General features: G+C 35.0%; 13 protein-coding genes, 1 long non-coding RNA gene and 1 pseudogene across 15 annotated transcripts in view; 9 read left to right on the top strand and 6 right to left on the bottom strand.

Annotated features, from left to right (window-relative positions):
• The window catches only part of LOC120193028 (cinnamoyl-CoA reductase 1-like), a 2703-nt gene extending 1089 nt beyond the window's left edge, over positions 1-1614 (top strand). The window contains exons 4-7 of the mRNA XM_039195661.1: positions 474-659; positions 749-911; positions 1021-1210; positions 1343-1614. Coding sequence (XP_039051592.1) covers positions 474-659; positions 749-911; positions 1021-1210; positions 1343-1475 — 672 coding nt within the window. The 3' untranslated portion in view covers positions 1476-1614. The remainder of the gene's footprint in view (positions 1-473; positions 660-748; positions 912-1020; positions 1211-1342) is intronic.
• A 10989-nt stretch (positions 1615-12603) lies between these two features.
• Positions 12604-14363, top strand: LOC120193039 (cinnamoyl-CoA reductase 1-like). The gene is made up of 6 exons (XM_039195666.1): positions 12604-12758; positions 12842-13011; positions 13343-13528; positions 13625-13787; positions 13904-14093; positions 14229-14363. Exons 1-6 carry the CDS (start codon positions 12641-12643, stop codon positions 14359-14361), a joined length of 960 nt encoding a protein of 319 aa, XP_039051597.1. The 5' UTR covers positions 12604-12640; the 3' UTR covers positions 14362-14363.
• A 2366-nt stretch (positions 14364-16729) lies between these two features.
• LOC120193018 (adenylate kinase, chloroplastic-like) lies at positions 16730-18994 on the top strand. Its single transcript, XM_039195653.1, has 7 exons — positions 16730-17039; positions 17137-17232; positions 17335-17463; positions 17535-17669; positions 17804-17950; positions 18090-18164; positions 18848-18994. Exons 1-7 carry the CDS (start codon positions 16839-16841, stop codon positions 18950-18952), a joined length of 888 nt encoding a protein of 295 aa, XP_039051584.1. The 5' UTR covers positions 16730-16838; the 3' UTR covers positions 18953-18994.
• Positions 18995-21207: 2213 nt separating this feature from the next.
• On the top strand, positions 21208-23080 carry LOC120192861 (cell wall / vacuolar inhibitor of fructosidase 1-like). Its single transcript, XM_039195566.1, has 3 exons — positions 21208-21916; positions 22110-22167; positions 22793-23080. Exons 1-3 carry the CDS (start codon positions 21375-21377, stop codon positions 23078-23080), a joined length of 888 nt encoding a protein of 295 aa, XP_039051497.1. The 5' UTR covers positions 21208-21374.
• Positions 23081-31531: 8451 nt separating this feature from the next.
• On the top strand, positions 31532-61459 carry LOC120193010 (annotated as a pseudogene).
• A 1708-nt stretch (positions 61460-63167) lies between these two features.
• LOC120192804 lies at positions 63168-64195 on the bottom strand. Its single transcript, XM_039195525.1, has 2 exons — positions 63526-64195; positions 63168-63407 (listed from the first exon to the last, which is right to left on the bottom strand). Exon 1 carries the CDS (start codon positions 64146-64148, stop codon positions 63528-63530), a length of 621 nt encoding a protein of 206 aa, XP_039051456.1. The 5' UTR covers positions 64149-64195; the 3' UTR covers positions 63168-63407; positions 63526-63527.
• Positions 64196-84077: 19882 nt separating this feature from the next.
• On the bottom strand, positions 84078-88028 carry LOC120192978 (ABC transporter G family member 25-like). The gene is made up of 3 exons (XM_039195633.1): positions 87848-88028; positions 86871-87723; positions 84078-85190 (listed from the first exon to the last, which is right to left on the bottom strand). The coding sequence occupies exons 1-3, from the start codon at positions 87971-87973 to the stop codon at positions 84172-84174; spliced, it is 1998 nt and encodes a 665-aa protein (XP_039051564.1). The 5' UTR covers positions 87974-88028; the 3' UTR covers positions 84078-84171.
• Positions 88029-91343: 3315 nt separating this feature from the next.
• LOC120192999 lies at positions 91344-94355 on the bottom strand. The gene is made up of 2 exons (XM_039195641.1): positions 93777-94355; positions 91344-91456 (listed from the first exon to the last, which is right to left on the bottom strand). The coding sequence occupies exons 1-2, from the start codon at positions 94269-94271 to the stop codon at positions 91412-91414; spliced, it is 540 nt and encodes a 179-aa protein (XP_039051572.1). The 5' UTR covers positions 94272-94355; the 3' UTR covers positions 91344-91411.
• A 2198-nt stretch (positions 94356-96553) lies between these two features.
• On the top strand, positions 96554-100166 carry LOC120192989 (50S ribosomal protein L21, chloroplastic-like). The gene is made up of 5 exons (XM_039195638.1): positions 96554-96980; positions 97166-97246; positions 98982-99083; positions 99160-99234; positions 99911-100166. Exons 1-5 carry the CDS (start codon positions 96600-96602, stop codon positions 99980-99982), a joined length of 711 nt encoding a protein of 236 aa, XP_039051569.1. The 5' UTR covers positions 96554-96599; the 3' UTR covers positions 99983-100166.
• A 5056-nt stretch (positions 100167-105222) lies between these two features.
• On the top strand, positions 105223-105932 carry LOC120192905 (peamaclein-like). Its single transcript, XM_039195592.1, has 3 exons — positions 105223-105354; positions 105453-105492; positions 105633-105932. The coding sequence occupies exons 1-3, from the start codon at positions 105295-105297 to the stop codon at positions 105803-105805; spliced, it is 273 nt and encodes a 90-aa protein (XP_039051523.1). The 5' UTR covers positions 105223-105294; the 3' UTR covers positions 105806-105932.
• Positions 105933-109077: 3145 nt separating this feature from the next.
• LOC120192774 (peamaclein-like) lies at positions 109078-114076 on the top strand. Of its 2 annotated transcripts, none has more exons than XM_039195499.1 (3): positions 109078-109206; positions 113675-113714; positions 113855-114076. In XM_039195499.1, the coding sequence occupies exons 1-3, from the start codon at positions 109150-109152 to the stop codon at positions 114025-114027; spliced, it is 270 nt and encodes an 89-aa protein (XP_039051430.1). In that variant the 5' UTR covers positions 109078-109149; the 3' UTR covers positions 114028-114076. The 2 variants fall into 2 exon arrangements, with proteins under 2 accessions (XP_039051430.1, XP_039051424.1); XM_039195493.1 differs by lacking the exon at positions 109078-109206 and adding an exon at positions 113453-113575.
• On the bottom strand, positions 110760-112254 carry LOC120192789. The gene is made up of 3 exons (XR_005522800.1): positions 112159-112254; positions 111729-112066; positions 110760-110903 (listed from the first exon to the last, which is right to left on the bottom strand). It is a non-coding gene; the product is annotated as an uncharacterized LOC120192789 (long non-coding RNA).
• Positions 114077-116573: 2497 nt separating the features above from the next.
• Positions 116574-118119, bottom strand: LOC120192969 (GRAS family protein RAM1-like). Its single transcript, XM_039195627.1, has one exon. It carries the CDS (start codon positions 118031-118033, stop codon positions 116618-116620), a length of 1416 nt encoding a protein of 471 aa, XP_039051558.1. The 5' UTR covers positions 118034-118119; the 3' UTR covers positions 116574-116617.
• A 16989-nt stretch (positions 118120-135108) lies between these two features.
• On the top strand, positions 135109-139799 carry LOC120192958 (receptor homology region, transmembrane domain- and RING domain-containing protein 2-like). Its single transcript, XM_039195624.1, has 4 exons — positions 135109-135518; positions 135857-136084; positions 137238-137642; positions 138993-139799. The coding sequence occupies exons 1-4, from the start codon at positions 135383-135385 to the stop codon at positions 139559-139561; spliced, it is 1338 nt and encodes a 445-aa protein (XP_039051555.1). The 5' UTR covers positions 135109-135382; the 3' UTR covers positions 139562-139799.
• A 1219-nt stretch (positions 139800-141018) lies between these two features.
• LOC120192948 (protein disulfide isomerase-like 5-2) overlaps positions 141019-144179 on the bottom strand; it is a 3405-nt gene continuing 244 nt past the window's right edge. Inside the window, exons 1-5 of the mRNA XM_039195621.1 lie at positions 144139-144179; positions 143837-143940; positions 143125-143495; positions 142070-142377; positions 141019-141366 (exon numbers count right to left, since the gene is read on the bottom strand). The exon at positions 144139-144179 is cut by the window's right edge and continues 244 nt beyond it. Of these exons, the coding sequence (XP_039051552.1) occupies positions 141046-141366; positions 142070-142377; positions 143125-143495; positions 143837-143940; positions 144139-144179 (1145 nt within the window). The 3' untranslated portion in view covers positions 141019-141045. The remainder of the gene's footprint in view (positions 141367-142069; positions 142378-143124; positions 143496-143836; positions 143941-144138) is intronic.

Here is a 144179-nt window from a genome sequence, read left to right as displayed (position 1 = left end):
ATTTAAACTCGAAATATTATCAAACTTAATGCCATTGAAGCTCAAATATGTGTTTGAACATGAGCCTTCATGAAAGTCTTAAATTGTATTTAAAAAACAACATATAAATTCTAATATTATCAATAATTTTATTTTAAAAAACTAAAAATTTGATGTCATATTTTTTCGAGTTACTCATGAATTTTTTGAGTCAAATATTATGTAGCTCGCTCGGCTCATTAAAAATTTAAGTCGAGTTTGATTAAAGTATTGATCAAGTTTTGATTGAATTGAACTCGAGTAGCTTGTTATCTTACTTATTTACAGCCCTAACAAGAACATCCCATACACTGGCTCTGCCCCTAGCTAGCTATAGTTTTAGTCGTGGATTTGACTTGGACTAATGGCTTTAGTTTTGAAATCATAGACATCATCATCACCATGTATTTTTCCATACGGCTGCTCACAATAATCCAAAGACTTCTCGTTTACAGGTTGAGTTGATTGAACCGGCAGTAAAGGGCACACTTAATGTGCTTAAAGCATGTCTTGAAGCCAATGTTAAACGAGTTGTTTTCGTGTCCTCTGTGGCTGCTATTCTCTTGAACCCTAGGTGGCCCCAGGGTCAGATCATGGATGAGGCCTGCTGGTCTGACAAGGAATATTGTGCATCAACAAACGTATGTGACTCATTACACAAGTGTGATACTTCCTGATATTCCTTTTCACTGTTAATAAACAAACGTCTTGTTTAATTGTTTGTTCCCAGAATTGGTATTGCCTTTCAAAAACAGAAGCAGAGAGTGTGGCTTTTGAGTTTGCCAGAAGGTCCGGCCTTGATGTTGTTTCTGTTTGTCCCACTCTCATATTGGGGCCGCTAATGCAGTCCACCATCAATGCGAGTAGCTTGGTTCTCATTAAAACTTTAAAAGGTTGTATTGTGTCGACTCTTACCAGGCCTAGATTGGCATTTTGTTCTATCCATTTCTATTCTGATACTGTTTGCTGTTTGGTTTTCCATTGTATTGTGTTGATTCACAGAAGGATACGAGTCTCAAGAAAACAGAGATCGAAGCATAGTTGATGTGCGCGATGTGGCTCAGGCATTGCTTCTGGCGTATGAGAAGCCAGAGGCCGAAGGAAGGTACCTATGCACGGCTCACAGGATCAAAGCACGCGACCTTGCTGATAAGTTGAGAAGTATGTTTCCTCAATACAATTATCCTAAAAGGTACATCTCTTGCAGTAGCAGAACGCCAGAACCTATAGCATCTTCTAGTCTAACCCCTTAGGAGTTAATATGTTGTTTTGCTGCGTATGATTTTCTTCTTCTTTGTGATGTAAAACACTTGTGGATTGGCAGCTTAACCGAGGGAGGGAAGGAAGAACTGCTTTGTTCAGAAAAGTTACAGAAGCTAGGGTGGAGTTATAGGCCCTTGGAAGAAACTCTTGTGGATTCCATTGAGAGCTATAAGAAAGCTGGAATCCTGGATTAAAGTTTAAACCAGTTTTTTGCTTGATTTTCCTTAATCTTGACTGTGTGCTCTACTTTTGTTTTCATGGTGATCCCACTTGTGTTGAACGATTTCAACAGTGTCATATAGCTTGCATGTCTTTTCCTTTCATCATTTGATATTATGAGCTTGCCCAACTATTTTTATAAACTCATCGATTCCTGACCCATGCCAATAAATTAAACAATAAAGATAAGATTTTGAACAATGAAAGTGATGGAATATTATTTTAATTTCATTTAAATATTTAATGTCTCTGCCGTATGTTTATTTATTCATAATGGGTTAGGTGTATAATATAATTAAAAATAATTTATTCTGAATTTGGTGAAGGTGATCTTAAGCATCTTTTCTGTTTATTTGCATTATTTTATTAATAATATTCGAATGATTGGATATAAAGAAATTATAACATATTGATTCTGTTTTCTTAATCAAAAAAAATCTTTTGTTTTTTTCCTCTAACGCAAGTTTATTTCATTTGTCAAAATTAATAAATGGGTAAATTACACAAATGATTATTAATGTTTGAGTCAGTTTTTATTTTTCCCATTGAAGTTTCAAAAGTAATAAATTGGTCACCGATGTTATTGGTTTATAACAAATCGATCACTCGTCGTTAAAGGTCGTTACTATAATAACGGAATACCGATGTGGTACATTAAACTAGTTGACTCGTCACATTTGACCGATTGTTTGACTCTTCTTCTTTTAAACTAATTGACTCATCACGTTTGTCCGACCGTTTGACCCTTCCTGCTCCTCTTCTTCTTCTTCTAAGTAACTTAAATAGATTCTTGACTCTAGTAGAGAAATAAGGCGGAGGAGAAGAGTCAAACAGTATGTCAAACATGTCGAGTTAGCTGATTTAATGTGTCACGTCAGTATTTTGTTACTGCAATAAAGGTTGTTAACGGCAAGTGGCCAGTTTGTTATAAATCAATAATATTAGTAATCAATTTGTTACTTTTAAAACTTCAGTGAGAAAAATAAAAATTTACTCAATTATTAGTGATCGTTTGTGTAATTTACCCTTAATAAATATGGTGAATGGTCACACAATCGGTCACCAATCCTTTCATCCTTTAATATTATTTTCCCCATATTTTTCATAGTAAATGGAAGGAATGATAAACCGAAAGAAAGTGATTATGCGTGGCAAGATCGACCTTGAATTTCTTACCTAAGAAGTCTCTTTTTCATTTATGATTATTCTCAAATTTCTAATCTTTTAATCAAATTAAAAAATGTTAACTATATAATTGATCGCTTATGTTTGTATTTTATTCACTTTTTATTATTGATTTTAAAAAAAACATATTATGATCACTTTCGTTTTTATTTAATTAAGATGTGGTCGTCACGGGTTAACTGTCGTCAATAGTTAACAACTTAAGTGATGACGTAACAGTTAAATGTTCTAATATAATTACACATTTAATCTCAATTATTTACATATTCTCTCAATTTAATATTACTTTTAATAAATTATTCAGCACAAGACCGTCCATAATCACAGTCAATAGCAATAAAAACACAAAACGGAGGTGGATAGTTTTGTGACAACCATCCAGTGGGTAGCCATTCCTTGTATAAACAAAACTGCTATGAAAACATAAATATAAGGTAAATAGGTGTGTAATGTTTGCCACAGAATGAATAGACATTCCTCATGCAGTGACGAGGAGATCAAAAAACATAATATGTTATGAATATGTTAATGTGCTAACGGAGAACAGCCTAATCAGCACAGGATCGTCCATAAGCAGCTTAATAACATGAAAAATACAAGATGAAGAGTAAGATTTCCATGTATCAGCCACAAACTGAGATAGCCTTCATCGTATAATCAACAAGGAAACCTTGAAAGATAAGGCGGCTGTAACACCTTAAATCCGATTGGGCCTAAAGTGTTATATTGGACTGCCGAGGTAACTACTGACTTTTAAAACTCGATCATTTTCATTTAAAAATATGCTATGTGGTACCATGTTAAACATATACAACAGTTATAACAAAATCTATAAATCGAAGCTCCGTGACTCATAATTTAAAACCAAAATAATACAACTTAAGGTTTTCAACTCAAATACATGAATAAGGTTCTATGAATACACATGACCACTAAAGCTATAGTACAGTACTCTAAAAGAGATGCTGAAAGTCTTGCTATGACGGTGCACCACGAACGGCTCGAGCTACTGACATGCGAACGGAAACATCATAACGATGAGCTTACAAAGCCCAACAGCATAATCGCTAATCTAGAGCATCATTATGAGTTCCATAAGCATGCTAAAGACATGATACTAAGCAGTAGGTACATGCATGATCTTAATCAAGTGTTACATACTAAGGGCTCAACTGTTCTATAACTGAAATGTGAGTCTCACGCTTCCGTTAATCCTCTACTAAGGGTCTCGCCATGAGTACACTACTAAAGGGTCTCTAACCCTTATAATTGTAACTACTACGCATTGTCTAAATGTGATACTGACACTCTCGTGCATTATCTAAATGCAACATTGACTTTGCTATGCATTATCTGAATGCGACACTGCTAGTATTTGGTCTCACATAGCTATCAGACACTAGTTAACTGAGGGAACCAAATGTCACATAGCATCATGAAATTTCCACTAACTTGTTAAATGATTTCTTGGTCCTCACATAGTCAATAGATCATGGAGGGGGAACCCGGTGTCACATAGCCTCAGTACAATTCCCGCTCAACTAAATCATTGGCTCGGTCTCATATAGCTGTCAAGCCAAGCTTTAAGGATATTTGTTGTACTAGATTGATGCAACTATACATGCATATCTAAGGGCCCAAAGGACACACAACATAAACATCACTAACTCACTCCTCACTAGTGTTTTACTCTCGCGCCCTAGTTAGCCCCTGAAGTTCTTCGTGTACTGACAATACCTCAATAGGGCAACTAAGGTAGTCTGATTACACTCTAGCATTGCTAGAGCACTAAAGTGAGGTCACCATTTCACTAGCTGCTATCTCACTCGTTCTCTTACCTAGAATGTTATGTGGGGGTTTCTTAGTTTGTTACTGCTGTTAATTTATTAAACAATTTTATTATGGTCATTCATTACTTAAAGGTGTTGTAGACACCCGTTTTTGTCCGGGTTGTAACTTTTTACATTATTATTATTATTATTATTATTATATTAATATTAAATATTAATTTTTATTTACATTTTACAGGCCCAATACACCAAGCACAATAGTAAACAGGCCCAAAATCAAACCTAACCATAATCTACCCTAAACCATAGCCCCTGCTCAGCTGTCGTCGCCTGTTATTGTCCCTTATTTTGTCATCACCGCCTGACACCGTCGCCTGTTAATCAAAACCACTACCGTCACCGCCTGCAATCATCATTGTCTACAGTGAAAGAAAAAATTATCACTATAAAAAAGGAGGTCATTCGAATCAAAAAAGAAAAGAAAAGGGAGAACGGGGAAGAATCGAACAAAAAAAGAATCGAAAAAGGGGATAGAAAAAAAACAAAGGGAAAATGAGGGCTTACCTTCGGTCGGAGTTCCTCGTCGGCGTTCGATGGGTTAGATCGTAGATTGGGGCGGTGAGGAGGTGCGCACGGGTGAAGGGAGAAACATATTCCAAAATCGAGTCGATCCAACAGTCGGATTAAGAGATTGGAGAGAGAGAAAGATAAATAGTTTCAGCCTCGATTCGTCGACATCGAGACATTTTCTTCAAAATCGGACCCGATATCCGTGCTCAGGACATTATAACAAAACTCCCCATAAAATTTGGAGCCCAACGGCCACCGGAGGACAACGGCTGGCAGCGGAGTCACTCGCTGGAGTCTGGAGCATATAGAAATGAGAGGGAGAGAGAAGAAAAAATGAGAAAAAATGAAATAAAAAAAGTAGAAAGGGTTATATAGCATCGACGAAACGACGTCGTTTTGGGCATGCCAACCTGTGTATTTCGGGCTTCTATAGGATAACCCCTTCCGCCATACGTTCAGGTTTTTCAATGTTTCAATTTGGTCCTTAATCGCACGAATTTGCTTATGTTCTTTGTAATTTGGCCCCTAAAATTTCAATATATGCAATATGGTCACTAAACGAAATCCACACTTTCGTATCTCAAGCCTTCAATTTCACACACGTTTCATTTTAGTCCCTATTGCATGTGATTTTAATTTCATATTGATATCACATTTAACTTGCAACTTTAATATTTTTATTTTTTAGTCACTATTTTTCTAATGATTGAATATTCTTGTGGAATTATTGCCTGTGTAGCTCTTGTATTTTCTTCACTGTTAGGATTCGTTTCTTCATATTAACCTTAAATATTTTTGATTAAGTTATAATTATGTTGATCTAATATGTGTTTGCTGTGCATTAATTTATGTTTGTTAAATATATGTATACAATATAGTAATGCACCTATAAATTACATTTATTATATACTCGCGTATAAATGTATACATTGTTTAAGGTAATAATTTGTTTATTTGTTACTCATATATTTTATTTCGAATACCAAAATCTGTTTAATATTTTAATATTTATGAAATCTTTGGTTGCTCAACTAATCTATAGAAGACCTCCAAAAACTTGGGGTGTCCTGCTGAGGGTTATTCGAATAAAAAATAATTTTTTAATATTTATTTATGTTTTTGATATATTAAGTTAATTAAAATATTTTTTATGTTTTTTAGTGAAATTATTCTATTAAAATAAATATTTATTGTTGGTTTCATTTATTTTTCCATTTGTCTTGTGTCGTAAGTTAATGAAATTACGTCCAACATGATTGGATTTCAATTTCTGTTAATACACGTAGTAAGAGAACATACTTTTTAAATAAAATTAAGTGAATTAAACCACCTTTTATCGAGTCAAGTATTTTATAAATAAATTCACTCATTTTTTCATCGAAATAAAAGGATCGTAACTTAAATATTGAATTCAAATTTGTAAAATCCCGCTATTTTGACAACATATAATTAAAGGTACTAATTTTGGGCTATGTGGGAGTGCTAACCCTTCACCATGCATAACCGACTAACGAATCCTTAAAAATGAATTTCTAGTTAACACGCAGACCAATTTTTATCTTAAAAACGATTTTTCTTAAAATTGCTTTTGTAATATCCTCAATACCGGATTATTAACTAAATTGTAAAACTTCAGAATTTGGTGATTAAAAGTAGAATAATTGAATAGTTCGATGACTTATTTGAAAATATTTCTTGAAGGGTTGTTAGTAATTATTAAAGGAATTAAAGGGTAAAATGGTCATTTGACTTGGAAATGATAAGATAATGATATATATGGGGATAAGGTTGAGAGATTTCTCCAGAAATCTCTTCCTTCTTCCTTCTTCCTTCTTCCTTCTTCTTCTTCATACGTGGGAGAGAGCCAAGCAAAGGTAAGTTTTCTGATTTGTTGATTTTAAGTATGGGTTTTGATCCTTAAGTGATACTTAAGCTTAAGGAAAGCTTAAGTTGTCTTAAAATCAAAAGATGAAGAGAGATTAAAGATAAGAAGTTTCTAAATGAATTTCTAAAAAATAGTTGATAAAAGAACTTTGAGATTGAATTTGACTAGTCATATAGGAGAATAAGAGGTTATAAGTGTTAGAATTAAGTTTGGATAACATGAAAAAATTGGTGTGATTCTTAACTTTAAGAATTTGAATGAAGTATGGGAGATAATAAAGTGTTGGAATGATAGAAGTTAGTTAAAATGGTTGTAGTTGATTTTGGTGGTATGAAAGGAGTTTTGTATGAGGAAATTCAGTGAAGAGTTGATGAATTTTCGGGTGAAAAAACATGTTTTGGGCAGAGTGTATCGGTACCCTATGTATGTGTACGGATACCCTCTTGAACAAAAAATCCCAGAATGCAATAAGGGTACCGATACCTTAAGGAGTGTATCGATACCCCCTAAAGGAAAAAGTGAATATGGGTCTATTAAATTTGTTTTAAGTTATTATCATCAAATTACAAGGTGTAGATATTTGATAATTACCTTAAAAATATATGGTTGTGTAGATATCGAGCACAAGCAAGTTCTGAAACGACTGCAAAGTTAGGATCAATCCAAAGAGATAAATCATAGAAGTGGATTTGGATATATAAAGTGTCAAGGTGTGTGCAATTTAATTTGTACTTATGTTATTGAATAAACATTGGCTTGCGATGAGCCAGTGATGGAGTTACTATGGTAAGAAGTAGCTTCTAAAATATTATTTTATTGGTGATCGATGTGATGATTTGTATGATTATGGGATATATGTTATAAGACAATGATCTAAGTGACTACATGAAAATATTACATGAACCATGTAATATATGCTATGAGAAATGACCCATGTGACTAAGTGTGAAATGATATAACTTATGTGATTACATGTATGTATTAATACATCTTGTTTGCATTACATGTTATGTGATATGAAGTTATGGGTATATGTGTCATATGTTATTATATGTGCATGATAGATATGAATACATGAGAAATTATATAAGCTATATGATATGATCTACATGATTACATGCACATGGGATATGATATGAACCTATGTGATATAGGTTATATGAAAAGGGATCTATAAGATCATACAAGAATGTTATACAATGATCTATGAGATCATATAAGAATGATACAAGTGATATGAACTGTTATAAATGATAATGCATATGTTATGTGATATGAGAGCTAGTGGTATAGTTGGCATGCCAAGAGTTGAGGGTTGCCTATGTCTTTCGGGACATATGGACAAGATTACCTATGTCTTTTGGGACATATGGATAGTTTACCTATATTCTTCGGGATATATGGAAAGTTTACCTATGTCTTTCGAGACATATGGATAGTTTATCTATGTTCTTCGGGACATATGGACATATTATTATACGAGCTGTGGTGACAGCGTAAGTGTGCACAACCTCATAGTACTCATATACCTTGAGTTCTCATTAGTATGCACGGGCTTATAAAAGATGTAAAAAGTGTGTACATGTTGGCATGTTAAAATGTTATTATTGTTTATACTAAATTACAGGTGTACATGGGCTAATAAATAGATAATAACAAATACAATATATGTTATGTATATGCTTTTGGTGATATGAAATGTTTCGCAAGAATTATACGATGTTATATGTGTTATTTTTTGTGAAATTATATATGTATTATATGATACACAAAAATGATAAGTATAAGATCATATGATAAATGAGTTAATGATAATGATATTGATAATGATAGAGATCATGATAATGATATTGATGTTGATAATGGTGGTTTATGTACATGTATGCATTCTGTTATGTGAAATATTTTATGATTTTTATTATATGTTTATATGTCTCACTAAGTCAACGACTTAGCGTGTGATTGTTTCACACGTAGGTTCCGAGAAGAGGAAGATTGATAAAAGTTATGCAAGACAGGCCAGTTTCTCCTTTCCAAATATCAGATCAGAAAAGAAATGAATAATTTGTATTTTGTAATACTGATTGTAGTTGGTATGTAAATAAAGGTTTGAATCCAATATATTATAATTAGTTTTGTAAAATCATATGATTGAGTTTTGTAATGTTTTAAACGTATTTATGTAAATGATAACTTTATAGTGATAAAAAGTTAAGTTTTTATGAGTTTTATATATGTTGGCCGGAATTACTGTAGTAGGGTATCGATACCCCTGTAGCATTCTGGAAAATTTTTAGCATCGGTACTGTTCATTACTGTTCACAGTACTATTTAAACAGTATTGGTATTATTCATACAGTATAGTACAATTCATAAAACATTTTTATGACTTAAATTTGTTATAACGAAATATAATTCAACAGTATATTATCATATTTTCTTAATATAAGTCCAAATGTTCTGTTATTTTATAAGAATATTGTTTTAAAAAGTCAATGTGACATCTCGGACTTGTATCCGGGTCGAGTACGGGTTAGGGGTGTTACAGCTTTGAAAGATGTTTTTTAGGTATTCGTCCTATCTAACCCAAAAGTCGATGGCAACTCAAAATTTTCAAATTAAATGAAAATCCAAATTTACCAAAATAAAGTCATAATTATTTTTAATTTAATTAATTTATTTATTTATAAAAAATGGTTATAACATGTGTTTTAGTCATTTCTGTCTCTAGAGAAGTCTCTAAGCATTTTGTGATTTTACAATGATGATTGTGCTTGTTATTCGTTGTTTGTAACACTAGCTAGCCTAATAACAGACTCAGATTCAATACCGGGTAGCGACATTCTAATCACTCTCGCTACACTTTCCCTCAATTCACCCTCGAATTGGAGGGATAATTGTTTGTTCACCATTCACTAACATTCTTACAGTACGCAACTTTGTTATTTTGTAATCTGGTTAATTTGCAATATCGTTTGCTGGTACATCCTCTGTAACGGTCCTTTATTCTTAGGTGTTCGCTACATGTTCAACTGAATATACTTGGACGCATTACACCCATTATGATTACTTTGGTTGTAACCCACTCCTATGAGTGTCTTTGGGACTTTTGGCCATTTATGTCCCCCACGGACTAAGTTCTACAATTTTGGATCATCCATGACTCTTACGGGCCTTAATTGGGTCGAATCTGACCATCTAAAGTGAGTATTATCGATACTCTACTTATAGTATCGATACCCTAGGGTCAAGTATTGATACCCTATGAGTTCCAATACCAAAAATGGCTTATGTTTGCTAAAAAATGGCCTAATATAAATATCATTAACCTCACTATCAATACTATAGGGGCAATATCGATACTCTCCCCAGCAATATTGATACTCCCTATTGGAAATCCCTAAGTTTTATCTTAATTCATCCAGTATCAATACTCAAACCCATAAATATCTTATTTAGGCTCAGGAAACACTCAAAAAAACATCTCAAATATCTTAGTTTGGTTCCTAATCATGTGCTAAAGCTTTAGGAAGTTACTTAGGGTCTTAAATGGTCATAAAACACATTCTTTACACCTAAAACGTCATTTAATAATGAAATCAAGTTTAAACCCTAAAATGCTCAACTCGTAAATCTTAGAAATTCTTCATATTTATGAAATTCTTAACACTCTAATGGATTAGAAATACATTACCTTGATGTATAAATCCCGAAATAAAGCTCCTTGCTTAATCATACTCATTTTCTTTGTGATTTGGATGAAAACCCCAAATTTTCTCTTTAGTTATAAGGAACCCAAGACTTGAATCATTAAAATAATGTTGTTGGGGGATTAGAAACGAAAATGAAGTTTAAAAGAAGTTGGAAATGGCTTAAAGGACTTACCTATGATTTATGGAGTTTGGAGAGGAATGAGAGGGAAAATGAGAAAGAAATAAAAAAAATGAAGAGAATAAGAAGATGAGAGATATAAAAGCTTTCATCTTTAAAAAAAGGTGAAATTACACATTTAATCATTTCTCATCTTTCTACTATTCAAAAATCTTATTTTTATGATTAATTGGCATAATTTCAACCCAATTAAACCTAACAAGTTAAATTATAAAATTCGCGAGATCCACGTGCCTCTTGAATAAACTCAAAACTACTACTCGAAATTCAGATTGTTACAGTGACATTGGTAGATATAGCTTATGTTTATGTCCTATGCTGATGATGAAATTGAATCAGCATAAGATAGTCCATAAGCGCACATCAAATTGTTTTAACAGCAACTTCAATTGAATGTTAAAAGCTTAAAATAACATGGCAAAATATGTTGTCTCCATCGAGCAGGTCCAGCAAAACAATATAATGGTAAAAGTAGGAGTATTATATTTAATGGTTTATTTGGATGGTTGTTGCACATGACACTCATGAGATGTGATATAATTTGATTAGATGATTAAATTTATTTTAATTTATTAAAAATAGAATTAAATTGAGAGAATATATAAATAACATAATCCAAATGTGTGATTATAAAAAAATATTTTACTTTCACATCACTTAATTTGTTAACTGTTAAAGACCGTTAACTCGTGGTGACTATATCTTAATTAAATAAAAACGAAAGTGGTTATATATTATGTTTTCTGAAATCAATGAGAAAAGTGGACAAAACACAAACATAAGTGATCAATCATGTAGTTAACCCAATTAAAAAATAATAAATTTACTGCAGTAAACGATATAAGAGCTTTTTTAATTTATATTTGTTTGTGGCTTAAATATAAAAATTGTGTTCAAACTATATCGTTTTTTATGAATTTGTACATAAACTCTTTTTTGAATTATCTAGGTGTCTAATGTTATAAATGTTACTATTTTAAATGTCTCGATTATAACAACCGTTAAAATCTTGTTAAATAGCATGTGTCACAATCTTAAAATTTTAAAATTTTTATTTTTCTTAAAAAATAAAAGTATTATTAAAAAAAATCAACTTGCTTCTGTCCCTTTCTCCCTCCCCTCCCTCCTGCTCCAAACTTTCCATGGCCAAACGGCCAAAGGTCCAACAGTCGACTAAACGATTGACCAAACGGTCAAAAGATCGGTTGCTATAGTCGGATAAATGGTTGATTATCACGATCGATTAAAGGGATTTAAGGGATTATGTATTTGGGATTTTAGGGATTGAAGTGTAGGGATTTGAGAAATTTGGGTTTTGAGATAATAACAAGGGTTCTGACCGGTCAGTAGGTGGTCGGCAACACATAGGTGGTTGTTCTTTGGCGAATAGGTGGTAGGAGATGACCGGCGGTTGGAGTAAAAGGGACTAGAATAAATTTTTTTAGAGAGTTTTGATTTTTTTTAATATTTTAGAGAAAAATGAGATTTTTTCAAAAATATATTATTTTTATGACTTTTAAAAATTAAATTTTTAAAATTATCAGATTGTGACATGTATCATTTAACGAATTTTTTTAACGGTCATTAGAATCAAGATACCTAAAATTATAACTTTTATAATATTAGACACTTAAATGATTCAAAAAAATAATTTAAGTATCAAGTCATGAATAATGATATAGTTTGAAAGTTTATTTTATATTTAAAGACTTTATTCATTTATAATTTGTGCACTTATTTAATTATTTAAGACTTATTAAGCCGCTATGGTACAATGAATCAAGTCCAGAAAGTTATAGAAAGAAGATAGTGAGAAAATATGGCTCAGGCGAACAAAAAAGTGTGTGTGACCGGAGCCGGAGGCTACCTTGGGTCATGGGTTGTGAAACACCTTCTCTCCAACAACTACATCGTCCACGGCACCGTCAGGCAACCTGGTTGGTTCTTATTTCTATTGACTCAACTGCTGCACCTTTTATTTGCATTTCTCTGTCACTTTGACTTTTTGGAATTTCGGCAGGGGATGCCAAATATGCACATTTGAATCAACTTGAGAAAGCATCCGACAACCTCAAACTCTTCAAGGCGGATGTATTGGATTACGATTCTCTTTGTTCATCCATTGCCGGCTGCACCGGTGTCTTCCACGTTGCCTCTCCCGTTCCCTCCTCCTCCGTTTCTAATCCCCAGGCAGCACTAAACCCTACCCTCAATTTCTTCGTTCATTAACTACTTTTCCTTTATTTATTTTTTTCTTTTTAATACTGTTTATAGAGTAATAGAGCTTTGTACATGTATGTGTCCCACCAATTAAAATGAAAAAAATATCCCAAAAAGATAAATCATGTATTCCTACTTCCACTAAGACAGCATCCCATCCAAGGGAACTCTAGCTAGCTATTTTTTTTGTTTTGTTATGGATTTGACTTGGACTAATGGCTTTAATTTTGAAATCATAGACATCACCATCACCGGGTATTTTTCCATATTATTGTTCACCCTAAAGACTTCTGGTTTACAGGTGGAGTTGATTGAACCGGCTGTAAAGGGCACACTTAATGTGCTTAAAGCATGTCTTGAAGCCAATGTTAAGCGAGTTGTTGTTGTTTCCTCAGGGAGTGCTATTTTCTTGAACCCTAGGTGGCCTGAGGGTCAGATCAAGGATGAGGCCTGTTGGTCTGACAAGGAATATTGCGCAGCAACAAATGTATGTGACTCATTACACGAGTCACGAGTGTGATATTTCCTTATATTCCTTTTCAGTGTTAATAAGCAAACGTCTTGTTTAATTGTTTGTTCCCAGAATTGGTATTGCCTTTCAAAAACAGAAGCAGAGAGTGAGGCTTTTGAGTTTGCCAAAAGGTCTGGCCTTGATGTTGTTTCTGTTTGTCCCACTCTCATATTGGGGCCGCTAATGCAGTCCACCATCAATGCGAGTAGCTTGGTTCTCATTAAAATTTTAAAAGGTTGTGTCAAATCCCGCAATGCCTACATATTCATTTCCTGTGGCTTTCTATTCTATCCATTTCTATTCTGATACTGTTTACTGTTCGGTTTTCCATTGTACTGTGTTGATGCACAGAAGGATATGAGTCTCAGGAAAACAGAGATCGAAGCATAGTTGATGTGCGCGATGTGGCTCAGGCATTGCTTCTGGCGTATGAGAAGCCAGAGGCCGAAGGAAGGTACCTATGCACGGCTCACAGGATCAAAGCACGCGACCTTTCTGATAAGTTGAGAAGTATGTTTCCTCAATACAATTATCCTAAAAGGTACATCTCTTGCAGTAGCAGAACGCCAGAACCTATAGCATCTTCTAGTCTAACCCCTTAGGAGTTAATATGTTGTTTTGCCGCGTATGATTTTCTTCCTCTTCTTTGTGATGTAAAACACTTGTGGATTGGCAGCTTTACCGACGGAGGGAAGGAAGAAAAGCTTAGTTCAGAAAAATTACAGAGGCTGGGGTGGAGTTATAGGTCCTTGGAAGAAACTCTTGTGGATTCCATTGAGAGCTATAGGAAGGCTGGGATCTTGGATTAAAATTTAAACTACCTTTTTGAGTGATTTTCCTTTCTCTTGACTGTGTGCTCTACTTTCGTTTTGTTTTCATGGTGATCCCACTTGTGTTGAACGTTTTCAATATAGTTTCACATAATTTGCATATCTTTAGTGCTAAACATTGTGACCATGCAAATAAACAAGGTTTTCGAACAATTCTAATTATTATGGACACTCTATCATCATGTATATCAGATTGTAACCTGATGACATGTATTGTATGCAAAGCAGAGATTTAAATCGCAGTCGTGTTTTTAATCATGTCTCGTTTACCGCGATTGCAGCCATAGCGGACGCTATTGCGGGTATATCGGAAGGCAGCGCTATCGCTATTTTGCGGACACTATCACGGTCGCGGAACGCTATTTAAAACCCTGATACAAAGGTTTTAAACTTTTTTTTATTAATCTAGGGTAAATATAAGGTTATGTTTGTTTAAATATAACTATTAATCTTTTGATATTAAACGCTCATACTCCTAATATTTATGGTGCTCGAACCTGAATTCTCAAAGAATAAGAATAATTTATTTACAATAATATTATTTATAATATTCTATTTTTAATAATATTATTTATAATATTCTATTTTTAATAATATTATTTACAAGATTCGAATTTTAGTAATACTGTTTACAAGATTCGAATTTGAGTCTCGGGAAATGTGATGTACTTTGTCGTTGCATTCAATATTTTTGGTAATAGCCAAAGATGTTGAAAGATTTAAAATATTAATTGATCAAATGATCGTATGAATTCAGGGAGAGTATTTCTGACTTTAAATAGATAAAATAATCACCCTCAATTAATTTAATTCGATTCGATTTTGGACTGTTTGATCGGATTTTTGTAAAGGGTCAATTTTATCGACTAATATTTAAAACACTATTGTAGATATCAAAGATATGATAAAAAAATAATTTTTCAAATGATTTAATTAATTTTAATTAAAGACTGATATGATACTAAAATAATCTTTGACTAACTGCGTCTGTATGGTGCGTGTACATTTTCAATGATTGAGAAATATTTTAATAGATACTATCTTTTAATCATCTCAAACTATTAAAAGTGATATTCAATACATTTTTAATAATTCAAGGATGTATAACTAAAATGATTAAAATTTATAACTTTAATAATAAAATTGTTTTTTTAAGTCAATGACCAACTACTAGTTGATTTACCAAAGAAATACCTTACCAAATAAAATTTAGGGTAAACTATAACCATGACCACTCAACTATAGTCCCTTTTCATTTTGACCACTATTTTTGAATTACTATCAATTAGGTCATCCAACTATTTAAATACACTCTATAAAAACGTGTCGGTTATTAAAATTAGTGTAATTATATATTTAGTCCTTAATATTTATACATTCTATCAATTTAGTCATAATTTAATTTAATTTAATAAATTTAATCATTTAATCCTATGACACATCATCATTTAATTTAATATTGTATAAATTATATTTTGTCTACTGCTCCACACGGATGGTTGCAGAGGACCAGCCAACTGCTCCAAACCTAGTCGTTTCGCTGCTCGTTTTTCTTTTGCTTTTATCGTGGGAAGCTGACGAATAAGGTTCATGATGACGGAAAGAAAGAAACCATTATTTTGCGCCACCTGATCACGTGACTGACGGTTCTGATTTGTCACCGGTAAGATATCAATTTTCTACTTTTCTTATCTTTTGGCTTTTGAAATCTTACTTTCTAATATATATATATATATATATATATATTAAAAAGCAAGAAATATGTGGGCGTGAATATAAATTTAATGTAGGAATAGGGTGTTGTTTGTTCCATCTAATTACTGAAAGTAAAGATAAACTTCGAAAGATTATGAAATTGAGGATCTAAATGGAGAGTCTTCTTCAGACAATTAAAGAAGGACCGATGAATAAAGATTCACAAATTTCTAAGAATCCTGAATCAAATGAAGGAGATGGGATTTCAAGCAAAGTATTGTTTGATAAAAAATGTGATGATACTCCCAAAGAAGAAGATCGTGTAGAGAGAATGGACATGCTCATAAATAATTGGTTAAAATGAAAAAAAAAACTATAATTAAATGGTCACAGATACAGTTTACCTTAAATTTAAAGAACATATGTCAAACCTAGAATCCTAGATACTTAATAGCCCAAGCCTCCATCTCCGCCAACTCTTTCAATGGACAGTGATTCATTGGCTTTGCCCCTTAAAGAAGTTACCTTTTTATTAAAAAAATACCTTTTTTAATAGAAAACAAAAAACTACACAAACCATTGTATAATAATTTCGAGGGAAAAGAGTAATTTTGAGGAGCAGGAAAATGTAGAATTATATAAATTTAGGGGTGGCGGTTGTTTGAAGTAAGAAGTGATAGATTATCCTCCTCACTTCGTTCAGATTTGTCCACAGATAGAGAGAGAAAGAGAGAGCAAAGGGAAAGGGAGATACATACACGATGCTAACAATGGGCAGCAGCACTTGTTTGTCTCCCTGCATCTCTTTGTCCCCATCTCTTTCTCCTCATCCCAAGTTCCCAAACCTCAACCCTAATCCGCTCCTCCTTTCCCACCCTTCTTTTGCTCCCATTTCCCTGCGTTCCAATCAAACCCCTTCCCGTTCCAAGAAGCTCCTCTCCCCTAATGCCACCAACTGCTTCGTAATTCTCCATTCCGTTCGCTTATTCCTTCCTGTTTCAGTCTGTTTATGGGTTTTGTTGCTTACTTTTTTTTTCTTCATATAATGGATGATGGCAGGTTGCCGCGTCGGCTAAAGGAGAGCCGTTGAAGGTTATCATATCAGGGGCTCCGGCTTCTGGTAAAGGTACCCAATGCGAGCTCATCACCCGAAAAGTAATCTCTCTCTCTTTTTATTTTTAAATTTAAGCATTGATTTTCTTATTCTCAATTGAAGTTAAAATTTTAAATTATAATTCATAATATTTGTTTATTCAGTATGGTTTGGTGCATATTTCTGCCGGGGATTTATTGAGAGCAGAAATTGCCGCCGCTAGTGAAAACGGCAAGCTAGCAAAGGAATACATGGAGAAAGGGCAATTAGTCCCTAATGAAATTGTTGTTATGGTAGGGAAGATATTGTTCAGTTTATATGGAACGCTTTTCCTATTCATGAATCCTATAGTTTTTGGTATTAGATGGTCAAGGAGCGTCTTCTGCAACTTGATTCTCAACAAAGGGGTTGGCTTTTAGATGGATATCCTAGGAGCTCATCACAGGCAGCTGCTCTCGAGGATTATGGGATCCGTCCTGATGTTTTCATTTTGTTGGATGTAAGAATGGTTTATTGCTCTTTTAATTGATCAATCTCTTCGACTACATTCTGTTATTCGGTTTTTTGTAAATTAGTTTTCAAAATATAGGTGTCTAAAGCCATTCTAGTTTAACATGTCCAACTAGTTTTCAGGTTTCTGAAGACATTCTTGTTGAGAGAGTGGTTGGACGAAGGTTGGACCCTCTTACCGGGAAGATATACCACTTGAAATATTCACCCCCGAAGAATGTCGAAATTGCATCCAGGCTTACACAACGATTTGATGATACTGAAGAGAAGGCATGTCTGATATTCCTTGCTTGATTGCTTTTGAGTTGGGATTATATGTTTCTTTGAATTATTTTGGGATTCTTCTTCTTTTGTAGTAGTGACCTTTTGTTTGATTGACAAATTATATTCTCTTATTTGCATTTTGCAGGTGAAGTTGCGGCTGCGCACACACGATGAAAATGTGGACGATGTTCTTTCTGTATATAAAGATATCACAGTCAAGGCATGTTAAATTTTTTCTCTATGGCTTTAACTGATTTAAATTAAAGCTTGTGTAGGTTCATGCAGATAAAGATGAGAAAATGAAAATTTTGAGTCATACATGTTTTGTTTATGGTTAACAGAGGTTCAAAAGTTAGTCTTCCTAAATTAAAAGCCAAACACTTTGGTTTGTTTTATTTTTTAGTTTTCGAAACCACATCAGATAAGATTGAGTTAGACTATTAAAAGGCAAGCTTCCAATTTTCTAGGCATTTAATTATTGGAATAATAAGGAAGGGGGGGAGGGGGGGGGATACTGTGGCACTAGATGTGGTGAATGTCTTGTGCCAATGACTAATGTAACTTCAGAAAAGATTGTCTAAGCATGATGATACACGTGAGTCAGTTATTTGTCAACATGAACCGGTATCCACATAAAAAATCATTTTTCATGTGTTAATTTGTTTCAAAAAATTAAAATGAAACTATATTCTGTTATAGTTTGAGAATTAAAATGATAAGACGAAGGGATTAATGAAAGGTGTTATCATGAAATATACAGACTGCCTTATTTTTTGAGCCTTTCCAAAGATGAAGCTATATTCTGCTAAAATCAAAATTTGACAGGAAAACTGGTTTTATGGATCTTTAAAGTTCAATTATCTTAGATCGTTTTTTTATGAGAATATATTGTTTGATTTTCAGGTTAATGGAAACATGGCGAAGGAAAATGTGTTTGAACAAATTGATGCTGCTCTTACACATGTAGCTGAGCAAAGGAAGGTCAATTCTGGATCTCTAGCTGCATAAATAAAAACTATATTTAAGAGATAGTTTCTTGGTGGTTCACATCAACTAATAATATCCCATAATTCACATTATATACTTGGATTTGTGATATACAGTAAGTAGTTTGATTTTCCTTTTTGGATTTTTCTTGGGGTTGAGGAATAGGAGTTTTAGATTCAACACTGAGCTTATGATCTTGATATGGTTATTCAAAAGTCCCATCTGTTATCGTCTATTCTTTATACCTTTTAAGGAAAATTACCTCATCCACCCCACCAAAAATAACTGTATGCGGAAGATTTGGTATAATATCATTCTCCTATATTTATTGAGAAGTAATTACTATAATGTCTTTTTTTTTCCATTTATTTCTTCTATCTTGTCGACTAAAAATGAAAAAAAAATTGTATTGAGTTGGGACGGGGCATGTTTTTATCCTAAAATTCGGATCAAGGGAAAGGTGAAACATCATGAAACCTCAGTGTGGGATGAGGTTGGGGGGAAGTTTCTAATTGTCGGGTCAGGGTCGGGTCGGGCAAAACCTTATTGCCCCATGCTAATCCCTAATACTTGGTCTTGGTATCAACCTTGCTATTTCTCCTTTTTAAGTTTCCTGAATGCACACTTTGGCAATTAAGATTTGAAATTGATGAGAATCAAAGCCTTGATGAAGATATTGAGCAAGTTGATTTTGTGTGGAAATGAGATGACATAAATAAGCAAATATTGTAGAATGCAATTTTGAACATGTGTTTGGTTTGTGTGTGATAGGTTGAATTATTGGCAATATGTCGTGCAATGTAACTAGTGGTCGGGTTTAAATGAGAAATGTACCAAATTATCTCACGAGCATTGGTTACAGAACAGAATTCTGCCTTTTGGGGGTGGTTTGAAATACCCACCAAGAGAACAGTGTAAGTGGATAGTTGGCCTATAATCATTGTTATTTAAAATTGGAAACATTAGAAATTTGATGGTGTAAATGATATATAACTTAAAATTAAGTGGTATTTGATGTAATTTATTTTAAATTTAATTATTTTTTTAAAATATATTTTTTGAAAAATATGAGTTTATTTATTGCTAAAACTCCAATCAATCCACATCAATGCACCATATAGTTCAGGTTTACACACCCGGGTACTATTACCCATTACAATATTAAACCAAAATCACCTCGTAGATCTTAGTTATTTTTTATGATTCACATGCTTTGAAACCTCTATAATTAATATGTATTGTTAGTTAGTTCTTAATAGATTTGGATAATTGTATGCTGATTTATTGCTTGTTTTAGTTTTAATTTAATTAAGTCTATCCTCTGATCAATTAATTTAATATTTTACTAATTTAGATTTGTGACTAAGTCGAATTAAAAGTGTTACACAAAATAGGAGCATCAATTTTTTTTTTTCAGTTTCCTTTGCTTTCTTCTAATTATGGAGCTAGGGATGGGCATGAGACCTGACCCGACTCAATCTGAGCCGATCGAGTCAGATTTTTTTTAAAAAAAATTAGGTTTGGGTCGGGTCGGATTTAGGTTGAAAAATACTCGACCCGACCCAAAAAATATAATTTTACCTTATATATTTAGGGATAATTACAATAATACCCCTATCTATTTTTTTTCCAATTAAGTCACTATTTTTATTGAATAAAAATAATATTTTTATTATTATTTTGGGTCGGGTCGGGTCGGGTTCGGATTTTCTCTCAAAAATTCAGGTCGGGTTCGGGCCGGGTGGGGCATATATTTTTCGGGTCGGGTGAAGGATATAAATTTTTTTGGTCAGGTCGGGTTGGCCCAAACCCGACCCATGCCCTTCCCTATATGGAGCTAACTTTTATTTTTTTTGGAATGATGATTAAAAAAATTGCATTTAAACTATTAATCTGATTTTTTGCTTCAGATTTTGTAATTTTATTTTCACCTTCTGTATTCTAATGCAAAGCTGTATAAAAATTTCCTTTTTAACAAAGATTGCACTACAGTCAGCACCTAAACAAGATAGGTAGATAAAATTTGAGCAAACAAGTACATAGACAGTAAATAAAATAAAAAAAAATGTTGAATTCAAGAAGATGCATTCCATTCTTTCCAACAAGGGTTTTGGAAAGCTCAAAGATGGAGTCTTCTTTGGCTCACATCTTTTATCTTAGAACCTGATGATAAAAGTTACAACTCCATTTCCACTTGAGATGGGTTTACATCCTCAACATGGTTTTCGTTCAAATGAAGAGACTTTCGTTTAGGGCATTCCTCAAGGATCGTGCGAGCTTCAAGGGCAAACCTTACTGATAGCATTTCAATAGGATGAATGATTTTGTCAAAATAATTTTGGTTAATCACACTCCACTATAAAACAACAATTTTTATGAGACCAAAACATGCATTCAATAATCAATAATTTTGTCCCTATTCCCTAACCCAACTATATCAAATATGAAGAGGTTGATGATAATATTTGTGTTCCTTATGTTTCTTCCGATTAACGCCTTCCGTCCGACCCTTCTTCTAGGCAACCTGAACCTGATAGAGAGAACTTGCAGGCAAACACCCTTCTATGATCTTTGCATTTGGTCCCTCAAATCGAGTCCTGAAAGCCGTGACGCCAACCTCAAGAAGCTAGCTCAAATCATGGTGGACTCACTCAAAACTCGAGCAACCGAAACACTCGATCTCACCGACGAGCTACTCCACGACGGCCTTGCACTCGACCCTGCAATGAAGAAGGCCTTGACATCTTGCGCAGAGCGCTATAACGTGATCATAAAAAGAGATGTCCCTGAAATCAACGAAGCTTTCAAAACGGGTAACTACAAATTTGCAGAGAAAGGCGCCAATGATGCAGCTGTGGAGGCCAACTCTTGTGAGATCGAGTTCCCTGCTAAATCACCGTTAACTGATATGAACAAAGTGGTGCATGACGTATCTGTTGTCGCAGCTTCCATTGTCAAAATAATACAAACTAAGTTTTCCATAATGTGATAAAGATTTCGATCCTGATGTTTGATCCTCATCAATCAAATAAATTCTACTTTAGTAGTAACTAATTTTCTCGTCACTTCTGACTTTTAATTGATGTGGCCATCTTGTTTTCGATTTATCAATAAAATAAATAATTTATACAGTATTTCAAGAGTTAATGTTAATGAATGAAATAAATAATTTATACAGCACGCTGATAGATGGGGTGGATCCTCTCCAATCCAATTTGAGTAGTGGCCAGGCCTCGGTACTTTGTGGTGAATTAATGATGCCCGATATTCCCCGATGGGATTTTCATAGAGTTCACGCGGTTTTCTGACTTGTTCATGCTGCTGCGATCATGAACTGCCCGATTACGCTGATTTCCTACCATGTTATGGTGTGGAGCGAGCACTCTTCCAGAGTTTATTCGGTGTGTTCGGGTTATTTTCATCTCTTATGTCAACAATGTACAACCGTTCCCTCTACTCCGCTATGGTTATTTATGTCTCGATTATCTAACCCCCACGGAAGATTCAACTGTTTGGGTGACGCGCGATTCATGAGGTGCTTCTAGTGTGTCGTCGTCTTCAACTGGAAGGATGATGGTCGATATCCAATGTGTGGTTTGGGGGACGAAACTAGCCTCCATGTTCTTAGGGACTGTGCTGATACAACCCAGATTTTGCAAGCATCCGGATTAGTGCTTCATCGTTTTTTGCTCCTTTAACATCCTGAGGCACATGGTTGCATTCTTTTCTAGGCCCCTTGACCATTGACCAGCTCCGGTTGCTCATTGAGGCATCGAAGAAATGTTATTGTTCATGATGGCCGATTGTGTCGGGGCTAGTATGTAGTTCTCTCTAGTCGTGCATTGTCTGCGTCATTTACAGCTAGCAGGACTTTTAGGAACATCTATGACCTCGGTTGGGTCTCATCATGTGGATCATTGGATGAAGCCTTCGGTGCTAATGCTAAAGATTAATATTGATGTAGCATGTCCGATCTTGGTCGGGAATCTTGCGGTTGGTGTTATTGTGCGAGATCACCAAGGGTTGGTGGTGGCTGGCCCATCTGATGCGGGCATAATCGAGGCGGAGGCCATCCTATCTGGCATTCGCATGGCTGTGGAGTTGAATCATCCTAATGTATGTGCTGAGAGAATGTTGTACGCCAATTGAATTTCCCGCAGCTTTACATGTCTACTCTTGGATTTCACCTTGTTAATGTTGCGCTTGGTTTAGCTAATTTCGCTTTATCGGTCCCTAGTCCCTTATATTATTCATATGACGTGCTTAATTAGATCTTGAATTCTGTATTTTCACTGTACCATTAATGGCAAATATTATAAATATCGTCTTAATTATAAAAATATTTTAAAAAATAATTAAAAATTTTACAAATTTAAGGGGTCAAATGCTAATTTTTCAAAATATTGGGGCCACCACCTCTGACCCCATTACGTCCACGTCTGAGTAGAAACAATTACACAGTAAAGAAGGGCACGTTCAAAGACAAACAGCAAAATTAAATGAATCTACAAAAGAGAGAAAATCGAGAGAGGGAGTAGAAACCGGGAACCAAAAGTCTGACTCCTATCCGATCCGATCCGATCCATCGAAAAGCGATTTAACCTAATTGACTCGTTTTTTTTTAAAATTTTCCCGTTTTAACACTCATTAACCAATATTTCCCGAAGTAACATCCTTTCGGCTGAATTGACACAAAGGTACATCCCCGGGGACGCGCTTTACCTGGGTTTATGTTGAATCGGATGCCACGTGTGAAAGGTGCATCCCCGAGGATGCGCTTTATATGAGTTATGCTGAATCAGATGTCATGCTAGTATTTCTTTTAATAATAAAGATTTTATTTTTATTACTATTATAAATAATTAATATATTATGTAAAGTGTTTCGATTATAATTTAAGAATTATCAAATGTATTTTTAAATGTGTGTTAAAGGTGGAGTGAATTTAGGTGTTATATGTTTAAGGGACTTTGGCATTCACCCATTCCACGCGACATTAATCGGATGGAATAATAGATGAAAACCAGCTTTGATCTTATTGTAGTTATAGGAAAAATGTATGAAATTATAATATTACACGTATTGTTATATATCTATTATTTTTTTATTATCGATCTATTAATTTTATCACTTAATTATTTAAATGTTATTAATCTAGTCATTTGTTAGCAATATTTAAAGAAAATATTGATGCATAAGGTAATAAAATTATTATAATTGCATATTTAATATTCAGTAGTTACATATTTTTTTTTAATTTAGTCTTACTTTTAATTTGTTTAATTTAACATTTTTTCTGTACTTAGAAGATGGAATTATTATAATATTTTAAAATTAATAATTAATTTTTTATAATAAATAATATTAATTATTATATTAAATAAATATCATAAAATAATTTTTAAATAAAATTAAAAAAAATTATTTAGGTGTACATACATTGAGAAATTATAGAAAATGCAATTACATTTAAGTATTATAAACAAAAACATTCACTTAAATAGAATATTAATTACATAAGGGTTAACGGTTATGTGATGATAACAGAGCTGAATATTTTTTTCTATTGTGCTCGATGTTTCTACAATGCCCACATCGTTTTTGTTCTGTTGACTTCTCCCAAATATCCATATCACAATGTATTCTAATAGATTTTGGACGACCTGAGTCCCTCAAAAGCAATGGATCTGGTACAATTGTAAGCCAAGTTTGAATCTCATCTGTGTCTCTTTCGTTTCCTTTGGGCGGAAACTCAAATTCATATACCTTGAAAACCTGTGAAAGTTGGTATACGGGATCAACATAATTTTTGTAGTCTAAATGCGAATGTGAGCAACCTGCAATGACATGAGAGCATGGATATTTGAGTGCTTGAAAGAAACCACAATTGCACCACCTCTCTTACAGATTAACTCTGAAAGAGTTAGCTTCAATCCCTTGCAGCGGACGTGGTATTTCGGTTACACGAAACAATTCACGGGTGCGAGAAAAATTTGTAACCAATATCCCATTTGATGCACCCATTTTTTTCTGTAAATCAACTACTGGTCTTGGGTGGTAAATATGGTCGTTTTGCATCCATGTAAGAGCTTGTCCACCGAGCTTTGCAAAGAGTTGACCCAAACGAAAATAAGTCGTTTTGACAAACGTCGTGACTGGTAAATGACGAGCCCCCTTTAAGGTTGAATTTATTGCTTCAGCCAAGTTGGTTGTCATATGACCATAGCGATACCCCTCATCATACGCATTTGTCCACATTTCTTTGTTGATGTCCATAATGTACTCGCACCCCTTCTTATTTTTGCCAAACAGCTCTTGTAGCATAGACTCAAACCTTTAAGGTAAGAGTTCGTAACCTAAGCCATTAGGAATATGTAATAGTTAATATAAAGTATAAATAAGTAATACGAAAATGATAGAAAAATTGGGAAAAAGTAACATACCCATCTGCACGACTAACTTACGTTCATCGTTCTTCTTGTATTTTCCGTAATAGTTTGCAACAATATGACGAACACAGTAACGATGTTGAACATGTGGAGGTCTATACATTGTACCCAAAGACTCCATTGCTACATTTATCTCGGCTCCCCGGTCTGAAATAATGCATACTCGTTCCCTGGTGACAACATGTAAATGTAAATTTTTAAGGAAAAAAACTCAGGACTCAGTGTCTTCTCATTGAACAAGGGCAAACGCAACAGGAAGAATATTGCGGTTTTCATCTTGGACCACATCCAATAATAAAACTTGCTTGTATTTCCTATACAAGAAAGTACCATCAATTTGGACAATTGGTTTACAGTACTTGACTGCATTAATACACTGAGGGTAAGTCCAAAAGACACGGTAGAATTGGCAGCGATCGCGAACCACTCGATCATTCACGTAATAATATTGAGTTTCGAACTCAACAATTGTCCCGGGATTGAGTCTTTGCACAACATGAAACCAATTGGGCAGCTCGTTGTAAAAGGAATCTCATTCGCCATGAAGTTTGCAAATGACATTATGTTTTGCCAACCAAGCTTTTTTATAGGAGACTGTGTACCCATATTCTGACTGTATAGCAGAAATCAACACTGCAACAGCTATATGAGAGCTTTGCTTCACAATGGGCATGATTGCTTGGCAAATAAAGTTGGAGTCCAGGTTGGGATGATCTTGGTTTATACCTCTTGCACAACACGTATGAGGACCGTTGTGTTTGGTTAGTTCCCATAAGTTGTTTTTCCTCTTCCTCTTTGATACACGGGCATCCATTGACATCCGTTGTCACGTTGGACGCAGTATCAGACATATTTCTCCATGGTAGATCGATCAACTCAGGACTGAATTGAGTTACGAATATTGTAACTGTTTATTACCATCATTGCTTCCTCCTTCGATGCGAACTTCATTCCAATATATAAATCACCGTCGTTGACTGATGACTGAAGTTCATAGTTACCAACATCAGGAAGATCCAGAAATTCAAGCTCGTACATTGCATCATAATCAGCACCATACATATGTGCAGGAAGTTCGGCTGGTGTTGTATTTATCGGAACGCCATCCTCATCATCATCAGAATGTACGTTAAACTGTGGTGAGTCAGGTTCAATGAATAATCCCGTTTCAGCGCCATATGCACCTGGCTCCCGAAGAGGTTTTTCTGGTGGAAATGAGGGTTCTTCCGATAATCCAATGTTGAGGTCAAATAAGTTCTCACTTGCATGTCCTCCCCTTGAACTTGAGGCCATTGTTTCATGTGGGATGTGAATAGACTACCGTCTCGATGGCATTTTCATATGTAAGTCAAAAACATTGACAGATGAATGTCTTCTCCTTGAAGTATAAGAGATATTGCCATATGGATTATTGGTGAAGCCACGTGGGTTGAGATAATAAGCAGCTGCTGATGAATGTCTTCCTATTGAACTTGATGGCATAACATCTAGTGTTGGATCCGTCATTAATGATGTGAAATCATTACAGATTAGTTGTGTCGGGCTATCAACTTGATCAACATGATATTCAATGTCAAAGTGAGAGGAATATGAGAGACCACGAAAAGCACGAACCTCAATAAAAGTGGCATACATTTCAATAAGAGATTGTGAACTCTCCATATGAGCATCAATCATCATAGAAACATCATCATCGTTGGAAAGCTAAAATGATGTATACATGACTGGAAAAAGTTCAGTAGGAAATCTATACTGAAGTGAAGATAGTCTTCTCCGGCCAGCTACACGAGTTTTTAACAAAATTTTTGTGATTAACTCCTCAAGAGTGGTGTTTCTCTTTAAGGTTAAGGGGATATAATGATCTGACTCAAAAATAACCCCCTCTTCAGCTTCCTTAATTTCTCCATCATATAAAACAATAGCAGAAAGACGACTCATTTTCAGAGAATAGAGGATTGATATTTTTGAGAAATTTAGAGTTTGAGAATTTGAAAGCTTGTGAACTGAAGTTTGTTTTGAAAGTCCATAATACGTTGCATATAATAGTATCTATAACCGGGGTACTATTCAGGTGAAGGCGCGTTCTCGGGGGTGCGCCTTTAATTATTTTGTCAGAGAATATGTTATCATTGCCCTATTATGACACTCATGTCCCCTGGAGAACTATTTATGTCAGTACCTATTATTTTTTAGGGGACTTGGCAAAGTGGTGAAAGCGCGTTCCCGGGGGCGCGCCTTCCATTATTTTGTCAGATAATATGTTATCATTGCCCTATTATGTCACTTATGTCCCCTCGGAGATCTATTCATATCAATACCTATTATTTCTGAGGAGACTTGGCAAAGTGGTAAAGGCACGTTCCTAGGGGCGCGCCTTCCATTATTTTGTCAGAGAATATGTTATCATTGCCCTATTATGTCACTCATGTCCCTTGAAGAACTATTCATGTCAGTACCTATTATTTCTGAGGGGACTTGGCAAAGTGGTGAAAGCACGTTCCCAGGGACGCGCCTTCCATTATTTTGTCAGAGAATATGTTATCATTGCCCTATTATGTCACTCATGTCCCCCGGAGAACTATTCATATCAGTACCTATTATTTATGAGGGGACTTGGAAAAGTGGTGAATGCGCGTTCCCGGGGGTGTGCCTTCCATTATTTTGTCAGATAATATGTTATCATTGCCCTATTATGTCACTCATGTCCCCCGAAGAACTATTCATGTCAGTACCTAAGGGGACTTGGCAAAGTGGTGAAAGAGCGTTCCCGGGGGCGCGCCTTCCATTATTTTGTCAGAGAATATGTTATCATTGCCCTATTATGTCACTCATGTGAAATTGGATGTTCATAACTTAAATTAAAATGTTATGTGAAGTTTGAATAAATTGGATAAAATGTTATGAATAAATTGGATAAAATGTTATGGATAAATTGAATAAATGTGAAGTGATCAGTTGGTTGTTTGAATATATTGGATAAAATGTTATGGATAAATTGAATAAATGTGAAATGATAAGTTGGTTGGGAGCATGAAATTGTATGGAATGAGCATCGACATGTTTTTACGAATAAATATGAAGTGATAAGTTGGTTTTAATGTATATGTTAAGGATAAAATCATATGTATGGATAAATTTAATTTCAATTTAAGTATTGTGAACTATAATTGGAATATAACTTTTAATTTTGAATACAATTGAAATATTAAGTTGAATTTAATGTTAAATTTCGAATACTATAATTTGTATATTAAAAACATTTAATGTTAAATTTGAATTAAAAATAACATTAAAAATATTGTTATAACAACCATGAAACATTTAAATAACATAACCAAATTACATAAATTTATGAAATATAATTATTTAAATAACATTAAAATACAACTGGATCACCAATATCGTCTTCTCGAATGAGTTCCACATGGCGGTGGTTGTCTATTTCGCTGAGGATTTCTTCGTGGAACTTGTTCTTCAGTCTCCTCATCTTCACTATCATCATCATCATCGGCATTTTCTTCGGCTGGTGTTGTAGATGACGCTGAAGGGCATGTATAAAATAAAGACCCTGAATGAGTGCTACTAACAAACCCACCGCTCATAGAAAATTGAGAAAAGTGTGAAAACATTGGCATCAATGTCTGTGATTCAGATGGAGATTGACGTGTCCGTGGAGAATGACCACCAGCCAAATAAGATGCATATAAACCATATGTTGGATCATTAAACATAGTTGTATATGCACCTACATATGGTGTCATAAAACCCTGCGGGCTAAGCATGTAACCTGGCGAGCTAGGAATGTAACCTTGAGGGCTAGGAATGTAACTCTGCGGAGATGGCATATAAACCGGTGGGCTATGCATATACCCCTGAGGAGATGACATCTGAACTGGAGGGCTGGGCATCATCATCGGTGGATAGGGATGTTGTGGTGGGACTGATGCAGAACCGGTAGTGCTTTCTCTCCGTCTACGAGCCGGGGACGATGATATTGAGACGGTGGACGTTTCTTTCTGCGCTTAGGAATGTTAACCCCTCGTGCTTCAGCCGAAAGTAGAAACGACTTTCCATTTTCATTAAACCAGTCCATATAGTTATCCGTAACCATATGACCAGTTTTAGCGTAAAATTGTCGAGGGGCCAACTGTGCATGCCAGTTCTCCCAAAGCGCAATCCAATCTCTGTGTCTCACCACCCAGTTAACCTCTTTCTTGTCTCATCTGTCGATGTTTTGCATGTCATCTAAATTTCTAGATGCTCTAGGAATATATTGCGTACAACCAAACTGACGGAGCACACGATCAACTGGATGCCACTCAATAATAGCATAACATATAAGAGGTACAATTGACATCCAAACCTCTAATGACCCACTCAGGTGGGGTGGGATGCAAGCCTTTCCTTCATCGCTCGCATAAGGTATCCACTGAAACTGAAATATAAATATACAATTCAAATAAATATAATATTCTAATTATATTTAACATTTTAAATTAAAATATTCATATTTAAAAAGATTTCAAAACATACTTCAGACCCAGCTTTTGTATCAATAAGTAAACGTATTTCCTCTAGTCCAGTAGGTATATCTCTATGGTTCTTTCTTTTCATCGACCACCTGTGAAATATAATATAAACTAAATATCACCCTATTTAATTAAAAATATTTAAATCAAAATTTAGTTCAAAAAATACCTCAATAATAAGGGAAATACGTATGGTTCATTGACGATCGGGCATAAGAAAGGCATACGGAACCACACCCATGATTGCAGAAGCAGGAGACATCCACCGATAACAGTTTTCTTATAATTTGTCGCATGACACATTTCTCAAAAGAGAAATGCCAAAACTGCAGTGCCCCAACTATATCTTCCAGCTTCACTAAAATCAATCAGATGTCGCAACCACATACAATACACCTGATTGCGAGATTTTTCGGGCATCAATATTCCTCCAATAATTCGTAGAATATAAGCATGAGCACATGCCTTTACTTCATAATCTGAAGCATTTTCATTCAGAACTTCAAAATTAGCTTTCAACCATGATAAAACTATTCTACCTCCATTAAACTCTGGCGGAGTAGCTCCAAGATACTCCATGCACAGTGACTGCTAATCACCATCCGCCATACCACACATAATATTCCCATCGACGGGAAGCCCCAGATGCATAGAGACATCCTCCAATGTAATTGTAGCCTCTCCACACGGAATATGAAATGTGTGTGTCTCGGGCCTCCACCTCTCAATCAATGCAGAAATTAGGACAAGTTCGAGTTTGCAACCGCCAATAATTGTTGCAATATACCCGAACCCAGCAGAAGACAAATATGGCAAAATACGTTGCGGTGTCGGTATACGTGAGTTTTTAATAAAAGTCTCTAAAATACGATTAGTTTCCTAAATAATATGCATTATAAAAATTTATAATTAATATAAATTCATTATAAATTTAAATTAAAAAAATAATAAATATTAACATTAATTATAAAAAAATATTACCATATCACTAAAATGTCTGAAGATATAGTTTGCATCCAATTGCATCACCATTTCACTTTCCATTATAACTGCAGACAAAAAAATATAATTAGTACAAAAAATAATTAATTAATAAATTTAAATAAATAATAATTATATAAATATTATTTTAATAAAAAAACAATATTTATATAATTATATTACTATAAAATATAAAAACTATTTAAAAAATATTAATTTAAAAATAAATTTCTTACCATTAATAAGAAATTTAAAACTCAAATAGTTGGAGAATTTGAGTTATATAAGAGATGAGAAGATGATTTTGGTGTGAAGAATGAGAGGGGTTGAGAGGGTTTATATAGGGGAGGAGAAGAGATAGTTGGGAGAAAACGGATGGGGACAGTTATGACATTTAATGAAAGGCGCATCTCCGAAGATGCGCCTTCTCAACATGACATCTGATCTAGTATAATCACACGTGATATCTGACTCAGCATAAACTTAAGTAAAACGAGTTTCTGAAGATACATCTTTGTACTACCTTAATCGAAAGGATGATAAATCAGAAAATATTAATCAACGATGTTAGAACAAGAGAATAAAAAAAAAAAAGTCAAATTAGTCAAATCACCCCATCGAAAGAGATCTTAATTCTCTCTCTCTCTCTTTCAGCTAGTAAATAGAAAATCTCATCGAGTTTTATGCGAAACAAAAACAAAACCCGCAAAAAATGTCGATCAACATGAAAACCCTCACGCAAGCTCTGGCCAAAACAGCTGCGGTTATCGAGAAGACCGTTCAAACAACCGTACAGGAGGTAACTGGTCCCAAAGCTCTCCAGGACTATGAACTCCTTGACCAGGTCGGCTCTGCAGGGCCAGGTCTTGCCTGGAAGTTGTACTCCGCCAAGGCGCGTGACGGGACGCGTCCCCACCAGTATCCCACGTTATGCGTTTGGCTGCTGGACAAGAAATTTCTATCCGAGGCACGAGCGCGTGCGGGGCTATCTAAGGGGGCCGAAGATTCATTCCTGGATCTGATACGGGCCGATGCAGCGAAGCTGGTGAGGCTGAGGCATCCAGGAGTGGTCCATGTGGTGCAGGGTTTGGATGAGAATAAGAATGCCATGGCGATGGTTACGGAGCCTTTGTTTGCGTCGGTGGCTAATACAATTGGGACTGTCGAGATTATTAGCAAGGTTCCTAAGGACCTTAAAGGGATGGTACGTGCTCTACTTGCTTTCTCCTGATTGAATTTGGAGTTGGTTCAGTTTCAAATTTTTTAAGCACTCGATTGCTTGGTATCAACGATTGATTGTTAAATGGTTATACTATTATGGTTTATCCAAATTTGTTAATCGATCTCAGCAACCCATTTTGTAGTCCTAGGAAATTCTGTGAATGCCTATTTTCAGTAAGGTAGTTCTCTAAGGATGTTGGTCCATATCAAAAGATCTGATGAGGTTTAGCGCTGGCTGTCGCAGGCTTACTGCAACCCTCTTTTATCTGGGCTTGGGATTGGCAGTGCAAGCACATGCGGTGTTCTTTAGGACTAAGACTTGTTATTTTGGTCGCAGTTTTCTAGAATCAATTTTGTGCTTGATCCAATTTAGTAGATTCAATATTAATGGTGAATGATTTTCTACATAATTTCTATATAGATAAGCTTAGCAATGTGCTTTATGGCCTTTTAAGAATTAAGAATAACTGTTGCTAAAATTGATGATTGAGCATTGTGGACTAGGATTGACAAGTATGGTTAATTGCAACCGTGGAAGTGCTGAAAGTGTGGTTAGACTGGTTACTTGGTAATTTAACACTGTTGACTTTGAGTATATTTAGTATTTACAGATAAAAGGTGTCAGACAGCAAGGAAACAGGTTACTGAGATTTTGTGCCTTGTAAAAAATAGTGAGGTTTAACTAAAAAAAAAAAAAATCGGTTACGAAAAGGGAAATTATGCTGAGCGACACGTTTGTTGAACTTACTGAGGAAATTTCAAAAAGTATATATTAAAGTTTAACAACTCGTCGGTATTCTGTGTTATCATAATTCATAGAGGTTGACTAAGTCTGTAAATTGATGAAAGAGTTAGGGAAAGACTAACTAATATAGACTGAATTAGGGAAATCTTCAAGTTTTAGAAATCATAACTAACTTTTAAGAAAATAGTTAATCACATTATTCAGGTTCTATAATCAAGTTCTGTTTACACCAAAATTTCCAATACTTGTGGCCACTTAAACCAACAATGAAGTATTGAATCAATTATCTTTTGTTTAAGCCCATAAAGTGGTGTGTGTGCCCCTTGTTGTTGGGTTTTTTAAGTAAAAACTAATTACTGCCCGAGTCTTCGAAATGGTGTAATCTTTTGTTTAAGCAAGTAATTGATATTATTTAATTTTGATTTTTAAGTATTATTGCTCAGGTTTTCACCATGCTTAGTTGAAGTTTTGGCATGTATTCAGTATGCCCACATATGTGACTCACACTTGGTCTCAACCTTAATGCATACAGCAATATGTTGGAAAGTTTGGAAATGGAAATATTACTGTATGATTATAGCAAACTTAAAGAATGTTTGCTTCACAGGAAATGAGTTTGTTGGAGGTGAAGCATGGTTTGCTTCAGATTGCAGAAACCTTGGATTTTCTTCATAACAATGCACAACTTATTCATTGCGCTATATCGCCTGAGGTTACTTCTTTACCTTCCTAATGTTTTATTTTGTATTTTTTTACCTGATTTCTACCTTTTTAATGCTTCAGAATCTTGTTTTCTTTTTCCGCAAATTAATTATGATATGCTGTTGTAAAGAACTACTGGTGGTTTATGGGCTGTCTATGGTTTATCCTCTTGTTCCTTTTCAAAAATTTCATCTTTTTTATAATTAGTATGTTTAGGCCTACCACTCTTTTCATTTTTTATTACTTTTTTAAATAAAATTTTGATTGTAGACAAGAATTTATTAAGTGTGCCCTTTTAGGCTGCAGGACAGATTGTGGTGGGTAGGGAATATAACTGCTGTATAGGTTTGTCTAAATACTGACTTTGCACTTTGCAGAATGTCTTGATCACGTCACATGGAGCTTGGAAGCTTGGTGGGTTTGGTTTTGCTGTCTCAAAAGATCAGGTCTCGAGTGATTTGGCTAATGTGCCAACCTTCCATTTTGCTGTAAGTAAAACTTCTGATATTTTATGGTTTAGCTCAAGTAGTAAGGGTGGAGATGGTGTTTGAGAAGAAATGCTACTCTTTTTTGTACTCAAACGAAAAACAAGAACATTTTTCATATAAATTGAAATCATTGTACTTGACCCTACTGAAATCAAACTATGACACAGGGGAACAGTATGAAAACTCATTTTCTTTAGCTATTCTGGTAGTTGTGGGCATGGAGGTTTGACTGTTTATACATAAGGAAAACCTTGAATTTATATGTCTAGCACATCTGAACTTCTAGTGCTCATCTCATGAACATAGTCTACTACACTATTGATAATTTGCTTATGTGACTTCTTTCATTAGGTTAGCCTTAGGCAATGGGAAAACAAATGTCCTCTGTTTTATGTCTTAATATGATGTCCTAAATGTTGCATATGGACATACATATTTATCATTTTTTGAGTTTAGGAATGCCATTTTGACTCCTCTCTTTAGCAACCTTTTTGGCTTCTATTTCCAGTAATTTTCTTTCTACTTTTTAGGCTCTGCTTTCACGTGTGTTCTATTTTCACTTGTTGGTTACATGGTGCTTTCTCTTCAAAAATATGAGTACACTCCTTGTGTTGATTTATCAAGTCATTGGCCTTGATGGATGGAGTTATCATTTTGCAGTAATGATATGTATTTAGCTATTATATCCTGATATCATATGGTCTGTGCAGGAATATGATACTGAAGATTCTGTCATTCCTCTTCAGCCATCACTGAATTACACCGCACCTGAATTGGTTCGTAGTAAAGCATCTTCAGTTGGATGTTCTTCTGACATTTTCAGCTTTGGATGCCTCGCCTACCAGTTAATTACTCGAAAGCCTTTGTTTGACTGTCACAACAATGTCAAGATGGTACTTACTAAGTTTAAATTTCATCCTTTTTGATCCAATTTTTGTTTTTAAATTAGAATTACTATCTTCCTGTCATGTTTACATTCAAGAAAGTTTTCTCTCAAATTTGGTTGCCTGGTACCTTCCGTTTTTGATAGAAAAGAAATTCATTAAGATCAATTTAGTTGACGATTAGAAAAGAAATTCATTTGGGTATGCCTTTCATTGATGGGCACTCCGCTGTTCAGAAATCTTATCTACAACATTGTAGAAGTATTAGCAAAAAAGGAAAACTGAGCAATCACAGCATCAACAATCCTACATTAAGAATATAGAGTTTGATATTATCCAATTCATTACTAGTGAAGGTACAGTTAATGAAAAAAATGTAAAATAAATCAAATATAACTGCATTCTTTATCTCTAGTCACTCGCTAGTCACTCGCATGGGATGTATATATGTGCTTCCCACTTTCAGATGTTGGCAATGTTTCAACATGCTGTCCATTTGTTCCCACATGCGAATTAGAGATGCATGTGCATCAAAGACTGTTTTAAAGACATTGTAATTCAACAACATATAAACATTTTGCAAGTATATCCCTTTGCACTTTGCAGCTAGTCAGCTGCTAGCCTTATATCATTCATTTTCTCTCTTTATTTGTCTTTTCCAGATTTTGTGTATAGTAATAATAAAGTTAGCATATTAACATATTTCAGCTTCACTGCTTTACACTCTTTCTAACTTGATTTTATATTATTAGTGGTTGACTGTTGTGTTTCTTTCCTGCAGTATATGAATACATTGACATACTTATCCAATGAAGCCTTCTCCTCTATTCCACCAGAACTAATTCAAGATTTACAGAGGATGCTCTCTGCAAATGAATCTATCAGGCCATTGGCACTTGATTTTACTGGTAATACTTGGAGTATTTCAGACTTTAGACCTTGTCATTTTTATATGTAAAAAAAAGGGAAAATATTTTCAAATGGCAGAACTTGTACACTTCGTGCAAGTTCATTTAGAGTTAAACATTGCAAGTGTCTTTGTAGTAATCATCCTATGCCATGAGTTGTAATAAATGTTCTGTGATCATGAAGTCACTGTAACAAGCAATTAGGCTTGTATTAAAATCATTGTTTATTGTATGATAAAACTTCTCATCAGAAGACAGTGGCTCTGCTTTGAGTTCAACGGTTAATGTTTCTGCTGTCAATGAAAGGCTTGAGCCCTTATTATCAAAATATTTATATTGCTCAGGAAGTATTCAAATCTTAGATGGTCTTGTGCTCTCTCTCTAGCCATCTAACTATTTAGCAAAAATGGTTAACTTGGATGATATGTTGTTAAATTAAAGCAAATAGCTTAGATTATCCTGCCAGTTCCACATAGTTATTATTGAACTGCATTGAAACTCTACCCTTTGGATTAGTTTAATGGATTTTAATTTGATTTAATGTATTTGCAGGTTCTCCATTTTTCCGGGATGATACTAGGTTGCGTGCTCTTCGTTTCCTCGATCACATGCTTGTATGCATTTTAATTTTCGCTTGTCTAACATATGCTCATTAAATTCAATCATTTAGAAGTAATTTGCTCGAAATAAGTGCTATAAAATGCTTAATTCTTGGGTGACTTTTTTCGGGCAGGAAAGAGATAACAGGCAAAAGTCTGAGTTTTTAAAGGCTTTATCTGATATGTGGAAAGATTTTGACTCACGTGTGTTGCAATACAAGGTTTGAGATTTATTTTCCTTCTACTGTTGCTTTCCTATGTGTACTACATGTTTAAGTTTTAAGCATATTTTAGATGTTAAAAATGCCCCTTTTAATATATTGGGAAACTAAATAAGCAAAAATTGGAAAATAGACGTTCTTGATTTTATAAAGAGATCTTCAAATGTGAATTCTCCTTCCTCTCTCCCAGTCTCTTTCTCTCTGTCAGTTCTGCATTTGATATTCTTCAAGATTTTCAATTATCATCCATTGCCCTTTTTATTTTGTTGGTATTTGTGGTTCAGAGAGCTAGAGGAGTTGATGTTAGTGTTTCGGTTTTATTATCTATTGCATTTTCCTGACAGAATCAGGTCAATTCATAAAATTTTCTAAATGCAGGTACTTCCGCCACTTTGTGCAGAACTGAGGAATTTGGTTATGCAGCCAACTATTTTGCCGATGGTTCTCATGATCGCAGACTCACAGGTGCTTGTTTTGCTATTAATCGGGTTTTGGCATATCTACAGGATGCTTATTATCATTGTTATTATTTTCTTAGTATCTTCATGCTAACATTTCTTCATTAGTTGTTAAACTAGGAATATCTTTTGATATTTTCAACATGCTAGATATTTTCTCTAAATGGTAGATTAATCCATCCTTTTTAATCAAGCTCTGCTTCTGTGATATTGCCTAAACTGGCCACAATTAGCTTTAAATTGTTTGTGCCAATAAATATTTTCATAAGAAACAAAATTTCATTGCCAACTATGATGCTTTAATGTTTTCCCAATAGGTCTCTATGAATAGTTTATTCCCATGAAAATAAAATTAACAAGAGCGTACCACGGGGACACCATGAGGAGTGAGCCTTCTGGTTATTCTAGTCTATCCAGTTTGGAAACATCAAAAAACGGACCAAACCAACTAAACATTTCTCAATAACCAAACCAACCAAAATATGAGAAAGAAACCTAAATAACCGAACAGCAATAAATTGGTTGGTTTTGTTTGTTTGATAGATATTAGTTTTGCTAGCTTGCCTATGGCATATGAAGTAGACAGCGCAGGGACCTTTCTAGAGGGAAGGTTTACCAAATAGCCCAGAAGTGAATAGTAAGGTGTTTATTTTATTAGAAACTTGAGGTGCTATTTGAAGTTCACCCTTTTGAAAGTTTAGAATAATTGCAACCACAATCTTAAATTTAAACTCTATATCCTAGATGTTTATTCTATTTTTTTTATGTTGGATACAATTTCCCCCAATAAAATTTTTAAATAAAAATTAAAAAATAATCAAGTTGAATATAAATTTACCGAAAAAGAAAACATAAAATTAATATTTTTTTAAAAGAGCAGTCTATGAGTATTTGAAGTACTTTTTTGTTGGCTTGGAGAGAATAGAAATTGTAAACCAAAATAATCAATTCATAAAAAAAGAGTGCAAATGCCTGTGTACTTGTTGTACTGCTTCCCTTTGGTTGGACCTGTTCTGTTTAGTGAGGGGTGTTAGGCCATGAGGTGAGGGCGAATAGTCTGCTGAGGAAGTTAGATGCATTGGTGAAGAGGTGGTGAGCTGGTGATGGAGTGATGCAGTGAGGAACTGAGAGAGGCTGAGGCAAAGTCTGAAGAGAAAAGAATGAAGATGAGACAGTGGTGGAGTCTTAAAGAGAAAAAAATGAAATGTTTCAATGCTAGGGTTTTTTCTTTCAGGTTAAAGAAGCTGGGTTTAGGTTTATGATACTGGGTATTATAAGGGATGAGTAGTATAATTGGTTACAGCTTGCTAAATGCATTTGCAAGATACTAAATGAGCTGATAAAAGGAAAATTTCTGTTAATGATGCTGAAAATTATCATAGTGACTTCTAAGACATTTGGATTATACATTGAGTTGCTTGTAACTTATTAATTCTCCATTGTATAGGCAAGCTAGCAAAAGTAATTCTATACATCTTCAATATATAATTTTAAACCATGTTTAAATTTTCTCTCCAAAATTTGTTATATTTTCTTGTAACCCCGAATAACCTTTATAGTTCTCTTGTATAACCATAATTTTCTATGTTGTTTGAGTACTGAACTGATTGGTTGCAATAAATTGTAGGATAAAAGTGATTTTGAGTTAGTTACACTGCCAGCTCTTTTACCTGTCCTGAGCACTGCTGTAGGAGAGACCTTGTTGTTGCTGGTGAAGCATGCAGAGCTTATTATCAAGGTACCTAAAGTAGTATGCTCTCTGAAAGAGTGCTCTCAAGGCTCTAAATTTCCTTTTCCTTTTTGTTTCTTTTAATAAAATTAGATTTGGTTTCCTTTTCAGTATGATGAAATTGCTATTTGGTAGCAATTACATAATATGGCTGGAAGTGAAGTTATCTGTTGTTTGGAACAGTTTTCAATAACCAACTTTTTAGTATGAAGAAATTTCTATTTGGTTTTCTTTTGCTGCTTTACATATTGTCCTTATTTTTTTCTCTTGGATATCCCCTCGCCAACCCTGCAGTGCCCCCAAACTTTGTGATTTGTGACAGATAGGTGGTGAGTTTATTTTCTCTATGAGATTCTTGAGATACAGAGAAAGGAAAGAGAATAAAAGAAAATTTGATAAGTATCAAATGTCAATGAAGAAAAAAAAAAGATCTTGTGCTTCACAGATGGGGTTCCTTAGGAGTTGCATCTAAGGTGGATTGCATCACAGACAGAATGATAGAATACTGCTGGAAATTCTCTTATAATAATTTTATATCGCAAGTGAGAGTCATTTGGTTTATAGACTCGGACGTTGCTAATCCTAAAAAAATTGAAGGTATAATTCAATTGATTTAAACTACTGAGACTCTAGAAAACTAACAAACTTAGAACAATATTGAACAAACTTAGAAAGAAGGTTGTTATTTTTTACTAAATAGTTTACAGCCTTTATAGAGTAGTCCAAGTATAAATAAGGAAACAATCCCTAAAAATCAGTAACACCCTAAGAATTAGAGACTAAGATTAGATACTATTGTACAAGGGAACTCCTTGGAATAAGGTAAGTAATTTATCCTTAATTTTAGGAATTCCAACACTCCCCCTCAAGCTGAAGTGTAGATATTTATCAAACCCAGCTTGCCAATAATTTCTTCAAACATGTTACTGCTCAAGCTTTTGGTTAACAAGTCTGCAACTTGTTGTCACGTAGGTAGGTAGGTAACACAAGCCTCTCCCGAGTTAATTTTTTTCTTTGATGAAGTGGCGATCAATTTCCACATGTTTGGTGTGATCGTAGTGAATAAGATTATGTGCTATGCAGACAACTTCTTGGTTGTCACAATGCATTTTTATAGGCCTGGTATAGGACACTTTTAGTTCTCCCAGTAGTCGTTGTTTCTAGATTCCTTCGCATATACCATGGGATAGTGCTCGATACTCCGCCTTTGCACTACTGTGTGCTACAACGGACTGTTTTTTAATTCTCCACTTTACGAGATTACCCCAAACGTAGCTACAGTAACCACTTGTAGAATGTCTGTCGTTAACAGCACCTACCCAGTCTACATCAATGCATACTTCTACACTTCGGTTGGTAGTTTTCTTGAAGTGCAGGCCTTTACCCAGAGTCCCTTTAAGATACCTTAATATCCTGTACGCAGCTTCCAGATGTTTCTCCCTTGGAGTATGCATATACTAGCAGATAACACTCACACCTAAAGCTATGTCTGGGTGAGTGTAAGATAGGTAGATAAGTCTCCCTACTAGTCGTTGATATCTCCCCCTATCGATTTCTTCTCCATCCTGATCATTTCTCAATTTAAGATTGAATTCCATAGGAGTTTCGACTGGTTTGCAGCCCAACAAACCAACTTCAGAAAGCAAATCGAGAACATACTTTCTTTGGGAGATGGAAATACTTGCCTTAGACCTTGCTACCTCCATTCCAAGAAAGTTTCTAAGATTCCCCAAGTCCTTAAGTTCGAATTCAACACTAAGAAACTCTTTTAGCCTTTCAATTTCGCTTGAATCATCCCCTGTTAATATTATATCGTCCACTAGACAATGAGAATACAACATTTTCCACTTTTGGAGTGTTTGTAAAACATGGTGTGGTTAGCCTGTCCTTGAATATAGCTTCTACTAGTCATAGCTTTGGAAAATCAGTTGAACCATGCCCTTGGAGATTGCTTTAGTCCATATAAGGACTTCTTTAACTTACACACTTGGCCCTTGCTCTCTTCAAACCCGACCCGGGTGGAAAGTCCATGTACACTTCCTCATTTAATTCTCCATTGAGGAAAGCGTTTTTTTTACTTTCAATTGGGTCAAGGGCCAATCCAAGTTGACTGCAAGGGATAGGAGAACTCGTATGGTGTTTAGCTTGGCAATTGGTGCAAACGTCTCGTCGTAGTAAAGGCCATAGGTTTGAGTAAAGCCCTTAGCCATAAGTCGAGCCTTGGATTGGTCGATACTGCCATCGGGTTTAAATTTTGTAGCGAAGATCCACTTGCATCCTATGGTCTTCTTCCCACTTGGTAAATCCGAGACTTCCCACGTTTCATCGTCTTTGAGAGCCTCTATTTCTTCCATCATAGCTTGCCTCCACTCAGTTGATTTAAGAGCTTATTCTATGTTTTTTGGTACTTCTACAGTATCAACATTAGACACAGAGGCTTTATAAGACTTTGATAAGTTTCTATAGGACATAAACCGAAAAATAAGGTGTTGAGTGCAACTCCTTGTTCCCTTTCGAACTGCAATTGGAAGATAGATGGATGATGATGGAGGTGAGACTTATGTTTCAGAACAGTCCTCTGTTGGGGATGAAATTGGCACTGCTGTTTTAGTTTCAGGAGAATAAAGTCATCGAGAGTATACCCGAAGTTCTGGGGCCTGTTCTCGCTGCCTTCCTGGATTAGATTGCTATTGTTCTTATGTGTTGTGATTGATTATGCTAATTTCTTACTGCTGCACAAGAGAAACAATCCCTAAATTTGGAATTACAATGGTTGTTGGGTTGTTAGGCTTGTTTGTGATAGTAGAGGTAGGATCATGAGGTATAATGAGAAGGGTATTACGGGTATCATCTTCATTGAGAGTTTCCCCCTGAAGATGAGATGTTGTTAAGTATGGTTCATTCTAAAAAAAAGGTAACATCACAAGAGACAAACATTCAATGTAAGGTTGGTGCGTAACACTTATAACCCTTTTGTATGGGGGAACAACCAATGAAGACACATGTGTGGGCTCGAGGATCAAGTTTGGATTGATTGGGTTGATGATTGTGGACAAAAGCTTTGCAACAGAATATTTTTGTTGGTAGGTTGGGAACACAAAATAAGGGAAAGGCTTTTGGAAGTGTATGTAGAGGTGTTTGAAAATTAATACCTTTGATGGTAGACGGTTTATGAGGTAGCAAGCAGTGAGGACAACCTCTCCCTACAAGTATTTTAGGACACCCATGGTGAACATTAGGGCTCGAGCCACAACAAGGAGATGTCGGTTTTTTCTTTCGGATATCCCGTTTTGTTGAGGTGTGTCGGGGTAAGAACTTTGATGTATGATGCCTTGGTCAGATAGGTAGGGGCTTAGGACAGAGTTGAAATATTCTCTTCCATTGTCAGTTCAGAGAGTATTATGGTAGAATTAAATTGGGTTTGAACCATCGAGTGAAAGTTTTGGAAGATTTTGGGTGTTTTGGATTTTTCTTTGAGGATGTATACCCAACAAACCCTAGCGTGGCCATCAATGAAAGTTATAAATCATTAGGCCCGATAAACGAACGGAACTATGAGAGAGAAAGAGTGTCAGAGAGAAAGTGAGAGAGAGAGAGTGTGCCATAGGCGGTCAGTCTTCCGGTGAGGAATGGACGGCGTTTGTCAACTATCTGAGTAAGAGGGTAACTTGGAGAACAGTAAAGGAAATTTTTCAACAGCAAGGTCGCGTTATTCGAGTTTACATTCCGAGTAGCTCCAACAAGCAGAACTATAGAAACCATACGTTTGCTTTCGTTCAGTTTGCGAAGGAAGATGGGTTGATGAAGGCGATAGCAAATGTGAATGGTATTTGGATAGATGGTAAGAAAGTCTCAGTTGGAATAGCTAAGTACCAGAAGCAGAAGTTCAGGCAAGTTGCTAACAGTGATGAAAGAAGGGAAGAAGATAAGTTGAAAAAAGGAGTGACTTCGAGAAGAAGACTAGGATCAGAGTCGGTCAGTAAATTGAGGGATGAGAGATCATATAAGGATGCGCTAGTCTCTTATGATGAGCATAGGGAAGTTCAGGCGAGCAAAGAGATTAAGGAGGGTTGTCCAGGAAAGGAAACAGGGCTTAGGAATTTGTGGGAGATGTATATCCCATTAGACGAGTATGATTGGGTTAAAAGATCATTGACTGGAATTATTAAATCCCACTTTGATTTGGAGTTAGTGGTGAAGGGGCTGGCTAGTGATGGAATCATAGTCAAGGGAGCTAAATGGGGTTATACTTGGAATTCTTGTATCTTAACTTTTGATTCAGTGGAAGAATTAGAGAAGGCAAGGTCGAGCAGAGGGGAAGATCTGTTCTTTTGGTTTGATTGGCTTGACCCGCTCATGAGCGAAGAAGGTGTTCCGTTGGCATTTTGTTCAGTTGAATTGGTTGGAATTCCCTTATTATGTTGGAACGTATCTTTTTTGGAAAAGTTACTTTCAAAATGGGGGAAGCTGAACTGCATTCATGAGTCGATGATCAAAAGGGAGGATATGGCGGTGGCAAGGGCTCTACTGAAGGTGGCCAGCCCGTTCGACATACAGGAATTTGTTAATATGGGTTCGTATGGGCGTTCTTTTAAGGTTAAAATTAATTTGGGATCGGTTAGTATCAAACAGGAAAGCTTTGCAGCAAAAAAATCTATGGTGGCCGGCGATGGTGTGCACAGTAACAACGCTCTAGCAGAGGATGAAGAAGATAGGCGTTCAGTAGGAGTTGGTAATCAGGACTTGATAGCTGAGGATTCTAGGGACACAAATGACAGGTGGTTGGTAGGGGATAACTGTACATCTATGGCAGGGGGCAAAGGGGAAGAGCATTTATTGTCGCAGGAATTACAAGGTCAAAATAGTGGTGCTAAGATGTCATAATCACTAGATGGGAGTTTGAATTTTAAAGGGGATTATCAAGGTCTTGGATTAAGGGATGATTTTTTAGATGAAAGTGTGGCAGCCCAATCTGTAGATTCGAGTGAGCCCACCCCATTTTCTCCTTCTGGGCCTGCTGTTAATCTAATTAATTTGGGGTTTGGTAAAGTAAAAGAATCCAGGCTGGAGGCTTTGGTGGATCTGCAGCAAACTGGTTTGGCTGAGTCTAATGTGCATAAATCGGTTAATGATCCCTACTATGTATTCTTCAAATTTCTCCCTATTTTTAGAAGAGGCATTGGCTACATGGGAAGTCAGTAAATTACTAGGGATCTCATTCAAAGAGGGGAAGAAGGCCTTTTTGGATAAAATAATTAATCTGGAAAAGGGTTTGGCTGAAAGTAGGGAAGGGGTGGATCTGGGGGAGTAAGGATCTTTTGGCTGCTTTGCCTTGAGGTTTCGGTTTCATATATATATCCATGGTACATATTAAGATTATTTCTTGGAACATTAGGGGCATTCGTAAAAAGGAAAAATCAAGAGCCGTAGCTAATATGGTCAGGAATTATAAACCATGCATTCTTCTCATTCAAGAAACAAAGCTTGAAAAATGTTCTCAGGCTATTAGGAGAAGGATAGGTGGAAGTATTCTTAATGGTTGGATTGTCGTTCCAGCAGTGGGGTCTGCAGGAGGATTAATGGTGTTGTGGAATGATAAGGAATTTGAAGTTACAAATAGTCATTTAAGTAACAGATTCATAGCTATATTTGGAAAATTTAAGAATTCCTGTGATACATGTGTGATTATTAATGTCTATGGTCCAAGCATTGATTCTGAAAAGGAGGATTTTTTCAGGGAGTTGTTGAATTTTGTCGCTTCTCAAACCGTATCAGTTTGCATTGGGGGAGATTTTAATGTGTATCTAGATCCAGCAGAGAAGATAGGGATGTCCTAGAACTGGTTTTCTATAGATATTCTTAGAAATTTCCTGAATCAAACTAACTTAATCGATCTACCTATGGTTGGGGGACGGTTTACTTGGTGTAATAATAGAGAAGCCTCTACTTGGGTCAGATTGGATAGGTTATTAATTTCTGGGAATTTTCTGATCAGTTTTCCTATTGTTGTGCAAAGCATGTTACCGAGGTCTTTATCTGATCATAATCCCGTTTCTTTGGAGGAAAAATCGGTTGATTGGGGTCCCAAACCATTCAGATTTTTTAATTATCTTCTAGAGGAAGAAGGTTTCGAGGATGTGGTTAAATCATCCTTGGATGTTTCGAGGGGGAGTAGAAAGAGTAGGGGCATTTTTAGCATTCTACAAGGAGCAAAAAAATCGATCAGAAGATGGTCAGGCAGAAGGTTCAATGGAATTTCTGAGTGTATTGCAGGTTTGGAGTTGAAGATTAATGATCTTGAATTTAAGGCTCAAACTGAGGATCTCTCCCAACAGGAATGGGGGCAACTACTGCAGTTCAGATCGAATCTCTGGAAGTTTTATAGGATTGAAGAAAGCATTTGGTTCCAGAAATCAAGGGTGAGATGGATTAAAGATGGGGATAGAAACACTAGATTTTTTCATTTAACTGCTCTAAACAGGAGTAGAAGAAATGAAATTACTAGTTTGAAGATCAATGGTTCTGTAGTCGCAGATCCGCAAACTATTAAGTTGCATATTGCGGCCTATTTTAAGGAATCCTATAGCTCTAAGTTAACAATGGGTGTAGAGGATTTATCCCTGGATTTTGCTAAGTTATCAGGGTTCCAATCTTCAAAACTTGAGCAGTTCTCAAAACAAGAAATATGGCAAGCGATAGCTTCTTCGGATAGCTCTAAAGCACCATGCCCGGATAGCTTCACCTTGGGTTTTTTCAAGAAATGTTGGCCGGTTTTAAAGGAGCATGTATTGAAATTTTTCCAGGATTTTTATTTGGGTAGAAAATGGGAACACGGAGTTAATCACGCGTTTATTACACTCATTCCGAAGAAGATTAATCCGGAAAGTGTGGAGGATTTCAGACCTATCAGTCTTGTAGGTAGCCTATACAAGATCCTCTCAAAAGTATTATCTAAGAGGTTAAGTGGCTGTGTTGGGGATATCATCAACCAATCCCAATTTGCTTTTATTCCGGGGAGACAGTTATTGGATTGCGCCTTCATTGCGAACGAAGGTATTGATTAATGGAGTAAACAAGGGTTGCAAGGGGTAGTTTTTAAAGTTGACTTCCGTAGAGCTTACGACACTGTGGAATGGCCCATTTTATTTAGTGCAATGAAAGAGATGGGTTTTGGAAATAGATGGTCCTCGTGGATTACTCAATGTTTGTCTACAGCTTCTATTTCGATACTTGTTAACGGGTCACCTTCTGAGGAATTTTCAATGAACAAAGGTCTTAGACAAGGCTGCAATCTTTCTCCACTTTTGTTTAACATTATAGGCGAGATGCTACACTTGATGCTTTCTAAAGCAATTGAGAGGGGTTTATTCCATGGTTTCATTATGGGGAATTCTGAAAATTCTACTAGGTTGTCCCATCTACAATTTGCCGATGATTTAATAATTTTTTGCCAAGCCTCTATTAATCAGATCAAGAATGTAAAAAGGGTGCTGAGGATTTTTAGCATAATGACAGGTATACACCTCAATCTAGCAAAGAGTAAGCTGTTTGGAATCAATTTGGAAGATGGAGTTTTATCGGATTGGGCAGAACAAGTGGGCTGTTCAGTTGGTTATTTTCCAACAGAATACTTGAGGCTTCCCTTGTGTGCTAAGAAAAACACAGAGGCTCTATGGGATCCGGTCTTTAAGAATTTCAGTTCCAAACTTGCAGGGTGGAAAGCGTCTTGTCTGTCTTTGGCCGGTAGGACAGTTCTTTTGAAGTCGGTGCTAACCTCTTTGCCTATCTTCTTTCTATCCCTTTTTAAAATGCTGTGCAATATTGGAAAGAAGCTTAATTCCTTAATGGCTAACTTTCTTTGGGGTGATAAGGGGGATAAGCGGAGGATTCACTGGGTAAATTGGAATACGGTCTGCAGGCCTTTGAACTGTGGTGGACTAGGTGTCCTTGATTTGAATCTTACTAATCGGGCTTTACTAGGCAAGTGGGTGTGGAAATTTGCCAATGATAAAAATTCTCTTTGGAAATCTGTGTTGTGTAGCAAGCAAAAGGTCTGTTGGAACACTATGTCTATTGGAAAGGTTACTTCTCCGAAATCTTCATGGATCTTGAGAGGCATTGCAAATAATTTTTCTAAGAATGATTCGGTATGGGATTTTCTTAGATCGAATTCGAAGCTGCAAATAGGTAATGGGAAATCAATTTCGTTTTGGAATGATGTATGGGCAGATGAGGTTCCTCTAAAAATAATTTTCCGTAGAATCTATGTGCTTTCCATTAATAAAGGGGGGGAGGTTGTTGAGTTTGGCAACTATGGATCGAGTGGTTGGGAGTGGAATGTTCAAACTAGAAGGAATCTGAGTGATTGGGAATTGGACCAGTGGTTGGCTTTGATGATAAAACTTAAGGATTACAAATTGTCAGAGCTGGTGGAACTCTCTTTCTTGGTCTACTAGTGGAGATGGCTTGTTTTCGGTAAAATCCTGCAGAAAATCTCTTGGTTTTGTGGATGGGAGTAATGATTTGTGGCTAAAAGGAGTCTGGATGGGTTTTGCTCCACCTAGAGTGGAAGCTTTCCTTTGGCAACTCGCACATCAGAAATTGGCAGTAAGGCTGAGTTGGTTAAGAGAGGTGTTTCTTTAGGGGAAGATATTCAGTGTCCTTTTTGCAAGAATCATGAGGAAACAGTTCAACATTTATTTATTTCTTGTTTTGTTGTGTGGAAATTGTGGAATAATATAGCTAGATTCTGGGATATTTCTCTTGTTCTTCCTCAAGACCCTCCTGTGTTGCTTAGTTCCTGGGGTGAGTTGAGGGGTAATTCGACGATCTGGAAGTTTATTTCGGGTGTTATCTTCTGGTCAATCTGGAAAGCTAGGAATGCTATGGTGTTTGAAGGACCTAATCTTGACAGCATGTCTTTGTTCTTTACAGTTAGATTCAAACTTTCAAAATGGTTTTTAGCCAAGTTTCCTACGGTTCATATTCAAGAGGATTTGCTGATTGGTAATCCATCCCTAGTAGATGGGTTTTCTTTATCCAAAGCCAAAGTTTGTCATATCTTGCGTTGGATTCCACCCCCTGTTGATTTTCTTAAGATGAATGTTGATGGAGCTGCTAGGCTTGATGGCTCGGGTGGAGGTATTGGAGGTATTTTGAGAGATTGGGAGTGTCGCACATTGTTGACTTTTTCAGAGAAGGTTGGCCAAGGTATTCCTCCTCTAGCTGAATTAAAGGCTATTCAAAGAGGCATTGAAATTTTTTTGGCATCACATTGGGTATCTGTTGGGAGATTGATTGTTGAGTGTGATTGCAAGTCGGTAGTGGAATGGATTCAATCACCGGCTTTGGCTCCTGCTTTTTACTCGCCTTTAGTTAATCAGATTTTGTCTCTTTCAAATGGTATGGTTGATTCAGTGAGGTGGATTTCAAGGGCAAGCAATGGGGAGGCTGATAGCTTAGCTAAGAAAGGGATAGGTTGACTGTAAGGCTCTATCACTGGATTTTCTGATCCAGCGAGGTCTAGTTGAAAGTAGTTGTTAAGTTTTATGTGATGTAATTTGGTGTAGTGTTTAAATCTTATGTAAACTTTTATTATCAATAAAATTTTTAAGGCGCTCTTTTCCTCCTTCTGCTGATTAAGGAGCTTACCCCTAAGCTCCTTTAACCAAGAAGGGGGTTTTTAACGAGGCCTTCCAATCTTATCAAAAATAAATAAATCATTTAGCCCCCGTAACATTCTTTACACGACTGGCTCCCCATAGATCACTGTGTATTAACGAGAAAGGTTGAGTCACAGTAAGGAGATGTCTGTTTTTTCTTTTGGATATCCCGTTTTGTTGAGGTGTGTCAGGGCAAGAACTTTGATGTATGATGCCTTGGTCAGATAGGTAAGGGCTTAGGATAGAGTTGAAATATTCTCTTCCATTGTCAGTTAAGAGAGTATGTATGGTAGAATTAAATTGGGTTCGAACCATTGAGTGAAAGTTTTGGAAGATTTTGGGTGTTTCAGATTTTTATTTGAGGAGGTATACCCAACAAACCCTAGTGTGGTCATCAATCAAAGTTATAAATCATCTAGCCCCCGTAACATTCTTTACATGGTTGGCTCCCTATAGATCACTGTGTATTAACGAGAAAGGTTGAGACTATACATAAGGCTTTAATGGGTATGGTACACGGGTGTGTTTGGATAATTGGCAAATTTCACATTTCAAGGAGCTCACACTTTTATTGTGTAATAACAACGGAAGATGTTTTTTTCAAATACAAGAAGTTTGGATGTCCTAGTCTACGGTGCCATAACATAATTGTGTCCTCTTTTGAAGTATATAGAGCCAATCCTTCTTGTGTACTGTCTTTATTCCAAACATAGAGTCCATCATCGACTTTAGCAGTGCCAAGCATCCTCCCCGATTTATGTTCTTGTACCACACAACCAATTGCAGAAAATTTAGCAAGAACATTTTCATCCTTGGTAAGTTTACTAATTGAAAGTAAATTACAGGACAATTTTGGGACATGTAGGACTTTATCAAGGGAGAAATTTTCTGCTAATTTTACTTTTCCAATTCTAGCCACCAGTGAGTTGGATCCATCAACTATGCGGATTTGGGATTGGTCATGACAAGGTGTATAAGTGTGAAACAAAGTGGGGTTACATGTCATGTGATCGGAAGCACCCGAATCGAGTATCCAGGAGAATTTGTTAGGTTCAAAGGCAATGTTGAGGGTAGTACCTTGGGTGGCTAGAGAACCACTTGCCGTAGAAGTACCAAGCAACTTATGGAGTATCTCAAGTTGGGTTTTGGTTAGGTGAACATCGAGAGCATCATCTGCAGCAGTGGAGGTATTAGTGGACATATTGCAGTCTTATTCTCCTGATGGTTTTTTCCAGGATAGCCATGGAGTTTGAAGCACTTTTCCCTTGTATGACCAGCACGATTGCAGTGGTTGCACCATGGTTTGTTTGATCCAGAATTATTTTCAGCACAATTTTTGTGGTTGAGAATTTCTAGAGATAAAGGCAGAATTTTCAGGAGGACGGTAACCAATTGTTGTCATAGGTTTAGGTTCTTTTAGGTCTCCTATAATGACAAGTCGTCGTTTTTCTTCTCGTCTAACTTCTTCAAATGCTTCCCCGATTGTTGGTAGAGTGGTTGTACACATAATTTGTCCACGAATCTCATCTAACTCACGATTCAGTCCTGCTAGGAACTCATAAAGGCGTTCTTTGTTGAGATGAGTCATAAACTTGGTGTGTTCCACGCCTTCGCCAGAGTCATAAACTTGGTGTGTTCCATGCCTTTGCCCCAGTCTGCCTCGTAGTACATATCCAACTCCTACCATAAAATTTTCTGATTGCTGTAGTTGTGAGTTACATGGAGTGCTCCTTGTCGAATATCCTTTAACTTCAGCTTGATCTCGAATACTTGGGAGGCGTTTCCCAGATCTGAGTAGTTTTCTTTGATTGCATCCCACATGTCTTTTGCAGTTTTGAAGAAGAGATAGGTGCGACTTATATGACCTTCCATTTAGTTAATTGGCCAAGCCATTACAATCTAGTTGTTGAGTTCCCAAGTCGCGTAAGTCGGATCTGTTGGGGTTGGTCGAGAAATTTCTCCATTGATGTAACTTAATTTGCCACGACCACGAATTACCATAATGACTGATTGGGACCATTGCAGGAAATTTTTTCCATCTAGACAGTGATTGATGATTATGAGGGAGGAATTAAGGTCACCTTGAGAGGTTCCTTGGTTAAAAGTCCAAGTCATTTGTGAGGTCTCAGTTTCAGATAGAGTTTCATTGTCACCCATAGAAAATGGATTCAACCGGAGAGGTAGGAAAGATTAACGAGAGGGACAAGAAGATAAAGACAAGGAGGAAAATCGAATGATTCCTATAGCTCTGATGCCATGAACAAACTTAGAAAGAAGGTTGTTATTTTTACTAAATAGGTAATAGCCTTTATTGAGTAGTCTAGGTATAAATAAGGAAACAATCCCTAAAAATCAATAACTCCCTAAGAATTAGAGACTAAGATTAGGTCCTACTGTACAAGGGAACTCCTAGGAATAAGGTAAGTAATTTATCCTTAATTTTAGGAATTCCAACAAATGTGTAATAGAATAAGTCAACTACAAACTACAATCGTATAGTAAAAATTCCAAATATACCCGTAAAGCTTTACTACTTCAGATTTACAATTAAACTCATAGAACTACCTAGTAACAAAATAAAGTGGTTTAATAAGTCAATTATCTTTGCATCCTTCTTTATCCCCCCTTGCTGACCCCCCATCTCTTCCCCTGTCCTTTCTTTTACCAGCATTATATTTATTTAGGTCATGAGGTCATGTTCTTAGTAATATTTCAACTACTAGTAAATACTAATATAGTTGTGGCATTCCTCCTGAAAATATTATAGCTTAAAATTTTTGGATACCTTTTTTGGAATAATGCAATTTCACATCTATCGTTAAATATTTAACTAAAAGACATAATATGCGTACTTAAATTTCTATGGTTTGTCATCTTTTTACTGCTATTAACTAGTGGATCCCTAAAATTGCAGAAACATAGCGAGAATCATGTAAACTAAGAAGCTGGATATAATTTCTTTCAGATATGACATCCAAAATTTTGTTCTTATGTGTAACAGCCCCACTAAATAATAACAGCTGAAAACATTCCTTTATGAAATGGCAGTCCCATGTTTTCCCCTTCAATAAGCTTGTTTGTTATGAATCATGTTCAATCATAATAATCGTTGTTCCAATTACTGTAGACAAGTTCAGAGCACCTAGTATCCAATGTATTGCCCATGCTTCTTCGAGCTTAGGATGACAATGATCCTCGCATACAAGAGGAAGTTTTGAGATGATCTGTATTGCTTGGCAGGCAACTTGATACACAGGTGATTGTCATCAACTTTCTTTTTAATGGATTGCCATTTTCGTAAGTTCACCTTCTCTATATTTTGTTATATGCAATAATAATGATCATGAATGGATTGCAAATCTGCTAGAAGACAATCAGAGATTTTGCTGAACACCTATTGAATTAGATGTTACTTATGCTTGCTATTTTTCAATATTTGGGTACTGGGAAAGGGTAAAAATCATTTGTACCTGTTGATTGTTGTATGATGTTATGTAATTGGTTTATCATTAATAAATTGAGGTACTCTTTTCCTCCTTCTGCTAGTTGGTTCTTGCCTTAGGGCAAAGAACCACTAAGAGGGAGGTTTTTAATGAGACCTATTCCTATCAAAAAAATTGTTGTATGATGTAGATTCTCCCTAGACTATAGATAATGAGACGAATCTATGGATTTCAGACTTAGATCTCATCTCTCCTTACCTCCTTGCTAAAAGAAGGTGATTACACTGTCAGCAGAAGGAAAGAATAAAGTAATATACCTTTTTTCCGTGGCTGCATTTTTGTATGGATCTGAGTGAAGCAAATATGAAGTCTGAGGATTAGTGGGTGAACACAGCCTACAATTTTTAGCCTTGTTTGGCATTTTTCTTGAATAACATGTGTGTCCTTCTCAGAAGTTATATTTTCTTCTATGTTTTCGTTATCTTAAAGAGGATTAATGTAAAGAAACATAGTTGGTTTGTGCCACAGTACATGCTTTTAAATTCATAGTCTATCCAGCTCTTTTCATTAGGTTAAGTTTCGTTTGTCAACTTATAAAATACATACACCATCTGTTAATTTACTTTGGATGGTTATCTCAATTGAAAAGAAAAGACCTGATCTAATGGTGAAAACCTCACATGCTTGCCATGGACTGCAACAAGGACTGAAATTGAACCCCAGAGTTGTCCAAGAACGTGTTACAAAGACACGGATTATCAGCCCATTGCTTATGAAGAATCAAGAATGCATTATAATGATTGAACTGGATTATTGATCTACCGTTTATGTAGAAACAGGACATGGAAATTTGCAAGAATCACTGTTAGAATTTCCATTTGATTTCATTTATTGTTGTTGGGTTGCACTGTAAGTACATGAGGTTCGCATCAGATGGGAAAATAGATTTAGTCCTCCATAGCAAGGAGCTTCATTCCCTTTTTATCATCATAATGGGTAACCTACCACAAACTACACACTACCTACAACAACTTCATTGTGGAATTTTAGCTTCTTTTTTTCCTTTTAAAAAACTCGTTTAAAAGATAAGTATGGTAAAATATGTTGAGTTCTAACCTTTTATGGTGTTCTTTATATTTCATTATTATGCTGGTAAAAACATTTAACAACAGGTTTTTAAAATTATTTTTTAAGCTTTATTTTTAACTAGCTGTTATGCCTTGTGGATTTTTGTCAAGTATCTTTAACCTATATTTAGTGCATTGCAGCTTTTCAATTATTATTTTAACATATTAAAATAGGAATTTATACAGCATGAAATATGGATTTGACAGTATGACATTAACAAATTGTATGACCATCTTCATTCTTGTGTCTTTCTTTTCTTTTTACATTAATATGTTTCTTTGGAATTCCTTATGTTAACGTACTAAATTAATGCTTTGGTCATTCTTTATTGTGTTCAGCTTGTGAAACAAGTCATTCTGCCTCGGATTCATGGCTTAGCTCTTAAAACAACTGTTGCTGCGGTATGTATGAGTTTTTTTAGGCAATTAGCTTAATATTAAAATTATAGTCTTACTTTTTAGATTTAATGTTATGACTAAAACTTTCAAAAAAAAAAAAATTATGTTATGACTAAAGATTGTTTTGCCACGTAATATATTAAAAAAAGCTGTGAGTTATGTTACATATAGGAGATTACTTTGTAAATATTAGAGTTTTATTCTAACTCTAACTCTAACCCTAATTGTAGATAGAGAGAATTTTAACTTAGCTAGAACTCTTACTTTAGATAGGACTCTTAGTAAACTCTTGCATAAAACCCTGCTGTAACCATCAAAGTAAAGCACGTGAATAAAACTTATTCTTTCTTCTCCAGTAAATAGACTTTCTACATGGTATCAGTTGAGGTTGATCATGCCTCGACCTCTCCCGGCCACAATGGTTTTTCCCGACTCTTCCGAGGCCATATCGGAGGTTGTAACCTCTGCCTCTCATCCAATCCCCGTTGAATCTTCTTCAATTTCCATCACTTATCATTGGTTGCCTAAATGGAGACAGCCATATTCCTTGGGCCCAATCGATTCGACTATATATCACCGGTCGTCGGAAACAATAATATCTCTTGACAAACATGTCGATTCCAGATTTTTCTGAGCCCCAATACGAAACTTGGCTGAGGGAGAACACCATGGTTATGTCGTGGTTGCTTAATTCCATTGCACCCGACATCGGGGAGAATTTCATGTTATATATCACTGCTTCTGAAATTTGGCATGTTGCGCGGGAGATTTACTGTAATTTGGACAAGTCGACTGCGTTGTTTGGAATTGAGTGTCAGATTAGTGAACTCAAACAAGGTGATCAGACTGTTATGCAGTACTACACTGGACTGTCTTGGTTGTGGCGGCAGCTCGACCTCTACGAATCCCATGATTGGCGTTGTGGCGAGGTTGCTACTCTCGATTGACGGCAAACAACTCATTGGGTGTTAAACCCCTTACATCACTTCGAGAAGTTTTTTTGGTGGTTCATCGCAAGGAAAGCCAACGTTCTCTTATGCTTCCCTCTTTGGTGGCTGAAGGCTTTGCCCTAGTCGAGCATCCATCCAGCAATTCTCGCCCTAGGAAGGGCCAGCCTTGGTGCGATCATTGCAAGGTCGGCCATGTTCTAATCGCTGCTGGAAAATTCATGGGCGTCCAGTATTAGAAGCCTTCCAAAAAGACATCACTGAGCGACTATCAGAATTTTCAAGACAACAGTAGATGTTGTCGGCAACAATTCTTTTACAAGACAACAGCTGGAGGAGATCAAACAATTCTTGGGATAGGTTAATATGTTTGTCGAACTGAAACATGCCTGTAATGTGCGTGAAGGTAGTTTCATTTCATCTTCTTCTTTGTCTGGTTTAGTTTTGTGGATTGTTGATTTTGGGGCTAATGATCATATAACGAGAGACTTAACACTTTTTCAGAATTTTCACCACACAGACTCTTCCTCTAATATTTGAAAAGTTGATGGTTCGCTTTTTTGGCTATTGCTGGTTGTGGTTTTATTCGGATCAATCACACTATTATTTTATCTTCTAATTTTTACGTTTTGAATTTGGCTTGCAATCTTCTTTCGATTAGTAAATTTTCTGTGGATTTGGGATGCATTACATGTTAACTCTGATATTTGTGAATTTCAAGATTTGAGCTCGGGGACGGTGATTGGCAATGCTAGGCTTCGTGGTGGACTATACATTCTTGAAGCCTCTCCTCCGATTGCAACCCACATACACCCTAGTCCTTTGTTTCGATATCTCTTACCGATGTCTATGTTGAGATTGTTTTGTGGCATTTTAGGTTAGGTCATTCCTGTTTTTTATATTTTGGTAAGTTGTTTCTTAAACTTTTCCTTGATAAAAATCTAGCATATTTTTCTTTTGATATTTGTCATCTTGTAAAACAAATACGTTATACATATCACCCTTCTTCATATCGTTCTTCCAAACTTTGCAATTATACACAGGAATATTTGGGGTCCCTCTCGTGTCAACCTTAAATGGGGTTTATTGGTTTGTTTCTTCTATTGACGATCATTCTCGTACTACTTGGACATTACTTATGCGTCGTAAATCTAAGGCTAGTGACATTTTTAAGTGATTCCATAAAATGATTGAGAACCAATTTCAAGGTTTTATTGGCATTTTTAAGTCTGACAATGGTTTTGAATTTTTTCCTCAGGAGTTGATATCTTCTTTCAGGAAACAAAATGGGGTCGTTGAACGAAAAAACTATCATATTTTTGAAGTTACCAGGTCCCTCTTTTTTTACCAATGTTCCTCAATATCTTTGGGGTGAGGCTCTCTTAACTAAAATTTATCTCATTAATCGCATATTGTGCGTCATGTGGTGAGAGTAGTTAATTGTGGAGCGGATAAATTCGCTAAACTAGGGATTGGTTAAGTGGAGGGGATTTATTTTTTTGCTGTCTTGTTTCTAGGGAATTTTTGACAGCTTAGGTTTATGTTTAAGTGTGTTACAGGCTTAGTCCTAGTAGAAGGTTGTTTTCTGTAGGGTAATTCTTATGCTTAATTGTAGTGCATCTTTGTGCAGTGTTGCGGGGGGCAATGATTTTGGCGTTCTTGTAATCTTATTGTACTTGTTTCTTATGCAATAAAATTTCTAAGGCACTCTTTTTCTCCTTGTTGCTTGACGGATATGAAGAGGGTTTTTAATGAGGCCTTCCTTATTATAAAAAAAAATCTCATTAATCGCATGCCAAGTAAAGTTCTTAATTTTCAGTCTCTGAGAGATTCTTACTCAATTTTTTCCTCACTTTAAACCTTTGACTGCTAGTATTCCTCTCCGTGTTTTTGGTTGTACAAATTTTGTTCATGATCATACCCCCTCCAGGTATAAACATGATCCACGGGCCATTAGGTGTGTCTGCATAGGGTACTCTTCACTTCAAAAGGGTTATCGGTGTTATTCTCCTACAAAAAAAAGTGTATTCTTCCATGGATGTTACCTTCCTTGAAAACAAACATTTTTTCTCTATGTTTGAAATCCAGGGGATCGTGTGAGTGAGTTTGAATTTCAGTCTTTCCCGGTTAATATTGAATTACCAGTTACATTATTTCCTTCAGAAACCATAGAAATTCGGCTAAATTGTGACACCCTTGAAACACATACTCAACTGCTGCTTAACATCATTGCCATATCCGATCCTAAGACCTACACCAAGCCGACACGATGGACTCTCAAATATCAAGCCCATTTATGTCACCATTTATTCACCAAATCAACATTCTTACATACAAACGACGGTCAAAACAAGTTTCATCAATCCCCACTCAGCCTATGCATTGCCGAGAATCAGAACCAGGTTTGAATTCCTTGGAAAATGAAGGAGGAGATTAGAGTAAGTTGGATGTTTTGGTCGATACTAGTGAGTACCCATTGCACAAAGAAAAGAGTGTGACAATGTACAACTCATCCTAGTAATAAGTTTGTTGCTTATGGTAAACTAATGTTTGACTTTAAAAATTTTACAGCTAAAGTTGATAGTATTCGCATCCCAGACATGGTGGGAGAAACAGTAAAGCATCATGAGTGGAAGAAGGCAATTGAAGAAGAGCTCTCGGCACTTGGAGTAACAAAACATGGATTAATGTCGATCTTCCCAAAGACAAGAAAACAGTTAGTTGCAAATGAGTCTTCATTGTTAAATATAAGACGAATGACAGTGTTGAACGGTATAAGGCTAGACTTGTGGTAAAGGGATTCGCTCAAACTCATGGAGTAGACTATCAAGAGACTTTTGCTCCGGTTGCAAAACTCAACACTGTAAGGGTATTAATATCTTTAGCAGTAAATATGGATTAGATGCTTCTCTAGCTAGATGTCAAGAATGCCTTCCTCAACGGTAATCTTGAAGAGGAGGTTTACATGCAAGTTCCACCATGAGTTCGAATAAAACCTGGAAATCAGCAAGTGTGCAAACTGTTGAAATCGTTATATGGTCTAAAATAGTTTCCCCGGACTTGGCTTGATAAGTTCACGAAGGTACTTTGCGAGAAAACTATAGACAATATCAATCCTATCACACCCTATTTGTAAAGATTGCACCAAATAAGAAAAAGACAATCTTAATTATCTACGTTGATGATATCATCATCATAGGTGATGACTTTGTGGAAATAAAGAGATTGAAGGCATTGCTAGCAAGAGAATTTGAAACTAAGGATTTGGAGACCTTGCGATATTTTTTGGGCATGGACGTGGCGAGATCAAGCGAAGGGATTGTTATGAACCAAAGGAAGTATATCTTGGATTTACTTTCTGAGACTAGAATGACGGGTTGCAAGCCTTCGGGAAATCCCATGGAAGTAAATTTGAAGTTACAAAATGAAGGTAGTCCCGTAAACAAGGAACAGTATCAAAGGTTGATAGGTAAGCTCATTTATCTATCACTAACTAGGTCGGACTGTGAGGGTGTTCCGTTTCACGAATGGAATTGGGATACTTTCAAGAACATTGCTGATTGTTGGGGTCAGTTACTAGCAATCGATGAAAGCTGTCAGTCACCATCATCCTTTGATCGGGCAAAAATTCAAGTCCTCGCAAAGGCTGGTGCAATAATTGATGCGACGTTGGAATTGAAGGTTGGTGACAACTCCTTCAAGATCATGGTGCATGAGATAGAGCCTTCATTCAAGCCAAACTCTTGGACTCCTGAAGAAGACGAATCTCATTAGATCTTGTCTCTCTAATTGTGTTTTGATTTAGTTTATATGGTTGCAGGTGTTGCGTCCCTTTTGTATTATGTTCTGTTGCGTTGTTTTAATTCTATTGCTGGAGGTGTATTTAGAAATAAGGTGATTCGATTGTGACTTTGGATGAGGTTTTATGAGCTTAAGGTGTTTGTTGTAATGGTGAATATCACCATAGGAGGATATTCCGTGTTATCTTTTGTATTGGGTATTATTATTAATAAACTTTGAGGTACTCTTTTCTTCCTTCCAATGTTCGTTAACATACTTCTTAGTATGTGAATGAATACGAAGAAAGTTTTTAATGAGACCTCCAACTTCTATAAAAAAAAAAACTAGGTCGGACTGCTTTTCCGGTCAGTATTGTGATTCAGTGCATGAATAATCCGAGCGAAGAACATTTAGAAGTTGTGTATGGAATTCTGAGATATTTAAAAACTACTTCGAGACATGGTTTAATTTTCAAAAAACATGAATTTCTTAGATTCTAGCTGGGCTAGAGAACTAACAGAAAGGAGATCGACTTCGGGATATTGTTCTTTCGTATGGGAAAATTTGGTGACATGGAGAAGCAAGAAACAAGCCGTAGTTTCTAGGAGTAAATGTTGAAGCATAGTTTCAGACAATAGCACTCAGGATCTGTGAAGGTGTTTGGTTACAAAGGCTTTTAATGGAATTGGAGGTATGTAACATCTACTACTTTGAACTTCAGAGTGACAGTCGGCCAGCCATAAGCATTGCTAAGAATCTGGTACATCACGATTGAACGAAACATGTGGATATCTATCGACAAACACTTTATTGCCGAGAAAGTAAATGGTGGAACAATAAGGCTAAACTATGTCTCTTCAAAAAATCAGCTAGCAGATATCCTGACCAAAGCACTTCCAAGGGTGACTTTCGACGAGATCACATCCAACATGAGTTTTTATAATATATACTCCCCAAGTTGAAGGGGAGCGTGAGTTATGTTACATATAGGAGATTACTTTGAAAATATTATTCTAACTCTAGCCCTAATTGTAGATAGAGATAATTTTAACTTAGCTAGAACTCTTACCTTAGATAGGACTTAGTAAACTCTTGTATAAAATCCTATTGTAACCATCAAAGTAAAGCACGTGAATGAAACTTATTCTTTCTTCTCCAGTAAATAAGCTTTCTACAAAAGCTTTTTGTGATGAATAACTAGTTATAGATTAACTTAGGGTTTCCTTATGCATAATCCCTGCTATTTTCCTGAAAAGATGTGCCTCTAAGATGAAAATGATTGAGGTCATCCATAAGTTTAATTGTAATTTTAAAGGAAGAATGATACTTCTGGTTCTCAAATATTCTGTTGAACAAGAGCCTTTTCATTTTTGAAAATTTCAAAAGATTTTAAAAAAGAAAAGAAGACGACATAGCTATCCTTTTTGTTAATCTTGATTACTTATGAACCATTTTTGTTTCTTTGAGCAGGTCAGAGTTAGTGCTTTGCTATGCTTAGGAGAGTTTGTTAACACACTTGATAAAAAAGCTGTGCTGGATGTCTTGCAAACTATTCAACGCTGCACAGCTGTTGATCATTCTGCTCCAACCCTTATGTCTACCCTAGCGGTTTCAAACTCAATTCTCAAGCAGGTAACAATAAACTGGCTTTTTGTTGTTTCAGTTGTTTTCCATTGTATATCGGGACCTCAAGGGGGCCATACAACTCATTATCTGTCTTTTCCATTCATCCTGCTTAGTATGGGATCGAATTCGCTGCAGAGCACATCCTCCCTCTACTCATACCTCTTCTTACAGCCCAACAGTTGAATGTTCAGCAGTTTGCCAAATATATGCTCTTTGTTAAGGATATTCTCAGGTATAGATGTTATTGTTGTGCTTGTTGAATTCCCTAAACCAATTTCTCTGTACACCTGCGCGATTTCTAGTAAAAGATGAATTCTTTCTTCCGTCTCTTTCTCACTCACTGATGCGATTCCTTATTTTGTATCAACTCAGAAAGATAGAAGAAAAGCGAGGGGTTACTTTAACTGATTCTGGAATGCCAGAGGTCAAACATGCTGCTGCTTCTACCACCAATGGGCTTCCATCTCAAGCCTTGGGCAAAGCTAATGGAACCGTGGCTTTTGCAAAAAGCAGCCCAGCATGGGATGAAGATTGGGTTCCTACTACTGGAGCAGCTGCCAATGTCAATAATACTGCCCGACAGCCTTCCAAGAATGATTCATCTGTTCACTCGATTTTGGGTGATAAGTCGATTCAATCAGCACCCGGACAATCTCAGTCTTCCTTGATATCTGCTGTATCCAGCCAGCAAACATCTAATTCTTGTCCTGCGGTTGACATTGAGTGGCCTCCTCGACCAACTTCAGGTGTTACTGCAGAGTCAGGCAATGGCGAGAAGCAATTAAATGCAGGAACATCATTGCCATCAAATTTTGAAGATATAAATCCTTTTGCCAACTGGCCTCCACGGTCTAGTACCTCCTCAAATGATTCTGGAACCTTTAGTAATGGTAGCATGGGGCCAGGCATGAACAATTATGGATTCAGTTCTATTGCAAGCACCACGAACTACCAAACCGACAACAGCAATAGTTGGATGTTTGGCAACCAAAACTCCGGGAGTTCAACCTTGAATGTGAATGGTGGAGGTCCCCAGAATAGCATTGGATTCATGAAACAGAACCAGCGGGTTTCAGCTTCAATGAGTTCTTCATACGATAACCAGAAACCAGCAGCAGATATTGGATCTATATTTGGTTCTAGTAAGAACAAGCAGACAGCTCCAAGACTTGCTCCGCCACCTTCAACAGCTGTGAGCAGAGGAAGAGGCAGGGGGAGGGGCGGTAGTTCAGGTTCAAAGACATCCTACGGCAAAGCAACGTCAGAACAGCCTCCTCTTTTGGATTTACTTTGATAGGTGGGGCGACTCTTTTCACCAACACGAAGATTGAGATTTTTGATACATCTGCCAATCCATCCATCCATCCATCCCAAGTTGTGAGCTCAAAGCTGTTGGTTTGAAAGTAAATTTAATCATCTCGGAATGAGAGTCGTCATGTGGATGGGCATTATTTTTAACGTATACCATAGCTTTGTTACGAGATCCATGTAACAGGGTGCGTGTTTGTATGTGATAAAATTTGTATTCCCCCCCCCCCCCGATTACTGTTGCTTGTCTGTTTCTGGACATCTACGTCCCACATGCATACTGTAATTGCTGAAACATTTAGGTGATTTGATTGATTGGGTAAACAAAAAACTAATAAAGGAAGTCGATACATTTGGCGTTAAAGAGGGAAAGTTTGTCATGATATTTTGATGGATATTGAAAATTGCAATTATATTTTTATTTTGGGAAAAGTCCACATTGCTCATTTGTCGCTAATTATTGATTAATGGAATGATTAATTGTCTTCAGAATGAAAATTAGATATAAGATGGAATTATGTTTTGGCAATTTCAAAGTCAAGAATAAGGATCACTCTTCCATTTAACATGTCTTGTTTTAGCGGAAGGAATCAAATATTGTGATGAGATATTTTGAATCCGTGAAGTGAACAAGAAGCAAACCATAAAGGAGTGTCTGATAATGAAATTGGGCTTGGAACAGGGACACGTCCCCATGCGCACCACACCCCATGGCATGTATTAATTATTATCGGAAGCAATCCCCAAAGGATCTCTCACGCCTCCTTTATTAACAAATCAAAATACAACACGCAGTTACCACTTCCTTTTTTCCATTTTCGCCACTCACTCTGGATCTGTAATTTGACTTCGAATTTTAAATTTAAAATAAAATAAAATATGCATTTATTTTGAAATAAATAACATCTTTTAGATTATTAAATCAATAAACCCAAAATTTAATTTTTTTAATATCGAAAGTCAATTTGAATGAATATATCTATCAATTGGACGGATACATGTTTCACATTTCTTTTTCTAATGCCCTTCTGATATTTGGATATTTCACATTCTGTTTAATCCCAAGAATAGAAATCCTTTTTAACCTTTTCTGGGTAAATCAACATTTAATCCTTTAATTCAGTAAAATTTCTGTTTTATTCATTGGCTTCTTCTTTTCATTTTACTCTTAAAACTCGATAACTCTCTTCAGTTTATTGTGGTGTCCTACTACTGGCAATCTTACCTTTGCTCTTGTTTCGACCCATATTTGCAAAAATTTCAACAATATGTTGAATTATAGGGTTTGGACACCTTTACAGGTGATTAAACATTCGTTATTATATAATTAAAAATATTTAGAATAAATTTTACTTTGCAATTTAATAAAAAATGTTTATAAACTTTTGTTTCCTTAAAATACTTATTTTAAATATTTTCCAAGTACAATGACATTTGAAATATGATAATCCTGTGCTAATTAGAAAGCGATGTTAGCAAAAGACAATGGCATGTGAATAAGTAATTATCAATAATAAATGTCTCATCTTCAAAAATTGGTCTATTTTTTCTATATATTTTACATTCGAATTCTTTTTAGATAAAAAGTACATACAAACTGAATTGAGATTAAATATTTTAATATTATCTACTATCAATTTAGGCCGAACTCCTTAAATAATATTAAAACCTTTAATATTATGAATAGGTAAATTAAATTAGTAAGATTATTTTTATAATATTTAATCTAAATAACCAATAATATTATCATTCATCAACCATTCGATAATAAATGTTCAAACACTACTGCAAACTACGTGTTTTGACCCGAAACTCTAGGAATAACAAATATCTCTTTAGCCATCAAGGTCGTTTGATTCGTGCGAGAGTAACAAGTATTAAATGCGAAAGAGTAAAAAATAATCACGTTATAGATGTTTAGCAATAGAATAGCATTTGAAACCCTGAAACATGTAGAAGTAAAACCAGGTTTGTTCAGCAGCCTAAAATGGGTCCAGAAATTAAGCAGTATTAAAAAGACCTGAATTTCCTCAAAGATGTGTCTTTTTTATTTGCTCCCACGTGGAGTAATGTAATCTTCACGGACATTTTCAATAAACATCACATGGAATACAGCAAAACCAATGGGATTTTTATATAAATATTTTCTGAAACCCAATGATGAATAGGACACAAGGAGTTACTGTCAAAGTCTTCCACTTATAAAGTTGATGGTGCTGTACTGGTGGACCGAAGAAGAAAGGCATGGCCGCAAGCATTGAATTCTTCTTCTGTGGTGTAGATAAATAAGAGTTTAATCGGTAGTTCTTCGTGACCTCGGAAGATACACTTAACTATTAATGTGGGGAAGTAGTTTAATCTAATAATTGATGGGCGTAGTTAACTTACATTTAACGAGAGCTACGGTGATTAATTAGGCCATAATCAGCCGTTCTTCGTGACCTCGGAAGATACACTGTTGATTCCGAAACCGCACAACTTCTTTTACACGAAGAGTACATATTTATGAACCCCAACCGGTCACTCATGCTCCTCGTTACCTTAGCTTCGGTCCACGGATTCCTTTCGGTCGCTTCATCACCGTCTTCCTTGGAACACTCGACCAACGCAGCGAAAAATGGATCCACTCGCCGGAAACTATCGGAAGCGCCGGCGGATGCTTTTTTCCTTGTTAACGCAACTTCGGAACTGTTGTTTTTTGAGGTCCGTAGGATTGTCGGCGGCGGCAATGGCAACAACTTCATGGAGTACTCCTTCTTGTTGTGGTTATGTAGATTCTTGGGGATCCCCGGCAAATGTTCCCAAGAGAATGGAACACCTGAAAATCGGAATGGAGTTCCGGGTCTGAGACATGAATCATCGGGAAAATACGAAGATGCCAGCGAAGACGATGACGATGAAAGTGAGGAAGAGGAATTAAACGAAGGATATTTGATCGCCAGAACTATGGGGTCACCGCATTCTTTTGCAGCCTTCTGGTGATGCCCGTTTTGAGTGGAGGAAAAACCCATAGCTTTAGAGAAAATGAAGGGAGATCGATTTGTGTTATCATGCGGTGTTCTTTTGTAGGCTTCCTCTTATTTATTGTTTTATTTCTTCGACCCTGCGTGGATATTAAAAATCATTATTATTATGGCATGGGATTTGGATAATAGGGTACTGCTATAAAAATGTCTTCTTGTTAAGAGAGACTAAGGCGGTGTTTATTTTTACAGAGTTAAAAGGTCTGCAGTCTGTAGATTACATCTCCAGGTATCTGCAGCAGAAGAGGTGAATTAAAAGTCTGCAGTCTGCAAGAAGAAGACTGTTTGTTTTTTAATGTCTACAGACTGTTAAAATAAACTGTTTTTTTTAAACTTAAAAGAGTTTTACAATACTGAGATTTAAATAATTTTAGTTTTACAATACTGAAATTTAAATAATTCATACAACTATAAATAATAAATTTTTTTAGAAAAACAAACATCACGTTATTATAAGTATCACATAATCACATGTATTATTAGTTTTATAAGTTTTATAGAAAAAAATTTATAAATAATCATTAAATTATATGATTTTTTAAATATTAAATTATCTAAAATTATATAATAATATTAAATTTTGAATTTTATTATCATATGGCACAACAACATTAATTATCATTAAACTATTATTAATCAATCAACATTAATTATCATTAAACTATTATTAATCAATGAATCATACACCTCTCTTTTTTTAAACATTAATTATCATTAAACTATTATTAAATATGCAATTATGTAATACTTTTAATTTTTTTTTAAATATATATTCATAATTTATTTTTATAATTATATGATATTTTTAGAAAATATTTTTTAATTTATCAAATTATTTTATGATTATTTTTTATTTAATTGTGATTATATTTTAAAATTTAAAAAACATAATTTATAATTTTTTATATTTTAAAATCTTAATTATCAAACAATTAAATCATTTTTTATTAAGTAATGTGGTTTAAATACTTACATTTCGTATAAAAAGTTTAATATAATTTAAAAATAACAAATTCAAAAAATATTATATTTAAACTTAAATCAAAATAAATATAAATTTTTAATAATATATAAAATAATTTATATGATATAAAATTAAATATCTATAATATAATATTAAAAATTAATATTTAATTTATTTTAAAAATTAATATTAATATCTATAATATAATATTAAAAAAATAATATTTAATTTATTTAAAAAATTAATATTAAAATTAATATCTATAATATAAAATTAAAATATAAAACCTCTTTGAAGAGGTTTTAAGACCTTTGAAGACATAAAACCATGTCTGCACCAAGAAGAGCTCGCGCAGATGTTAGAAGAGCTTCCGTCTTCTAAAAAACAAACGGTCTGCGAAACCAATGTTTACGCGGCGCAGACATAAGAGCTTTGTAGACCTTACACAGTAAAAACAAACACCACCTAAGAGTATCTCAATAAAAAAGGGTAAAATATAGTAAAGGTCATTGAACTTTTCTAAAGCTTTCATTTAGGTCCACTAACTTTTAAAACTTGTAATACAGTCCTCCAACATTTAGTCCATTTGCAATATGGTCCCCGTCATTACACTGTGGTTAGTACGTTTGCAATATGGTCATTGAACTTTTCAGGCGCTTACATTTAGGTCCCCCAACTTTTAAAACTTGCAACACAATCCTCAATTTTATTCTAAACCTCAAATTCCTTTTCGATCTCGAATTTCCTTTTTTGCTTCTCTCTTCTCATTTCCATTGTAACTTTTTAGTCAGGGATGCATGGGAAATTATGATCTAACTTTGAATTATGTGGAGGTCTTGACTTGAATAAGGGTCCATTGAGAGAAAACCCGACCAAGGAATCATCAGGACCATCAACGATTCAAGGTGTAATGTTAGATACATGTCATCTCAGGTGAAGCATAGATGTTCGATGAAATGCTTGTGAGAAAAAATGGGGTTGGAAATGCAGAGTTCAAATACTACTAAGATGAACTAAGTATCATTGTTGAAAATCACTAACAAAGCTGGAATTATTTTGTATAAATGGCATATAATAATTTATTCGTTTAATCCTTGTGGTTAAAGATTTTCCAATAGATGATCAAATATAATCAAATCCCAAACAACGCATTCACCTCTCAGTTTCTTTCACAACTCGAAAAGCATCATGGCAGGGTCAAGTAGCTGCTTCAAATATACTACCCTGTCATGATGTCTTTTGAGTTGTGTGCATACAGAATTGTCTTCTAAAGCTATAATTCAATACAATTCAACTGTAAAATTTCCAAAACATGTAAAATAATCTAATTTGTTCACGATATATCAGTCCCATAATCAACATGAACTTATTAAAAAGAATACGAGCTCACAAGATGCCAAAAACCATAGGTCGGATCAATACAATTCCCAGTAAACTAGTACAAGCAGTCTCTCGGATTGAGCCTGGCGATTTTACTATGTCGATACTCACAACCAATTCCCTGATTTAAAGAAAAACCAAACAAGAAGATAAAAAAAATTAGCTTGGAATCCTCTTTCACTTTTATTCTGATGGACTGAATATCTTTCATAAGGAGTACTAAAAGCTTTGATTAAGAAGAAAGAAAGAAAATTAGATGGTTTTGGTTCAAAACTAGCACTGAATATCCATATCATTGACATGCAGTTCCAGAAATATAAAAATTTCAACAAAAAATACACAATGAGAGCTGAAAATGAGAAAGTGCGAAAGAGGAAAAGCTTACTTCCGAATAGCCTAAAAGAGAAAATAAATACCTTCTTGAAAGTGAGGGGAGAGACTAAGAAATAAGCGCAATCAGTGTTGCGTTCCAGCAATTATTCCTCCATTTTTTTCTTTGTAAATAAAAAGCTGAAATACAGAGCATTGATTGGGTTTACAATTTTACATGGTAGAAAATTGAAGAACAAAAACCAAACAAGAGTGCATGTGAGTAAAAGAGACTAAGAGGTGAATGCACTATTTGGGATTTCATTATAATTGATCATATGTTGGAAAATCTTTAACCACAAGGATCAAACGAAGATATTATTATATGTCATTTATATAAAATAATTCCAGTTTTGTTGGTGACTTTCAACAATGATACTTAGTTCATCTTAATAGTATTTGTCAACTCTGCATTTCTAACTGCATTTGTTTCTCACAAGCATTTCATCGATCATCTATGCTTCACCTGAGATGACCTGTATCTAACATTACACCTTGAATCGTTGATGGTCATGACAGTCCCTTGGTCGGGTATTCTCTCAATGGACCCTTATTCAAGTCAACACATCCACATAATTCAAAGTTTATAATGAAATTGAGGACTGTGTTGCAAGTTTTAAAAGTTGGGGGACCTAAATGCAAGCGCCTAAAAAGTTCAGTGATCACATTGCAAATGTTCTAACGGCAGTGTAACGGCGGGGGACCATATAACAAATGAACTAAATGTTGGAGGATTGTATTGCAAGTTTTAAAAGTTGAGAGACCTAAATGAAAGCTTTAGAAAAGTTCAGTGATCATTACTATACTTTACCTTAAAAATTGAATTTGAAATGTATAAATAGTTGAATAATTATTTTTGTAGTTTTTTAACGATTAATGATTTAATAAAGCAATTTGTTATAATTAAAAAAATATTTTATAACTTTTAATAGTTAAGGGACATAATAACACATCTATATTTTCATCATGTTGCTTGAGTTGGGAATCATGTGGCTGATATGCTTACTAAGGTAGCGTCTGCTGCTGACTTCACTGTCCAGTGCTGGAGTAATCCTTCCTTTGAAGTTCAGTCTCTTTCTCAAGAGGACATGGTAATTCCATGTTAAATCTTTGCTTTATTTGTTGTTTACCGGTTGGTTATTGATTTCTTTTTTCTCTTAGATTTATTATTTATATTATTTTCCCTTAATTAGGTTTTAGAGTTTTTTAACGAGGTACTGGTCTCTCTTTATATATGATCTTATTGTTATCATATTACTTTTATAAAAAAAATATATAAGTACATAAAAATATTTATTTTAACTATAATATTGATATAGAACAAGAATGTTATAAACTTTTTTATTTTTTAATTTCTGTAGCAAAATAAAAAATAATACTTTATATAAATTTTATAATTTATGGTAAAGTATACTAATAGTCACCACATGATGTTTTATTGATTTTATCAACTACTAAAAGCTATAAAATGGTCTCCCGACCATAAGACATTATTGAGTTTATGATAAAGTATATCAATTCTCTATTTACACTATATCGTCAAGTCATACTTGAAATATTATATCGTCGAGTCAGTGTTTGAAAACAATGGTGATGTCAACAGACACTATTAAAATAAGATTTTATCATATCCAAATTAACAGATTAACATCCATCTCTGACAACCGTTAATTTTTTAATAAAAAATATAAATATTTTATAACTTTTAATAATTAAATGAATCTATAAAAAAACCCTATAATCGATCAACATTTTTTTGTACTTTATTCTATAATTTATTCAGTTGTTATTTTCTTTATTGACAGCCGACAAAATAGAATTAAATTGTAGTGGCGTTAATAACCCCACATTTCATCGAATTGGTTGAGGGATGGTCCAGGGATTTGAGTCCAACGGACCCTAACCCATGCGGTGTTAAATCAATATTAATTTGTAATACGTGTAATGTTTAAGCTTTTATATTTGTTAATTTAGTAATTACTTTTTCCTTTCATGTGAAATTTCTCCAATTTAAAATATTATTTATAAATATCATATAATTTTTATTTTTTAATTATAAGAAATACTCCATTCATCCCATATAAGTTGTTCTTTACTTCTTTATTGATTTTTTTATCAATTTTTTTAAATTTTGATTCATTATTATTTAAAATTTATTATTGATAAAAATATAAAAAATATTTTTAAAACCTTTAATCAAATAATTCTGAAAATATATTTTATTAAAATTTAATTTTTAAATTATTTAATATAATAGTTATCAAAATTTAAAAAATTTTAATTTTAAAAAATCAATGAAAGACGGGTTTAGTAAAGACGAATGCAGTAGAAATAAGCTTTATGCTAGAACTATAGTGTTCTCACCACTTCACGGCAGGCGTCTTTCAACTTATTGAGTGTTCTCGTTAGTAGGAAAAAAAATTCCCCTTAAAATATTTGAAATCGAATCATTGTGTCTACAAGGTAGGGGTGAAGGTTTGATCGAGTCGAGTCAAAAATTTTTGAGTTATTCGAGTTGATGAGTCATATTTTACAACTCAGAGTTGACTTAAACTTTTTTCGAGTCGAGTTAAATTTTCGAGTTTGTGTTCAAATTTAATTATCAATATTTATAATATTATGATATCACTTTATTTCAATTTAAATGATTTTTTATAATCATATATATATATATATATATATAACAATAGATTCCTGTGTGATTTCTTATAAAAAAATACAATACATGTACGTGATATACATATATCATACATAATTGAGAGACTCGACTCAAACTTAAAAATTCATCCGCTAATTACTAAATTTTTTGAATTATTCGAGTTGTATTTTACAACTCGATTTGAATTTGAAATTTTTTTGGGTCGAGTTTATGAAATTACAACTGGAAGTCATTTCGAGTCTAGTTTTTTCGAATTGAGTTGAGATGAAAAAATCGGTTTTTAGAGTTGAGTGGTTTTTTGCTCACCCCTACTACAAGGTGTGTTTGCATTGTCAATGGTTAAAAAAAAGTTTGAATGTATTAATAACAAATATATATATATATATATATATATATATTGGGCGCACATTAACGGTTTTCCTCTAGGTTCACATTAGCAGGACTAACGAGATCTGAGTTTTTCCGGTGCGTCTTCAACGGTTCTTGAGGATTCTTGATCGGCTTTTCACATCTTGGTTCTTTTTTGATCATTTGTTCTCTATGAATGCTGGTTTGATGGATTGGAGGAAACTCTTTGGAAGTGCTACTGAACAAACTTTGGAGTATTTTCCTCCAGTTATTCGCGAAGGATCTCCGGCTCCTTCTGTTCAGCCGCCCCTGGAGGTTTTTGAAGCTGGTATTTCTGAGTGGAAATTATCCTTGGTGGGGCAATTCCTTAGGCCATCACCACTGTTTGCTTTCATAAAGAGAATCGTTATACCTTGTGGAAGTCAGCGCTTATGGGTTCGGGAGTTCAGGTTAGTGTTGCTGGTAGTAACTTGTTTGTTTTCTCATTTAGCTCCGAATCTACTTGTAATTGGGTTTTAGAAAACGGGCCAAGGCATGTCCAGAACAAGCCATTGATTTTGCGTAGATGGGAACCAAACATGAAGCGTTTAGATTTTGATTTGTCATGTATCCCTGTTTGGATCCAACTCTACAATGTACCTTTGGAGCTTTATTCTCATGTTGTATTAAGCTATGTTGCTAGTTTTTTAGGTATTCCCCTGTTTATGGACTCTGTGACTGCTTCTAAGTCTAGGTTGGAGTATGCAAAGGTCTGCGTTGAAATTGCGGTAAGAGATTCGATTCCTAAGTATATTGACATTATGCTGCAAGATGGGCTTCCTATATCGATTCGTGTTGTGGTCCCTTGGTTGCCTCCTTTCTGTCTCAAGTGCAATGCCTTTGGGCATAGTGAGAAAGCCTATGCTGAGTTGCTTAAGCCTCAGCCTCCTGTGGTTCAAGTCTGGAGGAAGAAAGATGAGGATAAAAGGACTGAGGTAACTGTTGTTGGTGGAATTGAGGCCCTGCAGGAGCCTGTTCATCTTGTCAGGGAAGATCTGGATAACTGGGTGAACTCTCAAGTTGAGGAATTGGTTGAGGATCTGGTTGATGAGGTTAATGCCATTAGTGCAACTGATATTCCTGATGGTTATACTTCTTTGCCTCCAGCAGTGGATTTGCATGTTATGCAAGTTTCTTCTCAGAAGAAGAAGCCTAAGGGGAGAGGTAAAGATAAGAAGCAACTTACTGGCTCCTCTAATCATTTTTAGGTCCTAGTAGCAACTGTTGGTATGGAAGGTGTTAGGAATAGGGATGGCAATGGGTCGGGTCGGGTTTTTGGGCCACCCGACCCGACCCGAGAAGAAAGGGTCATCCATCTGTGACCCGACCCGAAAAAATTAAGGTTTCACCCGACCCGAATATATGATTTAGAAACCCGACCTGACCCAACCCGACCCGAAATAATAAAAACAAATATTTTTATTCAATAAAAACAATGACTTAATTGAAAAAAATTATATATAGAGGGGTATTATTGTAATTATCCCTAAATATATAGGGTAAAATTATATATATATTTTGGGTCGGGTCGAGTCGAATTTTTTCCACCCTAAACCCGACCCGACCTGAACCCGAATTTTTTAAAAAAAAATTCGACCTGATCGGGTCGGGTCAGAACCCGTCGGGTTCGGGTTGAGTTGACATCCCTAGTTAGGAAGCCCGAAGCTACTTCTATGGGTGTTGCTGCTGATGAGTGTTCAAAATCGTTAATCTTTGCTCGTTATTTCTTCGATTTTGTGGATTTATTACTACTGAATTGGTCGTGTTATACTTGTTTTCGTGCAGGTCCTCACTTTCCAGAATTAGTGACAAAACGGGAGCATTCTACAATTTTTTTATTATTTGGTAATGGTTGGAGACATGGGCACGACTCTTGGCACGACGCGAGCTGACGCGACGATTTCTAGAAGGTCCAATCAGTGACGGTTTCTAGAAGATTTTCTCCGCACGCCTTCTGGAAGATTGACAAGCAGAGTTGCATTAGGAGACTAGTTTAAGTTTGATTTTAAATTAAAAAACAATTATCTTTAGAATTATTTTATTTATTTTATTTGTTTATCCTTTAGGCTTTAAGAGGCTATAAATACTCACTTGGGGTAAGCCTAAACTCATCATTCGGATTACAATATTCTTTTCTCTCTAGTTTTTATAAAAGTTTTCTCTTTTTACTTTTCAAGTTCTTTTCAACTTTCTTTTATTTTTTAAGCTTTGTTTTCAAAATGCTAAGTATGACTTTTGTCATGCTTAGCTAAACTTTTCATAAGCCGAGAGCTGACGCGATAACTCAATTCCATCGGGAGAATTGAAATAGACCCTTAATATCTTCGGAATATCTCTCTTAATCTATGTGCTTATTTTTCAAAATCAAAACAGTTTTCAAAATCAAAGATTGACTTTGGTCAAGAGGTTGTTGAGATTAAATGTGTGGGAGGAAAATTTTGGCTTATAGGAAGCAATTCGACTTCCTGAGAACACACTTGGCGAGATAGCTTCGCCAAGAGGGAATTTAGATCGGAATTGACGGTTATCGAAGCAACAATCTGAGTCGGACACCACGAACTTAAATGGTAATTGATCTACGACAATTGATGTTGTTAGAATCAATTATCGAAGCCGGAATCAAAGATTGCCTTGGGTATTCGGTATACAAGATAGAGTCACGGGGATAACTCCTGTAGACAAAGTAACCGACGTGAATCCCGAAGAAAAAATCTTATTCGATGATCATAAGGAAATTGAGTCAAAGCGAAGCTTGAGGCTACTTTTACCGTATTTATTCACAATCTTCATCTTCTTATTTTTACTTTAATTTCTTTTATTTATTTAATCGCTTTTATTATTTTAATATCTTTTTACCAAAATCCCCATATTTTTACTGTTTCACGCCTGACATAAATAAATTAGACATAAATTTATAATTTTCTAAGTCCATATGGAATCGAATCTTACTTATCTTTACTACGTATTTCCTATATTTATTTATTGAGAATAAGAAATTTATTTTGACATCAAAAACGACAGTTGTCAAATTGGAGCCGTTGCCGGGGACTTTACCAAAGTTATTAATTTTTGTTTGTTTTTTATTTATGACTAGGTCTAATCCGGGAGCATTAGTGGAGTACGACCCAGAAATCGAAGCCAGAGCTAGGAGACTCCACGCATAGACACTTTGGGAAAGAAGTAGACAACAATCAAATCCAGAAGAAGAATCAAATTCAGGTGAATCCGTTAATACAATTCCGATGGCCGATCCTACTATCCGGGAGTTAGCCGCGGCACCCACTGAACAAGAGCCTTTTTGCTTTGATTTTCCTCAAGGCGAAACTCTGTACCAGTTGAAAACTTTCCTTATTCATCTCCTCCCTACATTCTGCGGATTGCCGAACGAAGATCCACACAAATATCTCAAGGAATTTCATATGGTATGCTCCAGCATGAGACCACAGGAAGTAACCGAGGACCAAATCAAACTTAGAGCTTTTCCTTTTTCCTTAGCTGATTCGGATAAGGAGTGGTTATTTTATCTTCCTCCTAATTATGTTACTATATGAGCTCAAATGACTCGTCTTTTTCTTGACAGGTTTTTTCCTACGGTGAAAGTAAGTGAACTACGAAGGAGAATACTTGGAATCAAGCAGCTTGATGGAGAGTCACTTTACGACTACTGGTAGCATTTTAAGAAGTTATGTTCTAGTTTCCCATAACATGGGTTAACTGAACAAACACTCATTCAATACTTTTATGAAGAATTATCTCCCCTGGAAATGAAGATGATCGATGCTACCAGCGGTGGATCCTTGGTGAATATGAATCCTACTGAGGCTAGGGACTTAATATCGACGATGGCTATAAATTCCCAACAATTTCGCACAAATAATGAACCTTCTCGAAGGTTTCATGAGATAAGTTCATCTTCTTTAGAAAATAAAATAGATAAGCTTACTGAAGTCGTAAACTCTCTTGTTGCAGGAAAGATAGGAAAAAATCGATTATGTGGAATATGTGCATTACCTGATCATCCAACAGACGGTTGTCCACTGATTTAAGACGACGCAGCGGCTCAAGTCAACGCAGTCGGAAACTTTCCGGGACCTCCCCAAAGTGCTTATAATCCTTACGGTAATACATACAACCCAGGATGGATGGATCATCCGAACTTCAATTATGCTCATAACCCGAGACCGAATCAAGGCTATCAAGCGAGACCTCCACCACCACAACAACCGTAGAAGTCATCATTAGAATCGATTTTCAAGAGGTTATCACTATCCCGAGAAACATTCCATACTCGAACTGAAGCCCACTTCCAAGAGATGAACAAACAAATAAGCCAACTGACCCAAGCCGTAGAGATATTAGAGTAACAAAGGAGGCTATCATCACAAACTGAGACAAATCCAATAGAGAATGTTAGCGACATCACCCTTCGAAGTGGTACAATTGTTGAACAACCAGACCCAAAGGAAGTAAGCACAATATTCCAGAAGAAGGAAAAAAATTTGAACTCCCAAAGGGAAGAAGAAACAGTTGACGCAAGATCCTAGAAAAAAAATGATGAATAACAAATGGATGATCCGACGCCACCTCCCTATGACGTGCCACCACCTTTTCCATCGAGGTTAGTTAAAAATGATAAAAAAGCTGAGGAAAAGGAAATATTAGACGTACTTCGGAAGGTGGAAGTTAACATACCTCTCATCGAGGTTATCCGGAAAGTTCCAAGGTATTGCCAGTTTTTAAAGGATCTCTGTATGACTAAAATTAAGCTTATCGGGGTCAAGAAAGTCGATTTAGGTGCGAACGTCTCATCAGTTTTCCAACGAGCACTTCCACCAAAGTATACAGACCAAGGTATGTTTTCAGTACCTTGTAAAATTGGTGAGGTTAAAATCAAGCGAGCCATGTGCGATCTAGGTGCCTCTATCAATATAATGCCTCTCTCCGTCTATAATTTAATTTCCACCAAGCCTTTAAAGGAGACGAGAGTTACACTTCAGCTAGCCGACAAATCAATTATTTATCCTGAAGGACTGATAAAAAATGTTCTAGTAGAGATAGAAGACTTAATTTTCCCTACTGATTTTTATGTGATTAATATGGAAAATGATCGTAGAAAAATTGGTTCTAAAATCCTCCTCGGCCGTCCCTTTCTGAGCACGGCAATTGCAAAAATTGACGTTCGAAGCGGTATTCTTACTATGGAGTTCGACGGTGAGATCTTAAAATTTGATGTTTATAAAGCAATGATGAATCTAACTTTGTTGGCGTTATTAAACCTGTTGATGATCAATCTAACTTTGCTGATGATTTATGCAAGGAATCGGATGATAAAAAAGACGACATAAAGGAGTTGAAAAATATTTCAGTTGTCGATTCAAATTTGATCTTAACTCATTTAAAAACTAAAGATTTACCTTTCCTTTTACAGACACCAAACATTAAGTCGAAACCATCGATGAATCATTTGAAGAAATCAATTTTTGGTAAAAAAGATGTTTTGATGGCCATTCTTTTCGACAAGATTCTTAATTTGGGAAATTTCCGAAGAAATCTTAATGAGATTTTTCGAATTTCTCATAAGAAATTTCTTAGTTGGAAAAAGCGAATGAAGTGGAAGTGTCTGTCATGGAACCTGTAGTCTGAACCAGGTCCTCGAGCTAATGACATTAAATAAAGCGCTTCATGGGAGGCAACCCATTGTTTTTAATTCCATAACATTTTTTTATTTTTTTGTTTTATTTTTATTTTATTTTTTATTTTGAAGGAACCAATTTTTTTTATTCAAACTTGAACGAAGAAGATTTACGAAATTATGATTCAAAAAGTGCTAATTTTGGAGACTACTGAGCAGTGAACAGTCGAACAAAGCAGAAAAAATAATGCCCCAGCCGTGCGCACCGTTTCATTAAACGGCACATGTTAGCAAAATCGACATAAAATCCGGGGAGTACTCTATTCCTTTTCTTGCACTTGAATTTTTCGTTTTGAGGCAAAACGCTTTAAGTGAGGGGGAGTAGAGTGTATGATTGAATTTTCCTTTGCTTGTCTTTATGTTTCGATGTTAGTATGTATTGGTTGGATTTGTTGAAAATTTCATTGATTTTCTTTGTCTTGTGGAAAATTTTTGGAATGATATGCTTGTTTGGGAACACATAATTGTTTAGGTTAGGATATTCTTGATAGCGAATAGCATGAATTGTGATCAAATTGGTGCTTTTGTGATATTCCATGCCTTTGTTGGTTGAAATGTGATTAGCACAATGCATGAAACAATTTGCTGAGATTTGAGCCTTTACGAGCATATCATTTTCACTCGTATTTTGTTTGATTGAGTGTGTCAAATTTGGAATTGATATTCTAGAACCTGCATGTTGAATACTGTCGATATTACACATGAACATGATGCTTAAAAATGATTTGGGCACCTTAGGATTAACCATCTCGTTTCCCCACTAAATAGCCTATCCATGCATTTTTCTCCCTTAGTTAAACACTTTTGAGTCTATTCTCGCTTCTTTGTTTTCACTACATTTATAAACCCAAACCTTTTTGTTTTATCCCTCTTTTCTATCTTTTTCAGGGCAAGTGAATAATTTTACCATTGTATGCTCCATTGAAAAAAATGTTGAATGCGAAAAAAAAAACAGCAGTTCGAAAAAAAATGTTGTTCGAAAAAGAGAGAGAGAAAAAGACATGAAAAAAATGGAAAACAAAACAAAAAAAAGTGTGAAAAAAAAGAAAAAAAATCAAATGCGTTTTGTTGTTTGACAATTAGTCTTTTATTCTTGTTGTGCTTAATGTTTTGACGGAGTTAATTATTATTTGTTAGTTCATTGCCTTAAATTCTTAGCCATATATTTCGCCTTTTCCCCACCTTTACCTAAGCCCCGTTACAACCAATAAAAGACCCTTTGATTTATACATCGTGTTCTCATTAGTAGTGGAGATTTGATTAACTTGCAGGCCTATGGTAATGTCATGTCGATTCTGACATTTGATTTTTTCTTTACCCCAAACACATTGAGTGATTTGAGTAAATCTCGGTAAGACATTGAGTTATAAGCATTGAGATTGATGAATGAATGTATATTACGATTGCACTTGACTTGTTCCAATTGATGATGTTCAATTGATTGATTTCTTAACATGAATTGTTATTGTGGTCTCTACCTTTCTTCCTCGGATATGAAACTTGACAAAAGAGCGGTAAATGAAATTTTTGACTGATTTGATTAATCATACTTGAGGACAAGCATAAGATAAGTGAGGGGAATTTGATGAGTGTTCAAAATTGTTAATCTTTGCTCGTTATTTCTTTGATTTTGTGGAATTATTGCTGTTAAATTGATCGTGTTATACTTGTTTTTGTGCAGGTCCTCACTTTCTAAAATTAGTGACAAAACGGAGCATTCTGCAATTTTTTTATTATTTGGTCATGGCTGGAGACATGGGCACGACTCTGGGCACGACGCGGGCTATTTCTAGAAGATCCAGTCATCGATGGTTTCTAGAAGACTTTCTCCGCATGCCTTCTGGAAGATTGACGAGCAGAGTTGTATTAGGATACTAGTTTAAGTTTGAATTTAAATTAAAAAACAATTATCTTTAGAATTATTTATTTATTTTATTTGTTTATCCTTTAGGCTTTGAGAGGCTATAAATACTCACTTGGGGGTAAGCATAAACTCATCATTCGGATTACAATCTTCTTTTCTCTCTAGTTTTTATAAAAGATTTCTCTTTTTACTTTTCAAGTTCTTTTCATCTTTCTTTTATTTTTCAAGGTTTGTTTTCAAAATGCTAAATATGACTTTTTTCATGCTTAGCTAAACTTTTCATAAGCCGAGAGCTGTCGCGATGACTCAATTCCATCAGGAGAATTGAAACAGGCCCTCAATATCTTCGAAATATCTCTCTCAATCTCTGCGCTTATTTTTCAAAATCAAAGATTGACTTTGGTCAAGAGGTTGTTGCAATTAAATGTGTGGGAGGAAGATTCGACTTATAGAAAGCAATTCGACTTCCTGGGAACACACTTAGCGAGATAGCTTCGCCAAGAGGTAATTGAGATCGGAATTGACGGTTATTGAAGCAACAATCCGAGTCGGACACCACGAACTTAAACAGTAATTGATCTACGACAATTGATGTTGTTAGAATCAATTACCGAAGCTGAAATCAAAGATTGCCTTGGGTATTCGGTATACAAGATAGAGTCACGGGGATAACCCTTGTAGACAAAGTAACCAACGTGAATCCCGAAGAGAAAATCTTATTCGATGATCATAAAGAAATTGAGTCAAAGCGAAGCTTGAGGCTACTTTTACCGTATTTATTCACAATCTTCATCTTCTTATTTTTACTTTAATTACTTTTATTTATTTAATCACTTTTATTATTTTAATATCTTTTTACCAAAATCCCCCCTATTTTTACTGTTTCACGCGTGACATAAATAAATCAGATAGAAATTTATAATTTTCTAAGTCCTTGTGGAATAGACCCTTACTTTTCTTTACTACGTATTTCCTTTATTTATTTATTGAGAATAAGGAATTTATTTTGACATCCAAAACGACAGTTGTCAGTTACCCTTTTGAATGAAATGAAAAATAAAAAGAAAGAGTATGTGGGAGCTACTGTTGGAGCTGTTGGGGGGGAGATTATACATGCTCAATGATTGTTTGTTTTTGGAATGATAGGGGATTCAATAACCCTCTGAAGTAAGTGCACGTGTTCTCGAGGCTTGGCAAGTTAAATGTGGATGTAATTTGCCTTATGGAGACTAGGGTGAGGACTGCCAATATTAATAGAGTTCTTGATTATTACTGTTTGGATTGGGATAGTTATTCAAATCATGAGTTCTCTGAAAATGGTAAATTGTGGATTTTTTTAGGAAATGCCTCAATTTTTCTCTTTTGAAAGCCTCTGATCAATCCTTGTCTTTAGTTGGTGAGGTTAGTGGCCACATTTGTGTCATTACAGCTGTCTATGATAGTAATAATGGGGCTGAAAGGTTGCATCTCTGGAGGCAGTTGGAAGAGGTGGAAGATATGGTGGGTGAGTCCTCTTGGCTTATTGAATGTGACTTCAACATCATTGCAAATGCTGTTGAAAGTTATGACTTTGAGAGTTTAGGTCCCTATGACTCTGCTGATATGGAGACTCTCAAGAATTGCTTGTCTTCCTTGGAGCTCATTGATCACCCATTTGTGGGGCCTTTATACACTTGGTCTAATAGGCAAGATAGGAACTTCCTAGCCCGTAAGTTGTATAGAGTTCTCATTAACTCTAAGTGGCTTGAGGAATTTCCTAGTTTCTTTGTTGAGTTTAAATCCCAAGGAGTATCTGACCATTTCCCTGCTTTGATTTCCTTCTTTAAGGAAAATCATGCTGATAGACCCAAGCCTTTCAAGTTCTTCAACTGTTGGGCTAGGTATGGCGAGTTCTTGAATACAGTTAAGGAGTATTGGCAAACTGAGGTATCTAGCTCTGCCATGTGATGTCTGTTTACTAAGTTGAAAAGACTCAAACTGAGATTGAAGGAGCTTAACAAATGTCGTTTTGATGATATTTCTAAAAGGGTTAAGGACAAGAGTGACCAGCTTGAGCAAGTACAATATGCAAATCTTTCACATATTGGTTGCTACATTGAGGATGAGAAGAGCCTTCAAAATGAGCTTAATGATCTTGAAGTGGCTGAAGCTTCTTTCTACAAACAGAAAGCCAAAATCCATTGGCTTAGGGAGGGTGGTAGGAATACCAAATTCTTCCATTCTGCTGTGATGAGGAAGAAAAAGAAGAATACTATCAGATTGCTTTATGTTGAGGATGGCTCTAGGTTGGATACATTTTAGACCATGTCAGCTGAGATGGTGAGGTTTTATACAATGTTACTTGGCATGGAGGACACTTGTGTTAAAAGTTGTGATGTGGATGTTCTTAAGGGCTTGTTGGGGTATGAACTTCCTTGTGTTGCTGTTGTTTCCCTAGTGAAGGAGATCTCTAATGAGGAAATCAAAGATTTCTTGTTTAAGTAAGGGAATGAGAAGAGTCTTGGGCCTGATGGGTATACTGCATACTTCTTTTAGGTGGCCTGAGATATTGCTCAAGTAGATTTTTTGGCTGCCATTAGAGAGTTTTTCCAGACTGGTGTTCTGCTGCCTGCCTTCAATGCTACAACTATTGTCCTAGTGCCTAAGACTCCTAATGTAGGTATGGCTAAGGACTTTCGCTCCATATTTTGCTGCTTGGTTGTATATAAAACCATTACTAGCATCATTGTCAATCGTTTGGCTAGCTTCTTTCCATACATGATTTTACCTAATCAATCTGTATTCATTAAGGGATGTAGCATAGTTAATAATACTCTATTAGCTCAGGAAATAGTTAGGAGATACTCTCGCAGCTCACTGTCCCCTAGATGTGCTCTTAAAATTGACCTTAGAAAGGCTTTTGATTTTGTGTGCAGGGATTTTTTGATGAAAGTTCTTGCTGCTTTGGGGCTTCCTGAGGAATTTAGAGTTTGGATCAGAGCTTGTATCACCGGTGCAAGGTTCTCTCTGGCATTTAATGGGAGCTTAGTGGGGTTTTTAAAGGGAGAAGGGGAATTAGATAGGGGACCCTCTATCCCCTTATCTCTTTTTATTGGTTATGAATGTGCTATCTTATTTGCTTAATATCGCTGCTAGTAATGGTTTAATTTGGTTCTATCCTAAATGCAAACATGTCTATCTCACCCATCTTAGCTTTGCTGATGACTTGCTTATTTTCTGTCATGGTGATGAGAGTTCTATTTTGGGTGTTGTTGGGGTATTGGAGGTATTTTATGAGTTGTCTGGTCTTCAACTGAATGCTGGTAAATATGAAATGTTTGCTTGTGGGGTGCAAAATGATATCTTAAGTAGGATGCTAGCAACAACTGGTTTAAATTGGGAAGGCTCCCTGTTAGGTACCTTGGGGTACCCTTAGTCACCAGAAATTTGGCTGTCAAGGATTGCATTCCATTTATTGATAATATTAGAAGCAAGTTGAACATATGGTCAAAATTGAAGCTGAGTTATGGTGGTAAGTTGCAGCTTATTCAATCTGTCCTTTTTAGTATTTCAAATTACTGGTGTAGGCAATTGGTTCTTCTTAATGAGGTCATTAGACAGGTTGAACAACTTTGTATGAGATTTTTTTGGAAGGGTGGTGACATTCCTGCTAGGGGGACTAGAGTTAGCTGGCTGCAAATGTGTTGGTTAAAATCAGATGTTGGCTTGGGTTTGAAGAGTCTTGGCTGTTAGAACAAGGTGTGTTGTTTCTTGTTGATCAAGAACATCTTAGCAAATGCAGGGTCACTTTGGATGGCCTGGATCAAAGAATATGCTCTGAAGGGGGCTGCTTATTGGGAAGTCAGTCCTAAGCCTCAGTTTAGTTGGTTTTTGAGAAAATTGCTTATGCTTAGGAATGAAGTTGCAGTCTTATTTGGTAGTATAATGGACTGGAACATGGTTAAAAGTAAGTGGGTGTGGGAGAAGTTAAGAGACAAGATGGAAAAGGTCAGATGGGAACACTTTATTTGGTTCCCCTTACATGTCCCAAGAATGTCAATTGTTTCTTGGATGGCTGTTTTGAATAGGCTCCCTACAAAGGACAGACTCATCAATATGGGAATGGAGTTAGATGGAGGTTGTGTTCTTTGTAATGCTGGGCTTGAAGACAGGGACCATCTTTTCAATGACTGTGTTTTTACTAGGGGAATCTGGAGCAATGTGCTACAGACTTGTAGAATCCCCCACAGAGAATTGTGTTGGAGTGATTCTTTGGCTTAGGCAGTAGCCAACTTTAGGGGTAAATCCCTGCTGATTTGTATTTTGAAATTAGCTTGGATTTGCCTTTTATACGTTGTGTGGGAAGAACATAATCTCAGGTGTTTCAGAGGATGCTCTAGGACAACTGAAGATATCTTTGAAAGTATTAGAAGATCGGTTAGTGCTAGGTTACATGGATACAACATTAACAAGGTTGACAGTGTTAATTTTCAGCTTTGCCTGGAATGGAGCGTTGGCTAGTTGTTGGCGATTGTTGATTTGCTGAGGGCTTCTTGGTTTTTCATTTGCTGATGTGTGCAGGTTCATGGGCGGTTGCTTCATGGGGAGCTTGCTCTTAGTTTGCACTTTGCTGCTTGCTTTCTTATTTTGTTTATTTTTTCTGTATGTTTTGGTATGGTTGTTATTTAGGCTGCTAGCAGGGATTTGGTGCTTTATTGGCTTTTGGTAGTTTGTATTGATTGTAGCATGTTTCTTTTCCTTCTTTTGGGTAATAAAATCAAATTATCCATATATATATATATATATATATATATATATATATATATATATATATATATATTAATAAATTTAATATTTATATTATTAAAATATTTTACCCAAAGAAATAAATTATATAGAATTGACTTAATTTTACTTTAGGGTAAATAAATCTCTCTTCTCTATATATATTGAGATTAAAAGGGGAAAGAAATCAAAATATAAAATGCAATAAAAAGTAAGCAAGATGATTTAGTAGTTGGGAGTGTTGAACTGATGATCAGTGGATCAAGATTTAGAAGGTAGGTGTACAAGATTCATAATTTAGAAACCGGCACTGGCCTTATTAACATGTTTGGTTGTGTCCAAATTAATAACCCTTGTTTAGATCATAGTATTAATTTAATTTAATGGCATTAGCTCAAAAACTACTTTCATACCATCAACCAGTTTGTGCCGCCCTTGCCCCCACTTTGATTCTTTTGTCAACTTAGCTCATCTAATCTCCTAACTAAGTTTGTTCTGGCTACTAGTCTATCTATGCATTATATATATACATAATTTAACATAATTATTATTGTAATATTCGAGAAGACGTAGATTCAAGTATATTTAAATCATTTAAAATTGAAGATTTATTTATTTTTATCTTAAAGGAAACTATATGATACTTTAATAAATTGATTCGTTTTAGTAAGTTAAACCGATCGGATCGATAATCAAAGAAAGTTGAGCATTAACAGTGATGTTTCAAAGAGCAGCATGGTTAAAATTGGCACCATCAATTGGTTGATCAAATTTTGAATTGTACAATCCAAAGCCAAAGCCAAAGCCAAAGCTAAAGCTAGGAACCAAATCATTAACCATAGGTCCACTCAAACCCTTTAACTAATTATATAGTATTAAGGGTTTGTAACATTTAGGTTTTGGGCTTAATTATGTGGTATTTGTTCATCAATAGTTGGTTATTGTAAGAGGATGCTTATTAACCTTCTCTCTAAGTGGGTTACCAAATATTGATCAAATTTGGGTAAAATTTTAATTGATAAAATATCATAAACATTATATTATATTTTATTTTAAATTATAATTACACTGTGATTTAAATCATTTAAACCTAGTTAGATATTTTTGTTATAGGGACAAATAAATAATTCAATATCCTTTCTTTTTGGATATTGAATTTTTCATTAAGACAAGATACGATTACGTTCAGACATATGTCTAATTCTATGCTGTCTCTCTCTTAGTCCAAGTCTTAAGGCAAGAGAACATACAAAGTGCTGAAGGAGAAAGTCTGGGCAAAATTGGCCAAATAGATCGGTTGAGTAAAAAAAATTAACCCATTAAATAATCTCCAAAATTAATTTAAGATTTATGTCATATGTTACGGTCATGACGAGTTTATCCAAATAATATTTTTTCTTATTTAAACTCATCACTTCAAAAAATATAATTTTTTTATTAAAATTTATTAAATATAACTTTTTATTAAAATTTGACACAGCATGGTGATAAATTATAATAAAAATATATATTTTATTAAACTCATCACGAAGTGACTAATTATAAATCAATGTAATAAACACAGTAGATCTCAAATTAATTTTAAAAGTGATTAAATGAACCAATAATTTTACTTGCTTAACTTATTGGGCCAAATTTGCCGAAAATTTCCGAAAGTCTTGCTAGCCGTGTCCGTGGGACAGGTTGGGCCTTCTCTTTCTTTTTTAGCCATGGCAACGGAGCCATTGAAAGCGGATATTGTCAAATTCAACCTCATTTATAATTCGAAATTAAGGTATTAAGATAAAATTAAAAAAATAATTAAAAAAAATATTACATGAATTAATTTTTAAGAGGAGTTAAAAGTGAAAGTTTTCTAGTTAATCAAAGTGAAAATTTACAATTTAAGGCCTTCGTACAAATAACAAGAATCTGTAACCCAATACAAAGACCTCAGCCTTTGATGCGCCTCAATGCAAGGTAAGCCAACAACCTATATCCTACGAACATTAGGATCAAGATTCCGACACTCAGTTCAGGCCTAATTTGCCCCGCGATGTCCTGATCGATGAACTTGCAGCTAACCATATCGCTTCCGGGATGCGAGCAGCCCAGCATGGACGAGACTTTCTTTCCGTCGCCGTATTGAACATTGATAAACAGCTTATAGCTGTAATATGTAGTAGAAGTATACTTGATCCATGCCATACATGATGGCACCTTGTGCACGTAGTATCCTCCAGTTAGAACAAATGCTAGCATTGTGACTGTAACTATGGTTGAAGCCTGTTTGGCATCCATGATCAATGCGCCTAACGCGAGCCCGAGCCCTTGAGAGTCGAGCACGTACCCGAGAAGAACCAACAATGTCAGCAGAAATTCGACCAAATTGGGTTTCAATCCGGCCATCCAATATGTTACGAGAAGGAAAACCGTGGGGAGAACGAGTTCCATCGAGAGGTCTCCAATTATCCGTGCCATGAAATAGGAAGATAAAGTGTACATGCCCGAAGCACGCTCTTTCATGAAGATGGCACGTTCTTGAGGAAACGCAAATACTGCATTAAACGATGGCAACACGCCCCAAAAGATGGAAAAGAAGAAGAGGAGACCGAGGCGGTCTTGGATATCTTGATAATCCGAATGCCACCACATTAAACCGGCCAGTATCGCAGCAGTTATTACTTGGAACACTCTGAGGGTGTTGAAAGACTCTTGCTTTCTTTCTTTAAGGCTTCTTTGAAGAAGAATGCTAAATTGATAGAACCATGTAGAGAGATCGCGTTGGTTGCTAATCCGGCCTTGCTCGGAACAATGGCCGCCGCCGACGAGCGAATCTTTTCCCGAAACAGGGTTGGCCTCCATGCAAGCAGCTTTAACTTTTGGAGCCAGCAGGGTGTTGTAAGATGCACTCAGGGTTTGCTTTACGTTCGGCCTCTCTCCTTCACTCACACCATCAAGTTTACACACACCTGTACAATCATTAACTATAAATAAATTAGTGCAAATACTGCTTATACCAGAATAAGAAACAAAGGTTTCCTAAACGTAAAGAACATAATGCAATTTATTCCCCTACAAATTAGCATATATTCCTGAAAGTGATTAAAATAAAGTTCTATTACTTCAAATAATAAAGCAGAGCGGCCGAAAGTATAAAATATCTGTCCAAAACCTTAGAATATTACTTAAATCCACAAGTAGTGTGAAGAACAGGAACTCTGAGCATATGCCTAATGTAACGTGTAAAAATATGGATGAACATGTGTGGACTCAAAGCACTTGGAATATTCTACAAGTTATACAGAAATAAAAATGAAAGATAATTAAGAATATGGGTAAAGTTGGTGGAGTGGGATTAGATTTCCTTTACAGCAGGTCACAAAAATATCAACAACAGTAAAATTGGGTTTGAAAATTCAAAAAGTAAACAGACAACAACTGAGTTGCTCCCCATTACGAAATTAAAGAAACTGAGTTGCAGTGCCAGTGCCAGTGCCACTCAGTCTGGTGCTGCCCCCCCCCCCCCCGCCACGGCCACTATAGTTGGGCCATCACTTGCTTTTTATGACTTTGGTTGTAAAAACAAAAGTGCTGGTCTTCAGAATTCCATAGTTGGACTTAAAGAAAGGGGTTTCAGATCAGTCTTTTATAATGAGGGAGGAAGGCCAAATTTGGACAGGTGTAAAGCTGGCATAGGACAGCCTATGGGACCCGATGTAGCAATTATTTGATAAGGTGTTTTAAGAATTATTGGCTAAGACAAGCATGATAAGATGTTTGCTAACGCTATCAATGGCGTCATTTGTCACAAATACTAAAACCTCCCTACAGATCATCATGTCCAAGACTCCCAACTCTAATACCATAAACTCCCATGTACTATTCGTCTTGCTATTATGGGCATTAAAGAGACTACAAATATTCCAACAAGACGAGATACTAGATCTCTTTATAAATTAAATTGAAAGTTAGAATTATAAAATTGTGAATGAAATAAATTGGACGAGATAATCATGATCATATTAGGTCTATTTAGGCCTTAAAGCCTAATGTTTAGGTAAAATGTTTTTAGCTAGTTGGTGACCCTCAAGCAGATGACACTAGAGTTTTTGACCAATAATTGAAGTGTTTCTAGACAATTTAAGTAGCAAATTAGGCAGCTAATCAAGGCAGACAATGGCCAGGCCACAGCTGATGGAATGGATGATCAAATTTGTGGTTCATAATTTATCCCATGAGCTAAGCTGGAGGCATCAACCACAGTGCACTGGCTATGCAAAATCTTGATCGAGAAAAAAGAGGCAGATTTCTACGGAGGGGTCATTGGAAAAGACAGATACAAGAATATCGCGCCATCTACACCTTAAAATTATGGTGTCGTTACCTTTAATTGTCAACTTTCTGTTTCCAACAAATTAAAACCAAGTATAATTAATCTACTGACCCACCACTATTTGGCAATATTTCTTTTCATATCTTTTCTCCCAGCTAATATAGAATCTATATCTACAGTAAGTACACAACGACAGATTCGTCTTCTAAACGAAACTAGAAACGAAGTGAGTTCAGTTCATTCACTGTTCGAGTTAACTAGGCTAACTCATGTAATAATAGAAAGCAAACAGTACTTGTAAAAACAGATGACGTACCGTTTGCGAGATCAAGGAGGAAATCCGCTGGATTCATGGGGAAAGACGGTGAGAATCCAATCGACTCAAAGTAACCCATAGCTTCACTTCCCTTACCGAAATACAAGCTCCTTCCTTCGCTCAAGACCAACACTGAGACAAACGACTGATAAACTCGGCTAGACGGTTGGTGCATGGATGTTACTATGGTCTTCCCCTTTTGAGCCAACGAACCCAAAATTGAAACCAACCGATGAGCCGCTGTCGAGTCCAAACCCGACGTCGGTTCATCGAGAATAAGCAGACTAGGGTTTATAAGCATTTCATGAGCTATGCTCACTCTTTTCCGTTCTCCACCCGAAATTCCACGTATAAAACTATTCCCGATTATTGTGTTCTCACATTTCGACAACCCCAACTCGAACAAAACCGATTCGGCCACCAAAATCTTGTCCTTGACCGATAATGTTTTCGGCAACCTTAAAAGAGAGCAAAACACCAAGGTTTCACGAACCGTCAAGTGAGGGTATAGAACATCGTCTTGGGTAACGAATCCCGTGCATTTGGCTATTTGTCTGCTCGGTTTTCTGTTGTTGGCAAGCATGGTGCCGGAGAAATTACCATGGCCGTGTTGGAGCCTCCCGGCCAAGGCATTGAGGAGAGTAGATTTACCGCTGCCTGAAGGACCGAGGATAGCCAACATTTCTCCCGGTGAAACCATGCCCGTGATGTTGTTCAATATCGTTTTCTCTTCATTCCTACTCGTTGATCCCTGATCGGACGGTCTCGATGAGCCATGGGTGAGCAAGCGTTTAATGCTGCTACCCTGTGTATTGGTCCCTTGTACCTTCACCTTGAAACACACGTCGATGAACTGCATGAAACGAAAAACAGATAAGAAGAATATCAAAAAAGGTCAAATAAAACGAGTCAATGTACAGTTGACTCGGGCAGTTCAACACACTGAACTCACTCCAGATTTTTTTCTCTTTTTTTACCTTGAGAGTGATAGGATAACAAGAAGCCATTAATGAAGGGAGGTGATCACGCGAATCTCGAGAACCATCTTTTGAATAACGTGGGACATCCCCATCGAGAGCTTCCAAATCACCAAAACCCGGCATTATTGCCTCTTTCAACTCACCTTTGCTTATTAGGTTTCCTTTTTTTTTCTTCCTCGGAAAGGAAAAGAAAATGTGATTGTAAAGAGAAATGAAGGGGAGATGAGGGAGAAGGGGTATTTATGTAGGTAAAAAAGAGGGAGTGGGTGCCACGTCAAAGGAAACTGTCCGGTCCCAAAGCAAAAATGGGGTACGTGGAAGAATAACCTAACAGATGGCAGCTTGCCAACGCTGGTTCAAGGGAAGTGCCCTATTAAAGCCAATGTCCTTACCCTTCTCTCTCTTTCGTAACTAAGTGAAGCTGAAGTTGGAACCCAAAAAGTTCTTCGATGAGTGAAGAAATCCAGTGGAATCAATTATCACAAACGCTACTGGCTTGTCTGTAGCTCTATATATTTTCATACTTGTTAAACTCTGCTTTAATTTCTTATATTCTTTGTAGCTTTTATAATTATTTTAAATTTTTAGACATTTTATTTATAAATTTTTAAAATTCAAATTTAATTAGTAAATATAATTAAATATCTTTTACTAAAGTTATTGATGTGATGCTTTTAAATAGTGGTGTAAATTGTAATGGATATAAAATAAATAATTAGAATTGAATTTTAGATTTAAAAGATGATAAATTTCAAATACAAAAGATCACAGGGATTAAGAGCACGTTTTAACCTAACGAATTAGAGACAAAATAAAACTTTCAACTTTATCAGCATCAATGATCAATAGTGATTCTTGTCTGTCAACTTGTGTTCACCTGTAATGCAATTAATTGATTTGGGCCATTACAAATTGAAAACCTATAGAGTCGGGATTAGATTGCCTGCCTTATCGAAAACCTCGAGTCGGGATTATCAATTGAAAACACTGCAACTCTGTGAGTAAGAAATCAAGTCTAAGCACACCACATATCTGCAAACACACAGTTTAGCCGTTACAGTCTGCAAGAAACTCCATTACACCTGGTCATATGCCTTGGACATATCTAATTTTATGGACTCGTCTTCTCGTCTATCTCATGATCGCCTTTTTATAGAATGTATGACATCAGAAGCAACCATCATATTATCTGTTAGGCTTGGAATAAATGCACTCTGATACTGTCAGCCAAGGCTTAAGTCCAGTTCTCAGAATTTTCGACTATATCTTGAAGCTGGCAGCACGCAAACTGGTCCAACCAGAATCAATTATCTTTTATATTAGTTATATTTCATTATTGATATGTGAGAAATTACTTTTACAATGAGAGTGGTCATAGATAATCATATTTAAATTAATTTTACATCATATAAATGAATATTAATCTTATATATACAAGAGAAAGTTGGCATAAGAGTTTGATTAATTATCAATTAATGGTAATTTAGTCAACTCATCAAGTAAATAGATTAAATAAGTACGGATCGAATATAAAAAAATGGAGTTGTGGGGAGAGTCTTACAAAAAGAAGGACAGATGTTGAAATTTAAGCCGCATGGTGGTGGGATAGATAGAAAGATAAATGGTACTAAAAGGTAAAGAATGAAAACTTCTGGTCCTAAAAAAGCACAAAAAAGGGGGCAGCTTTTAATTTGAGAAGAGACACGTCAGGGCTGACCTCTTATCTCCGCTTTTGCTAAGTTGACACCTCCGCCTTTTTTCCGACTGTGACGTCCACCTCAATTTCCTAAAGTTGAACATCGATCCTCTATTTTTAAAATTACTTTTAAATAATTTATAATATTATATTTTTTAAAATATAATTTGACATTATTTTTTTATATAATTATCGGTATCTAGATCTATTGCTTGACTAATCTGAATCGGGTATTACAAAAGTAAAGATAATCTTCTCAACTCAGTTTACTCTATTCTCAATTGGACCCTTGACCTTGTTTAAGGGATCTAATGTCTCATCCCATTAAACCAATCGGTTATTGGTATATAATTTGAATTATATTAACCAAAGAATCCTTATGTCTTAATGTATTTAAATTTGTATATAGAATTTTGATTCCATCAAATTTGTCCGAGCCCATTGATGAACCCTAAATACAGATCACCCCCAAAGCGTTGGTTAGGGTTGGGGCTTTTCTTAATTGGGCTGCGACAGGAAACATAAATACAGTGGTGGTGGTCCTCCTCCTCTCACATGTGTGGGCAGCGGTAACACGTGTCAAGTAGAGGGCTAAAGTGGCAGGTGATGCCCACTAATCCCATCTCACTCCACTACCTTTTATTTGCATAAAAAAAAATGAAAACTGGATTCTGTGTCTGCCCGTAGGGTAAATGCAAACGATGGAGGCATGGGATGTGAAGGCAGATTTTATTGGACCGTTTTCATCTTTCAGCCTTTGAACTCACTTGGCCTGAGATGGTCGGTAGTGACCGGAATTCTTTTTTTACTTTGCTAAAGCCACCGATAAATTGGGGTGATGGGCGGGGTGAGGTTGTTGATAGAGATGGGCCACAACCGACAACGTCACTCTCAACATCCAATCCTTTTATTCACAAATCCGATGAACACATTCATCACCACAGTGCCTCTCCACAGTTACTTAAAAATCAATGAAAAAAAAACCATGTAAATCTACACTAATTGTTCGTGTAAATATTAAAATAAATAAATATCTAAACATTTTAAATTACTTCAAAATTAGGTGTACATCACTTGCAATAAACGTGAGAGGCAGATCAATTTGAAGGTATAGAAATATATAAATGTGAAGATGACACATTAGAAAGCAGCCAACCAGCAAAAAAGGGTTCAATTGAGTTGCAACTAACACTGTTTCTATTTGCTGACACCATATCTTAACCTAAGACACGTTTTAAGCCAAATCTTGCTTTAAAAAACACTCTTCCAAGTTGATAATATAAATACAAATTTTATACTTCACTAAGAAATCTATCTCTACTTGTTTCAGATGCTTCAATTGGAATCATTGTTTTATGGGGGGGGGGGGACTGTTGTCTTTTGAAAGGTACAAATTTTATATGTTGCACCAATCTGTCGTAAATTATAATATGGTGTAAATTATTTATAATATTTCAATCCCTTAAATCGAAGATTATTGTATTTAAGTACCTTTGAATCAACATCATGAATGTTATAATTACGACTATACTAATTGAGCTAATGTTCAATCTAACTCAGATTTGGGGTAGAGTAATTGAGTTCATATAATACAGTATATACAATGAGAAACTAAAACTATACCTGGGGATTCAGGCAAAGGCAATATGATAATATAGTACTGCTAAAGTTGTGCGCAACTTTGTTCTTCACATCTCATACGACTTCATTGTTTACACAATCTACTAATAACACATTTTTAGCCTGCTTTTTACTATCAATTACTTCACCCCCTTTCTTTTGTTCTGTCTTTTCTCCTTTCAATACACATGGTAGATAAAAGCTTTCATCTACTGACTTGACACAGCAAGATCAGCCCGTGGCAGCTACTCGGTAATTAGCATCTGAATTTCGTTCGTCGGCATCGGAAGCTGAAATAACAAACATGGGATGAAAATGAACCACAAGTCAAATCTCAACAGTCCAGAAAGGGAAACTCTATATATTGGAGTAAAAAATAAATGTAGTAATGGATTTATCGGCATTAAGCTGAGTAGTTTACAAATGATGTTTTCTCATGGCCTGAACTGCCCTATGAACACAAAAAGTAGTTAAGAAGAACCCAATTAGAGGTATGATTATGATGACATGCTAGATATCTCGAGTTATTAAACAAAGCTACCACCTTCATCGCAATATGAACAAGCAGAAAAGAGATCAAGTTACAGAATAGAGAAGCAATTGAATCTAGATCAAGGCATGCAGATACATACACAGATAGCACACAACATGACTTTATTGGTGGGTGCTGAGCATATAGTATATGTAGATAAATCTTTGTAGCCTACTTAGATAGTGTGTTAAGTTGGGTGAAGGAATTTTTACAGCTATTTTTAGCACTTTGTTCATGTCCATTCTGATCTTGCTCCTGCACTACTATTTCGACGTTAAGAACAAAACAAGCACATGCCATGTCAACGTTTTTAAATATGCTAAAAAATCTTTGACCATTTTTCCATGATTCAAGGGGCATAATTATGCCATATATCTATTTATGACGTGAAGAAGCATTCAGGAGCAAAAGAAGTTTCAAGACATCATACTGGACGGTGAAACATATTGCATGGATACAAGGAAAATAAACAGTAGGATGAGGATTTTAACTATGATGTCCATTATAATACAACCCCAGGAAAAAATGACATCTTAAATTCAGGTAAAACTATTTTCCTTGTATCTTCAGGAAGCTAAATAGAAAAAACAATTTTGAATCTTAAATTAGATAGTCAATGACCAGGTACATTTAACTCTGAACCACGGAGCAACAAAAGTTGGACATGGATGATGTATCTTCCATCTACATGAGCCTCCAGTCAGGGAAATAGCCAGGATGATAGATTGAGGGAAAATATAAATAGTAATAAAAATGGATCAAAGTCTAATTGTTAAGACAAAATTTAAAATTTGGGGGTTAGGATTTAATTTACTTGAATTTAAATTTGACAGGGATCTAATAAGTATTTAAACAGAAACAATGAGGATATTGCATATTTTGTCTAATATCAAAATCGAGAGGGACCTAGTAAGTATTTAAACCGAAAAATGGGAGTCAGCTTGATTTCCCTAGTTTCTAAACTAATAGAGACCTTAGAAGTAATTAAACCCAAAGGTTTAGGAAGCCAGGGCTTAATATGCATAGTTTGAAAATCTGGCCTAAGATAAGTTGAATCTAATTTTTTAGGGGTGAAGCCATGGTCCCTCCCACAGTAAACGTGGCACCATCGCTGCCTCCGGTATACAATAAAATTTGAAACCTAATAATGATAATTTTGAGGAAAGAGTCGAATGACTCCAAGGACTACAACACTTTAAAATTCACATCCTTTTAGGGTGTCATGCACACATTTTCATACTGACTGGCGACTCTTCAGATTGGTTGTCAAGTATCGACTCATGCCATAGACTATAGTCTATAGTATAAAGCATAAGAGAAACCAACTCACTCAACAAAGTTGCTATTATTCTTTGCCTACCTCATGTTCCCCCCTACTCTCCTTCATGAAGTAGAGATAGAAAAACTAAAGTTCCCAACAACTTGATTACTCACAAGGAATAAATGCTTGCGTGGAAAAAGGGGAATAAATGCTTGTAAAATTGTTATGTTCTAAACTGTGTCATTTGGAAGTTGTTTGATGAAACAAAATAGCATTAGCAATGACAAAAAGGGGTTAAAGAGGACAATGTGATGATTAGAAATACCGTCCCACTCCCCATTCAACATATGAATGACCTCTACGTTGCAAGGCTATTCACTTATGTTGTAATATCTAGTGTCCAACATCATATGCGACACATGAATATATGAATATAAACTTCAAGATCCTCAAAGTACACCATCTCTGAAACCGACACATGAGTCGGTGTTACATAGAATAACCCTACAGGTGATCTTACAGAATTTCGAAGGCCATCTTGTTTTTGGGGAAACGCATTTTGTTCTTCTGATTTTCCATGTTTACTTTTACTCTAAATATGATAATTGAAACGATATAAATGCTAATTATAAGGTTGCCTTTATTTTCCAAGTTTTTCAGAAAAGCAGATAATCAACTAATACAAGGATTCTAATACCTCTGCTACACGATCAACCAACTCCAATAAGAAAGGAAATGAATTTAAAAGGTAAGTCCTGAAGTTCAGTTGAAACATGCCCAACTACAAGAATCTAGATACAGAAAATTAAGGCAGTACCTGAAGAACTGATTTCCAAGAATATTCACAAGAGCCCGCAACCCCATCACGGCAAGAATGGACGGTCTTGAATTGGTCAATGTCGAGCTTCTTGTTGATGAATCCAACTTGGAAATAGATGGAATCAGATGGCGGCAAATCGACCTTGATTTCATCCACATCGAGCCACAGGAAGAGCCGCTTCACCTGAATGCCTTTCAAATCAGTGATGGAGCCATAACCCAGTTTTCCAGTGATGGTTTTCTCGTAGTAGACCAAGTAGTCGAATTGAATATAGCAAGGGCTGTCCAGCATGACAATAAACCTCCCGTCTTCGTGAAGGACGTAGTCGGTGACTGTGCTGGGTATAAGCCCACTGGGGAGACTGTATTTGGGAAGGATCTCCCAGACTGTGGACGGAGCAGGCTGAGGCTCAAGGCCCCATATAGATCTGGAAATTGAAAAGAGGAAGATCAGAGCTAAACCCAGATGGGAATTCAAGTCTTTAGCGGCCATGGACGGAAGTTTGGACGAAGATGAAAAGCAATAGAAATGATCAGTGAAGACTTCGATTTTGGCCCGTCTCTTGTTCTTCTTGGTTTTATTTTTACCTTTAAATGCTCTTTTTTGGATAAATGAATTTGGGGAGTTTTATTTTATTATTGGAATAAGGCCTGGGCTTAACAGAAATCAACATGCTTTTCTATTTGCCTCCGCTTGATTTTGAATATAATAGGGAGTTTATCTAATTTTATCAAAAATAAATTTTTATTTTTATCAAATTTCTTATTTTATTTTATAAATTTGAAGACAGTACTATAGACAAATTATTCCTCCAAATGTTTATTTCAATACTTGTAAAAAAATAGTCATCAATTTCATGAATAATATAATAAAATACTAAATATCATTTTGATCAAGTTAAACGAACATTTTATATTTAGAATAGATTATATGTATACTTATAACTACCGATACTTTTAAACATTCTGTTCTATCTAGTTTTAATACTTTCTGGGAGTTTCGATATTTTCTGGGAGTTTCGATATTCGTATCCAAAAAACTCATTTTTACCCCCAAAACGAAGCACAAGTATCGATATTATCCCCACAGTATCAATACTTTACCTGCAGAAGCCATAAAGCAAGCACGAAAACATCTATTTTTCAAAACCAAAGACCCTAGTGAGGTTCTTAAACATTCTTAAAGTCTTATTTGTTATTAAAAGAGCATAAATAAGGCTTTAATACACACTAAGAAAAATAAAAACACATGCTTAAACTAAACTTCTTCCAAATGATTCTACAACTGATATGGAAAAGCTAATAGTATGTTACCTGAATTTTCTGGATGCTAGAACACTTCTTAAATCAACTAGGGATCCACTCTTCCTTTTCCCTTGGCTTTAACTCTCTCTTCAACCTCTTTAATTAATCAAGGTATAATATGGATTACTTACTTAACTAGGTGTAGGATAAAACTTAGATACACTCCCTACAACTCAAACACTCTCCTAAAATGACTTCAAAAACTTGATTTCTAAAAATTCATAAAAACCCATTTTTGAAAAACTAAGCCAAACCTTGAAATTAAGGGATCTAATGGAAGCTTACAGGATGAAGAATAGATTTCTTACTTTGATTGCTTCAATCTAGGCTTAGGTTTCCTTAGAGCTTGATCTTGGCTAAGTAGAATAAATAAGGAAGAAGAGTCTGGAGAAGAAGAAAACGGGAAGATATTTTTAGGGAATGACTCACGTGAAAAATAAGGAGATAAGGGGCATTTTAACTTTTAAAACAAGTTACGGGTAAACTACACTTTTGGTCTTTCTCCCTTTAAGTCATTTTTAAAAACACCACTATCCTTTAACTATTGGGTCAATCTAAGCCCAATACCCTTTTTAAACTGGTCCAACTATCTTAAGAGGTCTAACTGGCTTGACTTACGAGTCTTGAGTTGACCGAAACTACTAACCTGTAAATTGGGGCATTACAGTGCTTCATGTAGAACTAAAATCATAACTTAAAGAAATATAAAAAAGTAAAGATAAAAAATTTGACCAATTATTAAAATATACTTATTCCATCTTATTTAAATTTTTAGAGACCATGAATAAAACATTTTAAATATTTTAACAGTTTTAAATAATTTAACCTAATAAAAATCATTTTGATATAGATTAAACACATATCATTTAAGTAAATAAGAGTTATATGAAAATACATTATGAATTCTAATATTATTGAAAGATAATATTTATATTCGATTTTAAATTAAAATAAATTGAAACATATTTATATATACAATTATTTAAATTGAATTATTTAAAGAGAAAATGATATTTTATTATTGAGAATGGTTTTGAATTCAAAGGGTTATATATAATTAAAATAATTTGTTCTAATATTTTAACAACAATTTGTAATACGATAATTTACGAGTAACTTTTTACTATTAAAATCTTACGTCATGAACTTATAGAGTAGTCTTAGTAATAAAAAAAATATTATTTTTTCTAAAGATCTTATATACAAATGGGTATGTTTACAAGGTGTATATGTATTGTTAATATATTAAAAAAATTCTGAATAAATATTATATGTAATCACTCCAAATTATTAAAAAAATTACATCATTAATTTTTTAACGGAAGATGATAATTAAAATATAATATTAAATATAATTTAAATAAATAATTGAGTGATGAAAACAAAAATTAAGTAATAGGTAGGTGACCAATAGAAAGTTTACCCAAGAAAATCATCTAAAGGGCATGCTAGATAAGTCTATTTCTGAAAGAAGTGAAGGCTCACTTCTTGCTTTGGCAGTGGGCACCGATAAGCAATGGCGTCCTCCGCAACCTTTACAACTTTGGTTCTCTCTTCTTCTTTCGCCACTCAGTGCAACATCTCAAATCATCACCACCAAAAGTCTTCTTTTTTTACTTCTCCAAAATCTCCCCTTTTCTCTCTCTCTAAACTTCTTTCTTTGAAGCTCACTTCCTCTTTTCTCCTCCCCAAAACACCCACATTTCCTACCATCCCAAAATATTCTGAATCCGACGCTGCCGTGGTCGATGTTGAACCTGATGACGTGGAGCCCGAGCTCGAACCCGAATCAGAATTCGAAGCAGTAGTAGAGTCAGAACCAGAACCAGAATCAGCTCAGGTTGTTAAGGCTTCCGAGGAAAAGCCTAAAAGGGAAGAGATTTTCGCTGTTGTTATGGTGAGTTATGGCTTTGGATTTAGATTATTATTTTTTGGATATGGCATTTTCAATTGTTATTAGTGTAATTTAGCTACTACCCTGAACGTAATTTTGGTTTTAATGCAGATTTCTGTTAGTCCTAACTACTAACAAAATTTCGTTGTCTGCTATGTGTTCGACTAATTACTTTGGTTTTGTTTTAGATTGGAGGTCGGCAATACATTGTTTTCCCTGGAAGATATCTCTACACCCAGAGGCTGAAAGGTGCAAATGTCAACGACAAGGTTGGTGATTCAGTTTTTTTGCTTCTTAAATCCTCTTCTGGATTCTTAATTACTTCAGGAGTCGTTTTCTTTGTTGGGATATTTGAATTCCTTGCACCATCAAGCATGGTTAAAACAAGCTTGCAATCATGATCTAGTTTGTAATGTTGTCACTTTTTCTTGCATTTTTGAGTTACATGGAAACCTTTACACTGGAAGTTACCTAAAGTGCAAAACGGTCTAGTATGCAATTGGTTGCAGAAGCATGCATGGTTATGCATGATCTTCGGGTCACAATTTGGATAGGGAAGCAAGGGAAATAACCAATAGTTGTACAAAGTAATTGGAATAAACCTAGGCTTCAATTATTTTGGAGACCTCATGAAATGGCGATGATGTTATCTTTTTCGGTAGATTTAATATTTGCAGCCAAATTTGTTCTGTATTGTAGTTGTTCAATATTTTTGAAGTGATTGCTGGATGGTGCATTCTCTTGGCCAGTGTATCTCCTACAATATTAGTCATTTGGCATGGATTTGAATTGACTAGAGGTGGCCCTTGAGGCCTTGACCATTTTCTTGGTCATGCTTTCCTTTTTCAAGCACTCATCTTTGTTAGAATTTAAAGTATTACTCCCTTCTATTACTTCCTTGCTAGCTTTGGGCATAGGCATGTTGTCAAATGTAGAGGACTACTGTTGGCTAATATATTTTCTATAAGAACCGGGGTGTTTTTTTTTAATCAAAGAATTGATCGAGTGTCCATTTGTTCGTTCATCCATGACATGACAATTTTGGATATTTAGTTTTCTTTGTTTGCAAATAAACAGAGCTAGTTTTAAGTATTTGGTTCTGGTCAATCAAGACTGTTATCTGTAGGTGAATGAGTTAACACCACTGAGCTTGGTTGCTGGAAAGAAAAATAAATGATTTGGACAATAGAAATTCACTTCATTGACCTAGTGTAAAGATTCTGGAAGGAATCATTGGACTTATTAAGTCTGTGAATTGCTAAGAAGCTGCAGCAAGCGGTAGATATCTAAAGAGCATAATGAAATATTTTCTGGTTACATTGAAAACCCACAGATGTATGTGAGAGCATACCTGAAAGTTCTGGTAACAATAATCTAAATGACATTTCTCTGATATAGTAATGCTCTACGTATATGAAAAAAAGAAGAGGACACATAAGTAACACTTTCCCAACAACCACAAACTTAATATTTTACAACAAAAGATGATGTGCAACATAAACTTAGTTCATGTGGTAAGAAGATTTGTGTTTGGACAGCGTTGTTATGTTCAACTTTCTTTGTAAATTACCATTTCTGTAACTCTTGAAACAGATGAGAAAAAGTTTAATTTCCTTGTTTTGACATGACTATGCAGCACTTCTATTGTGTTTTTGAAGTGTCAGAATCATACCACCATGATCTGATTTGAAAAACTCAGTTAAACTCTTTCTATTTTTATGATTTTAGAAAGAAAATGGATTTTTCTCACTACTACCAAAGTACAAGGAACATGAATGAAATGCATAACGTGAATTTGGGTCTGGGTACCTATTACCTAAATTTTAATAGCATTGTAACCCTCCAATGGTCAGAGATGGTGTTGTCTGGCTGTGTTACCATGTGTATCTCTTCCATCTCAAAACTCGTGTAAACTTCTCATTCCAGTGTGAAGTAATTTCATCACCAGTTTCATAGTCACATTTTGTTGTCTGCTTAAAAGCTTGAATTCGTTTTGTTTCACAGATTGTTCTAAACAAGGTATTGCTTGTGGGAACAAAAACAACCACGTATATTGGAAAACCTGTAGTAACTAATGCAGCTGTGCATGCTGTTGTTGAGGAGCAGGTATATCACCCATGATAATGTGTATTCACCTTTTTAAATATATTGGAAAACTTATGAATTCTCCTTTTACTTGTAGGGACTAAACCCAAAAGTTGTCGTCTTCAAGTACAAGAAGAAGAAAAATTATAGGAGAAATATTGGACATCGACAGGTATGACATCTTTGGCTTAACAAATTGTTTGGCGAACCGGCTGCTAAAATATTATTAGGATTCTGATTTCTACAGAAATATAATGTTTTATGTTGAATAAATAAATATTTTATTATGTGTTGTTATTCTATTTATCTATTTATTTTCCTTCTGCTGCATTCACAGAAGCAGTGAAATATGGTTAATTCTCTCGTCATCTAGTTCAACTCCACCAAATCAAAGGCTTCTTATCTTTCTTTGAATCATCTGTTGTCTCTTTTGATCCCGAGACCTCTTCCTGGCATTTTTCATTTGCCCATAGCTCTTGGAGCCATGAATTATTAGGCACAGGAATTTAGTTCTATCATCTATTTATCTAGTTTAACTATAGCAAGTTGCATTTGTACCCAACCAGTGGTAGTGGAGCCACAAACTTCGAACTGTTTGCTAGCATAGCTGCCGAGTCTGTGCAGTGTAGTCCTGGATATTATTACTTTCTTGATATTAGCAAATCTTTCTCGTAGGTGCATGATATTGACATATCTTTCTCATAGGTTCTAAATATATAAACTCACCATTTCTTATCTAAATATGTTCCACAAATTCACAGCAATTCGAGCTATGCTAAAAGAACATCTGTACATGTTTTTCTTCAACTTCATAATCTTATAATTCTTTTGATGATTTACCGTTGCAGCCAAATACTCGGATAAGGATAACAGGCATCACAGGCTACCTAGACTATCCTGCCGTTACACTCGACTCCTAAAATTCCTTTGAGGAGGATGGGGTTCTACGGAGTGTTAACTTTTGATTGTGTTATGGAGTTCCCTTTCCTCTTCTTCATCATTGTGTATTTCAAGTTGGTTTGTAGCTTGATATAACTATTAAGAAATCAACATTAATTGTCAAAATGATGTTTTTTTTAATGAAGTTTTGTTTACCAACCAGTTGTATTTCTAGTCCGGAGCTTGCATCGAATGTTCAAATATATTGAAGGAAATGCAAAGATTTCACATTTTAAATGTACAGGCTGGTTTGGTAACTGGAACTCTTTGGGGGTTATTTTGGATTCCCAGCAGATTTGATTGGGTTATCCTCATTTTTTCTTCTTTTGAATGAGTTTCATGAATATTGATAGATTCCAATATAGGTGCATTGATGTTAGGTTTGGTCGAGTAATATATATATATATATATATATATATTAAATTACATTTTTAAAGAATTTAAATATGATTAGTTTTAAATTTTTTAAAAAATAATGTTTTTTCAAAATTATATAAATTTTAATATTGATGTGATAATGCGGAAAAATCATGGACTACCATGTGTTACGTGCTTAATCATGCTATAAAAAGTATTAGAATGAAAGTTTCCTTATTAATTTAAAATCAAATTCTTTTAAGTATAAATCTAAAAAAATATAAAATTTAAACATCAAACGTGTATTTAAATCATAATATAAAAACTAATGAATAGTGTAAAACTATATCAATTTAATATCAACTGGAGTACATTAGGTAAAATTTTCTGTTTGGTTCCTTCTTCTCTTCCTTGAATTTAATAATAATCTGTCCTATTGTTTTAGAGTGATGGTGCTGATAGTTATTTTTAATAATTTCAGTAGTTTTTGTTGAATTTCCTTTAGTTTTTGTAACATCCTCAATACCGGGTTAGTGACCAAATTGTAAAATTTCAAAATTTGGTGATGAAAGTAGAATAGTTGAATAGTTCAATGATTTATTTGGAATATTTTCTGAAAGTTATTAGTAATTATCAAAGGAATTAAAGGGTAAAATTGTCATTTGACAAGAAAGATATTTTCCCCCTTTATATGAACGAATCACGTGGGGGAAGAGAGTTATTTTCTTCCTCTTGCTTTCTTCTTCTTCCTGTGTGCCCAAGCTAGAGCAAATGTGAGTTTTCTATTTTGTTGATTATTTGTTAATTTAAAGTTTGAGTTTTGATCATTAGATGATAACTAAGCTTAAGGAAAGCTTAAGTTATATTAAAATCAAAAGATAAAGGAGTTAGGGAAGATTAAAGATTTGGAGTTCTTGAGTGAAATCTTGAAATAGAGTTGATAAGTTGAATTTGAAGTTAAATTTGACTTGTCATCAGCTTAATTAAGAAGTATTAAGTGTTAGAATTGGATTTGAAACATGTTGAAAATTGGGTATGATTCTTGAAGTTCATAAAGAGGAGAATAATTTGAGGTTTAAGATGAGATAAATGAATATAAATTGGTTTAAGTATGTGTATTTGAGTTAATAATATGAAAGGGAATGAAACATGAAGTATTGAAGCTGATAATTGTGAATTTTCGTATTTGAACAGTGATTTATGGGCAAAAATTTACATATTTTAATAGGGGTACCGATACCCCCTAAAGGAAAAATGGAATTTTGGTTCATTAAACTAGCTTAAGTTATTAACATCAAGTTATAAGGTTTAGGCTTCTGATAATCATCTCGGAAATTATGTTTATGTAGATATTGAGCCTAAACAAGTTCCGAAACAATCAAAGAATTAGGATCGAATCAAAGCAAGGCTAAGGTGAGTGCAATTTAATTTGTACTTATGTTATTGAATAAACATTGGCTTGCGACGAGCCAGTGACAGAGTTACTATGGTAAGAAGTGACTCCTAAAATGTTATTTGATTTGTGATGCATGCATAACTTTATATATGAATGTTTTATACATCATTGAGTATGATTGATATGATTCTCATGTATGCATGAGTATATGAAAATGGGAATATGGGTCACATGTTATTTTATGTGATTTTGATTGGTGTGAATACATTCATATGTAACCAAGTATGACATATGTGCTTACATAAAAACATGAGAAACGATATAAGCTATATGATATAATCTATGTGATTACATGCAAAGTGATATGAACTATGTGACATGTGAATGTGAAATAAGCTATGTGATAAGGACATAGAGAATGAAATGACTACGTGGTAATGAGATATGAAATATACGAGAAAGTCATATGATATAAGATCAATGATTACACGTACATGTGATACGTGACAAAAAATAAGAGATATGTGTCTATAAGAGAAATGATATGAATAAGTGATATGAATATGTGAACTGTTATAAATGATAATGCTCATGTTATGTGATATGAGAGCTAGTGGTATAGTTGGCATGCCAAGAGTCGAGGGTTTACCTATGTTCTTCGGGACATATGGATTGTTTACCTATGTTCTTCGGGACATATGGACTGTTTACCTATGTTCTTTGGGACATATGGACTGTTTACCTATGTTCTTTGGGACATATGGACTGATTACCTAGGTTCTTCGAGATCTATGGACTGGTCCTTCGGGATATTTATACAAGCTGTGGTGACAACATAGTGGTGCACAACCTCAATGTACTTACATACCTTAAGTTCTCAGTACTGTACATAGGATTATAAAAGGTATAAGTAATGTTCATGGGCTAATACATAAGCTTTAAAGAGATTAAATAAATCAATTGATATGATACTATGTGTGTTATGTTGTGAAATGTTATATGTGTTTCATAATGTGTATAGAAATGTTCAGTATATGTTTATATGATAAAAAGGAATTAGTGATAATAATATAAGTATTGATGAGTATGTTAGTGATATATGTATATGTGTGTATTGGTTATATGAAATGATATATGCTTTCGATGATATGAAATATTACAGAAATTATATGATGATGTGTGTATTGTTTGGTTAAGAATGTTAGATACAAGAGCATATGACTAAGGGATTAAGGATAATGCTAAGAAGGGAAATGATGATATATGTTCATGTATGCAATGGTTCTATGATAGGATATATGTTTTTATACGATATGATAGTATCAATTATTCATGCATTGATATGAGTAGAGTAATGTTACATGTTTTCATGCCTCACTAAGTCATCGACTTAGCGTGTGATTATTTCACACGTAGGTTTGGAAAGCGAAAAAGAGAAGTAATGAGGAACAAGACATGTCAATTCTCCTTACCGAAGATCAGATCAGAAATGTAGTTGAATTACATGTATTTTGTTACATAGAATTTAGTTGGCATGTAATATAAAAGATTTGAATCTGATATGCTTTGATCAAGTTTTGTAATATTTTAAACGTCTTTATGTAAATGGAAATTTTATACTGATGAAAGCTTAAATTTTTATGAGTTTTATATGTTTTACCGAAAGTTACTGTAGTAGGGTATCAGTACCTGTAGCAAGGGAATCGATACCTCTGAGCATTCGATACTGTTCATTAATATTCACGATATTGTTCACGACACTGTTCATACAGTATAGTATTATTCATAAATATGTATGTTTTTTTAATTGGTTATAACGAACACAATTCAACAATATATTATCATATTTTCTTAATATAAGTCCAAATGATCTGTATTTTGTTAAGAATATTGTTTTAAGAAGTCAATGTGACATCTCGGACTCGTATCCGAGTCGGGTACGGGTTGGGGTGTTACAGTTTTTGTCCGTCAATTCTATGATGTTATTTTTAATTATAATATTCTAAATTAGATAATGATAATAAAAAGGGTAAAGTGTATAAATAGTCCCTGAACTTTTAGGGCACTTGCATTTTGGTCACTTAACTTTTGAAACTTGCAATACAATCATCAAACTTTTAATTCATTTTCACTTTGGTCCTTGCCGTTACCTTCCATTAATTTTTGCTGACGTGACACTTAACTCCTGCTAACTCCCCTTCTTCTTCTCTAGGTTATCTTTTCTTCTTCTTCTCCAGAGGCATTTCCTCTAGCCATGGAGAAGTAAGTGTTGAATCCAATCCGATCAATCCCTTCTTCTTCTACTCAAGCTATCTTGAATATGGTATGTTCTCTTCTGATTAATTTTATTACCCTTTAGATTATATTTTTTATTTTTAATCTTTGGTAGCTCTAAAGATTGGGGTTTCCCCCTTTTATTGTGTGGGTATTATAAGAATGACGTGATGTTTTATGGAAATTAAAAATGAGTTTTTGGGGTTTTGATTCATTCTATGGATAAGGTTTATGGGATGTTGAGGTTGTTTTATTTTTTTCTGCAATTCTAAAGAGAAAAAAGGCAGCTTTTTGTCATTTTAATGGTGAAAAAGAAAAGGGGTTGATGGATTTCATGAGTAAATTTGGTACGTGAAATTTGATTATTGTTTCCTTGCATGTTTATGGTACCAAAATAGTATTCTTATTTGGTGATTTGTTGTTGAAATTTTTTGGAAACTTGGAATTTTACAGATTTTAGTAAAAATTAGATCTTCATATTGAAGGCCAAATAATGGATCATAAAGACAAATGTTTCACCAATTCCCCCCCCCCTTAGGGATATCTATCTAACAAGCCAAATTGAGCATGTCGTAATCAAGCCCAGATACTTAAAAGATAAATATTTTATCATGTTAGATTTCATGGGTAAAAAGAAAAAAGAGTCATGAATGTGTTGATTCTTCATTTTTCTGATCCCATTATTCTATTTTGCAAGAACGTGTTTACTCTTTATTTTTCTCATCCTATTATTCTCTTTTGCAGGTTATGAAGAAGAAGAAGAAGAAGGAGGAGGAGGAGGAGGAGGAGGAGGAGGAGGAGGAGGAGAAGAAGAAGAAGAAGGGAGTTAACGAGGTTAAGTACCACATCAACAAAAACTAATGGGAGGTAACGACATGGACCAAAATGAAAACAAACTAAAAGTTTGATGACTTTATTGCAAGATTTAAAAGTTGAGTGACCAAAATGCAAGTGTCCTAAAAGTTAGAGGATGATTTATATAATTTACCCTAAAAATCATATTAGACTTTACATTTGAACTTCCATTTAATTGGTAAACACGCTTTGTACGGGCAAATCAATATATATTTGACAATTTCCTAAATAAAATGGAACTTATCTAAGAATAGAAATTAGCTTCCAAAAATTACTTATACCTGTATCCTATAAAGTCCCTCTAGCATTGGAAGGAACCAAAACACACATCAATAAATAAATAAAAGGGGAAGGAGAGAAACAGAGCAAAAACTTCATCCGTTTTATTATTGACCTATAACAATCTTGAGAATGGCCACCACTAAGACAACACTTGTGCTTGCTGTTCTTTGTCTTTTCCTATTGTCCGAGGTATGTGATTTTATATTTTTCTATTATCAATTTATGTTCATCATACTCTTCCTTTATTTTCTTGTGAAACAATTAATCTATTCCCCCCATAATTTTAGATTGGAATGTTCATGGTTGATGCCCAAGTCCAAAGGCCAGGTAACAGAGTTTGTTAGTATTCATATTCATAAATATATTTGACATAAATCTTTATATCTATGTATGAATTTTGATTTGATGTGTACTATACCGTATAAAGTTTAAATCAAGAGTTGCATTTATGGATGGGAAAAACTCAGATTGCCAGTCAAAGTGTGCATCGAGGTGCAGCAAGTCATGGAAGCCGAAGATGTGCCTAAAAACATGCACTGCATGCTGCAACACGTGCCAGGGATGTGTGCCTGTGGGCCCTACTGCTAATAAGGAAGTGTGCCCTTGCTATGCCAAGTACAAGAAGGGCAGGTGCCCTTAGAACACACTTCCCTTCTATTTCTTTCATGGAAGTCTATATAATCATCACTTGTACAAACAAGTTGTAATTTACTCTATCTATCTTCCTTCTTCCCAAAAAAAAATGCAAGTTTAAGCTTGCTTATTTACTTCTATGTTTTTTTTGTCTTTTCAAATCTCAATTAATTTTAACCTTTCTCTTTTTATTTAAATAATTTAAAGTAATTTCATAAAAGCATCTCAACCTAAAAGTATTCTGATTTCATTTAAAAAACAATTGTAAATTTGTTTATATTACAGTCTTGAAAAACAAGTTCAACGATCTGTTAATAATACAATTTTTCTACGCATATTCTCATTGGAGTAACCATGCGTATTGTCTTAATACCCAATACAAATATCCTTAACAACATATTCAAACTTATTAGTCTTTGTAATGTTATGTACTTTAATGCGTCAAAGATGTTAGTGAATAGATTTCAATCAGCCATCCATATATGTATAGACAAAACACAAAATACATTTCTTTTTCGAGACTTTTTAATTCAGATAACATCTTAACAACTTTTGAAATTTTGCATTCTTTAAAAAAGAAGAAGAGAACAAGCAGATTCGACTCTTTTGCTCTTAAATTAGATATAAGAAAAGCATATGATCGAATAGAGTGAGTGTTTATTGAGTATGCTTCATAAAATGAGATGTGTGTATTAGTCCTATAATGATGTATGTTAATTTGAGATCATGCTATGTAGTATTATATGATCGAATAGAGTGAGTGTTTATTGAGTATGCTTCATAAAATGAGATGTGTGTATTGGTCCTATAATGATGTATGTTAATTTGAGATCATGCTATGTAGTATTGAATATGGAGGTCGGTGAAAGGTTTTAACCTTCCTAAAAATTATGATAAGACGATCCGCTAAGTCCACACGTATTCTTGATCTGTAATAAGAGATTCTCTTCTATCCTTTGAATCGGGCCACAAAAGATTGAATGGCGCATGAATGTATAGATATACATTGTTAGTGACTCGAGAAGCTATACAATGGATGTTTATGCACTAAAAGAGTTGTTAAAGGGGTAAGATGATTCATAGGTATCTCTTTTATCAACTTTGAAACATAATGAGTTTGAATATAGTTGATTATTGCATTGGAGTGGAGATCTTCAAGTGTCATAGATTAATCATATGCATATTGTCTTAATTCTCAATACTAACATCCCTAACAATATGTGTTAATTCAGATTCATTAGTCCTTGTAAATGAAAAAGGCCCTTAGAGGTGAAATAATAAAAATACCCTATGGGTAGTAAACGTCTTTTGGGCTTTATAAAGGATTAAAATATATATTTTATAATGCATAAATGATTGTCATATTGCAAGACTTGGTGCATGATGATGGGAGGGCTTAAGGCAAGTCGACCCGATCTTTATTACGATGATGCATGATGATAGAGAGGCTTGAGGTAAGCTATCCTGATTATTTCTATTGATGATTGATTACATCGAGATAAGTTCATTGCATGCATTTTGATATTGTTATTTCCCAAGTAAACTAGTTAGAGGTCGTTGGTACAATGATATGCCTAGAGTCAAGTAGCTACATCTTTATCTCTCAAGATGGTTCACCTTAGCGGAGCAACTTCGTGACGGTGTTGACACTTCGATACGTTTGGACCTACGAGTTCGTAGCACTTCGGTGCATTTAGACCCTCGGGTTCGTCTACTATAGCAGAGCAATTTCACATTAGGATAATATTTTAGCTTGCGTCACCTAGATAGACCCCTATTAGAGTTTACTTAATAATATTTTATGACGATATGCCAATATTAATGTTCCTATGCATGATATACATGTGCTGGCTACTGATGATCATTATATGCATTATATACATGCTCTTGCAATTGATGATTATATGCATGATATACATGTGCTTGCTACTAATGATTATATGCATGATCTATTTACCAATGTTGATGATAGGATTAAATATATTAATCTGGATAAGACAATCATCGGATAAATAGTTAATGGTGAGATTATTATGATGGGAACCACTTTAGTGAAATGGAGGAATATCCTAGATTGGATAATTATCATGCCTATTACATAATGAAATTAAAGTTACTGAGATCACGAATATGATAGAATGTGTAAGGTAATGTGATGAGAAAAGACATGTATCCTCTAGACCTTGGGTAAGTATAATAAACCCGACTGATAATGATAAGACTATTAGAATCATATAATAATGACTTATGTTTATAAATGGCTAGCATGGTGATTTTATGAGACTCGTGAAATATAGTAGGATCGATATGTACTTATTGGACTTAATAGCTCACCCTTTTAATTATTACTCTACATGTTCAATTTTCGGGGATCACGATGGGACAATGATATTATCAGAGGAGTCTCTGTGGGAGTACTAGAGTACACCGATGAGGACTTGAGTGGTCATGTAGAGATTATAATTTTAATCGAGTCTGTTGTAAATTGTTTATTTATGTATTTTGTGTTTTCCGCCTTTTCTAAATGTTTATTTTTTACTGGCATTATTAGTTTTAACTTTTTAAGTAAATTGTATATTTCTGAGTTTTGATTTGTAGGATCATTTTGGATGTCTAACGTGACATCGTCGATTTGAATTTTATTTTAGTCAGGTTAAAGGTGTTACAGAGATTCTCTTCTATCCTTAGGGCCACAAAAATTGAATGATGCATGAATTTATAGATATGCATCTTTAGTGACTTGAGAAGCTATGCGATGAATGTTGAAGCGCTAAAAGAGATGTTAAAAATTTATGCTACATGCTCAAGATAACTCGTTAATTTTGACAACTCAAGTGTCTTTTTTAAGTTAGAATAGGACAGCAGAGAAAAGAACATATGATTGTATGATTTTAAGGGTAAATAACAGTAATAATCCAGAAAGGTGTCTCGGTTTATCATTTATAGTTATTCAAAATAAAAGGTGAGCTTTTGTGGATTTTGTTTCTCGTTACTGTATGTTAATAGTTTCTCGACTCTGATTCTAAAAATAATTATATATAATTATATTTTATCCCAAAGTTTATTGAATATTATAATAACAACAATAACAATCGAATTATGCTTAATCTGATTATCTTATTTAAAATTTAGTTTAATTCAATTGAAGCTCATCATTTTAGTATGTGTTTTAAGTTAGAGAATGATTTTTAGAAACTAGCTTCAAAAAATTACTTGCACTCTATCCTATAAAATCCCTCTAGCATTGGAAGGAACCAAAACACACATCAACAAAAAAAATAAAAGGAAAAGGATAGAGAGAGAACAAAGACTTCCTTCTGTTTTATTATTTGCCTTATAGCAAGTTTGAGAATGGCCATCACCAAGATTACACTTTCGCTTGCTGTTCTTTGTCTTCTTGTATCCGAGGTGTGTACTTTTCTGGTTTTTATGATCAATTCCTGCGATGTTCATAATAGACTTTCTTTTATTTTCTTAAGAAACAATTAGTCATTTCTTTCCTCCATAATTTTCAGATTGGGATGTTCATGGATGAAGCCAATGTTGATAGACCAGGTAACAAAACTTATCTATACTCGTATTCGTATATGTATTTGACAAAAATCTTACATTAACGTACGAATTTAAATTCGAGATGTAATGTTGATATATAAATTTTAAATCAAAAGTAAGTATTAATAATGCATATATTGATGTGTACTATAACGTATAAAGTTTAAATCAAAAGTTGCATCTATGGATGGGAAAACTCAGATTGCCAGCCAAAGTGTGTATCGAGATGCAGCAAGTCATGGAAACCGAAGATGTGCCTAAAAACATGCACTGCATGCTGCAACACCTGCGCCGGATGTGCGCCTGCTGGCACTACTGCTAACAAGGCAGTGTGCCCTTGCTATGCCAAATACAAGAATGGAAAATGTCCTTGAACACACTTCTCTCATGGACTCCAATATGATTATTACTTGTTGAACGAATTTTGTATTTAACTATGTTCATCTTCATTTCTTCTCAATAAAAATGCAAGTTTAAGCTTGCTTATTTATTTCTCTGCCTTCTTTGTTTTTCAATCTCAACTAATTCTAACTTTTTGCTCTTTATTTGAATAATTTAAAGTTGATAAACAAATAATAGAAAAACTATATTTATGTTTTGTTTGAATAGTACGCCTGATAAATACACGAAACGACTAAACAATTGGAGTATAAGATTGTTATCGCTTGGTGGAATGGAAGCAAGTCAGTGTTGTAGGTTATTCCTATGGACGCTTTGCCCTACTTCATTTTACCAGGCTCTTTTTTTTAGAGATGTTGAAGCGTTAAATAAGAGTACAAAAGTTCTTGTTACACTCATCTGAGGATATGGAGCAGAGTGTCGTAGCCTATCGATCACTTTAAAACACTCGAATCCATCTGCGATTGTGAAATGGTCTCCTCTCACCACTTAGGTTTTTCTATAGAGTGATTCTAAAACAATCATCACCAAAAATGATCTCCGACAGATAAGATTATTCTGATGCGAAAGTTTTGTCAAAAAGCTTCATTAACTCCTATTTTGGTTTCACCACCAGAAGCAGGAATCGGCTAGCATTGGAAGATCTGAATAATGTAGCTGAGCAATTTTGGGTGGAGGATGCGACAAGGACTAGGGGTGTGCATTATCGGATATCGGAATCCCATTTTGGGTGGAGGATCCGAATCCCATTTTTGTTTTTTGCAAAAAAATTCAAAAAAAAATTAACATAAATTAAAATACATATAACGGGTATTTCTAAAAAACATAGTAAAAGCAGAAAAACAATAGGACCAATCTTCACAAGATGTTCATATTAAAAATACCACACAAGGTCTTACAGTGTAGCAGAATGTCTTACAGTGTGAAGAACATCTACAGTCACAGCATACTGCATATTTTCAATTGAAGCAAGTATCACATTGCTCTGAGGTTCTTGCTTTTTTCCGTCTGGACCAGCTACAGGCTTGGGATTACAACATATTAGTGTGAATCACTACTAAAAAACAGATCAAATGTTTGTAAATGAAAGCACTACCTGCATAAGCCCCTCCATTGCAGTCGGATTGACAGGAAGGTATGGATTGGTATAGTCCCTACAAAATGCGCAAACACAACCGGAAAATTTAATGTATTACAAATAAAGTGCAAATGCATAGCCCAATTTGAATAGAAATTGCCATTTGGTCAAGATAGAAAGCATGTACGGGTAACAAAGTGATGCTATTGCAAATGAATATACAAAATGAGAAAGACTTGTGGGCTCAAATCCACCAGCATCCTCACTAACAGCAATAGCAGATCAAGAAAATATGAGCATCCAGTTGATTTGAATTATATAACAAAGCGAAACAAAAGTTTTCAAACTAATATTGATTGAAAACTCTATTCTAATTGCAACCAACTGTCTGGAAGCTACCGTTCATCTTGGCCAATGGAAAGTGATGATGAATTCCATAAATGGACTAAGAGAAGCTAGGCCAATCATATTATTATGAAGTTCTACTTAAATTATAACACCATAAACTGATCGGAATTAAAATTTAAAAATTGCCCTTTCGACCCACAATGAACTAGCTTCTCATGTCAGTTTACATTATGCTCACCATCATAGTTGACCACCAAAAGGCAATTCCACAATCAACATAAAAACAACTTCAACTATGCTGAGATCTGCTTATGCATTGAACTGTTTTCAAAAGTTAAGAAAATTACTAAGCGCCCATGACAACACATCTGTGTGTGGTCTACTAGGCTTCACTAACACCCTAGATGACAAAGAGCATACACATTAATTACCAATATATCAGATGCCACAATAAAAGTTTAACAGTCACATTACTTGAAATTTCAGGAATAAACATGACCAAAACATTGAATTTCAACAGAAAACGACTTGGTCTTCATGGGTCCACTTTTACCTGCTCCGACGAGACTGAAACTTGATATTCAGATCAGTGTGTGCAGAATACGAGATTCACAGGTGACAAGAAGTAACATGATCTGGAAGCAAGTACCTTAAAAATATCATGAAAAAAACATTCGAATGAAACCACATTTTTATTCAATTCCCAAACCATATATGCATAATCAATATGAAAAGAATTAAGTGATGCTAGAGAAATGAGAAAAGTGAGGCTGGTGTGGAAGGAGGAACAAGATGAAAGGAAGCAAGCAGTACATATCAGGGAATACTTCTGCCATCCAAGGCATCTCTCACTGAAGAAGCAGTTTCAGCATCTGCGAATTGGATTAATGCCTGCCAACCATTGTCATAAAGATTAAAATCATATGAAAGACACGCAATCTCCACAGATCCAAAAAAATTTAAGCGCACTTTTGATATCTCACCTGGAAGCCAGCCGCCTTTTCAAATGTAGCAATTTTGTGAACAAAACCAAATGCCGAAAATACCTGAAACAAATAAATCAGAAACAATTAGATATCACAAATACAAATGAGAAAGAAGATTAGAAACCATCACAAACATGGGTATAATGTAAAAAACTGTGTTAGCAAATCCAAATGGACGAGAAACCTACTAATATAGCCCAAAATTTTTTCGTTTTTTTAGATAATCCGAATCTGATTTTTTATCAATCTGTATCCAATCCGAAAATTTGAAAAAAAATTTGTATACCCGATCTAAATTATCCAAAAATTAAAAAACGGATCGTATATTTGAATTTTCGGATTGGATCAACGGATCTATTTTTTTTTGCACACGGGTTTACTTTTATCTTTTCAGACTGTTTGTTTTTTCCTATACTGTTGTGTTGGCCCATGGAGGGACGGGCATGATTATCAATCTGATCTGATTAGAAAATTATGCATTTTTTACCTGAATCCGATACGAAAATATACACTTTTTATCCGACTCAAACTTAATCCGATTTTTTGAGATTTGATCCGACCTAAAATAATATATTTATTAAAAATATTATTTTTATTCAATAAAAATAGGATTTAATTGAAAAATAATATAGAGATGAATATTATTGTAATTATCTCTAAATATATATGCTAAAATTGTATTTTTTTGGTCGGGTCGAATATTTTTTCCTAAACCCAAACCCGTACCGAACTTGACCTCTAAAACCCTATCTCGACGTGATTCAAACCCGAATTTTTTATAAAAAAATTGACATGATCAGATTAGGTAGTACTCATCAGATTTGGATCTCGTGCTCATCCTAATCCAATGTGTCGTTTCATGTATTGTTCTCTTAGTTAATAGAAACCAGTCTGGTTAATAGTTTAAAAATATATACATCAGATTTGATATCAGTAAAATGACAACTATATATTTTGACTTCTCAGAAAGAATGATTCAACTTTGGTTCCTCCAGAAAAGCTAATTGACTTCATCCTTATCCATAGTTCCAACCTTTAAATTGTAGAAAATAGTCGAGAGATGTTCAATCCGTCAATCTTATCTAGAATATATTGTTATATTTTAACTTCTATTTAATTGGTAAACCCACTTTATACGTGCAGATCGTTCTATATCTGGCAATTTCATCTAAAAATGGTCAACTTATCTAAGATTAGAAATTAGCTTCCAAAAATAACTTGTACCCCTATCCTATAAAATCCCTATAGCATTGGAAGGAACCAAAAAGCACATCAATAAATAAATAAAAGGGGAAGGAGAGAAACAGAACAAAAACTTCGTCCGCTTTATTATTGACCTATAACAATCTTGAGAATGGCCACCACTAAGGCAACACTTGTGCTTGCTGTTCTTTGTCTTTTCCTATTGTCCGAGGTGTGTGATTTTATACTTTTCTACTATCAATTTATGTTCATCATACTCTTCCTTTATTTTCTTGTGAAACAATTAATCTATTTCCCCCCATAATTTTAGATTGGAATGTTCATGGTTGATGCCCAAGTCCAAAGGCCAGGTAACAGAGTTTGTTAGTATTCATATCCATAAATATATTTGACATAAATCTTTATATCTATGTATGAATTTTGATTTGATGTGTACTATAACGTATAAAGTTTAAATCAAAAGTTGCATCTATGGATGGAAAAGACTCAGATTGCCAGCCAAAGTGTGCATCGAGGTGCAGCAAGTCATGGAAGCCGAAGATGTGCCTAAAAACATGCACTGCATGCTGCAACACGTGCCAGGGATGTGTGCCTGTAGGCCCTACCGCTAACAAGGAAGTGTGCCCTTGCTATGCCAAATACAAGAAGGGCAGGTGCCCTTAGAACACACTTCTCTTCTATTTCTTTCATGGATTTCCATATAATCATCACTTGTACAAACAATTTGTAATTTACTCTATCCATCTTCCTTCCTCTCAATAAAAAAAAATTGCAAGTTTAAGCTTGCTTATTTACTTCCCTGCCTTTTTTTGTGGTCTTTTCAAATCTCAATTGATTTCAACCTTTCCCCCTTCTATTTGAATGATTTAAAGTCAATAAGCAATTAATAAAACAATATATTTTTATCTTTTATTTGAATATTTAAAAATTAATAAATAAAAAAGAAAATGAGTTGTTTACATTTCCGAAATTATCTGTTGTTAAAAGGGTAAAAAGTTCCCTAAGGTGATGGGGTGGAGGAGCTAAGGAAGATGGTCGAAGTTACATTGGCAACCGGGGATGCTCAATTTAGTAAATATGATGTTAAACATAACTTGTAAATGGCTCACGTTATACACCAATTGCATGAGAGGTTTTCGTTGAAAGATCTTGGTCAAATGAAATTCTTTCTTAGCATAGAAGTGCATCGGTCAGAGCATGGCCTATTTCTTAACCAAAGAAAATTCATCACAGAACTGTTGCAAAAGAATCAACTACTGTATATTAATGCTGCGTCTACACCTATGTCCTCGTCAACTAAGCTGAGAAAACATGAAGGGCATGTGCTGGGTGATCATCGACAGTATCGTAGAGTGGTAGGTGCATTACAATACACTATCACACACGACCAAATATCGCGTTTGCAGTTAACAAGGTTGCACAGTTTCTTCAAGAACCCACTGAGCTGCAATTGTTAGCAATAAAAAGAATACTAAGGTATCTTGGAGGAACATTACATCATGGTCTCTGGTTTTCTTCTCAAGTTCAAGGAGCAATGGCACTAAATGCTTTCTCAGACTCGAATTAGGGAGAAGATGTAGATGACAGAAGATCCGTTTCAGACAGTCATCTTTTGTCTTGGATCTCGAGGAAGCAACGTGCAGTGTTTAGATCCACTGCAGAAGCTGAATACAAAAGCCTCGCAGACGTAGCCTCTGAGGTGGTATGGGTGAAAGTCGTGTCGAATGAAATGTCAGTACCTTTATTTGAAGCTCTAAAAATCTGGTGCGACAACACCCGTGCAATAGTCATGGCTGCCAACCCTGTACTGAACGTTAAGAGGGTATTTGGATGGGAGAATGTGGGATTCCCATGGGAATAGAATCTACATTCTCCTGTTTGGTTAGCCCGAGAATTCCATTCCCGGTAATGTAAGATTGTCAATAGTAGATTTTTTAGGGTATATTACCGGGAATGTCATTACCTCCTTTTCTTTAGGTATTGTTGAAGCGTTTTGGACTAAAATGCCCTTAATTTTTTTTCAAAAATATTCTTCTTCTGACATTGAATAATAAAAATTCTAAAAAGGTTAAATTATAAATTTATCCTTAAACTATTTTAGATTTACAAAAAAATATAATTAAAATTTTATATGAAGTTCAGGGGCTAAAATAAAATTTTAACCTTTCATTAAATATTTTTATATTTTCAATTTTGTCAAAAAAAAAATTATATAAATTTTATGAATTTAAATTTTTTAAAGAAAATATATAATTATTTTCCAACTTGTTAAAAAACAAATATATAATAAGGACAATTTGGTTAAATATACATTCTAATAATCTTTTATTCCTTTAACCAAACACGGTAATCTTACATTCCTGCTCAGCCAACCAAACACAAAATACAATATTACTAGTAATCGTATTCCCTGGTAATCTTACATTCCCAGTGATAATCTTACCTTCCGTGAACCAAACGCACCCTAAAATCAAACACATTGAGCTGGATTTGTATTTTGCTCGGGAGAAGGTTGGAGCTCAAGAGATTCATGTGAACAATGTCCCAACAGATAGCCAAGTAGCAGATGCACAGACGAAACCTCTGACACTCAATAGATTCGAAGCTCTACGAAATAAACTGAGCATTTTTTTAGTTAAAAGAGGTTGAGTAAGGAAGTGTAAGAAAACAGGGTGAATGTTAAACATAATTTTAAATGGCTCAAGTGTTCAGGTTGTTAGTTGTGTTTCACACGTGGCCATGCAGTTTTCATTCAGTTGAGCTGTTGTGACAGTTGAAGCAGTAGTTAGAAGCAATTAGCCGTCTCTTCTCTTTCCTTTAAATATCACACTGATTTTTATCTGTAATCAAGCCGGTTAATTCAAGGAAGTATTCATCTGCTTGATTCAGTATCTTTAGTCTTTGTTAACATATGGTGATGCTGTTGATGCTCTTGGAATTTATTATTTGCTTTGCCTTTCAGCAATCTTTGAAGAATAAACTATTAAATGTGAAATTTATTATTTGCTCAATTTTTGTTTGGATTTGGTGTATGTTGTACTGTGTACGTTCTTAGCGGTTTCTAATCTTCAAGAATACTTTTGGAGTCTTCAGAATTAGGGCTCTCGAATAGTAAGAAACTCAAGCTATAATTTGATTTGAAACTCACGGCTTGAAATTCAATTAATTAGGAATGAAAAATCAAAGTCGGGTGTGATGATAAAAATGTTAAAATTAATTAGGAATGATATGAATGAGTTAGGAAAAACAAAAATCATACGCATTGCCATGCAGATGCAGTAAGCAAGCACCTATCTTGCCACTCTAAAGAAAGAGCCTTTGCTTCATCTCTTTCAAAAACTCTAAACCCACCATTAATCTCCCTTTCACACTGAAGAGGGCAATAATGGGTGGTGATTTTCAGCAGAAGTTTGGCCTGTATCAGGCACTTCGAACTCAATTTCATCCCTCCAAATCCATGCCTCTCCATCCTGCTTTTCCATGTCTCCATCTTCTCATATCTCCAACACCATTCACTGTTTTCCTCATCCTCGTCGCAGTTGATCATGCTTTTGATCTCTTTCCCTAGATGCTTTCTCTCTATGCTCAATCTCTCTGCGCTTTCCAGCGGCAGACAATCATCCAATGAATCAAACATGGCTGCAAAATGATGCAAAGACTCCATAAATCTCGACAGGAAGCTTCTTTGGCTTCGCCTACCTTCTTGTTCCACTAACACAACAATGGAAGGCCTAAGTGAATGCACTGATTTCATCGTCTCTGACACTTGCATGAAGTTATTCAAAGTATTTAAATGAAACACTATATTCACAGCAACCGTTTCGTTTTTCCTTTTACGAAGGTTAATTAGCTTGGATCCTCTTAACAGGCGTTGGAATTCGAACACCAGATTGCGAAACCCTTTGGCAAAGCTCACTAATCTACTCTCGGTTTCTTGCAGCTGTGCTAAGCTTGTTGTGAAGCCGGTTAAACGAAGCGATATGCGATTACCGGTCGTGGCCTTCTCGGAAAGAGATTGAATGAGAGAAGGCCATTGGAAGCCATAAGAGACATCAAAGTCGATAACATGCAATTCTCGGTTATTGAGGTCTTCTTCCTTCTCAAAGGCTTCGATTATAGCTTGGTTAGCGGTGAAATGAGCGAATTGGTAATAGGGTGACACCTTGTAAAGAGAAGTGAAAGCTAGAATCTCTTCTTCAATGGTAGGCTCCTCCATGATCATGTCGTAGAATGGCGATTTTCGGGTAAGAAGCCTCGCGAGTAAGCCGTCGGCAAAATAAGCGACGACCCTTTGAACCGAATCCCCCGCTAACGATACGGTCCGGTAAAGTTGTGTGAGATGGTCCAAGGACGAGTTCACATTGCTCTCGTCGACCGACGTCGCAGTGACGAGCAACAAATGGATCAAATGAAGGCCTTTACCGTCTCCGAGTACCGCAACTTTTTGCTTGTGATGATCGAGCTTTAACATCTCCTCTCTCACTTGAAGAAGCTTGAATATCTTCCCTTCGCAACCTTCGTGTGAGGATGGGACGTTGTTTAATGGCGGCTTGCAAGCATGAACATTTCTCTTCCTCTTCTTGTTTTCGAACTTTTCGACGCCAGGATCCGCCATAATTGCCAGGTTGAGTTTCAGTGGCTCCTCATATGAACCTTCTTCCATGATCATGCTTCGACAGAAAGAGTTAACGATGGAGAAACATAGATCCGAGAGGAAGATTTGAAGAAGCAGACAAGATTTTATGACATGAACGAGGCTTAGCATTTAATGGGTAAGAATATCATGAGAATAACCCCTGAAAATTCCCTTGGGTCATTACATGTGAAATGAACCAAAATATTAAGTATAAGCGCAGAGAGAGAGAGAGCGGTGGAAGATTTATTCATGGTTAAATTATGGTTCTGGTCCCTTTATTAATCTCATTTTTAAGCTTGATTCTTATACTTTAATTTAACGTAATTGGGTTCTTTATTCTTATAATATTATTAGTTAGTCCTAACCGTAATTATTCATGATGGCAAACACCCCTTACAATATAAAAAAAGGGTGTATGCCGACATAATTAGTTGGATCTTCATGTCATTATTTTAATCAGAATACTTAACCATTCATATTAACTAGCGACGTTATAAAAGCAAATGATCAAATTGTATCAAATGAAAAATATGAAGGCTAAATCTTAAATCTAAACAGAGTATAAGGATCTGAACAATAATTTGACTTTCTTTTAATTAATTTTTTAATTGGATTTTAGATAGAGATAAAATAAGGGAGTCATCGAATTCTAATGAATAAATGTGTTCGGTGAAGAAATCTTTTAGATTTTTTTTTCCTCAAATGAAAAATGGCTTTGGAAAAGCAATGTGAAATGTAATTTTGGAGTTGGAGAAGGTAGGCTTGAAAGATGCCAAATTGAAGTGGGAAAAAGTGATGAACATGAACCTACCCACCGCCCCCACCTTTTATTAAAATTTTCATATTTTTTAAGATAGAACGTATATTTGATTTTTATTCTAAATATACACACACGTATATATAAATTAAGTTACTCAAATTCATGTGCACGAACCAAAATACTTCAATGATAAAAAAATTATTGTTATTTTTTGAGATCGTGATTTCGTACATCGATAATACTAAGGTTGAGGCATAAAACAGAAGTGATACTATGTCGATCTCAATGACTTAATAATCCGAATATACATTGGGAGAAACGTTTGAATGTGTCCAAACAAGCAAGCTTTGGCCCAAAAAAAAAAAAAAAAACAAGATCACATGGAGCATCAAAGCAACCTTTTGCTTATCTGTTTACTGGCAAGTTAAGCAACCTCGTACAACCATGCAGAACAAAACAATTTTATTAGTGGATACAATATTTTGATGAGAAAATAATTTCAGTGACCAAAAATACCTTATAATATATGATTTTAACCAATTTTTTTTGGATTTGCCAAAATGACCAACTAAATCGCAATGCGATCGATAATTCGCAACGCGATCTCCGCTATCGCAAATCAGTTTCCAGATTCGTAATGCGATTCTGACTATCGCATTGCAATTTCCCAAATTCGCGTTGCGATTTTCCTAATTCGCACTTCGATTTACGTAATCGCATTGCGATTTAGTAAATCGCAACAAGATTCTGACTATCGCAATACTGAATTTCAAATTCGCAGCTCGATTTCTGAATTTGCAACAGGTTTTAATTTCGCAACACAAATGTTTTGGGTATATAAATACGCAGCAGCAACAACTCATAACCTAAATCCCTAAATCGCAACTCATTTCATCTCCATCTATCACTCTCTCCGGCGACATCCGTTCTTATATCCAACGACATCCTTCCCCATCCGGCAACATGTTTTAGTTTCGCAGCTCGTTTGTTTAGTAAATTAATTTACAATAATGAAATCATCTAATGTTGATCGTGTTTGGATAGATTTGTGTTTTGGAGGGTCATGGGAGAATGTTCATGGTGTTTTACAATATATGTCTTTACCCATGAATCTTCAACTAAAACTGTCATTAAAAAAGTTAACTTATGAAACTCTAATGTTACGTGTTGTAAATAAATTGAATTTAGAGCCTCTAAGTGGATTTAGGCTATCTTATCAGAAAAATGGTAAAGTTTATTTGTTAACCGACAATGAAGATGTTGAACGATTCATTGCTAACATTAGTGTTTCAAGTGATGATGTTACATTGTATGTTGTTGAACCTAGAAGTAGTGAAGTTGGGTCAGTAGCGGGTAGTAATCAACTAAGTTTTTCAACCCCAGTTTATGATGCTCAAAATTTAATGGTTCCACCACAATTTCATCACCAAGCAAATATTGTTTCACCACATTTCCAATACCAAACACAATCTCAAAACCCACAACCTTTCCCTAATCCAAATCCCAATCAACTTTCAGCACCAAATTCCGGTTTTTGTATTGACCAGTTAGACGATGATGAGCCAACAAAAAAAATTGTGAGTACTAGTCAGTATTCAAAATTTGATCTTGGTCAATACTCGGATTTTGATGATTTTTCAGAAGAAGAAACAGACCCTGCGTGTAATGATTTTGATATTGGTCAATACCCGAATTTTGATGATGAAACAGCCGTTGCCGAGGAAGATGTTGTTGATGATAATGAGGAGAAAGTTACGACTGTAAATGAACATGTTGAACATCTATTCTGTAATTCATATAACACTGAAGAAGAAAAAGAAGAAGAAGAAATCCCCAAAGAAAAGTCCCCGAAGAAAATGCCACGGGAGTATAACTGGAATATGCCAGAATTACTTCAGATACCAGAATAAGAGTTGGTAAAGATAGCAGTTGATTGTCACACAAAAATTATTCGTATCAAGAAAGATGATTGTTTTGATACAAAGGAAGACTTGAAGATAGCTTTGTATACGAAATGTGTGGAAGATGGCTATCAACTAAAAGTTAACAAATCAAGCAAAGATCGTTTCAAAACAAGGTGTATGATTGACAAAAACTGTATGTGGCGTATGATTGCAAAGAGGATAAAAGATTGCGAAATGTTTCAAGTTAGGACTTTTATTGATAAACATACATGTTCAAGAACCAAAGTTTTTCCTCACCATAGACAGGCAAACAAAAATGTGTTGGGTGGTTTTCTGGCTGAGTTAATGTTTTTGAATGGTAGGGTATATCGGGGACATGAAATTATGACTGACATGAATGCTCGGTTCAAGATTAGTATCTCATATTCTCAAGCTTGGAGAGCCAAATGTTATGCCTTGGAATTGTTGAGGGGGCCCTCAGAAGCATCGTTTGCCCAACTGCCGGCTTATTGTCACAATTTAAAGCTGAAAAATCCTGGGTCGATAACTCATATCAAAACAGATAGAGATGGACGCTTTGAGTTGCTGTTTATCGCCATTGGTGCTGCGGTTAGTAAATCAATATAATTTTGTTGACTCATTTTTGTTAGTTACATGCATTTCACATTTAAATGATTATATTTCTTGTGTATATGATTTTGTAGATTCGTTCGTTTATTAATTGCATGCGCCCAGTTATTATAGTTGACGGAGCAAATTTAAAAGGTCGATACCTTGGAGTAAACTTATTAGCAGTAGCCATGGATGCTAACAATGGGATACTGCCAATAGCTTACGGGGTTGGAAAATCTGAAACCTCTGATTCATGGACATGGTTTATGGAGCATCTTAGGGATTGCATAGGTCCTATTAGCAATCTGACAATCATATCCGATAGGGCAAACTCAATTGACAACGCTGTTAGAAGGTGTTTCTCAGATGCTTTTCATGGACTTTGTGGTGTTCATTTGTATAGAAATCTAAAATCAAGGTCTGCTGGTATAAAAAATCACAAATGGACATACTGGAAGGCTGTAAAAGCTTATCGGGAAGTGGATTTTAATAAGCATATAAACTGTTTAAGACGTGTTTTGCCTCAGTGTGCTCAAACACTAGAAGATGTCGGGTTTGAAAGATGGTCAAGAGTACATCAACTTGGAGCAAGATATGGTTTCATGACGTCTAATAGTGCAGAATCAATCAACGCTCTAAGTCATCATTCCCGGAAATTACCCATTACTATGTTAATGGAGTTTTTTCGAGCCTCTATTCAATAGTGGTACTACAAGAAAAGAAATCATGCAGGTATTATTTCTTTAAATTCGTAACTTATCATATATTTTACTAAGTATTATTTATTTAAATTTACAGGAACATTGGAACATCGTGTTACACTATGGACAGAAAAAAAGATAACGAAACGTGTTGTGAAGCCAACGTCATGGAGAGTTGAACCATGTTCAAACCCTTTGTTTGAAGTACTGGATAATAACTTAAATGGGCTTGTCGATCTAAATGCAAAGACGTATAGTTGTATGAAATGGCAAACATCTGGTTATCCGTGTGGCCATGTTATAAAAGTTTCTCTTCATCTAAATCAAGATGATTCAAGCGCATACGCTATGGATTGCTACACTACAGAAGTATGTCGACAGACTTATGGCGAGATTGTCTACCCTATTCCACATCCTTCTGAGTGGGACATATCAGATGACTTACAAATAATTTTGCCACCAGCCATGGACAGAAGGCTACCTGGCCGACCAAAAAGTCACTATCGTATACCGTCTAAGGGTGAAGAGAAGAAGAGATCGACATGTAGTCGGTGCAAGGAAAGTGGTCATACAAGGTTGACATGTGGATCACCAGTGCCATCACAATCATCTTTTCCTCTACCAAAATATGGATCCTCATCAAAATCCAAAGCTCATATGGTGTCAAGCAAAAGGCAATCAAAATCGCAATCATCTTTAAAATCCCAATCACAACCGGCTTCACCTTTTGGGACAGTTAACTTAGGTGATTTTTAAATGCAAACGTTGTATTATGTGGATTTTATGTGTGAACTTTTAACATTTTCAGTTAGGCATGTATTAGTAACTTGAGTTTGAAAATTGCTATGATCTGTTCAGTTGTTATCACTTATGAGGCATTCATTTGACTATCGCAACATGGAAATGACGTTCGCAATCATCTTAATGTCTATCGCAACGCGGAAATGACTATCGCAATGTGAAATGAAAATCGCAACGAGAGAATCGCAATGAGAAATGAAAATCGCAACGAGAGAATCGCAATGCGAAATGAAAATCGCAACGAGGGAATCGCAAAGCGAAATGAAAATCGCAATGCGAATTTAGTTTCGCGTTGCGATTTTAGTTTCGCGTTGCGATTTTGTCGTTGCGATTTTCATTTCGCGTTGCGATTCTCTCGTTGCGATTTTCATTTCGCATTGCAATAGTCATTTTTGCCTTCAACATAATGCAGATTGAAATCAACAAAATCAACCATTACATTTCAATCAATTAAACAAGCACAAATAAGAATTATGTTCACATCAATTAAACAAATCAACTTTTACAAATCATCTTTTACAAATCAATTAAACAATCAAAAAATAAGCAATAATTCTTATTTCCTCATCTACTATTGAATCAACTTTTGCAGTCATACATCATTTTCACGCAGCTCACTTCTGAGATTAACCTGCAGAAACTAAACATTTGCTCAAACAACACTTTCTATACATATAAAACCTACAAACAACAAATTATTGAATTCTAGGTACTTAACCAAACATTTTCAAACCACAAGCCTATAAACTTACCAATTGTTTATGGACATTTTTATAACGCGGATGCAGGTAGGCAGCGTCTCGTATATATCGATCTAGCCATATAATGCCGAAACCACAAGCCTACTGCAACTCTATCTCTATCGGTGGGAGGTAGATACTTTATACTTCCTGTGATCAAACGCTCCAACGCCAAGTATACGAGAGGACCACAATCCCCTCTGGGTCCTTTCGTTTGTTATGGTGCGGTCTCGTCTCTGCTAACTGTAATATTGAGCTTCTTTGGCTTCTTGTTTCCAGAACGAATCCAATAATTTATCGCATCCAAGAATTTAGCCAAATGAGAGCTCCATCCCATAATAATATCTCTTAAATCAGCCAATGATATGTAATTTATCATGATGTCATATACTATTGCCTTAAGGGATGGGAGCTGAAGCTCGACGAGAAGCCAATGTTTACGTTCCAAAACAGGGATAAACACCTACAATCATAAGTAATAATTCATTCATTTGCGCACTTATTTATGAATACCTTTAAACTCAATATAAAATAAATACTAACCTTATCGACCTCCCACCATGCAGGATAAAGTTTAGCTTGTCCATTGCCCGACGTAAATGATTCATCTCGTTGATTCTTCAAGTGAACGGCGTTAAAAGACGTCGGCATAATTGTATATCATGTATTTCTTTTATTTTCCTTAAGTTTCCTAATTATTAGAAGACGTGACACCCACGCATCGATATGTTATTTTACAAAAAAAGACATATATTAGTAACTTACATAAATTTAAAAAAAAAATCAAATTGAAATATAAGAAAAATATAAGACTTACCCCTCCATCGAAATAGCCATTGTCTTCGACCCCTAATAATACGCCCCACCAAGACCGATCAAGCAACAAATAGATATCATCGTTGAGCTTGCATATGTCAGTGAAACACCCCTGGCTCCGCTCATGTAGATAAAAATCAACTGCGGTCTTAGCCAAAGGGTGTTATCCAGAATTGTGTCCGGTAGTTGCCTCCTCTCCACTTCAGATACTGGTATGGTACTGGCCGATAACTCATACGAGAGCCAACTTGAATCCATCATGTCCGGCACGTCAGATGGATTCTTTCATGTCTGGCACGTCAGAGGGTTTCTCAAGAATTCTACATATGACGCCATGTGAATCGGGCTCTTGAATGGTGGGAGGGACCTCTTCAACGATGACAGTGGCCTCTTGAACAGTGGGAGGGGACTCTCGAGGAATGATAGGGGCCTATTCAACGATAGGAGTGGACTCTTGAGGGATGACAGGCGAGTCGGGCTTCTTCTTGCGGTGTCTTCGCATTATTGGGGTGTACGGAGACTTAATAGCACGTGCACGCCGTCTGATGCGTGAACTCTGTCGAGCAAGAAAAACCCGACGTAAAGCATCCACCTTATCGGGCCGCTAAATAATTAAATACAAATATCAGTAAATAAACAGACATGATATTTAAACAGTGAAAACAAAGACAAATATGTTTCAAACTTGCATTGAATTCACCCAAGTCATTATTCTATCATAATTCACAAAATGCATCAGATAACAAAGGCAAATATGTTTCAAACTTGCAACACTGTCAACTTAGTATTTGTCTTTGTCTATTGGTTGAAGTAATGCAATTCATTCAAGTTTCAATTTGCAGAAGAATAATGGAACTTAAAATCGCAACGTGAAAAATGACTATCGCAACGCGAAATGAAAATCGCAACGAGAGAATCGCAACGCGAAATGAAAATCGCAACGCGAAACCAAAAATCACAACGCGATTATAGTTTTGCGTTGCGATTTTTGGTTTCGCGTTGCGATTTTGTCGTTGCGATTTTCATTTCGCGTTGCGATTTTCTCGTTGCGATTTTCGTTTCGCGTTGCGATTTTCATTCTCTCGTTGCAATTTTCATTTCAACCAAAAGACAAAACAGTGTTACTAAATTAGTTTCAAGAATAAACTATTTCTTCTTCTTCTGCAAATTGAAACTTGAATGGATTACATTACTTCAACCAAAAGATAAAACAAAGACAAATACTAACTTCAGAGTATTAAAGAATACACAGTTTAGCAGAATTGACAGCAAACGAAAAAATTTACTTTCAACCAAAAGATAAAACAAAGACAAATACTAACTTCACAGTGTTAAAGAATACACAGTTTAGCAGAATTGGCAGCAACCAAACAAATTTACTTTCAACCAAAAGACAAAACAAAGACAAATACTAACTTCACAGTGTTAAAGAATACACAGTTTAGCAGAATTGGCAGCAACCGAATAAATTTACTTCAACCAAAAGACAAAACAAAAGACAAATACTAACTTCACAATGTTAATAAACAGTTTAGTAGTATTGGCAGCAACCGAATAAATTTACTAAGCAATCTAAGTGAAATGGTTAATCTAAGTGAAATTACGAGTAAATTTATCATCAAGTTAAATATGGAAAATCTTAAACTTACCTCGTTGCGTAGAGTATGAACCTCATTCTGCAACGATACTACCATCTCACGTAGAGCGGCAACCTCACCACGTAAAGTAGACACCTCCACACGCCATGCACCATCGTTATCGCGTAGAGTACTGATCTCCTCACGCAAGGCATTGACCTCATCACGTAACTCCCTTGACTCATCCCGTGGAGGTGGAGGTGGAGAACAGGGAGATAGAAGTCGTGGCATCTTTGCCGGTCGCCTATCATGAGGTGATGGTGGAGAAGAGGCTCGATGATATAACGGGATAGGCGATGGCTCTCGTTGTAGAGGTGTATAGTCGGGTCGATCAGGTGATGGCTCTGGGTGAGGTGATGGCTCTCGAAGTGGAGGAAGTGGAGGTTGCTCATCATTCGTGCCATCAAGAAAACGCTGACTAGCTTGCCACCAATCAGTGGCAAACTCAGCCTCCGTGGGTGTCAGTCTCATTAATGGAGTGTTGGCCTCCTAAAAATATAAAAACTCAAACAAAGTTAAACGTCTACTATTAATAACTTGTTTATATATGATAGTATTTGTGTTAACTTACATTATTTATTGTCGTATATGGTATTAAGTCTTCCCAATCCAACAGACGTTTCCTCTTCCAGGAAATAACCCTAGGAATATCATTTGAGGTTTTTAATGCATATTTCCGCATGCTGGGGAAAGCCTCGAATATCCAAATCTACAAACAATATAATAACAAACATTAGTAATTGTTAAATAATTAATTATAATTTTGAAAACATTATATAGAAATTATTACCTTAAAGGGCCAAACAAAGCATAACAAAGTGTATTTCGACCCATTGCCCCGCAAACTTTTGCGGTCATCAAAGGCAGACGAAATCTTAGTCCAGGTAGCTTTCCATATATACGAACCCCACGGAAACAGATTCCATGCATTTAGGTCCTCTACCAATAATATTATCTCCTGAGGAATAGGTTGTCTGGCCTCTCTCCCTAAAAAGTCGGCATACAAAAGTAGTAGAAGGCATACTCGGACAACATCGACGTCATTCATCCGAGTAAAACCATCTTTCTTATTAAACAATTTCTTCAGGACGTCGACGTGTAAGTTCGGCTTCTCTATTGACTCATCAGGAAACACCCTGGATAACCATGATGGGCGGGTGATATGACGAGTGTACCGGCCTACATCATCGTGTCCAAATCGTAGACCAGTGATTAAGCAGAACTCCTTCCGCCCAAAACAAGTATACGCCGGTGGAAAATGAAATCATATCTCTTCCTCACCACGTTGTATACTGTCGGGTAGATCGCTAGTCATAGTCTGAAGCCACAAATGGGTCAAATTAGCATCTCCACCCGGATGTTGTACTCTCAGCCATGGCCCGAAGCAGGTTTCCTCAAACAATTTTCTTTGTGCAGGTGAAAGCATCGAAGCAATTGTAGTGGCTAGGTTAACTTTATTCCTTAATGTCAATGAAGCCGAAAACAATTTCTACAAAAACAATAAACATACCAAGTTAGATATACCAAAAACTACACTGTGAAGATATACCAAAAACAATAAACATAAATAGTAGTTTATTCTTGAAACTAAAATTTGCAACACTGTTTTGTCTTTTGGTTGAAATGAAAATCGCAACGAGAGAATGAAAATTGCAACGAGGAAATGACTATCGCAACGAGAGAATCGCAACGCGAAATGAAAATCGCAATGCGATTTTGGTTTCGCGTTGCGATTCTCTCTTTGCGATAGTCATTTCCGCGTTGCGATTTTCATTCTCGAAACTATTCTTCTTCTGCATTACTTCAACCAAAAGACAAAACAAAGACAAATACTAACTTCACAGGGTTAAATACTAAACAGTTTAGCAGTATTGGCAGCAATCGAATGAATTTAATAAGAAATCTAAGTGAAATGGTTAATCTATTATTGAAATTACCAGTAAACTTATCATCAATTTTAATATGAAAAACCTAAAATAATGCAAAATTTTTAAAATAAAAATAATTAAAAAAACTAACCCTCGGAGGTTGATTTTCTATTTCTGAATGATTGTGAGGGATTTCTGACCGTGAATGGTTGTGAGGGATTTCGCCGGCGATGGGGACGGAAATCTTCGGAGATGGGGACGGATTTCGCCGTAGAGAGTGAAAGATGGAGATGGGACTGAGTGTTGTGATTTTAGGTTTGAGGTTATGAGTTACGATTACTGTGGACGGTTCAGTTTCCGATATATTAAGAAAAAATTCGTGTTTGGAATTTGAAAAAAAAATACGCGTTAATACGAATGGCGCTGTGTAAATCGTATTGCGATAGTCAGATTCGCATTGCGATTTACGTATTCGCATTGCGATTTTCCTAATTCGCATTGCGATTTTCCTAATTCGCATTGCGATTTTCCTAATTCGCATTGCGATTTACGTAATCGCGTTGCGATTTACGTATTCGCATTACGAATTAGGAAAATCGCAACGCGAATTTGGGAAATCACAATGCGATAGTCAAAACCGCGTTACGAATCTGGAAACTGATTTGCGATACCGGAGATCGCGTTGCGAATTATCGATCGCATTGCGATTTAGTTGGTCATTTTGGCAAATCCAAAAAAAGTTGGTTAAAATCGTATATTATAAGGCATTTTTGGTCACTGAGGTTATTTTCTCTATTTTGATGCTGCCCCTTACACTGTGAGGTCGACACATGGCAACTTTCCACACAGCCGCTGCTAAATGAAGGAAAACAGAGTAGTGCAAATTTTGGATAATAAAACCTAAGGTGGAGTTTGGTCGGCTGAAATGTTTATGAGAGAATTAGAATATGTGAAGGAATTAGAATCTGTAAAGAAATTCAAATCTGTGAAGAAATTGGAATATGTAGGAATTAGAATCTGAAACCTGTTTGGTTGGCAAGAAATTGAATTGTAATCTAATTCTATATTCTGTTTGGTTCGCAGACATGTCAGATGAATTTAATTTCAGTAATGTAAAATGACAGATTTCCCTTCTTGTTCTTTTACTTAATTTTAGTTTGTTTTATAACTTACATGTAGCAATATATTATAAAAATTTTAAAAATATTAAATTTTCATTTTATTGATTGATTATTCATTTCAATAAATTATAAAATTATAAAAATCATACTAATAAACATCATAAGTTAAAATTATCCCAATTAGGGATGGCCATGGGTCGGGTTGGGTCGGGTTTTTGGTCCACCCGACCCGAGAACAAGGGAATCTCCACCCGAGACCCGACCCGACCAAAATAAAGTTTCATCTGACCCGACCCGACCCAAATATATAAATTAGAAACCCTACCCGAAATAATAAAAAAATTATTTTTATTCAATAAAAACAATGACTTAATTGAAAAAAATATATATATAGAGGGGTATTATTGTAATTATTCCTAAATATATAAGGTAAAATTATATATATTTTTCGGGTCAGGTCGGGTATTTTTCACCCTAAACCCGAACCTGACCCGAATATCACACTTAAAAAAATCCGACCCGACCCGAATATCACACTTAAAAAAACCCGACTCGATCCCGAAATTTTTTTAAAAAAATCCGACCGGCATACCAAAAGATTGATGAGGGAATGTGAAATTTGACCATACTACCTTCATCAATCTTTTGGTATTCGGGTCGGGTTTTTTAAAAAAAAAATCTGGATCGGGTCGGATTTTTTTTAAAAGTTTCGGGTTCGGGTCGGGGTTTTTTAAGTTTGATATTCGGGTCGGTTCGGGTTTAGGGTGAAAAATACCCGACCCGACCCGAAAAAATATATATAATTTTACCTTATATATTTATGAATAATTACAATAATACCCCTCTATATATAATTTTTTTTCACTTAAGTCACTGTTTTTATTGAATAAAAATATTTTTTTATTATTTCGGGTCGGGTGAAACTTTATTTTGGTTGGGTCGGGTCTCGGGTGGAGGTTCCCTTGTTCTCGGGTCGGGTGGACCAAAAACCCGACCCATGGCCATCCCTAATTGGGATGATTTTAACTTATGATGTTTATTAGTATGATTTTTATAATTTATTAAAATGAATAATCAATCAATAAAATGAAATTTTAATATTTTTTAAATTTTTATAATATATTACTACATGTAAGTTATAAATCAAACTAAAATCAAGCAAAAAAAATGAAAAGGGCAATTTTGTAATTTTTACATTACTGAAATCAAATTCATCTGACATGTTTGCGAACCAAACAGAATATGTAATTGGATTCCAATTCAATTTCCTGCCAACCAAACATGTTTCAGATTTAAATTTCAATTCCTTCACAGATTTCAATTCCCTCAAGACCACCTAAGAGTTTTTGGTGCATCACTTTGATTAACATATTAAACGATGTGTTACCATTAGCAATAATGACGTGGGGAGCTCAATTCAAAGATGTGATATCATTGTTTTAGATACCATTTCCTTGGTTATTTAATTAAGTGTAAACTACACTAATAGTAATTAATGTTTGAGTAAGTTTTTGTTTTCTCACTAAAGTTTGAAAAGTGACAAATTGGTCACTAACATTATTGATTTATAACAAAATGACCACTAACGTTAACGATTTGTAACAAAATGATCACCCTACCATCTGCGTTAAAATGATGATATGGCAACTTTCAAAAAACGGTTAACATTTAGTTTTACCCCTAAACTATAGCTAAAACATCAAATAAGCCATTGAACAATGATTTTATATTTAATTTACCCCTAAAACTTTCTAATTTTATTTTATTTTTCCAAATACCCAACCAACTCCACTATACTCAAACCACCTTCCTTACAAAATGAAAAATGGTGGAGATTTAAAAATCATTTCTTTTTCATTTTTATATATACTTTCTTATTTTCATTTTTTTAGGATGAGAGGTTGAGATTGTTACAGTAAGAACACAACAAACGACAAATTACAATATTGTCAAAATAAATGGAGTCAAATGCATCTATTTTACTTCATCAAAGAGACCAAGAGATACAAAAAGCAGCTAAAAAATAATGGAGCTTCAAAATTGGTTGAAGAAGTTGGAGATGGATAACCATGCATGGCAAAAAATGGCGCATGAGAGCGAAGCAATGCTTGTGTCTCTATGAGAACAAGTAGCTGACACAATGGAGTCAGCGATACAGAATCTTGGTGTGAAATTGAAGATCAACAAGACGAAGAAGAAGAAGAAGAACGACAATGGTTTACAAACGTTGTAATACTTCAAGTGTCTGCATTTGTGAGAGGAAAAGCTTATTTTTCTTGCATTTTGGGTCACTAAGCACATAGAAATGACAATTGTTAACATAAGAAAAACAAGTTTTTCCTCTCACAAACACAAACACTTGGGAGTATCATAGCGTTTGGAAACCATTGTCGTTGTTGTTCTTTTTTCGTCTTGTTGATCTTCAACTTCACACCACGATTTTGCATCGCCGACTCCATTATTGACAGTACTTGTTCTCGCAGTATTTCTAGTTTATTATTTTGAGACATGACCATCACTTCGCTCTCACGCGACACTTTTTGCTATGCATGGTTGTCCATCTCTAGCTTCTTCACCAGGTTTTGAAGCTCCATTGTTTTGTTTGCTGTTTTTTTATCTCTTGGTCTCTTTGATTAAGTAAAATAGATGCATTTGACTACATTTGTTTCAACAATACTACAGTTTTTCATTTGTTGTGTTTTTGGAATAACGATCTCTATCGCTCATCCTAAAAAAATGAGAATGAGAAAGTATGTATAAAAAATGAAAAAGAAAATATTTTTAAATCTCCATCATTTTTTTATTTTGTAAGGAAGGTGGTTCGAATATAGTGGAGGTGGTGGGGTATTTGGAAAATTTTGAAATTAGAAAGTTTTGGGGGTAAATTAAATATAAAATCATTGTTCAATGACTTATTTGATATTTTACCTATAGTTTAGGAGTAAAACTAAATATTAACCATTTTCTTTACGTTGCCACATCATCAATTTAATGGAGACGGCGGTAGGGTGATCATTTTGTTACAAATCGGTAACGTTAGTGACCATTTTGTTACAAATCGATAATATTATTCATCAATTTGTTACTTTTCAAACATTAACGGGAAAAACATAAACTTACTCAAACATTAATTACATTAGTGTAGTTTACCTTTTAATTAATTGCCCACCATGACAATCACTCCCTCTTATTTATACTATCATAAGGGTTTGAGTCTAACTAAGTGGAATCCGGTTCAATTTAGTTAAGAGATTAATTATTGATTTGTAGGTCTTTTAATTTTTTTTAATTAACTATTAGGATCTAGTCTATTGATTGAGTCATTTAAATCAGATTTTGTAGAGACCTATTATGGTGACGATCCTTTTAAACCAGTTTGTTCCATTCACAATCGTTAGAATTTGAACCCTTAGTCTTACTTAAGAAATTTAGTGTCTTATCACACTAGATGAACTAATTGTTGGTGGTGTGGTGTAGGTCTTCTAATTCTTCTTTGAATGAAATTGAAATGGCAAAAACACAAAGCTAAATAAAGATATTGATAAAGGAGGCTAAATCTAATAATAGAAAGAGGTAGCTGAGATTGCAAGGTGATACCTACTTTGGCTTTTACTCTGTCATTGCCTCGCCACCAATGGTTTGAATAATGTTGATACAGTTGCACATTAAATATGGTAGAGGAAAGTTCTATTCTACAGCCTAAAACTATATAAAAAAAGCACCCAAGTTTGTCCTATTTTCTTCATTTGATTCCTTACAATAATAAAGGTCATTTTCTCACCAAACTCATTTGTCCTTTTAACACATCAAACGGCAGATTCATATTTTTGTTAGATATGGTATGAATCATTCAATGCTTTCATTATCTGCAAATCTTTATCACTATTATTAGTCTTAAAAAATTCATTAAAAATTTTATAAAAACGATTATAACTATTAAATATTAATTCAATTGACATTATTATCATCGTATCCTGTAGTACATCGTAAGGTCATGTGAACTTGAATTCTGTTTTCTTTGAGATCATGAACAGTTTAGATTTCAACGTACAAAATCCAAAACTTTTTGTGCACTTAAAAAACACATATTGGCCAGCAGTTCAACACTGAACTATAGACCTTAGAAATCGAAGCTCTTGTTCATCGGTCAACTCAACTTCTGATTTTCTATAGTTTGCTCTTCTGGCAATTCCTCGTGGCGGTGGAGTGAGTAATGAAAGTGTTTATAGAACTAGTAAGTATATTGAGAGCATTATAGTCTCAAGATTAAGAGTATATTCCAATTAATATAAATCATTGAAATATCAAATAGGTAATAGGTTAACTATACGGATGATTTGTGTTTTGTCTACTTTCGGTCACTAATTTCAAAATACATAAGATATGATCACTTTTATTTTTATTTAAATAAGATATGGTCACTTTGAGTTTACTACCGTTAGACTAACGATTTACTGAACTGGCACGATAATTAAATAAAATAGAAAATGTATCATTTGACCTGGATTAAGTTTAAAAAAAATAAAATTAATATAAACGAAAAATTATTACGATTTACTAGATAAGTTAAAAAGGGTTAGATTAGTTTAATGAAGTCAAAAGTCGGTCAAACACTCACTTCATTTTTTTAATCCACTTATAATCCACGTGGAAATGACGTGTTTTTTATTTTATTTAATTACCGTATCAGGTCATCAATCCATTAATGGTTAACAACCGTTAAAGTCACAATGATTAAATATTTAACTTTCGATAAGGAAAGTGATCACATATTATTTAAATAAAAATAAAGGTGATCCTATCATACGTATTTTGAAATCAGTGACCAGAAATAGACAAAACACAAACATAAGTGATCATTTGTATAGTTAACCTAGGTAATAATATTAGCTTTCCCTAATTTCTTGTTCCTAAAAAAACAATTAATTATATTTGAATGGTACAATGCATATATTTTTTTGAATTAATCACTGGTATCTGATCTATTGACTGACTAATCTAGATCGGATACTGCAAAGATAACTGTGATCATCAATGTTACGTGAATTTCATAAACACCGAGCTAGTTAGAATTTTGTAGAGGGGATTCTTTTATAAATAAGTTGGAATTGGTTGGCATGTAAGATCTAACTAATGAATAGTTGGAGGCCCACATCAATCTAAATTTATGTGGTAAATCCATATAGCGGGCCTTGGACCAAATAAATGATTGGATAAAGTTTGAGTTGCCTATGTTTATTTATTTATTAATATAGAGTAAGTATAAAATATTATTTATTCGGAGTTAACACTCAATCTTTTAATATTAAAGGCTCACACTTCTGTTATTTACGGTGTTCTAATCTGAGTTCTTAAGAAATAATAACAATTTCTTTATCATACGGAGACTACTTGGTTCGTGTTGCCTAGGTTTTTTGACTATGTTAATATTTTTAGAATAAACTATGCATAGAGCTAAATAAAATTAAGGACTCCCCCTTCTATTAGACATCCATGGGAAATGTTGTGTTGGAGGAAATTGAATCTTTGATTTCATTTGATTTGGAAGTATAGATCAATCATATTTTAGAGAATAAAATACCATTACGGATGCATCAGTGGAAATGAACCATGATAAATATATAGCAGGGATTTGGTTTTTAAAGAGTGCTCGTCAGAATTAGCAAATATCCCTCACCAGGGATCCCCGACACTGTGCCACTGAGATACCCTTTGGAAGGGGTCACCGGGAACTTTTGTTCTGTCTTTTGCCCTTTATCTTTGATTGTACATGGACTTCTCATTCTCTAATTTATGTGCACCATGGGTCAATGACGAACATGAACAAATGACAATGACGAACTTGTGAATTAATAAAAACATAATACACGTTAGGTTTAATTTAATTAAATATTCAAATGATAATGAAGAAGAGGATGTACATAGTCTACTAGAAGGGAGAGTCCTTAATCTTATTTAGCTTTATTTAATTAAGCTTATTTTTAAAGAGACAAATGATTTGATTGATTTGGATAATTAAAGAAAACTCTAGAGTAGATATGATAGAAGAAATTTAAATATTAAATTAAAAAATATAGTTTAAAGAGTAATTTGTAAATTAAACTATTAGATTATCATAAGGACTGGAAGAAAGGGACGAGAAGAAGAAGATATTTTCGTCTGGGAGATTGTGTTTGAATTAATAGCCAAAAGGAAAGGAAAAATCTAACGAGATGGGAGATTACTGTAATTGAAGCTGCAAACCATCAAGCTCTGTAAGAAGAACTGGGGTTTTTTCTTCTGTTTATCCATCAATGTTGTATTTCGGTGATGGAAGCTGATGTATCCATTTACTTCGCAACCCTCAACGGAATCATCTTTCTTTCTTTCTACTGAGATTTAGGATTTTTTGGGGATTTTTTTTAAAAAAAATATTTTTTTCGATGAAGATGAATGGTGTGGTGGTATTATTGTTACGGCTTCTCTGTTTCTTGGGTGTTTGTTGGATGGCACCAGCTAGTGTGGTGCTTATTGGAAACAACGTTACTCTTTCTTTCGACGATGTTGAAGCTAAATTCGGTGAGCTCTTTGTGTTTCTTTTATTTAAATTTCTTTTTGAAGATATATTTTCATCTTTTCCTGTTTGGTTCCTGAGAAAGTGTGGGAAATTAAAGCAAGAAATGGATCTTTCAGTATTCCGATAGCTCCAAGTTGAATATATAAATTCTCTCTTCATTGTGAGTAACTTATTTAATTTGAAGAAATAGGTGATTTATTGTTTTGCTTATATAAACTGTACATGAAGGACAAACTGATGCAACGTATGTTTGATTGAACTGAAAAATTGAAGTCCATTGGTGTTGACAATATAATTGAATTCTTGCGTGATGTTTCATTTTGCTGTTGATAATTTTCAGCTCCGCCAGTTAAAGGGCCGGGGAAATGTGGGGTATTATATTTGGCAAATCCTCTTGATGCGTGTTCGGATTTGAGTAATAATGTTGAAAAGGTTTCCAATATTACCTCCCCTTTTGCGCTGATTATTAGAGGAGGATGCAGTTTTGATGACAAAGTAAGGAGAGTGCAAAAGGCAGGGTTCGAAGCCGCTATTGTCTATGACAATGATGATGGTTTCTTGGTTACAAGTAATTCCCTTTTCCTTTAAAAACACCATCTCATTTTGAGTGATTGAAATTGTATATTGTACTTTTGCTAAACTTGGTTTTGTTCAAAGATACTTGGGCCAGTCAAGCAATTTAGTGCGAGCATTCCTATTTAAGTGCATCTAACAGACTTCTTTTTTTTCTTCTTCTTGTGAATTGATTCTTAAAGATCTTTAACAGGATATGCTGATAGAAATAAAATTGTATTCCTATATAATCTGTTTGTCTTCTTGAAACCCTTTGAATTGCCTTTTGACATTAATTTCTACTAAGTCCTGATTGCATCAGTTCCAATGCTCATCTTTTTTTAACCCTTTTGGACATTTTGACTATAAGCTGTTCTCCTAAGTTCATACTTCATATTGGATGGATAATAGCTTGGTGTAATTGGTAGTCATTATGCCATATTTTTGTTTTCTTATAGATCCAAACTATTCCTTCTTGCACTGCAATTTATCTGGTCACCATGATAACATTCCATTCTTGGTTTTGTTTCCCAACATACAATTGTGTGAACGAATTTGAATTTGAATTCTACAGTTGCCACATCCAAGCAAAACTCAATTGTGTATTATGTGATTCTTTAAAGCTATATGCATATTACACTTAAACAGTTAACTATAGTAACCCTCCATGCTCATATCTTCACTTCTTTTTATTTTCTTCTAGCTGAGTAAATATGTTGCACCAGTCAAGCTATAATTGATTTAATCTATCACACCTTTTATTGCAAAAATCAACTCCTCAAGTAACTTTCTGGATGTCGGAATTTACTGTTGGGAAGATACTGTTTTGCTAAAGTATATTAAAAATTACAGAGGGAGTGTGCTTGAAATTAAAGATATGTTATATTGTATAGTGGTGTATTCTTGCTGGATAACGGAAGGCTTTGAAGAAGAGTGAGATTAGGACCAAATCCTTTACCAACATTTCTTTCTACATTTATAAATATGCTTCCATTATTCATTTATATATATATATATATATCTTTTTTCCATTTCAAATTTATTTATTACCTTCTTGGTTTTCCTTGAGTGGCAGATGTTAGTTTCTGTCTGTCATCATTATTGTCCTCGAACATGTATAATTTTCTATATGGTGCCTCTAAGTTTACCTCGTCTTATATTTTTTACAGTGGTAGGGAATGCTTCTGGCATAAAGATACATGCTGTCTTTGTTTCCAAAGCTTCTGGTGAAATACTAAAAAAGTATGCTGGGTCTACTGATGTTGAGCTATGGCTAAGCCCTACTTTTGAAAACTCTGCATGGTCAATCATGGCCATATCCTTTATTTCTTTACTTGCCATGTTGGCAGTGCTCGCGACTTGTTTCTTTGTACGCAGGCATCACATCAGACGAGAACGTCCTCGATCTTCTCGAGTTCGTGAATTCCATGGAATGAGCAAGCGTTTAGTAAAAGCAATGCCTAGCTTGATATTCACTGCTGTTTTGGATGAGAATTCTACTTCAAGAACGTGTGCAATATGTCTTGAAGACTATACTGTTGGAGAGAAGCTCAGAATTCTTCCATGTTGTCACAGTAAGCTTCTTACAACACTGAAGATGACATTGCTTGCAATATTTGCTGTTGTAATTTTATTTGTTAATATGCTGATTCAGTGTCATTTTGCATGTATGTTGCACAGTAATTAGGCTGTCAATTCATGAGACTTTTTTTGGTGGCTATCCTATTTCAGTTCTTGCCCAATGATTTTTTGCTTTTTACAATAGGACAATTCTAGATTTAAATGGAAATGATTGGTTCTTGGTCCGTTTAAATTAGATGCATCTGATGCTAAAAATTCTTGTTTTTTTTTGTTTTCTTTTTTGTCCAAATTAAAACTCAAAGAAGGGAATTTAGGGGGTAAATAGATATTACTTCTGAGCATTTCAAATGGACCAGAGAATGTCGTTCTAGACCTTAGTGCTCCTCCATGAATTTAGATTTTAGAATAGCTTTGCTCATCATTAACTCCAAAACTTGAGGTGTTTTCTTGATCTACCTCTCTTCTCAAGAATTGTTCTTTATTCATATAAAAGAATATTTCTTGATTAATTCAAGTTATGATTAATTGATCCTTTATGTTTTTATCGCTTTCAAAAGTCTCTAAATACACAAGTTAGTGCTAGATGGGAAAACGGATTGCTATATATTAGTTATCCTCTAGAGTTTAAATCTGGTTATCACTTGGTACTTGCAAGTCTTAAATCTAATCTGGCTTAAAGAAATCCAAGTTACCCATAGATGACAGGTTGCATGCATACATGAACTCACATGTTTATATGCATGTAAGTTATAATACATGTTTGCTGTCCCTAATATTTGCATTTCTTTATGTTTAAAGCACAAATATGTTCTTTGATGATTTAAGAGTACTGCTATGATTATGCTAAAAATATGCTTCTTAAACTAATTACTATTGTAATTATGAAATCATTGCCTTCAAATATGATTGGCATTTTAAAGTACGAACTGTTTGGATGCTTAGTGAATTGAGCTTCAAGTTTGACCGAGTTGCCTCATGATGGAAAGTCCTTGTGGGTTTAGGCTATCTAGAAGCCTTCTTCCAATTAATAGTATCAGGAAATCTTGATGTCAATCTCAGACTTCTTTCTTCTTGCCTTTCAGTTTCCCACTCTGTTTTAGGTTTCAAACCAACACTTCTCTATCCTGTATTATTTTTTTTTCTTATTCTATACTGCGATTTACTGGAATATGAAACAATTCTTCTCTAAGAAGCTGTGTTATCCAGCCAAAATATCAAAAGGTTAATAAATTTGCAGTTGTCTATGTTCGTTGTCTTTATGGGTTGCTTTACAAAACCAACTCGTAAACACTTGTTTTGTTTTTAATTTGCGTCTATATTAATATTTCCTGGCATTTTTTCAGAGTTCCATGCTTTCTGCATTGATTCTTGGCTGACAACACGGAGAACATTTTGCCCTGTCTGCAAGGGTGACGCAAGAACCACAGCAGGTAGTTTATCGGCATCAGAAAGTACACCGTTGCTTTCAACGACCCCAATCTCCGTGTCCTCTGCATTACCATCCGTTCTGTCATTAGCATCATCGTCATCCATACAAATTGCCCCAGCGGCATGGGCATCTCCACCGGCTTCTCAGACTCATTCTCTTGCCAGCCATCCATATATTCAGCAATCAATTAGGTCCTGCCATCAATCTCCTTCCATGAGCATCTATAACCGGAGCTCAGTGGACCTTAGGAATGCATCCTCTCATAGATCTCGTGGTTCTCATTTGGTTTCGCCTACCTCATTGAATTACCCATCCTTGTCACCACTTAATCCAAGATACATGTCCCAATATATTCCAAGCCTAAGCAATGCATCACCAAGCTTAGTCAGTTCTTCGGATCACCAGCTGCATCCTCTGCGTCATAGTGGGTCAGCTGCTAGTTTTTCACCATTTGCATCAGCTCACTCGCTTCCTGATTGTTAATGAGGTAAGTAAATCACGGGGTGAATGCAATTACATAATTCAGTTGTTCTTGATACGGTGGATTGTGTTGTGTTCTTATCTAATGTCGAGAATTTAACTTGCCGAATTTGTACATTGTAGCATAAAAGATTTGTCATTTGTTTTGGTTTCCCCAAATGATGAGGGTATGTGTGCAATGTGAGTAGAGGATTGGAAACATTGTTGTCAGTCTTGTGAATATAGTTTTGTATGTTTTTCATGTGCGTTTCTCCTTTCAACTTTTTAAATTTTGATCTATGTTGTGGAAACTAGGGCTGTAAATGAGACGAGACAGATCGTGAGCTACTTGAGATCGAATCGATCAAAGCTCGATAAATATTCGGACCGAATGGATTTGACTCGAGTTCGTGCTCGACTCGAGTTCTTAACGAGCCGAAACGAGCTACTTGATATTCGACTCGAAAAGCTCGTGAGCAGCTCGAAAATATAATATATTAAGATTTTATTTTTTTAAATAAATTATCAATAATATTAATATTTATTATGTATTGATTTTTTTTAAAAATATATAGTGAGATTTTCATGTATTTAAGGTTTAGATTCGAGTTTGAGGCTTTAATCGAGTTAAGTTTAAGAATATTTTTTCATTTTGAGCTGCTCACAAGCTTCAGGTCAAGATTTCGAGTTCGAATCAAGTTTGAAAATTTTAAGCTCGCAAATTTTCGAGTCGAGTTTCATTTTAAAGTTTTCGAGTCGAGTCAAGCTCACCAATACTTGAGCTCGACTCGGCTCGTTTACACCCCTAATGGAAACTATCATTTTTTTTAATTGTCTTTAAAAACATTTTAATTTTTGAAAATTTATTTTGCATTTACAATTAGATTAAATGAAAGTGTTATTTATTTATGAAACGATAACAGAAATTGGATTGGACTGTGACTAAAATGGGAAGATAAATGCTTACTTGTATCAAATGGGTTCAAGTTGAACTAATAATATAATTTTTGAAAAGATATAATCAAAATATTATACATATTTTCCGATTTTTATAATAACAGTCAACATTATTATAAAACTATTAATGTGGATAAATTAATAACTCAAAGAATAATATCCTATAATAAAAGAGTTGAAACTTAATCGAACAAAAGATAAATACAAACAAATATCATTATTGAAAATGAAAGGTAAATATTAACGAATGGAAGAAAGCATGTTGTGCAGGTAAGGTACAGGATAACGTTGCATTCAATTTAATATGATCATTAGCGAATGCAATAAAGGATATGTGAAAATTGTAAACCAGTCAACTTCCCCAAAGGATTGGAATTACGCAGAGAGATCACTTGACCTTTTAGGAAGCTGGGGAAAATGGCTTATAAAATCATGATGAGAGCCACCTCAAGGAAATATCAACATACTTCAAAGCACAAGAAAAATATGCTTATGTTGGTTTGGATTACACATTTTAAGATAGAACATTTTCATGTTCAAATATGCCTGATCTAATCTTCTTTCGTCTCAACTCCATACAGACTGCTTCCGGGGTCGGAGTTCCCAGCATGATCAACCTTGTCACGACTGCCAACTGTTTGAGGTTCATCGTCTTTACGAATAATAATCATAAGGACGATCATCATGATCATCATCGCGACAACAAAGAGAATTATGAAGAACACTCCAATGCCAACTACTGAGTTGAGAAGTCCCATAAACAATGGTACTTTCACCGTTTTCTTTTCTGTTCTTCCTTGTCTATATCCTTCAAGGAATTGTGAGATTTGAGACCCCTGATCCTCATCATCAAGACTTTCAATACCAATAACCTACCATATTGACAAAAAGAACACTCTAATATTGTCTTGTATAAATCTTTCTTAAAATGATTAAACACTAAAAAGCTAGCAGCTAAAAATGTTATGAACAAGTCTACTCAAGAATGTATACCAATCAAGCTTACCCACAGTTGAAATGCAACTCATCTATAAGCACATTTTGAAAAAAAAAATATTGAAACTCGGCTGCTTAGTTGAATAAATAAACATGAACATACCGAAAATGCATCAGTTCACTTACATTACTACCCAATACCATCATGCATTAATCTCTAACATGATATTAATCCATTATTTCACTTCCTCTTTTGTTCCACCATCGTATGATCACTTCTCAAATGGTAATTGCACCCCCTTTTCCCCTCCTATCAAATTTATTTTTACCCTCTACCTTGATTGTAAAAATTGAGAGTTATGGGACAATATTTGAACAAATAATTTGTTAAAGGCTCAATTTCAGCCTTTTTCCTTGCATATAAGCATCATCACAATATGTTAACAATTTCCATTAGCTCTAAGATGGCCATGATACACAATCCTAATTAAGATGGTCATATAGATGTCAAGGATGTATAAGAATGAACACCACACAGATGATAAATTATGCTAAAATAAGACGAAAGTCACTACCGTCAGAGGGACTCGATCTTGCATTTAGAATTCAAGATATAATATGAAGAGAATTAATACTTACAGAAAAGTAGTCTTCATCTCCATTCCAGACAATCATTTTCGGTAAATTTGTCTTCTCCTTAGCATCAAATTTATCAGCGAAGTCTTCCCATTGCTTAAGGCCAAAATAACCAAATACCAAATCACGATTTGCAGATGCAGCCTCCTTCAATAACTTGATCAAGTTCTGTGATTGGTCTTCATTCTCATCCGCTGTGATTGTCAGGACAATTTTTCTCTCTTCATCTTTCAATAGCTTCAACGTCTCATGGTTCAAGGGCACCACTGGAGGGAGAAAATTCTGTTTTATAAAATCCTCCAAAAGTTTATCTGCATATTTGAAGCTGAAGTGTTAGATTTCCTTTTCTCTTTTTGCAGCCAGAAAATTTACAGATTGAAAAGCAAAATTAGCCTTGATTCCACTCAATACTATGTATTTAGTAGCCAATGTATGCCACACATCCATCCTTTTTTCTCATCTTACCTACACTCATCATTTTTCTAGAATCAAATCCTTCTCCACACTGATGTATCTATACAACAATGTGACATATGGCAAGCCATCAACAAAATCCATGTATCCCTAATCTAAGACACCATACCCCTTTCATATGAACACAATTTCCCTTTAATCTACATTCTGTTATATGAAAAACATACAACTGCACAATATTCAATTGTAGATCACTCCATTTAGGTATTTCCAGTTTCACGTAAAGCATCTACCCACAGAGTAGATGTTACAATATACGGTTATGTAACTCTATCAAATCCTTTAATAAACTAAATTTGTTTTTTCCACTGTCCCTAAACCTTATATAGGAAATACCAGATCAAGTTGTCTGATTAAAACAAATACAATATAGCATGTCTACAATATTATGTCAACCCCAAAAAAGTTGAATAAAATAATTCAACTACCTTCTTAAGATCCACCACAAAAGCAAATTTCTATGGAAAAGATTCTTATAGGCAACATGATAGTTAATACCAATGTTGGATTTTGCAGGCAAAAGTTACGCAACATATATGATTGTAGTATCTGAAAGACGCTTGAAACATTGATAACAAACTAACCTTCAAAAGGGCCATAGAAAATGCTTTGTTGCTTATAGTTAGGATGAATAGCTGCCAAAGCAGGTACTTTTTCAAAGTCATACAACACCATGGCATCATCAGAGAAGTTCTTTGCCACAGAAAACCATCCCCTTTTCTTGTACTTGACAGCTAAATTAGATAGAGCCGTCTCATTCAAGCCAAAACCTATGAATATAGGAAAGAAAGTCCCAGCTTCTTCAATAAAACCACTAATGGCAGAGTCTGAAGTAAGAATAGACACATCGGGAGAAACAAATTTCTTCAGAAACTGAACAAGACCGTCTGATTGCCTTGGTCCATAATAATCCATAGAAACCCCATGTATAAAGAGCTTGAGGGTAGGGTATGCACTGCAAAATCCAATTTCAATTATAAAGCCTGAGGGTAGCGTATGCTTTACTTATTGAAATAGATAATTCATGTTCTTTGATTATGCATAAAAGGCACCAATTGAAATGCATTGCAAAAAATAGAAAGAAATGCATCAAAACAAATAACTATTACTGTTAACAATAGGTTTTATTTAAAATGTCTATAGGTTATTCCCAAAACAATGAATTGGTACAACAATTTCTAGGTTTTTCAATTGGATTACCAGCACTACATAAGGACATTTCTACAAACCAAATGCATAAGAACTTTATGAAACGTTATTTCTAATCCACCATATAAAAAAGTCGTAGTCGCTTACTCAACATCATGTTTACTAGCAAGACGGGTAAATTTGTCAGCATTAACTTTGGCAATCACTATCGGATCTTTCAATCCTGCAAGAACAGGAGCAGCTTCATCTAACTGCAACGCAGAAAAAAAAAGAAAAGAAGTAATTTTACGTCATTGACACAACTACTAGGGGAAATTAAAGGCAAAACGATGGAAAGAAAGGTACCGAATATGATTAGAATCAAACCAATTCAACTAAAAAATAGAAATGGCATCCAAAAAACTATACAAATTTTGGGTTCTGCAAACACTGGATAAAGAGTAGAAAACCTGTGGGGAAAGGTGCTGGCAGTGGCCGCACCAAGGGGCGT

Source organism: Hibiscus syriacus, unplaced genomic scaffold, assembly GCF_006381635.1.
Source record: "Hibiscus syriacus cultivar Baekdansim isolate YM2019G1 unplaced genomic scaffold, ASM638163v2 tig00004258_pilon, whole genome shotgun sequence".
Classification (NCBI taxonomy): Eukaryota; Viridiplantae; Streptophyta; class Magnoliopsida; order Malvales; family Malvaceae; genus Hibiscus; species Hibiscus syriacus.
This window is presented reverse-complemented; position numbering and strand designations above follow the sequence as displayed.

Coding starts and splice junctions, on each gene's coding strand:
- LOC120193039 (XM_039195666.1), top strand. CDS start 12,641: ATGGCTCAGGCGAACAAAAAAGTGTGTGTGACCGGAGCCGGAGGCTAC. Junction 13,529..13,624: donor AATATTGCGCAGCAACAAAT/GTATGTGACTCA, acceptor GTTTGTTCCCAG/AATTGGTATTGCCTTTCAAA. Junction 14,094..14,228: donor CAATACAATTATCCTAAAAG/GTACATCTCTTG, acceptor GTGGATTGGCAG/CTTTACCGACGGAGGGAAGG.
- LOC120193018 (XM_039195653.1), top strand. CDS start 16,839: ATGCTAACAATGGGCAGCAGCACTTGTTTGTCTCCCTGCATCTCTTTG. Junction 17,040..17,136: donor CTAATGCCACCAACTGCTTC/GTAATTCTCCAT, acceptor GGATGATGGCAG/GTTGCCGCGTCGGCTAAAGG. Junction 17,233..17,334: donor GCGAGCTCATCACCCGAAAA/GTAATCTCTCTC, acceptor TTGTTTATTCAG/TATGGTTTGGTGCATATTTC.
- LOC120192861 (XM_039195566.1), top strand. CDS start 21,375: ATGAAGAGGTTGATGATAATATTTGTGTTCCTTATGTTTCTTCCGATT. Junction 21,917..22,109: donor CAAACTAAGTTTTCCATAAT/GTGATAAAGATT, acceptor TAATTTATACAG/CACGCTGATAGATGGGGTGG. Junction 22,168..22,792: donor TGAGTAGTGGCCAGGCCTCG/GTACTTTGTGGT, acceptor CGTCATTTACAG/CTAGCAGGACTTTTAGGAAC.
- LOC120192804 (XM_039195525.1), bottom strand. CDS start 64,148: ATGGGTTTTTCCTCCACTCAAAACGGGCATCACCAGAAGGCTGCAAAA.
- LOC120192978 (XM_039195633.1), bottom strand. CDS start 87,973: ATGCCGGGTTTTGGTGATTTGGAAGCTCTCGATGGGGATGTCCCACGT. Junction 87,724..87,847: donor GTTATCCTATCACTCTCAAG/GTAAAAAAAGAG, acceptor CGTTTCATGCAG/TTCATCGACGTGTGTTTCAA. Junction 85,191..86,870: donor CCTCCTTGATCTCGCAAACG/GTACGTCATCTG, acceptor ATGATTGTACAG/GTGTGTGTAAACTTGATGGT.
- LOC120192999 (XM_039195641.1), bottom strand. CDS start 94,271: ATGGCCGCTAAAGACTTGAATTCCCATCTGGGTTTAGCTCTGATCTTC. Junction 91,457..93,776: donor CTTGGAAATCAGTTCTTCAG/GTACTGCCTTAA, acceptor TTGTTATTTCAG/CTTCCGATGCCGACGAACGA.
- LOC120192989 (XM_039195638.1), top strand. CDS start 96,600: ATGGCGTCCTCCGCAACCTTTACAACTTTGGTTCTCTCTTCTTCTTTC. Junction 99,084..99,159: donor ATGCTGTTGTTGAGGAGCAG/GTATATCACCCA, acceptor TTTTACTTGTAG/GGACTAAACCCAAAAGTTGT. Junction 99,235..99,910: donor GAAATATTGGACATCGACAG/GTATGACATCTT, acceptor TTACCGTTGCAG/CCAAATACTCGGATAAGGAT.
- LOC120192905 (XM_039195592.1), top strand. CDS start 105,295: ATGGCCACCACTAAGACAACACTTGTGCTTGCTGTTCTTTGTCTTTTC. Junction 105,355..105,452: donor GTCTTTTCCTATTGTCCGAG/GTATGTGATTTT, acceptor CCATAATTTTAG/ATTGGAATGTTCATGGTTGA. Junction 105,493..105,632: donor TGCCCAAGTCCAAAGGCCAG/GTAACAGAGTTT, acceptor GGAAAAACTCAG/ATTGCCAGTCAAAGTGTGCA.
- LOC120192774 (XM_039195493.1), top strand. CDS start 113,516: ATGGCCACCACTAAGGCAACACTTGTGCTTGCTGTTCTTTGTCTTTTC. Junction 113,576..113,674: donor GTCTTTTCCTATTGTCCGAG/GTGTGTGATTTT, acceptor CCATAATTTTAG/ATTGGAATGTTCATGGTTGA. Junction 113,715..113,854: donor TGCCCAAGTCCAAAGGCCAG/GTAACAGAGTTT, acceptor GAAAAGACTCAG/ATTGCCAGCCAAAGTGTGCA.
- LOC120192969 (XM_039195627.1), bottom strand. CDS start 118,033: ATGATCATGGAAGAAGGTTCATATGAGGAGCCACTGAAACTCAACCTG.
- LOC120192958 (XM_039195624.1), top strand. CDS start 135,383: ATGAAGATGAATGGTGTGGTGGTATTATTGTTACGGCTTCTCTGTTTC. Junction 136,085..137,237: donor TGATGGTTTCTTGGTTACAA/GTAATTCCCTTT, acceptor TATTTTTTACAG/TGGTAGGGAATGCTTCTGGC. Junction 137,643..138,992: donor AATTCTTCCATGTTGTCACA/GTAAGCTTCTTA, acceptor GCATTTTTTCAG/AGTTCCATGCTTTCTGCATT.